The sequence below is a fragment of the Sarcophilus harrisii genome, chromosome 2, assembly GCF_902635505.1.
Source record: "Sarcophilus harrisii chromosome 2, mSarHar1.11, whole genome shotgun sequence".
Lineage (NCBI taxonomy): Eukaryota > Metazoa > Chordata > Mammalia > Dasyuromorphia > Dasyuridae > Sarcophilus > Sarcophilus harrisii.
In genome coordinates this window covers 503482024-503626202 of record NC_045427.1, presented here as the reverse complement: position 1 = coordinate 503626202, position 144179 = coordinate 503482024, and the positions used below count along the sequence as shown (strand labels likewise).

The 144179-nt window shown below is 35.8% G+C and overlaps 3 protein-coding genes across 5 annotated transcripts in view; 1 reads left to right on the top strand and 2 right to left on the bottom strand.

The window, feature by feature from the left end:
- TMOD3 (tropomodulin 3) overlaps positions 1-66288 on the bottom strand; it is a 72905-nt gene extending 6617 nt beyond the window's left edge. For both annotated transcript variants that reach the window (XM_003755937.4, XM_031955208.1), the window contains exons 1-9: positions 66157-66288; positions 37979-38178; positions 32615-32771; positions 12409-12531; positions 8430-8519; positions 7188-7318; positions 6822-6929; positions 3431-3574; positions 778-922 (exon numbers count right to left, since the gene is read on the bottom strand). In XM_003755937.4, coding sequence (XP_003755985.1) covers positions 778-922; positions 3431-3574; positions 6822-6929; positions 7188-7318; positions 8430-8519; positions 12409-12531; positions 32615-32771; positions 37979-38104 — 1024 coding nt within the window. In that variant the 5' untranslated portion in view covers positions 38105-38178; positions 66157-66288. The remainder of the gene's footprint in view (positions 1-777; positions 923-3430; positions 3575-6821; positions 6930-7187; positions 7319-8429; positions 8520-12408; positions 12532-32614; positions 32772-37978; positions 38179-66156) is intronic.
- Positions 66289-76625: 10337 nt separating this feature from the next.
- TMOD2 (tropomodulin 2) lies at positions 76626-123738 on the bottom strand. 2 transcript variants are annotated; one of them, XM_012545439.3, is made up of 10 exons: positions 123518-123738; positions 116369-116551; positions 113251-113407; positions 110250-110372; positions 106847-106933; positions 103738-103868; positions 96653-96760; positions 95825-95968; positions 89644-89788; positions 76626-83051 (listed from the first exon to the last, which is right to left on the bottom strand). In XM_012545439.3, exons 2-10 carry the CDS (start codon positions 116492-116494, stop codon positions 83017-83019), a joined length of 1056 nt encoding a protein of 351 aa, XP_012400893.1. In that variant the 5' UTR covers positions 116495-116551; positions 123518-123738; the 3' UTR covers positions 76626-83016. The 2 variants fall into 2 exon arrangements, with proteins under 2 accessions (XP_012400893.1, XP_031811067.1); XM_031955207.1 differs by lacking the exon at positions 123518-123738 and adding an exon at positions 117893-118444.
- Positions 123739-135567: 11829 nt separating this feature from the next.
- Positions 135568-143547, top strand: LYSMD2 (LysM domain containing 2). The gene is made up of 3 exons (XM_012545480.3): positions 135568-136185; positions 141246-141574; positions 142997-143547. Exons 1-3 carry the CDS (start codon positions 135898-135900, stop codon positions 143037-143039), a joined length of 660 nt encoding a protein of 219 aa, XP_012400934.2. The 5' UTR covers positions 135568-135897; the 3' UTR covers positions 143040-143547.
- The last annotated feature ends 632 nt before the right edge of the window (positions 143548-144179 follow it).

The window sequence follows — 144179 nt, the reverse complement described above, 5'->3', positions numbered from 1 at the left end:
TGATATGGGGCTTTTTTTCTGTTTGCTTTTTTTTGGCAGGGGTGGGGAAAAAGGACAGCAGTTGGGTCTAGTGAATCTAGGGGGAAAAAAGGAGAGTTTTAAATCAGATCCTGCATCCTGATTTGCCCAAAACATGAATTTAATTTCAGTTATTGTAGAATAATGGGAATATCTGAGGATTCTCTATTAGCTTTTCTAATTTAATGTGGGCATAAGAGGACATGTACCACTTAATGCCATAAATTTATACATAAAGTTTCTTAGATACAGATATAATATAAATATACAACTAATCACTAACATGTAGAAATGGTAACTGTTTTGTATTCTACTTAGGATGATCCAGAAAGCAAAGAGCACAAGGAGGAGGAAAGAAAGGAACTAATATAATAGCGCTAAGACAATTATCAGAATGTTTAGTTAATTAATTCAACCTAAGAGTTGCTACAATTTCTTTCTTTTTTAAACATTAAAATGGCAAACTCCTCTGTCTTCAGCTTACAAGACTACTAGTGAGACAGTTATACATTTTTAACCCACTTCTGATAGTGTCCTGACTTAAGGAATTCTCATTTTCCTACTCCAAACACCCCCAAAATTGAAAATGATAATTAATAAAACTTTAAAAGAATTTCACTCCCTTTGAGAAAAGATTGCTCTTCCTTAAAGAAGAACATTTTTTCTAAAATATCTACCATCATTAATTCATTAAAAAACTTTCAAAATACAAGCAAGATTATTGGATATCACAGACTTTTTTCCTAGGACATGTCTTACCTAAATCATTGTTTTTTGTTATAGCATTGGCTGCTCTGGTTCGTGGTCCCTGTTGTGTAAACTGATATCCAAATTTAAGAATCTTTGTGTTTTCCTCAAGCATCCTGGCCATTTCCAATTCAACAGCTGTCCCCAATTGCTGCCTCTAGAATGTAATTACAAACAGAATATTAACAAACTTGAATAAAATACTTCTTACAGAAAGTCATGTCTAATACAAATAGTCAGAAACACATGAATGTGTGCTCTTTTATATTTTTCTCTTCAAATTTATCTGAAAATACATAAGGAAAATGGAAAAGTTTCAAAAGTTTAGTTTTTTAGAAGATATGAAGTAGCTGTAGTTTAAATTTTGAATTTTTGGTAAATGTCTTTGAAGTACAAATCTTTCGTTTTTGTGTGAAAAGATGACTTTTCTAGGTAACATACTCTGAATTGTTACCTCTGAAGAAATGACAGAGATCAAATTCTCCTGAGTATGCAATAGCATTTATTTTATTCGAACAGTAACAAACCTTCAAAAATCATATACAATACCCTCATTTACGGGAAAAATATGTTGTCCTTCTATAGTAATTTTTAAGATAACCGAGGTTTTCCTCAAAGTGCTAAAACTTTTTATTTCACCCTTTTTGGAAGGGGATCGTTTTAAAATATATTTTTATCTTACAGTGTACTGGACACAATTTAAATTCTTCTTAATAACGAAGGGTCTGAATGCCAATACACTGTGGTGGGCTGTGGGGATATGCTGAACAATTTTTCCATTTATTAAATGGTCTCAGGCATGCTTTCTAAGGCTTTCTCCCTTTCATATTTGTTTTTTTTTTTTTAATCTTTCCTTATTTTTAGGAAATCAACTATAACCACGTTTATCCCTTAACTGTTTAACAATATCTAAATGAAAATGATAAAGACTAAAAAACAAATTACTGATTTTCAATAATTACTTGATTGAAGCTCTATAGAGAGGATAAATTACATGTGAGTCATCATTAGGGCTGCTGGCTTGATACCACTAGTGAAATCTGACAATCTATACACATAAGTTCTTGAGCGACTCTATCTCCAGACTTGAAAATGAATAAAAATCCTCTCCAAGTGCAATCTAGCTTTACAATTGAGCGGAAAAGGCCATCAATCTCTTCTAAAGAAGGCACTGTATTCTTCAATGAGGATGTGCCTGGGCAATTGATGGCTATGAAATCTAAGCTAAGGTTCTAAATCGTTAAGGGTTATTTCCATTCATTCAAAAGTCAATTGATTAGCTTCTCCAAGGGCTAGTTAAGCTCTGGCATAGTAATTACAGTTATTCCACATAATGTTGAAGCTAGAAATGATAGTTCATTCCTCTCTTTTTTTGCGAACTTTGATCAAAATAAAACACACTTGTTAGAGAAGATCTAACTCAGTTTCAATTGATCAAGGATGGACAGAAGCAGCTACACCCAAAGAAAGAACACTAGGAAATGAATGTAAATTGTTTGCATTTTTGTTTTTCTTCCCGGGTTATTTATAGCTTCTAAATCCAATTCTCCCTGAGCAACAAGAGAACTGTTTGGTTCTGCACACATATATTGTATCTAAGATCTACTGTAACCTATTTAACATGTATAGGACTGCTTGCCATCCAGGGGAAGGGGAAAATCAGAAGAGAAGTGAGTGCAAAGGATAATGTTGTAAAAAATTACCCTGGCATGGGTTCTGTCAATAAAAAGTTATTAAAAAAAAAAACAAAACCACACACTTGTTAAATTGATTAAATTCATTTTTCTAATTAGAAATTCAAAAATGTTTTTGGATTATTAGGGGTTGAGTCTTGGTTCCACATGACTTCTATAATCAGTGCTTTTCTTGGGAACACTGGGAAGAAAGGAATATGTACTACCAGGGGTCCTCAAACTTTTTAAATAGGGGGCCAGTTCACTGTTGGAGGGCCAGACTATAGTAAAAACAAAAATTTTGTTTTGTGGGCCTTTAAATAAATAAATTTCAAAGCCCTGGGTGAGGGGGATAAAGGTCCTCAGCTGACGCATCTGGCCCGCAGGCTGTAGTTTGAGGACCCCTGTACTACACTGTTCTGTATCTATTATATATATATATATATATTCTGTATATATTCAGGAAAAACAGAAACTATCAAACTACAAAATTTCATAACAGACTGGCTGGCTTGCCCTCACATAGATTCCTATTTCTTTACCTCTGACCTGAATGAACACTGTGGGTACTTGAATGTATTAGGTGATAGGATAGGCCCAGCCTAAAGGAGAGCAATAATAGTCTTAATTTGCTGTGGAATGAAAATGAAAAGCCTAGCTGCTACCTGCATGGTATCCTATGGTGACTGAAAAACCCTTTATTATTTATTATTCATGGAAAAACAGAAATTTGCATTAGAAGCAAAAGCAATTCAATTATTTTTAAGTCCTGTATTATACTGCTTAGTTTAGATTAATAATACATCTATGCCCTTGACAACATCCCAATTATACAAAGGCTTAATGAAAATTTTAGTAAGCCAACCATCTACCCCAGAGAACCTTTCCCATGGATCCTATAGACTCTGACCCTTCCTTTTCTTGACCTCCAAAGCACTGCAGGAGTTGCTTTGGACTATAATTAGATTCTACTATTATTGTATCTAATTAACCTGGTTATCAATCTTGATTTCAGCCAGGGTTTCATTTTCTTTTAAGGCTTCAATCAGTGCTTGAACACCAGCTCCTGTAATAAAATTGGACTCCAAATTTAAGCTCTTCAATGTTTTATTCACTTTCAGCATGTCTGCAAATGCCTACAAATAAAAAAAAAAAATTAAGATTTCATAGGCTAGATTTTTAAAATGTAAGATATTGTTAATACTTTAAAATATATTTAGATTCATTAATATTTTTACTTGATAATTCTTATTAAACTAAACAATGTTTCTTTCTTTTTTTTTTAAAACATTTTGTTATCTTAGCTCTACTCTACCTATATAGATATAAATTTAATCCCCTAATCTTCATTCTGGGATAATTTGGACATGTGAATTCTTTAATTCCCTTGACTTCCTAGAACAGAGAAGACAAAATTTGCTCTTAATAAATACGCATATAATACTCTCAGAAAGTCAACAGCTCTTGGTCATGGAATCTTCATAGACATTTTTAAATTGCTAATTGCCCAATGTATTAAAATATTCACATATTTAATGTACCATATCTAGCTAAAGCCAGAGGCCTTTATTTTTAGGATAGGGACTGGACTTGTGATTTCACTGATATAGGGAACTAGGAAATTCTCTCTACTGATCCATATTGGCATCTTCTGCAACATCATAGATGACATTTATATAGAACTTTATGGTTTACAACACACTTTATTAACACCATCTTATTTAAGCCGCACAACTATCTTGGGAAGTAGGTGCTATGACTAACCCTAATTTATAATCACTGACAAACTTTCAGAAACTTAAAGATCTTGCCCATTACTAGGTCTTTTTTTTCTTCAGGCTCTTCTCTGCACTTTTTTCCCCCAATAGTATTTTATTTTTTTCCAAATACATGTAAACGGAGTTTTCAATCTTCATTTTTGTAATACTTTGTATTCCAAAATTTTTTCCTCCCCAAGACAGCAAGCAATCTGATATAGATTAAATATGTGCAAACTTTTAAACATATTTCTTTTCTATTCTTAAATGGCATGATCTTAAAATCAATCTTTTATTATCCTGGTCACTTTCTTCTGAATGCTCTTCAGTTTATCAATATCTTTCATAAAACACAGTATATGCAGAACTTCACCCTTTCATTCTGAACACTTTATCTCTCAAAAGCAGCCTAAGATTACATTAGAGCTTTTTTGACTGCTATATCACAATTACTGACTCATACTGAGTCTATACTTTCCTGAAATCCCAATATATCTTTCAGATGAACTGTTATTTAACTATGCTTCTCTCCATTTTATACTTGTAAAATTATTTTCTTAAATTCAAATGCTGAAGATTTTTACCTTTGTCCTTATAAGTGCTATTCCATTAGATTTGGCTTGACATTCTAGCTTGCTGAAAACTTTTTTAGCTAGTATATCATCTATTCTTTTCAGCTCTATATCACTAGCAAATCTGATAATCATATCTATGACTTTATCTAAGTCAATGATCAAAATGTTAAAGAGCACAGGGTGAAGCATTCCTGAGCATTTCTCTGGAGCTCTTCTGTCAATCTGTCAACCTGAATTAATAATTATTTTGGGGATCCAGTAATTTGAAGAGTTTTTACTCCACATAAATTATGCTACAGCCTAGGCTAAATTGTTCCATCTTCTCAAAAAATGTGAAGCATTTTATCAAATGCTTTGGTAAAATCTAGATATACTAAAATCTGTAACATTTTCTAATCTATCAGTATGTCAATCTTTTTTTTTTTAAAAGGAATAAAGTTAATTTGACATATCTTTTTATTAATGAAGCTATAATGGTTCTTAGTGGTCATTTTCTTTTCTAGGTATTCACTTTATTCCTCGAAAAATATTCTAGAATTTTGCCAATAAACCCCTTCTCTTGTCCCCCCCCCCCCCAAATTAAGGCAGTACTTAAGACCATTCTCCAGTCCCATGGCACCTTGACCATTCTTCAGAAATCAAAAGTAGTACTGTGGGAATCTGAGTCTGGTTACTTGAATTTAAGAGAATAGCTGTGTGCTTTCTCAGTCATGCTAATCTTAGGGTTCCACCTCCTATGAGTCACTTTTGTTCAGTCACTGCCTTTAGGGAGTAATTATTCAGTGACTAAAATGGGGAGTAGATTGTCCCTAGAAATAAGAGACCCAGGGTCAGAAGATTCCGTGCTGTGACTTGAGTGGGGCTAAATCCTTGTTTGGAAGGGTCAGACAGAGAATGGGCCCAGCTGGGGAGGAGAAGAAGCTGGGCTCGATGCGAGGATGTGGAGCAGAAGACTAGGTGGGCACTGAAGTACCTCCCAACATTTACACTAGCGCTTGTGTAACCTGGGAGCCCAGGGGCCCCAAAGGAAAAGGGGTATTTCACCCAAGCCCCAGAAGTTAGCTCATCCGTCCTCAATGACACAGGAGACCCTTGACCCCGTGCTCTCCCCTTCAGCACACACAGAAAGCTCCCCCTTCTCTTAGCCTCAAGTTAATTCCCAGGACCATCTGAGGCAGCAGGAAGCCTAACGGCATCCTGGTAATCTGCACAACTACTGCTTACAGTGATAAGGGCCCTCCCCCTAAGGTTCTTGCTTGCTTCCTCCATTCAGCACTGTGGCATCTCTGTGACCGACAATATTCCCAAACTGATAACTCCACATCAAATTCTGCGGGGTCTTTTCGCGTCTGGTACGGCACAACAGTACAATCGATGAGAGAGCAATGAGCCCTGGAGGAAGGAAGCAGGACCGGAGTCCTGGGCCTTGGTCTTGCCACTTACCATCTAGGAGCACCAGAGCCCTCAGGTAAGGTGTGAAGAAGCCAGGTGGGGTGAGGCACCCTGAGGCTTTGTAATGCCAAAATGACAGCTAACATTTAGGTGGTGCTTCCATATCCCAGGCACTAGACAAAGCACTTTACAAATGTCTCATCTGGTCCTCACACCCCACTCCCCCAGGCAGTAAAATGGAGGCAGATAGCAGTTTTTGATTGGCCCAGGGTCACATAGCAAACAACAAACTTAGTGTCCTTCTCCACTGAGTTATCCAACTGCTTAAAATGTATGATTATACTAACTGCCTTTTGATAGAATAAAAAATGAATCACAAGACAAGCATCCACTTTGCTCCTCAGGTTATCCCTGCACTAAGTGCTAAGGGTACAAAAGTGATACAAGGCAGAGGAATATTACAATTCAGGTGGGGAGACAAGAGATATACAACAAAGAAATAATTAGTGATAAAGGGAGAATCTTTCAAAGAACTAAACTGCACAGTATAAACAATTAGAGAAGAGGCCAGCAAATGTGATTTAAAGGCTGTGGTTTGGAGCTGCTCCCCCATTCCACCCCACCCCAGCTTTATGTATTACCAACAGAAGCTTACTTACAACAGCAACAGGGTCATTGCTCCGGGTGGCTGCAAGACTGAAACATGTCACATGTGTATTGTTTTCCAAAGCTTTTGCAAATTCCTTGAGGGTTGGAATTGGAATATTCTTGAAAGAAGGAATTTGAGAAAAAAAAAATATTCTTATTTTTCAAAAGGAATCATTTATTGTCAATTGAATCAAGTCATCCTAAATTCTTAAGAACCTACCTATATATTTATATAAAACTGATGACGGTTTTCTACTCTTATGATAGGTGAATGTACAGAAAATGTAGATGTTGATGCATTCAAATGTAGATCCTTCTTATATATTCAACTGGACAAAAGCAATATAATATAGCCTTATTAATTATTAAGAACTTACCTTTATATTATTCAAGTTTACTTCAATAAGACGAGAATCATTTTTCTTAATCCTCCGTAAACTCTCCTCCACATCTGTAGGATTTGGTGGCTCATCGAACACTGGCAGGATTTTTTCACCTTTTACCACATCTATAACATAAATGAATCAAGAACATTTACATGCTTTTAATAAGGATACAGAATCAAAGAATTTACCACTTATTAGAAGACTTTGCTCCTCACAATTATTTACATATTCTCAATTTTAACATGGCTGAACATTTTTAGGCAGTTGAATAAAGAGATATTATTTTAGATTTGAAATAATAAGTATAGCTAGTTCAATGAACTAAGGTAGTATTTCTAAAGAAAAGGCAAACATTTCACAAACCAAAGAGGAAGAAATGAGGGCATTCCTAACACCAAGGACAGTATGAATCAAGACAAAGGCTTGACAGTGCAGTCCAGGTTTGGGGAACAAAAAGTAATGAAAAAGACTGGGTGGAGGCAAGGAGGGGAAGAGTATTTCTGGTTGATGACAAGATTAATATGAACTATAGCTTAAAATAGTACAATCCTGTGAAGTGGGACTAGTTTGTGATGCATAATAGTTTTAATGTCAGGCCACATATTGAAGGAAACCAACAAACTGTAATATGTTCAAAGAACAGAGCAAAAAGAAGGGCAAGGGATCTAAAAACTGAGCTATCTGAAGAAAGAAAAACTGAGTTATCTGTAAAAGGAAGATAAAAGGGAGCAAGATTGCTAGTTTCAGTGCTATCATATGAGCAAACAGATTTTGTTCTGTGTTGCCCCAAAAGGACCAATGAGAGCGAGGGAAGGGAATTACAAAGAGTAAGACACAGGTGTACATAGGTTTTAATGGAGGACAGGGAGCTAGCTCCCCTACTGTAGGAGCTTTACACAGGAGGTAAAATTAACTGTGTAGAATGTTTTGGAAGGATTTACTAAGAGTAGTAGGATAAATTACATGGTCTCTAAATTCTAAAGTTTTTGATTCTATGAATCCAGAATAATATATCGGTACATAAATCTGCATATTTGTCATGGCCATGGTGTTTTTTACCCCTGATAAACTTTTAGATAAGCAATTAAATATTTAATGTTGCATATTCATAGGCTTCAAACATTATCAACAGTAAATTTCATGTTCATTCTCAAAACAAAACTGAGTAGAAGTGATAAAAATTAATCCATTTACACTACACATTAAAAAAAGGTTTGAATATGTAGTACTTACTTGAAAAATCATCTTTGCCCACACTATTATTACTTCCTACTATATCACAGAGTTGGGTGTTGGTTATCAAATTATGCATTCCAAGGATAGCTATAAACATAGAAAAAAGGAAAAATTAGTTATCTTTATATTTTTAGAAAAAAAATAATTTTTCAATCCTCCCAAAGTAAACAATTTAAAATAATTTCTTATTAATTCGAAACATAGTTAAGCTCTCACTTTTCAACCTTCAAATTTTGCTTAGCTTTAAAATCACTAAATTCCATTCCTACCATAATCTGTTTATTCATGTTTTCCTATTTATACCATCTTCTGAGTTACCCAAAATACTACTACCATCTTCTGGCAAAAAAGGTAATTACAAGTTCATCTATTTTTCAGAGTTTGGTCATTAGCCTAAAGAATTCCTGGGGAGGAAATTCTATCTCCCAAACTATCAGCCAGAAACTGTTCTACAAACTATAATATTAAACAGTTAAGTCGGGGCATTGAGGGGTTGACAGACTACTCAGCATCAGATGGAAGACTCAACACAAGTTTTCTTGACTGAGGCCAATCTGAATTTGAACCCAAGTCTTCCTGTGAGAACTCCTTTCTATTATAACAGCTCTATCAAGACTCTCTACAATCTTGATTATGAGACTAAAATTTTAATATTGTTAAGTTCTATATTGGTGGCTGCAAGATTGAAACATATCACATTTATGTTATTTTCTAAAGCTTTTGCAAATTCCTTGAAGGTTGGAATTGGAATATTCTTGAATTTTTTGTTCTCAATTTGTCCCTCATTTTTTGTTTTAAAAGGTTCAACTTCACCATCTTCATTAATAAATATCTGACTTGCTATTAAGTAGAGAGACAGAATGTTTAAGTTATAATTGCACTATTCAAAAATGTTACTTTGGAAATTAAATTTATTTCATCATCTTTTATAAAACTTAGCCTGCAAGTATGTAAAATTTTTTTTTGGCACATTCTATTCTGACGAATCTATGATTTAATGTTTTTAATGGGATGCTATTCATCTTATTGTCAGGTTTGCATATCACCATTTGCTGTACATATCAAATACATACTCAAAGCAGGTAAATATAGGGATCAATCATGACTGTCCATCTGACTAATAAGGAATCAACCCTAACTATGTCCCTATTTGTTAGGTCTTTCCTAATAGACCACTGTTCACCTTTTCTATCCAGGGAAAGGAAAAGATAAAGAGATCTGGGTACTACAGAAGTTTATGTTCTGTGCTTAGCCCAGGAAAGTGGCCCAATTTGACAGCAGTAGTGCTGGCTCTGGCTCTTCCCCTGACCACTTCTGGAAAATAAGCAGAATAATAAATATGACCAAGCAACAGCAACCTTTCTGCTACCTGCCAGTCATAATGCCTAGTTACCAGAATCACAGCACAAAGCAAAATCTACCACTGATTTAAAAAAAGTTTTAAAAGGCTCCAAATAATTGGGTGATACCAAGCTCCTTCTTACCAATTTCTCTCTCTCTCTAAACACACACACACACACACACACACACACACACACACGCTACAAGTGTCAGTTTGGTACAAACTAAAAATAAAGTAAATCTCATTAATATAAAAATTGAACTGTGAGATTTGATAGAAATCTTTTCTGAGATTGACAGTGCCAAAGATAAAAATCAAACATTTTCAGAATACCAATGAGATAATAGTTAATCTTTTACTGAGGTAAGAGGGTATATCTATTTGCAAATACATATATTAGTAAAAATAGGGCTGTATAATGAAAAGAACACCAGAATATGAGTCAGAGACATAAATTTAATCTCAATTTTGCCATTAACTAAAGTGGTCAATCTTCAGTAAGCTAATAACTTAACCTCTCTGGACTTCAGCTTTCTTAAGGGGCTTCCTTAAGTGGTCTCTTACTAACAATTAAACTCCTAAACAATCAATCACTCCATAAACTTCATTAAGTATATACTAATACTAGGACCATACTGTGCTAAAAGTTTAAAATGGCACTGAGATTTTTGGGAAATCCTATATGTGAAAATGCATACCAAATATATGTATAGTAATTTGGGGAAGGAAAGGAACTAGCAGATGAGAGAATCAAAAAAAGCTTCTTGTAGGAGTTTGTGTTAGGAGCTCAATTTTGAATTAAAGCAAAGACTCAATCAACTAGGAAAAGATATGAAAGGAACACATTTTCCTTGCATTGGAGACAGCCAGTGCAAAGGAATGGAGACAGGAGATGATGTATCATTAGAGGAGCAGACTGGTGTAGAGAACTAGGAATCATCTAAAGAGATGTTAATTCAATCTATGGGAGTTTATGAGGTTACCAGTTACCAAGAATATAAAAAGAAGATAAATTCCAAGACAGGGCCTGGGTGCCATCCATATTTAGGGTTCGTGACATGGATGGTGATCCAGGAAAGGAAACTGAAAAGGAGCATTCAAACAGGAAAAACGTAAACAGAGAGAGGGAGAGGAGAGAGAAAAAAAGAGAGAGAGCAGGAGAGACAGGGAGGGAGAAAGGGAAGGAAGAAATGAGGGAGGGAGGAAAGGAGAGAGAGACACACAGAGAAAGAAAGAAAGAAAGAGAGACACAGAGAGAAAGGAGGAGGGGGAGAGAGAAAAGGAGAATGAGAACAATAAATATTAAGAAAATCAACAGAGAAAAGAATAGAGAGTACGATCAGTGTCAAATATAACAGGAAGATGAGAATACAGAAAGGCATTTTAGACCTGGAAATTAAAAGAATACTAGAAATTTTGGAGACAGCTCTTTTGTTTAAGTGATGAGGTAAGAAGTCAAACTCCAAAGGACTAAGAAGTGAGAAAGTGGAGGCAATGAGTGTATCTTGATATCTTGATAGTAGCTTGAATGAATTTAGGAAATACTGAAGGTTTTTTAAAGATAAGGGAAATTTGGGTCCATTTTTGGGACACTGGGAAGAAAGCAGTAGACATGGTGAAATTGAAGTCTGGAGGCAGGGATCATTTCGGGAACTGTCTAGAGAATACAAGATATCTGAATTGGACTTGCTTAGCTATATGCTCTCCAAAGAACTCAGGTAAGGTGTTTAATCCAAATTTCTGGGTGCTTACAAACAATAAAAAGTATTTTTCTCTTCATCTTATTAAGGTTCAGAAAGATTTTTCAGTATTTTTTCCCGTAACATTATTTAACAAATCACTGTGGGGTATTTATATAATGGATATAGGAGAGAAAATATAAATCAGGATACTACATATAATTGATTTTCTTTTCTTTGGTGCAAATGTATAAAACAAAAACAAAATACAGGACATACATGTAAAGAAATTGCCTTACCAAGGAGGAAGGCCATCTCTTAATCAGAGACTTGAGTAAAATTTGAAATCTAGGAATAATATCAAAGGGTTTTGATATGGAGAGATGAAAAGAGGAAGGAGCAATTTTGATAAAGTAATTTTATAATTTTTTGATTGTGGGAGTAATATTCTTGTTTTTGGTGATGAAATTAAAGTCATAAACTTTCCTATGTATAAGGAAGGCAGAAAACTAGATTTTAGGAGCCAAAGAATTAGGAGATAAGAGCGGTTGTGAGTATAATAATCTCCAAGTATAAGGCAAGAGTTGAGGTGGAGAGGAAGCCTATGAGCCAGTTAGTGAGCTCCTTGAGAAGGGAAGGAGGTAAGCGAGTCTGACATGACAGCCAAAAGATAACTGGCACTATTTGAGTAGTATGACTCTCAAAGGAGGAGATGATGATGTTGAGTGTGGTAAAGGGAGTCTGGGAGTAGCAGTGAGGATAAAGTATACTCTTATTCCCCTCACAAAGGACCAATATTATGGGGTATGAGGAAAAACCTGCATGGACACTGGAAAGGATAGATAAGGATATGGTATCTACTGGGAAGTACCAAGTCTTGTGAAGAAAACACACACACACACACTAACTCCCTCCCCTCCCTTTCCCCCCTACCGATTTTAAAAGAGATCCTTACCTGCAAGGTCACACAATTCTGTATCAGAAGCACTTGTCAAAGCCTCTTCTAATTCTGGATCAAGGGATACTTTTTCTTCTGTGTAAGATTGTATGGGTTTCTGTTTAGGGATGAATATTTTTCCTGTAAAATAAAACAACTTATTAGTCCTCTTGAATTGCTATCATAGAGCTTATATCATATTTACCTACATACAAATATAGCTGAAGAAAGAAATATTAAAGCAATTTTAAAAACCTTTCAAAATAGATAAGTATCTCTAATAATCTAATTTGATCTTTAGATATGGAAAAATGGACCAAATTACATTTTCTTTTAGGAGTATACTCCTTTTAGGAGTATATTAATCTAACTTTAAATGATTCAGCATTAAGATGTTAAAAAATTATTTTTTAAACTCTCATCCCCAAATAACAAATATGGCTGGTATCTTTTTAGACCTGACTAAGGTCATGGTAGTCTGAGAACACAAAGTCCTAATTTCAAAAAGTTCTAAATATTCAGAATTCTATGGGTAAAATATCTGATCACTGATCATGTTACGATCAATATTCATCTATTTGATCTCAGAATTTGTGTCAGTAGAACCTCCCTCTCAACAAGATCACCTTTTAAAAGTTGCCTATCAATAATAAGCATAGGTCTTAACTTTTATAGGAAAATGAATCAACATACTCTCAACCATTTCAAGCTTATAACCAGTAATTTGATAAAATATTAATAATGACTGATTAAAGACTAATATTACTATCCAATTATATAATGTGATCCAGAAAGAAGAGGCTTATATATAGGTCAGAAGAGATTGTCACAGCTTGCAATGGCCTTCTATTTTTAAAGAGATAGGAAATAAATCTGGAAGCCATTTCTTTGCTTCAAAACACTGCAACTATGGAGCTCATAGAGAACACAGGCCATTTAGAGAGCATGGCAGGGTCCCTTAGAGGCTAGAGAGATTAACATTTATTGTAGACTATCCCTGGGATGAAATCCTGTACGCAAATTAAAAGACCTAAGAATGCCTAATTGCTGCACCTTTCTCCCCAACTTTGCAACTAGAATAGGAAGAATGATTTACCAAATAGCTCACAGAAATGCCTGGATTATCTGACTAGTGAACAAAGCGATCTATAAAATCTCAGGGTTTGGTGATGATCACTAGCCTGGTCCCACACTGCCTGCAAGAAAGGCCTGCATATGGAAGGTCTGCCATATGCAGCCCTGAGACAGTGATGAGGTACCTTCTGTACCTTGGGATGTAAAAACAGTCATTGTATATGGGCCTAGGTATCTGGTACCCTCTGTACCGAACCTATGCTTTATGCAATGTGATGGCTGTTGCATGACAATGAATCCTGCACACTATACCCAAGTCTTCAGGGCAGTACTCAGGGGCTGCCAAAGAAACGAATGTTCTGAAAGGAACAAGGGTGCCCTTTCTCTGATGTCCCAAACCAGAGGTTGAAGAACCTGCAGCCTTTATCCATGATGACTTAGGCCTGAGCTACATGAGGAAGAAGAGGCTTCCAGATCGTGTAGTCATAGTTACGTGGCACAGGATCCAGAAGCTGGAGAGATGGGGACATTAGCACTGGAGACCTGGGCTAGGAAAGCACCAAAGAGAGAGAGAAACCAGGATAGGTCTCAGGATAATGCTGGGGCTACAATGAGAGGTGGTGGCAGTAGCCAAAAGTCAGCCAATGTGCAGAAGGGGGTGACCACAAGAGTTCAGACCTCAAAAGAGAAAGAGGGTAGCTAAAAGTAATCTGTGAAGCAGCATATGAAGTGGAGATTTGAGTAACTATTGCAAATAGTTTTTTTTTCATGTCCATAACTGCTCCTAACTAACTAGATTGAAAAGTTACTTTTTATTGTTGTTCTTTACATGCCTTTTAATAAATCCCCTCATATTTAAATGCTTTTGTAAACCTAGAGGACAAGCAGGGATGGGGAACAAAGAGCCAGATTATCAAGTTCCCAGGGTTTCCTTGAATGAAGGCAAAATAAACCTTCAAGGGTTTAGTATAGGCTATACTGTAAAGGGCTGAAACTCTGAATAGGTGCACTTGAATCAGACAACCAAGCACTTAAGGCTAATTACCTATTAGACAATAACTATTAGCATGTTTGGAATTTCTCTTCTCACAGTTAATGCTAGCTCAATGCTTGGGGTTAAGAGAATTGTAAGAAGGGATTAGGGGGTGGAGTGAGAGGAGGCAGAGTCACTTTGGAGAGGGACAAAGAGAAGGGAGGTTGTGGAGAGTTTGTGGCTACATCCCCTTCACTTCTCCCCCTAAAGATCAAGGACTTTTGCTTATCCTGATTCCAGCTGATTCTGAGGCCTCCAGGAGCTAACCTGTAACTTACACTATATACCTACAGCTTGGAAAAATGAAAAGACGCGCCTAATGACAACAAAACTAATTGTTGAGAAAGAATCAACAAGATTTGGTGATGGGATTGACCAGGAAAAAAATAAACAGATAGGTGACAAAAATGATCACAAAACTTTGAGCTCAGAAACAATGGGTTTGGTGATTAGAAGATGATGGAAAAGTCTGGAATGGGTGATTTGAAGGAGCATAAAATGTATATGTAGGCCTCATGAACAATCAATTTTTAATTCTATACACATACATTTATAAATTATTATAAAAATGGATTATCACTGCAAAATTTTAATCTCTGTTTTTATTTATGTCCCTAACACTTTTCTGAGGTACTTCCCTCTATGCTGTTAGTATGTGTCCAAAAGATTCAAACTATCTTTAAAATTTGTTTAGTAATTTTAGTATTAAAAAATTCTACAGCCTCTACCTATTGTTCTCTTCCCTGTTGTTTACAAATATGCTTAAGACTCCTCCACTCTTGAACTCCCTAGCAAGTTTGTAATTTTATGGGTTAGAATCACCTTAGACAAATGGAACATCTTCCAAAAGCTTGGAAATAAAACAGCCCTAAATTTATAAAATACTGAATCATCAAACTCATTTCTTACAAATTATGTTAGTACTATTTTTCTAAATGATCATTACAATTCCTGACATCATGAACAGTAGCATGGTCATAAGACTTTTCTAATCTTGTTTAAAGAAAAAGTATGTTCTACTAGGTTAATGTCTAATAGATATGCTCAGTTATTAACTGTTCCCTTGAGTGAAAGGAATTATATCATAAAGTTGATAAGACTTCAAGGCTCTCAACATTAGGGCCAAAGTCACTTTTTAAGTTAACATTTAATGATTTTCAGTGAAAGTCAAGTAGAGGTTTGGGGGTTACTTCTTGTCCCGAGGCAAAGAGATAGATTAGAACCTATTAGAAGTAAATTGTTTTCAGAACTTCAGTGTTGGTTCTGACAACCAACCAAAGTCTGTTTTTAAAACAAGCTTTCACCCACCCATTGATTTTATACATTTTTCCATTGTTTCCTCTCCTAGTCTTTTAAAAATATTCATTTTGCACTTGGCTCCTAGATTTTCTCTATCCATACTGTCTTCCCATTTTAAAATCTGCATCTCATTCTATGTGGATGATTCAATCATCTAGGTCAATTCCATTAATATATTACATGGCATTTTCAGCATCTGCTTTGGGAAAGTAATGAAAAAAACAGAATCTATGTGTTATTTTACTCATTTTATCCAGGCCCATTACGATTTTCTTTATTTAAAAAAATAATAGTTTTTTGTTTTCAAAATATATGCAGATAGTTCCAAATTTCCCTCCCCTCCCCCAGACAAGTAATCCAATAAGTTAAACATGTGATCATTTTATAATTTTGTTGTTGCCATGTATAATGATCTCTTGGTTCTGCTCATTTCATTTAGCATCAGTTCATGTAAGTCTCTCCAGGCTTCTCTGAAATTATCCTGCTGATTGTTTCTTATAGAACAATATTCCAAGACATTCATATACCATAACTTATTCAGCTATTCCCCAACCAATGGGCATCCACTCAGTTTCCAGTTTCTTGCCATCACAAAAAGGGCTGCCACAAACACTTCTCTTTGGGATATGGGCCCAGTAGAAACACTGCTAGATCAAGTTACAATTCCACCAACAATGTATCAGTGTCCCAGTTTTTCCACATCCCCTCTAGTATTCATCATTATCTTTTTCTGTCATCTGAGCCAATCTGAGAGATATGTAGTGATACCTCTTAAGTTGTCTTAAGTTTGCATTTCTCTGATCAATAGTAATTTGGAGCACCTTTTCATATGACTAGAAATAGTTTCCATTTCTTCATCTGAAAATTGTTCATATCCTTTGACCATTTCTGATTTTCTTTATGTCATCACTTTTGCCATTGTTCAAAAATCTGTTTTTCTTGGTCATATAAAAGGAAAGGTTTCCAACTCTGCTTTTCCTTATTAACTTCTTTTGATTCTTCTTATCACTTGGTCACAGTGCTGGCGGAAATGCACATAAGAGACATTGTCCAGCTTGCCCAGAAGTCCACCAAGACCACAGGGATACTTGACTTGGAAAAACTCATTAATCATTACTATTCCTATCATCCTATTCTTTAAAAACCTTTCTGTGCAGTTGTCTCCCTTTTGTTTTCTTCTAAAGTCTAAATAATCTGGTTTCTGACTTCATCACTTAACCCAGATTGTCTTCTGAGTTAGCACAAGTACCTCTTAATTACCAAATCTAACGGCCTTTCCACAATCTGTATTCTTTTGATCTCTCTGTAGTATCTGACACTATTGCCCATGCTCTCCATCTGGATACTTCTCTCCTGGTTCTCCTCCTATCTATCTGATCCTTCTCAATCTCCTTTCCTGAATAATCACCTGTGTCATATGCCCTAAATGTTAACATCACCGTTCCAACATTCCCATCTACCCCTATACCCACTCCAGTCAAAGCTTCTGTCTTGTCTTCTCTATATATACCATTATATCTGTCCTATGGGACATCAATTTTCTATGTTGAATGAAGCAGGCTATGGGATTGCAACTGGAAAGATTCAATTCATCAGTAAACATTTATTAAATGTCTACCATGTGCCAGACACTGTGTTAAGTGCAGAGAATCATTTATATGTTCTGGAATATGATATTCCAGAAGGCAAAGGAGCTAGGATTACAATAAAGAATAACCTACTTATAAAAATACAATCTTTTTTATAGGGGAAAATGGATATTTAATAAAAGAAAGGACTTTCAAGCATTTGTGATAAAAAGACCAGAGATGATAGAAAATGTAACATTCTGATGATAGAGGATCCCTCATAGAGAATTACGGTAGAACAAAGACAAAAGCTACATGAGAGCTAATGGGAGAAAGGAGAGATAAAGAGGTAAAATAACTAAAATTATTTAAGTTTAGCATTTTAAAAACAAGAATAGGGTTTTCCTGTAAACAAAAATAAAATCCCAATTTTCTAACATGAATAATCTGATGGTATTATATGACTGGAATAATGAAACTACTATCTCCAAAGACTCAAAATTCCAAGTATTGACCTACACCTAAAAGAAGAGAGATATGGTAAATGTGAATATATCAGGTGCTTCAAAAGTATTTATATGATGTTCAGTGAGCTAGAGAAGGACTCCCAGGACATTAGGAAGATCCCTCATAGAGAATTACGGCAGAACAAAGACAAAACCTACATGAGAGCTAATGGGACAAAGGAGAGATAAAGAGGTAAAATAACTAAAATCATTTAAGTTTAGCATTTTAAAAACAAGAATAAGGATTAAAAGTACTGTGTATGGGGGCAGCTAGGTGGGGAAGTGGACAGAGCAGCAGCCTTGAAGTCAGGAGGACCACAGTTCAAATTTGACCTCAGACACTTAACACTTTCTAGCTGTGTGACCCTAGTCAAGTCACTTAACCCCAATTGCCTCAGGGGGGAAAAAGTACTGTGTATGGAAATATATCTATACTATATATACATAACTACAAATACAGGGATCCATGTGAATTATCCTGGTTTGTTATATTTCTCCTCATTTAATACTCAAGCTAGGTTTATACTAAGTTCATTTTAAAAAAAAAAAAAGTTTGTAGCAGATATGAAAACTGACATAAGTTTAAGCTTCATTAAAAAAGCTATAGTGTCCAAAATGTTCTGATCAGACAATTCTGCCCTGGAGTGTTACATTCAGTTCTGGGACCAAAGTTTTAGGAAAAACACATAAATTGGAGCTTATTCAGAAAAGGAACAATCAGAAAGGTCCATTTCACTATATGAAAAGGCTGAGAACAAGATTATTTAGTCTGGGTAAGACCTGAGGGTAAGGAGGGGAGAGAGAGAAGACACCATCTCCCATAAAAGAAGAATTCTGCAGGGAAAGTGACTTGTATGTGCAAGAATGTTTGTGGCAGGTCTCTTTGTAGTGGCCAGAAACTGGAAACTGAGTAGATGCCCATCAACTGGGGAATGGCTGAATAAATTGTGGTATATGAATATTATGGAATATTATTGTTCTGTAAGAAATGACCAGCAGGATGATTTCAGAAAGGCCTGCAGAGACTTACATGAACTGATGCTGAGTGAAATAAGCAGGACCAGGAGATCATTATACGCGGCAACAATACTATATGATGATCAATTCTGATGGACCTGGCCATCTCCAGCAATGAGATGAACCAAATCAATTCCAATAGAGCAGTAATGAATTGAACCAGCTACACCCAGCGAAAGAACTCTGGGAGATGACTAAGAACTATTACATAGAATTCCCAATCCCTATATTTTTGTCTGCCTACATTTTTGATTTCCTTCACAGGTTAATTGTACACTATTTCAAAGTCCGATTCTTTTTGTACAGCAAAATAACTTTTAGGACATGTATACTAATATTGTATTTAATTTATACTTTAACATATTTAACATGTATTGTTCAACCTGCCATCGAGGGGAGGGGATAGGGGAAGGAGGGGAAAAATTGGAACAAAAGGTTTGGCAAGTGTCAATGCTGTAAAATTACCCATGCATATAACTTGTAAATAAAAAGCTATTAAAAAAAAATTTAAGCCGACTTCAGCTTTGCCCCGGAGGGCAGGACTAAGAGCAATTAAAGTTTAATGAGAAGAGAGGAAAGGACTCTTCCTAATAATGACAACTTTCTAAAAGTAGAATGAGCTACCTTAGGAAGTAGTAAGTTCTTCCACAGTAAAAGGATGACTCTTTGTTAGATATATTTTAGAAAGAATTCCTATTCAATTATGAATTGAACGAGAAGGTCTCTTCCAATTCTAAGATTTCACAATTCTTCTTTTAGAACAAAATATAAATCTTATATGGGTTCCTCTTGGTTCCAACTTGCCCTTCAAGCCTTATTTCACATTACTTGCTTTTTTAATAATATGATATCTAGCCAAACTATCCTACGACTAGTTATTTCTCAAATCCAACATTTCTGCCTCTGTGTATATGCAATGTCTGTTCCTCATTTTGGGATGCATTGTTTCCTCATCGCTGCCTTTCAGAATCCTTGCTATTCCTTCAAGACACAGATTAGAAACTGTCTCTCACATGTAGTCTTCCCTAAACTCTATTCAAAATTTCCTACTTTGAGTAGAACTTTCCTGCAACTCCATAGCTTTCCCCCTTATGAATGTCATAACCATGAATGCTTCAATGGCCTTTTTCATGTTTGTTGTTAGTTCCTTTCTCACCAACAACCCCCCAAAATTTAAAGTAAAAAACAAAACAAAACCTTAATAACAAATAAGCTTAGTTAAGCAAAATAAATTCACATAGTAACAACTATGGCTAAAAATGTGATTCTTTCTCCACCTTGAGTCCATTATTTCTCAATCAAGAAGTCCATTGGAGATACAATTAGTCATTTCTTTAATGACATTTTTTAAAAAAAGTATTACCATCTTTGTATAAATTGTTCTCCTGGCTTTTACTCACTTCACTCTGCTTCAGTATATACAAATATTCCCAGGATTTTCTGAAATTATTTTGCCCTTAGAAGTCCAAGTTGTTTTGCTTATGACTAATCCCTCTTCAGTATTATTCTCCCTCTAAAATCTATTCTATTTCCCAATTGGGTCTGATTTATCTTTATACTTAACTCTGTGTAAAAATGGGGGTGGGTGGGAAGGGTGGTTGCCTACATTCAATCCTCTGTGTTTTCATTTCAATTGATACATTCTAATTCTTTTATATCAGGAATGTTTGAAAGACTCCTATCCATTAAAGATCTATTTTATTTTCTTGTGTAGAATTAAACTGGACTTTGAAGGATAAATTCTTCTTGGCTGTAAGTCTATATTTTTTGTCTTTCAGGGTGGTACATCCCCCAATTAAAAAAAAATTACCAAATCTTGTGGAATCTTGGTGGTCATTCCTCTGTACTCAAATAAGATTATTTTTCTGTGATCTCGCAGCTCTGGATTTTGAACAAAACACTTTTGAAACATTTCCTTTTGGTATTTTTTTAAAAGAAGTATTTCTATTTTGGTCTTTTAGTGGAGTCTATTTTTACTTTGCTCTCTGATCCTTACAAATCAAAGCAGCTTTATTTTGCGATTTTGTGGAATATAGTGTACAGATTTTTAAAAAATCATGTTGTCAGGGAGTTTGAGGATTCTTAATTTAATTTTGTTTTAGTCTGTTTTTCATAATATATAATGTATATTGTGGTCTATTTTTCAATCTTTTGATTTTTTCTAATGTTTCTCATTTTGTGAAACAAAAACAAGTATCTGTATCTATTAAGTGCTTACTGTGCACTAAGCAGCCTTCAGGGAAAAGTGAAACAGCTCCTACCCTCAATGAGTTTACATTCTTATGGAAAAGACCTAATTCAGAACAATAAGAAAATCACAGAAGAAAGTAACTTTAGAGCAGAAGGTACTACACCAGTAAAGACATTGCGGGAGAAGGTGATACTTTTAGCTAAGTCTTTAAAAAGCCAAGGATTCTAACATTTGAAGGCTGAGAATTCATGCATTGTGAATAGCCAGTGCAAAGTCACCGACTGAGACAAAAATTGGTGTGTTGTGTTAAAGGGACAGCAAATAAAAATGTATGGTTGAACTACAGAGTACATAGGTGGATAGGTTAGAATAAAATGTAAAATAATTAAAAAAAGGAAGACGCTAAGTTGTGAAGAGCTTTAAATGAAAAGAAAAGGACTTTGATTCTGGTGGTAACAGGAAGCATTCATTACGCTTTATTGGAAGGATTATAATAAGAACTTTGCTTTAGATAAATCACTGGCAGATGTGTTGGAATAGTTAGAAAGTTATTGCAATAGTGTGATGATGAGGGCCTGAAATATAGTAATAACTGTGTGAACATACAAATATTATTGTTGAGTCATTTTCAGTTGTGTCTCTTTCTGACCCTAATTTGGCTAAGAAAGAGAAAATTAGGAAGATAGCTGGAGGACATGGTAAGAGTTAGTGAGAGTTAAGAATGAGGAAATTTGGTTTGCTTATAGGGAGGAGATTAAGAGTCAATAGACTAGAACAAAGAGAAATTGGCAATTAAAGAAAAAGTGAGGATGATGATGGAAGCAATCTAGTAGAGAAGATGACATGAGATGGAATTAAGGATATATATGGATTGGCTTTGTCAGGAAGAAAGGACTCTTTATCATCTGAAACTGAAGTGTAGGAGGAAATATTTAGAGGGATATGAAATGTGAAGGAGGAAGGAGAAAAGAGTATTCTCAGCAAATAGGTTAATTTTTTTTTGGGGGGGGGGGGGATGAAGTATGAGTTGAAGACCTCAGTGGAGGAAGGAATAGCTCAAGTGATTTGAATAAAGAAGTTTAGAACAGCGATTGAGGTGAGTAAGATAGCAAATCACTTAGAAGCAGTAAAGGACTGTTTGCTATAGTGAGGAACAGTGAGACTAGCTAGCATAAAATTACTATAGACCCAGGAAAAGCTCATTATTTTATCCAGTCCCCTTCAGCAGTCCACACGAAGAGAAGACAATTGTTAGGATTAATCCAGAGTTGAGGTTTTGCAAAGTGTGATCTGGCAACAAAGAGTAGTACAGAGGAGAACAGTATGAATCAGAAGTCAAAAGAGTCCCAGACCATGGCAGGAAAGTGTAGGTCTAGTAGTAGCAATAATTTGGGAGAATACTGAGGGAGGGAGCATAAGACATTACAGTTGTTGAGCCCTGGATAACAGATCACAGTTTTCCCTCCACTCCCTTCTTGCAATTAGGTCTGGGAAAATTGAGTTTAGAAGAGAGCCCTAAATCCTGAGACTCTGACCCCCCCTTGGTAGGGTATGTGGCACATACCACTGTGCCACAACGATGGATATCAAAAAGAAAAAAAAACATTGTCCAGGTGCCCGCTTCCCTATCTCTACCCTTGCCAGTATGATCCCTCCCTCCCTCAGGACTTTTATCCCACGCCTTGCTGTCACGTCCTTAACAAGATACTTTCTCTATCTTGCCTCCTATCCTATCAAGGTTTAAGTTATGTTCTCCTATATTGACAGGCTTGTCCTTCCCTGAAATTATGGCTCCTATCCTCCCAGTGTCCTTGCCTCCCTCATCTGCCTTTGTTTCCCTGTTCTCCCTTTGAAGTGTTTCCCCAAAGATAACAGCAGCTGCAAGATGTTAGACTAACTGCACACTCAGCTTTTGCTTGCAAACCCTAGTCAGCTACAGTGTCTCTGGGACCCTGAGCTTTGGAACATATTCCCATGTGGTCAACTGGCTTATTTAAATCTCCACTTTAAAATTAAGCCAGTCTCTACTTGCCTCAGTTTCTCTGGTACTACACAGTGAAGAGGAGTGAGTTCTGATCAAGAAGCTGGAAAGATAAACTATTATGAGCAGATGAAGGAGACGCAGAGCTCTCAAACACAGAAGTGGAACAAACACCTGTGAATGTTTCCTGACTACTATTCTCTTTTCTCCTCCCCTCTCTATTTCTCTAATACCCTCTCTCATCAGTTATTCCCATGCAGATGATTGCTAGATGTTTTTTTAACCTCCTTAATTGCTGTTGAGGGACCCAGGTTTTATATCAGTGGTATCCTTGGCTTGTTCACCTACATATTCCATCAGGTGCCAAGTCTTTTAACTACTACTACTACTTTTTTTTTTTTTTGGCTACATCTTTTGCGTGTTTTATTTTTCTTTGGAGCAGCTAGGTGACACAATGGATAAAGTGCTGGGCCTGGAACCAGGAAACTGATTTCTGTTAGGTCTATTGTGATTTTAGAAAAGTGTATTCCTTTAAGGTTTGACATTCTGCTCCAAATAATTTATTCTCCTTCCAATTCTTTCCCCCAAAGCTTTTATTTAATTTTTCTTTTCGATATTCATGTTGTTCTTGTAAATATCCGTATTTTTTTTGAGTCTCTGTGAAGTTACTTTTTCTAGGATGGATTTTTAGCTATCTCCGGATATGGAATTCTTTACAGTAATATCTTGCTTATTGATTAGAATCAGTTCCTGAATTGGGCTTTGTGACAGATCCAAGTCCCTCTCCTAGCTGCATTTCTGAATGGAGTTGTTGACTCTACTTGGTCACAGCCCTCAGTTATTTGGCTTCTTGCACCAACTTCAACCTCTCAGGGTGTGTCTGCCCTAGAAAGGTGGAAGATTTTTAGAGCAGTTCAAAATGATGATTCTTCAGAATACAATATGGTTTATCAGGAAAAAGTAATAGAGATCTTGAAATTCCTTGAGCTTGGGCTCTGTCCACACGAGTCACTGACAGTCCTGTTTGCTTCTAAGATCCATGGCTTATGACCTTACTGAGGCTTTCTTGTGAGATTTGTGAAACTCAGATAAAGAGCACTGCAGGCATCTCTAGTCATACTTAGAGAAACTTGCATATTTTTTTACCTGTACAGGTTGTTTTTTTTTTCTGGATCTTTATAATGCCCATATATTAAGAAAGCTCATAATATCATCATTTCACAGAATCGTAGAATCATGGATTTAGAGTTCTAAGGAAAGTTAGAGGTAATGTAGTCCAAACCTCCTAATTTTACAGAATTAAATGACAGAATTCAAACTCTAGTCTATTATTGTAAGGTCAGTGCTCTTTCCACTATACCAAACTGCTTCCCTAAGGGATATATGTATGGTATATATACACACACAAAAATATATTTTCTAGATTTTATGGCTACAAGTAGTTATAATATATAAATATGTCCTATTTCTAACCACACAACAATTATATAGTCACATGGTATTTTACACATAAACATATAATATATAGAATATATTTATGTTATTATATTATCATAACAGGTATACAACTTGTAACATACAAATAAGTCAAAGTGTTGTCATAAAGATTACAGTCAAGGACATCTGTAATGTTCTTTTCTCATAATAAACCTATAGCATTGCTGGTACAGCTATTATTAGTTCTATTTTATTTCTTTTTTTTTTTTTTAGTTCTATTTTACCTATTAAGAAACTGAAGTATATCAAAGTTTTGTTAAGGTTTAGATCAGCAAATATAAGAGGGAAAGCCAGGATTTGAACCCCACATATTCCAAATCCAAATTTTTCTACATACCATACCATACTATACCAGGCCTACCTTCAATTGTTAAAGAGAGAATATTAGAAGAATAGAGGGAATGGGAAGAAAAGGGAGTAGTAGTCAAGAAACATGAGCCAACACCAAGAAAAAGGAGATGCAAAAATAATGGAAGGGAGAAAAGTAAAAAAGAGGGATAAAGAAGTAAAAAGGAGGAAGGAACAAATGGGAAACTGGGAGATATAAGAAAAAGTTTACATTTAAAACTATTGTAACAAGGTTTTTTCTATTTCCTTTTGTGTCTTTTTAAAGTTTTATCTCATTTCCTGCTTGGGTGATGAGACACAAATGCAAGTAGATAAGTTATTGAGGAACAAAAGTTTATTTTGCATACAAACTGTACAATGTTTATTTTTATAGAATACTTCATATTAAAGTTTATATCATTTAGTTTTTATCTGTTAAAAATATGATTTTTAAAAATCTTTGTGAACTGTGACTGTGTAGAATAGTATAGAATTTTGTGTAGAAAAGCAATGTCTATATAAATTTGTTTGGGTGAGTCATTTTGTTTCTTTGTGCCTCAGTTTCCTAATCTGAAAAATAATGTTCTTTTTGACTCTAAATTCTTCAACAAATATGATACTAAAATGTTTAGAAAATAAATTGTTATGTATAGATAACTGAATTTTCCAAATAATTTCTTTTTTTCATACCTCTTTTGATACAATCTTTTTAGCTTACTAGTTTTAGCATGATTTTCATAGTCATTTCTAGAAAGTGTATGCAATAAGCCATTCAACAAACTTTTTTCTACTGATCTATGAACCAACTACATGCTGTCTTTGCTTGACTATGGCATCTTTGTTACAAGGATTTGTTTTTCTTTTAACTGGGGGAGAGATTAGAAGGGAAAATATTACTAATTAAAAACAAAACTTTTTGTTGATTTTTAATCACAGTAGCATTGATGAATTTGGAGAAGTACCTTTACAATAATATTTAAGTTAAAAATTTGTTCTTACAGAAAAGCAAAAATCTTGTCCATTTCTCTTGCTTAAGCCTCACAAATACACAAAAGGGTCAATAAAGAATATACAGAGAGGCACAGGTAGACAGTAACATGCCTTAAGTCCAGATTCATCTCCCAATTAAGTGTCCTTTCCATTATTCTGGGCTGCTGGATTACAGGCCTGATTTTTAAACTTCCCAGAGTAAATCTTGAAGCACAATCTAGGTACCATTTGTCAGGTATGATAAAGTGAGTATATTTTCCTATATGAATTGTACTACCTGCCAGTTGAGGTCCTTCCAACTATCAAATTTTGTGATTCATCCAATCAGATCATATCTTCAGAGAAAGGAATCCTATTTCCTAAATTTACATGCTCCCAAGGACTATTGGCTTTCTGAAATTTATTTGTAACTATTCTAGATACCAAGAGACTCCAAATTATATGACAATGAGCTACATTTAAACAGTAATGTCAAACTCAAATTCCCTATAGGTCTCATGTTGATTTAAAAAAAATTAATAACATTATCCATGTCATATTGTATTTATATTTATTTTGTTAAACATTTTCTAATAACGTTTTAATTTGGCTTGGGCTCACTTAGAAGTTACTGGCCCAAATCCAAGTTTGACATCTCTCTTTTTAGAGGATCTAGTATAAGGATTCTTAACTTTTTTTTTTTGTATTATGGATTGTTGTGGCAGACTGATTAAGCCTATAGATCCCCTCTCAGAATGTTTTTAAATACATGGAATTATAAAGAAAACCAGTTATACTGAAATTCAATTATAAGAATATTTTTAAAAATAATTTTCTGGATGAAGAACTTTAGATGAATTGACTTTCACTACAATTGGGCAGAATGCATAGCATAAGTAGACAGAAATGTATTACTAATCAAGGTCCCTATTTTAAAGCAACAAATTGATAATTTTGTATTCTTAAAGTAACTGTTGAGAGCCACTTAAATTTCCCTCCAATAAGTTTTTTTTGATACATACAAAAAACTTCACTGATTTATTCTTGGACATCTGAGTAAGTGGTTTGTAAGTAAGTTGTTTGAGGTCAGATTTTAAAAGGACACATGCAAAAGAAGATATCACTTATGGGTAACCAAAAGACAAATACACAAAAGTGATACAGTCTTGTAACAATAGTGTCAGGAAGACTAAAACTTAAGAAAATTTAAGGTTAATGTTATGGGGGCTAAAGAAAAGAGGAAGACAGAAAAAAATAAAAAAGAAATTTTTAAAGAGACAAAAAGATTGCTTATGATTTCTGTTCTTCCTATCTGACAGGTTTGCCTCTACCTCAGTTCATCCTTCAGTGATTAATCTAATAAATACACTACCACATTACTCTTCCTGGAACACTATTTTCATATTATTTAAGCTAAAAAGCCCTTAGTGATTTTTTTAAAGGATTAGCTGTATAACTTTAGGCAAGCCACCTACAACTTTCTAGTCTAATAAAATGAATGAATCTATGTGATCTTTTTAGTTCTATTCTGTCCTAAAATTGTACTACTTTGATTGAAATTTTGTATTATTTTATATGAAGAAGTTTTCCTTTGAATATCACTCTAATTTTTGGTTGAGTTTCTACCTTTAAAATATCTGGAGTCCTATACATTTCTAGTCTTCTTCAGATCTTGGAAGTTCCTAGGGGAAGATTGGGAAGATGACAGAGTAGGTCAGTACATTTCAAGCTCTCCAAATCTCTCCTACAAACAGAACATATTTGGGGCGTGGGGTGAGCATGGACTTGGGGCAGAACAGGATCCTCCTGGTACAATCCAAGAAGCTCTGAAGCTAGCTCCACAGAAACACCAAATGGGGAGCTCAGGGACAAGCTGGGTTTGGCAGGAGCCTCGGCACGAATCATAGAAGCTGTTTGGGGCAGCTGGTGGAGTTGAGGGCCTGAAGCCTGGAAGACTTGAGGGACCCTCTGCTGAAGAGGACCATCAAGGCCCTAATGTGCTGCAGGGATGTGGCCCTGGGCAAGAAGGAGCCAGCCTCTGGTGAATGCAGGGACAAAAGGGCAGGAGTGTTCCTGGCTATGGGCACTTGCAGGAGCGGGGAGCACTTGGTTTGGAGTTCCAGGCCAGAAAAGAGAGCCGAAGAGAAGAAAGAGACACTCCCCCCTATCCCATGATTAAAAGTGTTTACACTGCCACTTCTCATTAAAAAAAAAAAAAAAAAAAAAAAAAAACTGGCAAAGAAGAAAGAATCCATCCCACTATAGAAACCTCCTGTGAGAACAGGAAAGTTCAGGGTTCATCTTCAGAGGAGGACAATGAAGTAAAAAAAGCTTCTTCTACCCCAAAGAATAATGTCAAATGGCCCTTGCCCAGAGAGAAATTATAGAACTCAAAAAAGATTTTAAAAATCAAATGAGAAATTGAGGAAAAACCAAAATAAATAAATAAAAAACATCCAAGAAAAACAAGAAAAGTATGGGAGAAAAAAGTTATCCAGCTACAAAAGGAGATATAGTCTTTGAAAATTAGAATTGGGTAAGGGAAAGCCAGTGAAGCTATAAGAGACCAAGAAATATCAAAACAATATAAAGGAAAAAAAAACCAGGAAAGAATGTGAAACATCTTAAAAGAAAAACAACAGAGCTGGAGAATAGATCAAGAACAGAAAATATAAGAATAACTGGATTACCTAAAAGTTGTGACCAATAAAAGAACCATGATACTGTTGTATGCAAGAAATAACCCAAGAAAATTATAATAGAGTGATAGAACATAAGGAGAAAATAGAAATAGAAAAAATCCACTAATCCCCATTTCAAAGAGACCCTTTGTAGAAAACACTTAGGAATATTATTGCCAAATTAAAAAAACAAAAATCCTGAAATTACATATACCAGCAAACAAAGAACTAGGCCCAGTGCCAAAAATATCATATCCAATAAAATTATACATAATGTTGAATGCAAAAAAATTTCATTGAATAGTCAATGAACTTGTATATTTTTAAAACTTTCAACCAAACCTGAACTCAATAGAAAATTTAACATGTAAAAGACAATATTAAAGATTCATTTCACAAAATTTAACATGGACAAACTTTTAATGTTTTTTTACATGGAAATATATTCCATGTGATTGATATAGATAATTGGATAGCCCCCCCCAAAAAAATTGGGGCAGAACTGAGTATGATCGGACTCTAAAAAGCAAAAGTGTTTAGAAAAGGTAAAAATAATTATATTACACAAATGAGGTACAGAGGAAGAATACACATGGAAGCATTAGAAGGGGAAAGGAGGGCTCACAGTTTTGAAAATCTACCCACATTAGAAATGGGTTAAATAGGCAATGCTACATATATACCATGAAAGGTATAAGCACCCTCCAAAATAAGGGGGGAGAGATAAAGAGAGAAACAAAGGTAAGAAAAGAAGACAAAACATTGGACCCAGGTGACTCTGAAGGAAAAATGTGATAGGTGGCCTTGCACAGCCCTCCCTCATTTAAATCCCTTCCCCCCCAATACATTCAGTAGAGAGAGAGAGAGAGAGAGAGAGAGAAAGAAAGAGAAAGAAAGACAAGGGAGGATCCATGAGTGGGGAGAGGTTAAGTAATAGCAAAGCAAATTAAGGAGCAGAATTAAAGTAGAAGAGTTAGCAGGGATAAGAAAAAAAGACATACACACAAACACTACAACAAAGGTAAGAAGTAGAATTTATTAGGAAAAAATAATAAGGCTAGTAATCACTGATCTTAGTCAAAGTCAAACTTATGTATGTATAAATATTAAAAACCTCTTTTTGTTATTTAATAGTTTTTCAGTTGTCTTATTCTTGGTAATCCCTTTTGAGGTTTTCTTAACAAAGATACTGGAGTAGTTTGCCAGTACAAAGTTGAAACAACTAAAAATAAACCCAATTCCCCTCCCCCCCATTAATCTGGCTAGTTTACAACTTAGATTATATGCTATGAAAAGGAAAAGGAATTCTGAGTATCACTCAATGATGAACATCTGTGGTAGTAACAAACTTGTACTAGCACAATGAGATGTGACAGTGAAGGAGGAGAGCTGCTTAACTACTCTAGGTCCTTGTTTCTTCATCCATGAAGTGAGTTGGACTAAAATGATCTTTAAGGTCTCTTCCAATTCTAAATGCTTATCATTCCATGATTCAAAGCTACCTGGTCAAAAATTGTTAACCTGGTTCACATCAGATAGTGATTTTGAAAAAAATAGTCAGCATCTTGTCACATTGAATTTACTCTTTGGCACAAATATAGGTTTGGATTTTTGCCATCATATTACCAATGAATTATTATACAAACAACAATCCTGGTTGCTTCTGTTTGTTATTTTAAAGTTGAAGAAATGATACTGAACTATTTTGACAGATTTTTACAGGTGTAATAGCTTTGTTTTTCTTTAATTTTTTGTATATACTGTCCAAACTCCCCCCCCCCAAGTCAATTATTATTTTTTCTGCCCCCAAAACAAAGGAGTGATTTTAATGCATCAAAGTTTTTCTTTATATAACCTGTTTCCTGATATATAAAATATACTTCAAATTCTCTTTCCTTTGTACCTCTTCTTTTCAACATCTCACCTTCTCTCTCTCTTTAAAACTTTATCCCTTTTGAAATATACCTGTAACATAAGCCATAGGAACAGGTTAATCATTATATCTTTTATAGATAAGGATTATGTGGAAGGTGATTAATCATCCTTGCTCTGCTCTGGATCCAAATTAATACATAATGAGCCATTTTTTCTAGACCAAATACACATAAAAACTGGTTCTTTGATATATGACTACAGCATTATTTGAAACTCAGCCTTTGTATGGAGGCATTTTTTAAAAATGTCAAACCAACTCTGGCTATAGAATGCCAAGCTGGTTTTATGGCTTCCCAACCACACAGAGCTTTGCCAGGTTGTATGAAGAGATTATTGAATGCTACTGACAAGGATCAGATTTTAGGATTTAGTGAAACAACAAGGAAAGCAATAGGAGCTATGTTCTACTTCTACAATTGTTACTACAATGTTATATTATCTTCTATACCACAATGTGACATTATGATCAAGAAATACATTAAGGTAGATTGGTAGAATTTAGAGATTTTAATGGTTCATACATGGATACAAAAATAGGCAATTCATTTTGTTACTTCAAAGGACTTGAATGAAAACTGATTATGGTACCTGAAAAGCCAGAGAGCTAAGACCCAAAAGAAAAATTTAAAGAAAGCTAGAAACTGAAAGTCTTAGTTGATTTCATGTAGAAGAATAATTGTCATATGGAAGATAAAAAGCATTTATTCTCCATTTCCTATAAGGACAAAACAAAATGAAATGGACACAAACTATAACTTGTGGGATTCAGGGAAAAACCTCTTGAAATGATTATCATCAAATGAGAAACTAGTTCACCTAGAAAGTTGAGACGTCTCCTTTCAGGAAGTCTAACAACAATAACAACAAAACCCAAACAAACAGTATTTTGAAATGTCTTTGTAGCAGGACTGGATCTAAGAGTAAAGTCTTTTACATTCCAAGATACTGTTATCAATTTGTAAATCTGCTTTGACATAGATAAGAAATTGCTACAAGCAGAAAACCATGAACAGATAAGATAAAAATAATGATACCTTAACTATTATCTTACATAGTTGTAAGAATCAAATTTTATATATTCATGTCTGTATGTATACACAAATACATACATATCTATACCTTTATAATATCACATAAAGGACTCTTAACTACAAAGCACTATAAAAATGTTTAATGATTGTGATTATTATTCAGTCATTTCTTCATGTCCCCATTTCGGGTTTTCTTGGCAGAGATATTGAAATGGTTGCCCATTTCCTTCTCCAGATCAATTTATAGATGAGGAAACTAAGGCAAAAAGGATTAAGTGATTTGCCCAGGGTCACACAGCTAGTAAGTGTCTGAGGCTGGATTTGAACTTGGGTCATGTCCTGACTCCAGGTTTGGTGTCTTACCCACTATGCCACCTAGCTGTCCTCATACAAATTTTAGATGGAATTATTATTACAATTATTACTACTGTTATAAAGAATGTTATCATAATCATAGTTTGTAAGCGCCTTAGGGTAGGGATTGTGTCTTATCTAAATTCTCTCCCCCAACATAATGATCTGCATATAGTAACACTGGTTGACAAACCACAGCATATAGAGTTAGAAGAGAATTTAATAATCAGCTAGTCTAACAATCCATGTCCAAATTTATTTAGGTACTAAACTGGCAAAACTAGCAAGTAAATTCAGATTCTTTTAATTCCAGATACATGCTATTTCCACTAAGAATTTATGTATTTTGTGTCACAATCCTGTGGGATAAATAGTATATTATTGTTCCCACTTTATAGTTGAGAAAAGTGAAGCTCAATAAATTTAAGTGACCTCTTAAAAGTCACACAATTATTATGTAATTATTATGGTAATTAATCATTACCATTTGAACCCAGGTTTTCAAGGTCAAGTTCTCTTTCCCCTGTACTGTACTGACTCACAAAACCAGGAGGCCAACCAATTTTACTAATTAGGACAAATTTCTGTATCAAATTAGTAAGAAATTTGTCACTGGGTCAAAAAATTCCAATGGATTTTCAAAACAATTATAAATACTTAAAATATTTAGAGCAATTAATTTAACTCTAAAGTCTGAATTCTTCCATTTTTACTAAAAAAAAAAGCACATTAAGGAAATAATTTGAATACCCTGGATTTACCTTTTTTTTCTCCAGTGAAGGGTACAAAGTCTTCCCTATCTTTATGTTCCAATGCTTCCTTCTCCAAGTATGAAAGCAAATGTTCTCTGTCAAAAGGTCCTGTGGCATTCTTTGTAGTCTGATTTTTTTGCCGGAAGCCTGCAGGTAAAAGTGCATTCTACCCCCAAAAATAGAAAAAAAAAAAAAAAAAAAACAACACATTACAATGGCAATTTATATTTAGATCATACATAAATTGGATTATTTTGTTTATGTGAAAATCTTTCACTATAAATAGCTATTATGAGGTCAATGATTTTATAAATTTAAATGAATATATCACTTAAGCAGAAGCAGAATATACAACACAATATCACTGTTATCAACATTAAGTGTTCTATATCATGAATAATATCACAGTATTAACATTAAGTGTTCTAATCATGATCCATGAGAACAAATTTTAAAATTCAATTAAAACTATAAAAAGTTTAGCTACAAAGAATTTATTTTATTAGACACATTCATTCTTTCACAGAACATGCTTTAGTGACATAAAATATCAGACTTTAGTTTCACATCCTTGTGATATTAAAGAAAATGAAAGGATTTATTATTTCCTCAATGTAGGTACTTCTATGCTTAATGCATAACAAGCCCTTGAATAAGTTAACTTTAGTTAAGTCTTCAAGAACAGGAATGATTGTAAAAGTTGACTTTTCTGCAGTTGATGTGGTAATGAACTTCTCCAAACTTAGCTAGGCTAGTCCTTAGATGACAGGTAGAATCCATACCTACTGTATTATCATCTCTACCATCTTTACAACTTTGAGAAGTTTCCACAGCTTGACTTTCTTCTTCTTCTTCTTTTTTAAACAATAGCTTTTATTTTCAAAATATATGCAAGATAGTTTTCAACATTCTCTCTTGCAAAACCTTGCGTTCCAAATTTTTTCTCCCTCTTTCCCCCATCTCCTCCCTTAGACAGAAAGTAATCCAATATATATTAAAACATGTGCAATTTATACACACACACACACACACACACACACACACACACACACATATCCACAATTATCATTGCAAAGGATGGCATAGGAGTCTGTTGCAAAAAAAAAAAAAAAAAAAAAGGAGCACTTAAAATGATATACCAAGCCATTAATTTTTGTTTTCAGTAAATGTACTATTGTACTGGATAACAACGTCCAAAAAGATCTCAACAAGTAGGAACAATGGGTGTTTTAATGCAGACAAATGTGGACTCTTGCATTCAGGTTAAAAAAAAGAAATCAACCACACCAAAATGAGAATGAGAAGCTGTCTCCACCTTCAATGTGTGCTAGCAGTGTGGTTTTGATTTCCAATAAAGCTAATGCAATTTTACACTACAATTTAGAGAGCTCTAGAACAAGACAAGTAACAATGTCACTACTATCTGCACTGCTCAGACCATTTTTGAATTTATTTTGGCCACCACACTTTAAAAGGCAAGCTGAAATTGAAAGATTGAAATACATTCAAGATAGTGAGAAAACCCAAACTATGTATGTGATACTACGGAAATATCAAAGGCTTTGACTAGGTAAGCTTGGAGACAAGGTGGCTAGAAGGGAACATGACAGCTATCTTTCCAATGTTTGAAAGGCTGTCATCTAGAAAGGCATTTAGTCACATTCTACATATGTTTAGTGGAAAGACAAAGTAGAAGTTATTTAGGAAAGTTAATTGGAAGACAATACTTCCTAACAATTAGGACTATCTGAAAATGGAATGGACTGTCTTATATTCAGATGTTCAAACAAAGGCTAAATGACTACATTTGTTGGGAACAGGCACAGTGGACAGAGCATTAGATTGGTAGTCAGGAAGTCTAAATCTAGCCTTGGAGGAGGCTTAGTAGCTTTATCAGGGCACTTAATTCTTTTAACAATCTCTGTGTTTCAGTTTTCCCTTCTATAAAATGGGGATAATATAAAATAGCACTATCTTTCAGATTATTATGAAGGCCAAATGAGATAGCATGTATAAAAAAACAAAACAAACAAACAAACAAACAAAAACAAAAAAACAAAAAAACAAAAAAACCCCACCACTTTAGTTTTGAGGCAAGTAGCTGACACAGTGGCTAGCATTCCAGTCCTAAAGTTAGGAAGTCTAGTTCAAATTCAACATTAGACACTAGTTGTGGGATTCTGGGTAAGTAGCTTACACCTGTTTGCATCAGTTTCCTCATAAGTAAAATAAGTTGGAGAAAGAAGTGGCAAATTCAGTATCTTTGTCAAGAAAACTCCAAATGGAGTCATGGAAGAGTCAGATGTGACTAAATAAATGCTAGTTGCCATTACCTTATGATAAAGGATAGTCATACTTTGGACCAGATGCATGACCACTATGATACCTTTTAAATCTTTCTATAGCCCGAGAATAGTCATAAATGTTAAGCATTATGAATTTGGCTCTCAAATGACAACTGACAAAACTTTTTCTAGGATCGATCACAGCAGTATATCATGGAGACAGATATTACTATACATTCCTTTTAGAAAAACAAAGGTCAAACAGATGTGGTTGTCTCCCTATTTCTAAGCATTCTTGTACTGTATTAGAAAGAGATGAGAAACAGAATCCATTCAAAAAGCAAAGAACAAAACTAATGATGCTTTGCAGTATACCTCAATGATAATACTGGCTCCATGGATCCTATCAGGTAATAATTTTTTTTTTAATTTAAAAAAGTTAATTTTTTAAAGAAAATGATTGACCAAAGAAAACATTTATCGTGCTGGATAACTTACTGTTGAGAATTCTGCAGTTTCAATGGAGTCATTTATGTTATAATGGTACTTATTATAAAGCAATTTGATTCATTTATAGAAAAAAAAAGTTTTTAAAGTCAGTTCCTGATAATTGTATTAAGAATTTTTTTCCCTCAACTCTAATTTTCCATCGGAATTTTGAAAAAACAAGAGAAGACCACTGTCCTTACATTTAAATAACATTAACTCGAGACATACACATATGCACATGAAAAAGATTTTTGGAGGGCTTTCAAAGTAAATCACCAAAATGTGTATGTAATACGAAGACAGAAGGACACGTAGTTATTGCTTGCAGCACTACTAATATACTTGCATGGATGTCATCAATGTTTTCTTGCTGGGTTTCTTCCTCTTGTGAGACATATTTGTGAAATGGCTGGTTAGGATTCTAGTTTACCTTTGTGAGTTGAATCATTAAAGGAATTTGAAATCAAAGCTAACTGGTTTTCATAGGATATGAATCCTAAGCTATATACTCTAATTAACCAATCTAATCATAAACAAAAATTAATAAGCAGGTTAACTCTCATTAAGATGGAATTCCTGGGAATCCAATTTTTCTTTTGTTATTGTTAGTTATGACTCATAAGTTGATGCCCAAACAGTCCGTGCTTTGTGGTATAACTATTCTGAAATGGACATTAAATTAGTACACTGAAGATGGTAGGAAAGAGGAAGAGAAACTCCCATGTTACAAAGAGTTGTCTTGAACAAGGTTTCTCACCCCACCCGCCGCCTTCCATTTTCTCCCTACCTCCTGGATTCCTGTCACACAGGGCAAGTTGAGTTGGTGAGAACTTTAATATGTTTTTCTGGCCAACATAACTGGGTATGCTATTATTCTACTTAGGAACACAGCTTCAAAATGTCTCTTCCTATGATTAAAACAAACATGTCACAAGAATCTGGCATTCCTTTTCCTGTTTAACTTTCACATGACAATGCCAGTTAATAACTTTAGAATCCAACTCCCACTGAAATGAAGGAGATGGGGACAGAGAGAGGGCAAAGGGGAATGACTAAATGTCTTTGCTAAATGTCATGTAACAAATCATGCTTTTCAAAGATTTAACAAGTAATATCTGAGAGTAGGGTAGGGAAGTCTGAAAATATGCTATGTACAGAAGTTGGAAATCTAGTCTTTTTATCTGGGAAGTAAAAGTAGAAAGTCTTATTAGCAAATAAGGCTTACATTTGTTCTACTGCAATGTGTGATTATATATATATATATATATATATATATATATATATATATATATATAGAGAGAGAGAGAGAGAGAGAGAGAGAGAGAAAGAAAGAGAGAGGGGCTTGTTGAAATAAAGTGGGAAGTGATTTGATAGATAAGGAACTGAAGTCTAGAGAGGTTAACAAAATTTGCCAAAGGTCACACAGGTAATGACAGAGTCAGAGAATAAACCCAGGACCTCTGATGCAGCACTCTTTCCACTATACTACACTGAGATGACAGATTCCTGGATGATTCCAAATATAAAATATCAGGGCAACAAAACGAATACAACATTATTACTACAGGGTAATCCTCCAACCTAGAATATATTTCTGTTATTATGAATTTTTATCTGTTACAATATTCATTTGGTGAGAATTTTATTTATTATAGAAAGAGATTACATGAGTACTGAAAAACAAAGAGTCAATCTTGTAAATAAAACAAAAACAAAACAAAAAAAAAAAAAGCTATACCCAAAAGAATTACATATGTAGTGCAGACAGTAGATTATTTTTAATGTCAAAGAATGCTTTACTAAGCAAAACCCAAAATTTATTCTAAATAAGACTTAAAATTATTATTCCAGCATAGAGTTATCCATTCAGTAATATTCAGCAAAATAAAGGAAATTAGAATGGAAGAAGATGTAACTTAGCCAATAGCCATTTCCTCAAGTACATCATTCAACTTTAAGGAATTCCTAAAGAGTATAACTCTATATCAGGGTTGACACAGTAGTTTTTACTTTAGCCACAGTTCACTTTTAACCTACAGAAACCTATGGAGACTCAGTCAGCTTGAAGTCAAACTAAAGATTTCGGTCTGCTCTACACTGAATTTTGGACATTGTTGAGAGTGTAGTTCACTTGGAATTCTAGAGCTACTTGAAGGCCCATTAAAAAAAAAATTGATCATTCTGTCCAGAATTATTCAGACAATAGATATCCTAGTGTAGGGCCAATAAGAACCTGTTAAAGTTTCTCTCGGAGGCAATAATTCTGGATGCAAAATAACTTTTAAGAATCGGACAAAAAAAATGGCTTTTGTACATTTTCATCTCATCACATTCCATGTACACCTAACCTTCTTGTTTAGGCAACAAACACTTCATAGAAGACATGGCATTTCAAGAGGCTCTGAAGAGGAATATGGGGAGATCATTTTGGATATAAGTACCAATGTCAATAAAGGCAGGAATAAAGCCTGTAGTAGGAGACAGTGAAAATACAATGATTTCTATTTAGAAGAGGAAAAAGCTAGAAAGGAAAACAGGACTAAAAATATATTTGGATAAAGACAAGCAACTTTTTATCTTCTCTCTTAGTATTACCCACCTCAGGGTCAAGGTCATCAAGAACAGTTTCCAACTGTTGTAATTCAGTCTCTGAAAGTTTACCAAGGAGTTCATCTTCATCAAGATCCTTGTACTTCTCCAAGTCCTTTCGGAAGGGAAGTGCCATAATTTGTAGAGTAGAATGCCACTCAACTTTAACCACACGTTTATAAATCAGATGTGATTCTTTTTCCCGTTAAGCTGTGGGAAAAAGTAAGTGTTATTAAACAGTCTCTGCTTAAATCTAACAAAATCTAAATAACATTTTTAGAGGCTTGAGAGTAATATTTCTTAAACATACATATATACATATATCTATCTTCAGCTTCAGGTTAAATATACACAAAATCTATTATAAATTCAAAAGCTTCACTGTCTTTGTAGTAGATATCAGTTATTTAGCACCTAATTATCCTTTTTGTGTATTATCAAAGCTCTTTGCATCAGCTTTATTTTCTGATTTATTATCTGCTCTTCTGCCATATAAATTTGGGATTTTTCATTTCAATCAAAAAATAGAGAAAGAAAAGAAAGGAAAATCAAACATGTTAGTTAATTTAGCTACATTTTAAATGTTCTAATAGGTTTGGAGAACAAAATAAATTTCATATAAGCTCATACTATATGTAACACAGGACAAGTTCCTGGAGAAAAATAAAACAAGTTTCTTTCACTCAAAGAATGTACCATCTAGTAAGCTATATAGTTTGATTGTTGCGAGAGAAATTCCTTACTTGTCAAAACAGATAAATTTCACCAAAATTTCCCTTAATGCCCATCAACTGGAGAATGGTTGAGTAAATTGTGGTATATGAATGTTATGGAATATTATTGTTCTGTAAGAAATGACCAGCAGGACGAATACAGAGAGGATTGGCGAGACTTACATGAACTGATACTGAGCGAAATGAGCAGAACCAGGAAATCATTATATACCTCAACAGCGATACTGTATGAGGATGTATTCTGATGGAAGTGGATTTCTTCAACAAAGACAAGATCCAACAGAGTTTCAATTGATCAAGGATGGACAGAAGCAGCTACACCCAAAGAAAGAACACTAGGAAATGAATGTAAACTGCTTGCATTTTTGTTCTTCTTCCCAGGTTATTTATACCTTCTAAATCCAATTCTCCTTGAGCAACAAGAAAACTTGTTCGGTTCTGCACACATATATTATATCCAAGATCCACTGCAATCTATTTAACATGTATAGGACTGCTTGCCATCTTTGGGGAGAGGGTGGAGGGAGGGAGGGGAAAAATCAGAACAGAAGTGAGTGCAAGGGATAATGTTGTAAAAAACTACCCTGGCATAGGTTCTGTCAATAAAAAGCTATTTAAAAAAAAAAAAAAAAAAAAACCAACATTAAACAATTCTTTAAAAAAAAAAAAAAAATTTCCCTTAAAGTAAATTTCTGTGCCTAAGTAAGACTTTTTCTACTTTCATTATGAAATAAGAGTTGTGTGGAAGAAACATTTGGTCCCATGGAACACTAAACAATAACTGTTTTTTTTTTTTTTAAATTCCATATTTAAATTAAAACATAAATTTGACAAGGCATTAAAAATACTTAAAATGTTACATGAATAATATAAGTAAAAGCACTAGCAGTTTCTCCAGCTCTCATTTGTATCATTATGATTTCTATAATAGGAAGAAATATGGAACAGATATCAAGCTGGTAAGTCAAAAGACATGAATTTTAGCCCTAGCTCTGCTAAAATTTGTATAAATAAGTCACTTTTTTTTTTTTTTAACTTTTAAACCTACCTTTTATTTCTCTCTTTTTATTTATTTAAATAACTTTTTACTGATAGAACCCATGCCAGGGTAATTTTTTACAACATTATCCCTTGCACTCACTTCTGTTCCCATTTTTCCCCTCCCTCCCTCCACCCCCCTCCCCCAGATGGCAAGCAGTCCTGTACATGTTAAATAGGTTACATTAAAACAAGTCACTTCTTATAGATTCCCTTAGATTTCTCACCAAAAAAGGAAAGTGGCTACATAATCTTTATGATCTCTTCCAGATCTAAAATTCTATAATTTTGTTATTCATTCTTAAGTACAACAACAAAAACAGTACAAGTAGGAATTTCTAAAGTTTGATTCCTGTAATCTTATACCTTTTCTTGTATTTGTATGTGGTTTTGCTTCTTGAATTTTGTAACTGTGAATGCTATCCTTCTTACAAGAAATGAAAACAAATCAATAGTGTTTGCTATAGAATAAATGCATGCAGTCATATTTATACAGTCATAAGAATAAATAAGGCTCCCCCCCTTTGCTAGGATCTTTGCCATCTGCTATGAGTTTATAGTTCAAATATAGAATTCCAAAGAGGGAGGGTAGTGGGAACCATAAGGAATTTTATAAAGCCTTTAATCCCTAACTTGAGGAAAATCCAAGGCCATTTTCCCAGTACTTGACAGATAATTGGCATGAATCCTATAAGTGTTCATTATCCTTTGTTTTTTGCTTTCATTCTTAAAACCAGCAGAGGCTGTCGGTTTCCCAAAAATAGGGGAAAGAGACTAAATCTGAGACTTCTTTGGTATACGGATGAGGAAATTCCTACAAATGTTGTCCAGACCCTTTTCTGAAACTTATAGTCCATGTCCAAATCAGAACTTGAATCTAGGTCTCTATTCACTATGCAATGCTATTAATAATACCATCATATATATAAAAGACCAGGTGGACTCAGATGGACTCACAGCAGCTACCATTGTAGATAGGATCCTCCATATCACTTTTGCTAAATAATGTTGGGTAAATTAGGAAATATTCCAGTCCCATATTTGCATCTCTCTCAACCAGTTTCTCTATCCAAAGAGTAGATTTAGAAACAGAGATAGCAGATAACACCTTGTTCCTTACCAGTCACCAGAATCTTTAAAAAGGAAAAACCATCTTTAAGATAGGTCAGAGATAAAATTTTCCTATACTAAAAGAGAAAGTTGGGAAGCTGTTTCTAAAGCTGACACCATCCCTATCTTGGGAACTACCATACTGATCACCCCAATCTGGACACAGATGTGGAGATATGAAGCATCCCATTCCTAAATCCAGTCAACTATAAAGAATATCCTTTATTAAATTTTCTTTGGATACAAAAGTTTTGTGCATGGGTTTCCTTTTCTGCTACCTAGTGATCCTGCTTAGATTAAAAGAGGCATTTTCTGCCGAATTAACATATAGAAATGTGTAGGAATAATAAACCAATTCTCTTCATTTCTGAATAATTCAAATTCAGAGAATTCTCATTCCAAATTCTCTAGTGAATGGTCATAATTTAGACATGAACTGATTTTGGAAGAGCATGGTTACAATTTTGTATCAAAACAAATTAATAACTAGATGATTAAAAACTTCATTTAAACACATGCAATATGAAGTATAGTATATGAAACTTTGGAAAATACAAAGATAAATAAGAAGATATGCCCTTTTAGAAATTCAATCTTATATCAGTCTATTTCAAATACCGCAAAATAGCTCCTCACAATTGTGTAGCAACCTGCTAATATCCAACAATAACCAGAAGATTAATAGATTGTTTCTATATTTGTATCATTATACCTAAATAATTTCTTTTTCTTCTTCTTCTTTTTTTTTTTTTTTGGCTGAGGCAATTGGGGTTAAGTAACTTGCCCAGGGTCACACAGCTAGGAAGTGTTAAGTGTCTGAGGTCATATTTGAACTCAGGTCCTTCTGACTTCAGGGATGGTGCTCTGTACTCTATGCCTCTTAGCTGTCCCTAAATAGTTTCTTTATAATAGAAGGTGAGCACATTAAAATTTTATAGCTTAGGTCTATTATAGCATTGGTCTGTTTCTCTCACAAAGTAAAAATTACAAGTCCAGCAAACAATACAAAGGGGACCCTGATGTCAGGATCAAAATTTATATCCTTGTGATTATCTACTTATTACTGGACATTAAAAGAAAGAAAATATTGTTACACTATCTTAATTATTTATTTGAGAAACAGTTGAAGTTGCTATTAAGGCAGCAGGACAGCATTTCCTCTGAGTAATATAAACAGAATATAGAGTTAGTTTTTTTTTTTGTTAACAAAAAAAAATTAAATTTATTTATTTTATTATTATTATAACTTTTTATTGACAGTACATATGCATGGGTAATTTTTTACAACATTAACCCTTGCACTCACTTCTGTTCCAACTTTCCCCTTCCCTCCCTCCACCCCCTCCCTTAGATGGTAGGCAGTTTTGTACATGTTAAATATGTTATAGTATATCCTAGATATAATATATGTGTGCAGAACCGAAGTTCTCTTGTTGCACAAGAAGAATTGGATTCAGAAGGTAATAATAACCTGAGAAGAAAAACAAAAATGTAAACCATTCACACTTATTTCCCAGTGTTCCTTCTCTGGCTGTAGCTGATTCTGTCCATCATTGATCAATTGGAACTGAATCAGATCTTCTCTTTGTTGAAGATACCCATTTCCATCAAAATATATCCTCGTACAGTATTGTTGTTGAAGTGTATAATGATCTCCTGGCTCTGCTCATTTCATTCAGCTCATGTAAGTCTTTCCAAGCCTTTCTGTATTCATCCTGCTGGTCATTTCTTACAGAACAATAATATTCCATAACATTTATATACCAAAATTTACACAACCATTGTCCAACTGATGGGCATCCATTCATTTTCCAGTTTCTACCCACCACAAAAAGGGCGGCCACAAACATTTTGGCACATACAGATCCCTTTTAGAGTTAGTTTTTTAAAGCTAAATTTAACTTAAATTTCAGTGGCTTCTTCATTCAATCTGTTTTTTTATGTGATGGGCAATTTTTGTTTTCATTTCTTCATCATTTGACTCCTAATTTATCTTCTCTAACATCATCTATATTTATTTATCTATCTCTATATGTATCAACTCCTCTTTTTTTCTCTAACAATTAATTTTTTTTCTATTACATTTATTTAATTTTATTTTTCTTCATTTATTATAAAGACAATTTTTTAAACATTCATTTTTAAAACTCTTGAGTTCTGAATTCTTTTCCTTTGTCGTTCCCCATCTAACTTCTCACTGAGAAAGTTAGCAATTTGATAAAAGATTATAATTGTGTAGTCATGTAAAACATTTCCATAATAGTCGTGTTGTGAGAGAAAATAGATAAAATAATCCTCAAAAAAAGAGAAAGTTTTTAAAATATGCTTCAATCTTTTCAGCCATCATCTGTTCTTTCTCTGGGGATGGATAGCATTTTTCCATTTTAAGTCTTTCAGAGTTGTCTTGGATTGTTGTATTGCTGAGAAGTTATTTCACTCACAGCTGATCATTTTACAATATTACTATTACTCTGTACACAGTACACATTTCACTTTGCATGAGCTCATGGAAGTATTTCCAGGTTTTTCTTATAACACAATAGTATATTATTATTGCCACATAACACAATTTGTCCAGTCATTCCTCAGTTGGTGGACATCTCCTTGATTTCCAATTCTTTGTCCCCATAAAAGAGCTGCTATAATTATTTTTGTCCTCATAGATCCTTTTTTAAATCTCTTTGGATCAAATGAAGGTGGCCTAGCTGTACCTGATCTAAAACTATATTATAAAGCAGCAGTCACCAAAACCATTTGGTATTGGCTAAGAAATAGACTACATGATCAGTGGAATAGGTTAGGTTAACAGGCCAAAATAGTCAATAATTATAGCAATCTAGTATTTGACAAACCCAAAGATCCCTACTTTTGGAATAAGAATTAACTATTTGACAAAAACTGCTGGGAAAATTGGAAATCAGTATGGCAGAAACTAGGCATGAACCCACACTCAACACTGTACACCAAGATAAGATCAAAATGGATTCATGATCTAGGCATAAAGAATGAGATTATAAATAAATTAGAAGAATATAGGATTGTTTACCTCTCAGACTTGTGGAGGAGTAAGGAATTTGTGACTAGAGATTATTGACCGCAAAATAGAAAATTTTGATTATATCAAATTAAAAAGCTTTCGTACAAACAAAACTAATGCAGACAAGACTAGAAAGGAAGCAATAAACTGGGAAAACATTTTCACAGTTAAAGGTTCTGATAAAGACCTCATTTCCAAAATATATAGAGAATTGACTCAAATTTATAAGATATCAAGTCATTCTCCAATCGATAAATGGTCAAAGGATATGAATAGACAATTTTCAGATGATGAAAGTTGTGAACAGATCCAACCATTCTGGAGAACAATTTGGAACTATGCTCAAAAAGTTGTCAAACTGCATACCCTCTGATCCAGCAGTATTACTACTGAGTTATATCCCAAAGAGATATTAAAGAAGGGAAAGGGACCTGTATGTGCAAAAAATGTTTGTGGCAGTCCTTTTCGTAGAGGCTAGAAACTGGAAAATGAATGGATGCCCATCAATTGGAGAATGGAGAATTATGGTATATGAATGTTAAGGAATATTATTATTCTGTAAGAAATGACCATTAGGATGAATAGAGAGAGGCTTGAACTGATGCTAAGTGAAATGAGCAGAACCAGAAGATTATAATACACGGCAACAAGACTATATGAGGATCAATTCTGATGGAAGTGGCTATCTTCAACAATGAGAAGATCCAATTCAGTTCCAATTGATCAGTGATGAACAGAACCAGCTACATCCAGCGAAACAACACTGGGAAATGAGTGTGGATGGCTTGCATTTGTTTTTCTTTCCCGGTTATTTTTACTTTTCTAAATCTGATTTTTCTTGTGCAACAAGAGAACTATATGAATATGTATACAATATATTGTATTTAAGATATACTTTAACACGTTTAACATGTATGAATGAAAGTGCCTGCCATCTAAGAGAGGGGGTGGAGGGAAGGAAGGAAAAGTTGGAACAGAAATGATTGCAAGGGTCAATGTTGAAAATTTACTCATGCATATGGTCTGTCAATAAAAAGTTATTTAAAAAAACCTCTTTGGGATACAGATCTAATAGTAATATTTCTAGATTAAAAGGTATGCATGACTTTATATCCCTTTTGGGCAGAGTTCCAAATTGTTCTACAAAACAGTAAAATCAGTATACAACTCCATCAACAATACATTGTCACATTTTTTCTACATCTCCAACATTTGTCATTTTCCTTTTCTGTCCTCTTCTCCATGTTAAATAGTTCTAGTTACTTGTTACTCTAGTTACTAGTTCCCATTCCTCTCACCCTCATGGTCCACCCTCTTCAGAATAATTCTAGTTCACCAATGTCCTGCCTTAAATATATGCTTTGAATTTAACACAATACTGTTGATGTAGTGTAAACAGAGAAGAGCACAATGGAACTTTGATGCTCATCACAGAACATAATTCTAATTAATGCAGCCTAAAGTCATATACAGGCCAACACTTTCAGGTTAATGTTTTCAAGAAGGACTGATGTTATATTATTGTTATATTATATTTTTTGAACAATAAGCTTATTTTTCTGCCATCCTGGAAGAGGTCTCCATGATATTAGGTCTACTTCTGATAACAATGATAAAATAAATAAAACAAGTTAAGAGACAAATCAAATTTAGAATCCAATTCTATTGATTTGTGTTCAGCTTTCTAAGAATGGTATGTTTCAGAAAGGTTTTTCTGGTAAAGAAGAAAAAAAAATAACAAGAAGAAATTTCTACATGTATAAATATACAGGGATGAGGAAAGAAAGAATAGCAGAAATGGAAGGAGTAAAAAATAAGCTGTTATGGGCATATCATACTAAGAATAAACTATTAATATATTTGATTTTGTTCTTAAAAAATAAATGCATAATATTTTTTCACATGTCTCTTCCTAACTTCCTTCTCTCTGATACTACCATCTTCTCAATGACACAACTCTGAAACTGTATAGTCATCTCTGATTCATCCTTCTTCATTTCCTAGATATAGCTTCTGCTGTTGAATTGTTTCAGTTATGGTTCGACTCTTTGTGACCCCATTTGGGATTTTCTTAGCAAAAATACTGGATTAGCTTGCCATTCTTGATTTAGCTAATTTTACAGATGTGAAACTGAGGCAAGGATTAAGGGAGTTGCCCAGGATCACACAACCAATATGTATTCTAGGTTGGATCTGAACTCAAAGATGAGTTTTCCTTATTTTAAGCCCGGTGATCTAGGTGATCTAGGTGATCTATTTACTGTGACACCTACCTACTCTGATACAGTTTGACCTGGGGCTAAAATTCTGTTTTGTGAAATGTTACTAGAACTCATCATTAATGGAACTGATACTGAATAGACTGCATTATCTGAAAACTGGTCTTGTTGGGGCCAATTAAAAAACATAATAACAAAAAACACTAAAAGGATATTTTTAAAGTCTTAAAGAACAAATGTTTTATCAATGGTAATATCAAAATTCAGAAAAAACTAAGACTTTAAGAAAAATGTACGAACATATAATTTACAATTTAGTAAAAAAGTAACAATTACTATCTCTAAATTTTTTCTTCCTAGAATAATTCTAGTATTCAATACCAGAAATCAATCTGTAATTATTAATATGTTAGTTCTAACATGAATATCCAACAATGATCACTTTATGGTAAGCTATTCAATAAATGAATTTGTTAATAAAATTTTAAAGAAATTCATTCTCATTAACTTAAGCATTAGATCACAATGGATGAACTCTGAGGTATGAGTTTAGTTCTAAAATCCTGTATCTTCATCTTGTTAAATTATATAATTGAAATGTGGACACACTAAGAACAGATGGAGTAGCTGAAATATTTGTGATCAATCTACTGAACTACAGAAGCTCCAATATCTGTTGAAATGGAAAGGATCCTTTCACCTTCCAATGACTTTATAAAACTTCAATTTACTTTGGTAAAAAGATAACCATATCATCAATTTTTTCATGGCTGCAAACTTTATCTGAAAAATTATTAATAAATAACACAAAACAGGATTTATAAATTCTTCTTGAAGAAGAATTTATTACAAATTATTACAATTAGCTTAAGATTGTATAACAAAATATGAAATATTGATTGCAGACTAAAAGAATGTATTATGTATACCCTCAATAATATTAAAATAGCACAAAGTGCCTTTTAAAAATGAAACCTGTATCTATCCATCATTATTACAAGATGATTTTTTTTTTCTGGCTGAGGCAATTGGGTTAAGTGACTTGCCCAGGATCACACAGCTAGGAAATGTTAATGTTAATGTGGGAAGTCACATTTGAACTCAGGTCCTCCTGATTTCAGGGTTAGTGCTCTATCCACTGCACCACCTAGCTGCCCCAAGATCAAATATTTTTTTGGTAAGAAAAAATACTGGTTAAAGGACTTTCCGACTAACATTCAAAATCAAATCTAATCTTTTATAAAGTTATGTACCTACTTTCATAAAGATTCCTTAAATATAACTTTTCCCAAGCAATGACTATCAAAATGGAGTAGCTAGGATGAGAAAGCTGGTCCAAATGCAAGGGTATCTGAATAAGATGTTTAATATAGAAAGAAGAGACAATAGATAAAAATGTTCACTATGAGTGACTTTACTGTTCCAATTCACCACAAACTGACATAAATCTAGTTAATTGAAAGCATAGGAAATAAGGAATAAAAAGGAAGTGAAACACACACCTACACACAAACCTTATTAAATTATATCAGATCTTATTTGCTAGTTTCTCCCTGAGAAAGATTCAAGTCTGAACCTATGGGCCAGAACTCTTGTACTTAAAACAAGGATTCTTACAAGGTGTTAAGTCAGTGGAATTGATGATAAAATGGTTATCTAGTTTAGCATGGTGCTTAATAGTTCTCTAAATTCAGTATTATTGATTTAATCTTACAACAAATAATGGTTTCCTAGTGATGTAATGATTGATTTATACTCAGTGTAGAGCATATAAACTGAGATAAACTCAGCCAAGGGAGGCAGAGACAGATTCATTCCACCATCCATCTTTGTGGTGGCTAGAGGCTTAAGAACAAACCCTTGGACTCAGATTCACTTCATCTCACACCACCGTGGTGGCCTATCTTCCTGCATTTTCTCCACTAAAACCAAGTCCCCTCTGAAGGCCATGAGAAAGTTAGATGAGCACCAGGCGAAGGAGACAATTTAGACTTTGGACTTTAACACCTGGCTATCCTTGTGGTGATTACTTGGCTGAAACAAAGGCTGCTCCCAAGACCTCCAGAAAACCACCAAGAACATTACATGAACCCCCACTGATCTAAACTAACTTCTAAGTAGAACTTAGACTTGAGATAGGGAACCTCTATTTTTTTCTCAAATTCCTTGATTGATGGAAATCCTACTAGAAGTATTTAAACATCATGGAACTTCCAGGACGCAGAACCTTGGGTTCAAAAGGCTGCTGCATTCTTTTCTTTCTCTTTTACCCCTGTAAACTTTTCTCTTTCCCTTCTACTCCAGACCACAAGAAACCCTTTTCTAAAGATTATTTATAGGAGGAAGAAAACTCTATACAAATTCACAAAGAATACACCTGGGAAACATGGTAAAAATTAGGCATAAAGAAAGCTACCAGTCTCAGATTGGGTAAATCACCTCTACCCTAAATCCTTACCTAAAGTTCCTCAGGCCATTGGCCCACGTCTTTATTCTGATCTGGAATCCTAAATTGCAGCATCCAGCTCTCTTAAGTTCCTAGATGACAATGGCCTCTACTAGGTATCACCAAGATGAGGTGGGGATTTTCCCACCTGATTAATTATACCACTATTCTCAGCCAATCAGGAAACATTCTGACTATATGTCTGGCTTTAGGTGCTGCACCCAAATAACCATATAATCATCTAACTTCCTTTTCTGCCCTACTTAAGACATAAATAAGAAAATACAATGGGTAAATACCCCATAGCTGTCATCACCTCAAAAATCAGAAAAAACTCAAGTCAATATATAGAATGAACATCCCCAAAACAACCTTAAAAAACTTCCCCTTTCTCTCAAATATTTTGCCCCATCTATTCCTAGAAATCTGAAAAAAATTTCTAGAAGGTAATAAAGAAAAAAGTTTACTTGGGAGGAGGTCATATCAAATCATTTACAAGGATCTCCATGAAAATATATAAAAATCCTCAGTCTTTTATGGATGTTTATGTATAGAGGGTGGTGATGTTTGTTGGGGGAGCAGGATTAGTAATGAGGATGAAATACAAACTACAGCAATTGGATTCTGCTTTCTTAGCTCAATAGCTAGGCTGTTTCCTGTTTGCCCCACCCTTCACCTTATACATAGAGCTGCAAAAGAAGACAGCCATGGTAGTCATGACTTAACCCATTCCTAGATGTTTGTGGTAAATGCCACAGTGATCCTACCATTGACATATTATCTCTTTCGATAAGCTCTTTTTCTAGAATTTTGCTTAAATGACTGATTTAGTCAGATAAAGGTAGATTAGTAAGATAAGTCAACTACTTAGAGGAACAGAAAGAACAAGATATTTAAAATACCTTAGAAGTGACAGAAACTTTTGGGCTAAGGTGACTATTGAATTGTCTTTCTTAAATTAAGAGAGCTTTTCACCAATAAGAGTTGTAGATAAGTCCAAATGTGGGGAGGGCAATTTTGTATGAAAAAATTACTAATGTTCCACCAACAATCAAAATGTTGAATCTATTCCAAATGCATATTGGAGACTAATCTGAGAATCCCCCCCCCCCCAAAAAAAAAACAGGAAGTATAATAATGACTCATTCCTCTTACAAGAATTTTCTTAATCTACCAAGTCAATAAATATTGAGCTATTGGCAAAGAGACAAAAAAAAATACGTCAAGCCTAAAAGAAATCATGCCTGAATAAGTAGGCTGTCTCTATTATAAAGGGAAAAGCAACGAATACCTTTTCTTTGCTTCCCTTTTACTTTTTAAGATCAAAAACATTCACTGACTCAAGTACTTGTGCTCTACCACAAGATTTAGTTTCATTTTTGAACAACTAGCTATACTCTTTCACTATAGCCCAGAAAAAATTCTGGCGCTTTCTTCCCATATTTTACATTAGAGTACTAAGTCCTACACCTGCATGATCTATCCACCTCACTACTTTTCAAACAGGAGTTAAATGGAGTGGGCCACAATGAATCAGAGATGGTTCACTTCATAGCTACTTGGTGTGTGCTGGTTATAGTAATTGAAATACTAACTCAGCTTTTAGTTATCCACTCCTAACTGGACTCCCCCACTTTCATTCTTCTGTGATTGATGTTATCATGCTCTACACTAGCCCCTTTATAAGACCATGTTCCTCCATTTCTCTTTTCAGTAGAGAATACTGCCTTCTAATTTACTTGGGGGGGAGGGGAGGGAGAAGGCCATCTATCCCATCTCCTCCTTCTCCCCTACTCAATACCTCAAAAGCTCTAGGTTATTTATCCCTTTTCATTTGTCAGGCTCTGAGGAGGAGGTAGCCCTTAACCAAATCAAACCTTTGGCTCCTGTTCTCAGTGTGAGATGTGTCCCCTACTCCAGGAGCTTGCCTTTTTCTTTCATCTTTAAAGCATCCACTTTCTTCCCCTGCAGCCTAGAAACATGTCTTCATGACCTTTATCCTTAAGCTCTCAAGCTATTGTCCTGCATCTTTTCTCTCTTTCCTAAGCTAACTCCTAGCTCAATTATTCAATATTCCTTTCTCAGTCCTCAGACTTAGCAGGATATTGATAAATTGCCTCTTCTTAGAGGCAATGCCTCTTGCCATTTTCTCCTCTATTTTAACTTAGTTCTCTTTCTACTTCTCTAACAACTCCTCAGTTTCCTTTGCTAAATGATCATTCATTTTTCTGCCCTCCCAATGTGTTCCCCAAGGTTTTCTGCCCTTTTCTCTCCATATACTTGTTCAATGTTTCCCATAGATTCAGTTATCTCTATACATGATTCTCAATCTTTATATGCAGTCCTACTCTCTCTCTGTAACTTGAATTCCATATTACCAAATGCCTGCTAAACAGTACCTCCTAGAAGCTCCACTGGCATCTCTTAACGTGTTCAAAATGTAATTTATTATCATCTCCCTAAATCCTCCTCCAAATTTCCCAATTTGTCAGGTGTACCAGCATGCTAGTCACCCGAGTAACACAAATTTTGGAGTCATTATTGACATTTCCTTTTCTGTCATTCCTCTCTTTCCTCATAACCAATTATTAGCCAAGTCTTATTAAGTCTATCCCCAGAGCATATTTCTTATATGTCCCCTTTTTTACATTTACAACTTAAAACATGATTCAAGGATTCACCATATCTGGACTGCTGCAATGAGATAATAAAATGGAAAGAGCACTGGATCTGTGATCACAGGAATTAGCAACTCTGCAAATGTCACTTATTTCATGTGACCTGATAGAAATCTTCATATCTCTGGATCTCAGTTTTCTCCTCTGTAGAATGAGAAAGGTAAACTACGTGACTCCTAAGGTCCCTTCAAGCTCTAAATTCCTGTGTCCAAACTCTGCTCTTTCTAATCCATTCTCCACAGAGTTGTCAAAATGATATTCTTCAAGGCACAAGTCAGACCTTGTCACTCCCTGCTAAAAAATCTCAAGCATCTAAAATAAAATACAAACTCCTCAGATTGGTATGTAAAACCCTCTATAATCTACCTCCAAACTACCTTTCTAGACTATATTCAGACACTTGACATTCCTATCAAGCTGGCCTACCACCCGATGAGTTCCCTAACTTGATGAGTTCCACCTTCCCGTATTAGGCCGGTTGAGACTCTATGTCTAGAATGCACCCCAACCCTGCCTCTATCTCTTAGAATCCCCAACTTCCCTTAACACATAGCTCAAATGCTACCTCCTTCACAATGCCTTCCTGCTCTCCCTGCCTCTTAATCCTCTTCTTTGTCAAGTCATAGTTATAGTTCTACTTGTATTCCCCTAATAAGCTATAATATTCTCAAAAGTAGGGGCTGTTTCACTTCTGCCTTTGTATTTCTACAGCTTAGCACTATAGTTTTCACGTAAGTAAGCTTCTAACAAATATTTATTCAACTATACTATTAAATATCTTCCTTGGCTTAACTTCTGTGAGCCTCTATTACCTCTATTTCCTCTATTTGCGAAACAGTGATAACAAATGTGAATTAGCATTATTATTAATTCTTCCTCAATCTTCTACTGATGTCCTATAGATGTCCCATATGTTATATCAACCTAGTTCAGGTCCTCATCAACTCTCACATGAATTTACTGCTACCTCAAATCTTTCTCCTTTCCAATCCACAAGGCTATCAAAATGACCACCATGTTATTTCCTATACACTGGCTCCTACTAGTCTAGGATCAAATATAAACATATCTGTAAAGCCCTTTCTGGTACTAATCTAAGTTTCCCACCTTGCTATACATTACTCTCCTGTTTACATTCTGACTCATGAAAATGTCCTTTTTTGCTATTTTACACATACACACTCCCATTTTTGTGACTTTGCACTGGCAATCTCCCATATTTGGACTGTACTCCATCATTTCCATCTCCTAGAATCTCTTGTTTTCTTCAAGACACAGCTTAAGTACTATCTTCTACTTGCAGCCTTTCCTAAACACACCAGCTGCTAATGTTCTCCCTCATTAAAAAATTAGTTTGCATTTATTTTGTATATACTGGCATATGCACATTTTTTATCTCCCCCCAAAAGAAAGTTCCTCAAGGAAAGGGCCTGTTTCATCTTTGTCTTTGTATTGCTAGTACTTAGACACAGTGCCTTACACATACTAGGTACTTAATAAATTTATTTGTTGATTGATTTTTTTCAGTTGCTATTTAAAAATTAAAAGATACTAAGGGTTTAATGCCTCTCCCTCATTTAAACATTTCAAAAACTGTTATTAAGACTCTCAAAGATAGGAGAGAGATTTTTGAAATTTAGAATAAACAATGTAAAAGAATGTCAGAATCTTGAAGTCAGAAAGGATTTTGACAGACAGATAAGTTTTTGAATAGTTTTAGCACCTAAAGAAATGTTCTGAAGAGTGACTTTATTATATTGCATAGCTAACCTTACTTTCTACAATCTGAACAACTTACCAATTCTTTACCATTTCTTCCCATCTCTTCATTTCAGAAACAATCTTTTCACTTTGTTTTAACATTAACTTTTTTTTTAATTAAAGCTGTTTATTTTCAAAACATATGCATTATTTTCAACATTCACCCTTCCAATTTTTTTTCTCCCTCCCTATCTCTCCATCCCTTCCCCTAGGTGGCAAGTAATCCAATATATGTGCAATTCTTGTGCATGTGAAATCATTCTATACATATTTCCGCAATTATCAGGCTTCACAAGAAAAATCAGATCGAAAAGGAAAAAAGTGAAAAAGAAAAACTGCAAGCAAACAACAACAAAAAAGGTGAAAATACTATTGTGTGATTCACATTCAGTCTTCATAGTCTTCTCTCTGGATGCAGATGACTTTCTTTATCACAAAACCATTGGAAATCGCCTGAATCACCTTGCTGTTGAAAAGAGCCATGTCCATCAGAATTGATCACCGCATAATCTTGTTGTTGTTGTGTACAATGTTCTACTGTTTAGCATCAGCTCATGTCACTCTGAAATCATCCTGCTGGTCATTTCTTACAGAACAATAATATTCCATAACATTCATATACCATAATTTATTTAGCCATTCTCTAACTGATGGACATCCCCCCTCAGTTTCAAGTTCCTAGCCATTACAAAAAGGGCTGCCAGAAATATTTTTGCACATATGGGGCCCTTTCCCTCCTTTAAGATCTTTTTGGGATACATGCCCAGTAGAAACACCGTTGGAGCAAAGGGTATGCATAGTTTGATAGCCCTTTGAGCATAATTTATAGTGCTCTCCAGAATAGTTGGATCAATTCACAATTCCACCAACAATGTATTAGTGTCCCAGTTTTCCCATATCCCCTCCAATATTCATCATTATCTTTTGCTGTCATCTTAGCCAATCTGAGAAGTGTGTGGTGGTATCTCAGAATTTTCTTAATTTGCATTTCTCTGATCAATTTTTTTTCATGACTAGAGATGCCTTTAATCTCCTCATCAGAAAATTCTCTGTTCATATCCTTCGACCTTCTTATAAACTTGAGTCAATTCTCTATATATTTTAAAAATGAGGCCTTTATCAGAACCCTTGTATATAAAAGTTTTTCCCCAGTTTACTACTTCTCTTCTAATCTTGTCTGCATTGGTTTTGTTTGTACAAAAATTTTTTAACTTAATATAATTAAAAGTATCCATTTTGCATTCCATAATGTACTCTTAGTTCTTCTTTGGCCACAAATTCCTTCCTTCTTTACAAATATGGGAGGTAGATCATACTTTGTTCTTCTAAATGGGTTCATGATTTATCTTGATATAAGATGTTGATATAAGGTGATAGGATCAATGCCTAGTTTCTGCCATACTAATTCCCAATTTTCCCAGAAATTTTTGTCAAATAGAGTGAGTTGTTATCCCAGAAGCTGAGGTCTTTGAGTTTATCAAACACTAAATTACTGTAGTCATTGACTATTGTGTCTTGTAAACCTAATTTATTAACATACCTTTTTAATAATTCATTTTGTGATCTGGATCACATGGCCAATAAACTATAACAATAAATAATAATTTTAGGAAGAGATCATTTGGCACACAAGTCTTTCTGAACTTTCCCCCAAAAAAACTACTTTTTAGTTATACGATAACAATTTTCCATTTCTGAACAGCTTCAAACAAAGCCACTTTAACTAAATCTTGCAAATGGAAAGATGGATCAAGTACAATGCCAGGACCTTTTTGAGGAAGGATCTGAAGAAACTACTTTAACACACTGTTAAAGTACTACATTTCTATCTCCAGCAATCTAAAAAGAAAGATATCAGGATATGAGACCTCTACAGCTGGAGGGAAGTGGGAAGAACTACAGGTGGCTTTTAAGTGACTTTTCTTTTAAACAATATAAGCACACATCAAATTTAATCTCTTTGCTGGTTGTAGTTTTTCAAGGTCTTATATAATCCAGATCCATTTTACCCTAGCAAACTTTATTTCCCACTTCAATTGGGCTGTTCTCACAAATGCACTATGTTCATTTCATTCCTCTTTTCTATGATCACGTTGTTTGTTTACCCAGAGTGCTCTTGCTTTTCTAACCAAATTATTACTTAGCTCAAGGCCTACTTACATGAAAAACCTTTAACTATTCCATGATCTTTTTCTTCCCAACCAGAATGCAGACTGTCTGAAGGAAGGAACTCCACTTTCCATTTCCTTCCCCAGCATTAAGCATGGTGCCTAGCTCACAGTAAGCACTCAATACTTGTTGACTGACTGACCCCCACGTGCTATAAATGTAGTCAGTGCTGAACCAACCAACCTCAGACTTCTGGGAATCTGTGCCTCCAGCCTCGGGGGATAGTTCAATGAAACACTATCATCTTCACCACCATCTCATCCATGTTTTGGCTGTTTTCCTGCCATGTGCCCTTTGGCAATATGGAGAGGCCTATGGAACCCTTCTCAGAAAAATGTTTTTAAATGTATAAAATAAAATCATATAGGTTCCAAGCTTACAGAGTCCCTGAAATCTATTCATGGACCCCAAGAAAAAAACTTTTTATCTAGTCCAATTCTGTAATTTCACAAATGAGGAAAATGAGTCTTGAAGAGATAAAACACATAATTAACTTAGGTATTTCAGCTAATGAGATGACAGTCTAGTGAAGAAATCTAGACTAGGTATCAGGAAGACCTAAATTCAATTCAACCTCTGACACACATTAACTATGTGAACCCATAACTCAATACCCCACCAACTGTTTAAGGCTATAAGCTACAAAACAGTCACCATTTGCAGCACTGGTACAAAATACTTGAAATTCTCTTACCAGCAATTCCTTATACCAATGTACAAGTTATAATGAAAACAATTTACTGGCAAATAGGACTTCTATAATAAAAAAGGAACCATTAAAAAGCCACACTAGTAACACTGATTCACAATGATTAAAGGATATTAAAAACAAATTTCAAAAAAAGAAATGCACAATGTTAACAACCACTTGAAAAAAGCTCAACTTCACCAATAGTCAAAGAGATGAAAATCAAAAATACCACCTCACACCCATCAAACTGGCAAATATAAAAAGTAATGACATTCTGTGATGGCAAGATTATATCAAAACAGGTACACTTGTTCTCTACTGGTGGTACTCCAAACTTGCAGAATTTTTCTCAATATGCAATACAACTTAAAACATATTCATATTCTTGGACCTAATAATTTCTATTAGGGATATGCTCTATAGACTGCACATGGTATTAGATAAAGTCAACGTTTTGGTTAGTTTTGCTGAATTGCTCCCTCCCGATCCCTTTAAAACACTGTTAAAAAGAAAGTCTTAATTTAAATAATGCTCACTTTAAAAAAGTCAAACCCAGACAAGAGTATACACTATGATGACAAGAGGAAAAGAGAATGAAAATGGACATAGAAATCCTGATGCAAACTGAAGATACTGAAAAGATGTTTTAATACTTTATGTACTACAAAATTAGTTATTTTTTTTTTTTATACCTGACCAAAACGTTATTTTGCTGTACAAAAAGAATCAGACTCTGAAATATTGTACAATTAGCTTGTGAAGGAAATCAAAAATGCAGGTGGGCATAAATATAGGGATTGGGAATTCAATGTAATGGTTTTTAGTCATCTCCCAGAGTTCTTTTTCTGGGGCATAGCTAGTTCAGTTCATTACTGCTCCATTAGAAATGATTTGGTTGATCTCCTTGCTGAGGATGGCCTGGTCCATCAGAACTGGTCATCATATAGTATTGTTGTTGAAGTATATAATGATCTCCTGGTCCTGCTCATTTCACTCAGCATCAGTTCGTGTAAGTCTCTCCAGGCCTTTCTGAAATCATCCTGTTGGTCATTTCTTACAGAACAGTAATATTCCATAATATTCATATACCACAATTTATTCAGCCATTCTCCAACTGATGGACATCCATTCAGTTTCCAGTTTCTAGCCACTACAAAAAGGGCTGCCACAAACATTCGTGCACATACAGGTCCCTTTCCCTTCTTTATAATCTCTTTGGGATATAATCCCAGTAGTAACACTGCTGGATCAAAGGGTATGCACAGTTTGATAACTTTTTGAGCATAGTTCCAAACTACTCTCCAAAATGGTTGGATTCGTTCACAACTCCACCAACAATGCATCAATGTCCCAGTTTTCCCGCATCCCCTCCAACAATCATTATTTTTACCTGTCATCTTAGCCAATCTGACAGGTGTGTAGTGGTATCTTAGAGTTGTCTTAATTTGCATTTCTCTGATTAATAATGACTTGGAGCATCTTTTCATATGACTAGAAATAGTTTCAATTTCTTCATCTGAGAATTGTCTGTTCATGTCCTTTGACCATTTTTCAATTGGAGAATGGCTTGATTTAAAATTAGTTATTTTTAAAAAACTTATATAACCATATAGTTTTTTGTCTTGATATTTACTCTAGAAATTCCACCTCTCCTCACCAGAGCTGTTTCCAAATGATTTCAGATAAAAGGGGGTAATGAGATGGCAGGGTGTAATGAAAAGACAATACAAAAATTGGAAAATGAGACAAAATCTTTGGAAATTCAGAAGCTGAGAAAATGTTGGGAACCTCTAGGATAAGACATGAAGATTACATTAAAGCCAGCTTATATATACTGTTCCAGGTTTCAATTTTGGCTCCTACTCTTTTTATTTTAACATGCCCAGAAAAGGGACCTGTATGTGCCAAAATGTTTGTGGCAGCCCTGTTTGTAGTGGCCAGAAGCTGGAAAATGAATGGATGCCCATCAATCGGAGAATGGTTGAGTAAATTGTGGTATATGAATGTTATGGAATATTATTGTTCTGTAAGAAATGACCAGCAGGATGAATACAGAGAGGATTGGCGAGACTTACATGAACTGATGCTGAGCGAAATGAGCAGAACCAGGAAATCATTATATACCTCAACAACGATATTGTATGAGGATGTATTCTGAAGGAAGTGGATTTCTTCAACAAAGACAAGATCTAACTTAGTTTCAATTGATCAAGGATGGACAGAAGCAGCTACACCCAAAGAACGAACACTAGGAAATGAATGTAAACTCCTTGCATTTTTGTTCTTCTTCCCAGGTTATTTATACCTTCTAAATCCAATTCTCCCTGAGCAACAAGAAAACTGTTTGGTTCTGCACACATATATTGTATCCAAGATCTACTGTAATCTATTTAACATGTATAGGACTGCTTGCCATCTTTGGGGAGAGGGTGGAGGGAGGGAGGGGAAAAATCTGAACAGAAGTGAGTGCAAGGGATAATGTTGTAAAAAATTACCCTGGCATGGGTTCTGTCAACATGTCCAGGTCTCTATCTTAAAAACAAACAACAAAAAACACTTTCTCTAGAACCTACCATTTCCCAAAGCTATTATTCTATATCTTTCCTTCCCTTTTACAACCAGACTCCTAAAAAAAGCCATCTATGGAAAAAGAAAAACAAAAACCATTTATGCAGGTTCCCCTCATTACTTACCATTTATTTGCTTGAAAACTGAGTTTCAAACCTACAATTCAATATAAACTGCTCTCTATAAAGTTTTCTTTTAATTACTAAATTTGATGGCTTTTGCTTAATCCTTATCCTTCCTGACCTATGTGTAGCTGACATCCCAGCCCTTCTTCCTGAATACTTTCCCATCCCTCCTTTCATACTTGGTTCTCCTACTTCTAACCATTCTTTCTCAATCTCTTTCTTTTTCTCTATATGTGGAAGTACCCTAGAAATCTGTCCTTAGTCTCTTCTCCCTTTCTATGATATCTTTCTTGGTGATACCATTATTGTCTTGGATTCAATTATCATCTCTATGAAGACAAAACCAAGATCTATATATCTTCATTTCTCTCCTAAGTTCTATTCTTATATCACCAAATATCTGCTGAATATCTCCTTCCAGATGTATCAATTATCTCAAATTCAGCTTGTTCAAAACAAAACTTATTTTCTCTCCCTCAAACATAAATCTTAAAAACTTTATTTCTGTTACGGGGATCAGCATCCTTCCACTTATCAAGATTTATGGACTCTAGATTATCCTCTTGATTCTTTCTTCTCTTTTACCCTCCATGTCTCACATCTATCTCCACCCTCTTACTCACATGAATACAAACCTAATTCAGCCATTTTCACTTCTCACGTAGACTACTGTAATAGTCTCCTAATTAATTTCAAATCTTTAAGTTTCTCCTCCTTTCTATCATTCACATAGCTGCCAAAATGATGTTCCACATGTATGATATTACTCCACTGCTCAAAAAAACTCCAATAGAGGTTCCCAATTACCTCTAAGATAAAAGACAAATTTTGTGTTTGCCATTTAAAGTCTTTCACAATCTGAATCCAACCTATTTTTCTTGAATATCATAAAACTCCACCTTACACACTCTATATTCCAATCAAACGAGACTACTTTCCATTCCTCATACACAACAACCTTCTATCTCCATGCCTTTGCATAGACTATTCCTAATGCCTTCAATGTTTTCTTCTTTAACGTCACCTCTTGGAATCCCTAACTTCCTTTAAAACCCATGTGATTTCCTATATGCACCTGAACTGATTCCTCTGGCTATTAGAATCTCAAATACCAAATTATTTTGTAATTAGGTTGTATATACACCAGTAGTTATATACCCAACTTTGTAAATCATATATTGCCTGGCATTTCAATTGTATATTGATATGCACCTCACCCTAAGTCAAAAAATACTAAATTATGCATCATAATACACATTTGATATGGCATTTAAAAATCCTGGGACAATGTTTATAGCACCTAAGTGTTATGATTGCAACCTTATCTTGAATTACATAATACTTCATTCTTTAAATTCAAGGGTATTTAAGCCATTCTCATTACTTTAGCATAGTAACACGAAAATAAGTCCAAAGCTTATTCTGGCATTGGATCTAAAGGGTAGACATAACAAGAAAGGTAATGGGAAGAAAGGAAATAAAGGGAGGGGAATGGTCCTTCTGCAAACCCTAGATGACACTAATCTAGATCAAATCTGAAGCAGGCATATGAATAGAATGCTAGACTGGAAGTCAGAAAGACTTGTATTCCTACCCCAATTCATTCAGATATCTCTCTTAAAAAAATATTGATTTGAATTTGAAACTACTTTTTATCTTCACAACAAGCCCAAGATAGGGGCTATTACCACCCTCATCTTAAACATAAGGAAACTGAACTGGAATGTCGCTTCACAATGCACCTATCAAGGTCATCCAAATTCCATGTGAACATATCTAATGAAGGAGAAAAATCACTACTAGGCACAGAGAAGGATAAAAGACTCAAAAGACCTGGGTTTGAGTTTTAGCTCAGACATTTACTAGTTGTGTGCTCTAGGCAAGTGATCTTAGCATCAATTTCCCAGGCTATTCAGACAATGATCATTGTAAAGAAAATCCTATGTCAACCTCAAAAAATTATATAAATGGGACCGTTACTTTGTCTTTGGATCTTTTATTATTTGTCATTTTCCTGGAAGGAGGACTTACAATCCAAGAGAATTTTTCAGGTAACCATTCAGCCATAGAAATGGTAATTGATAGTAGTGGCAGAAAAGCAAGAAGTTTTCTGGTCAAATATCTTGGAACCGAGAGGACAAATTGGAGAACTGAGCCAAAATGTATAGGAAAAAACCCAGACCCCAGCCTTCACTTGGATAAGAACAGAAGTATTTTAGCTACCTCGTTTTTTTCACTGCAGAAGTGGGGGGGCTACAAAAGGGGATATTGTATATGCTATCAGATGTGGTTGATGTGTTAGTTGATGTTGCTACATTGTATTTTTTTCTTCTTTTTAAATCTGTTATTTATTTATTTAAATCTGTTCCATCAAGATGACTTGCTGGAAAGGGGATAGGAAGAATATATTCAGAAATGCATGTCATGAAAATATCAATAAAAATGTTAACTACAGCTAACAAGAATTTATTAAGCATTTATGTGCACTTTGGCACTGTGCAGCTAGATGATACAGCTATAGAAAATAGGTCTTGTACTCAGGAGGACCTAAAGTCAAATATGGTCTCATACTTATTAACATATTTAACTTCTGTTTACCCATTTCCTCAACTGTAAAATGGGAATAACAACATTAAAAAATTTTAAGGTAAATGAAATGATATTTATAAAGCACTTAACATAATGCCAGGTAAATAGGTGCTTGATATTTGTTCCCTTCCCTTTCCTCTCCTCCAAGGGGACACAAAGGCAAAAAATAACTAGGTACAAACAAGATATAATCAGAGTATATGAAAGTAAATCTGAAAGGGGAAGTCCACAGATCAGAAAAGGACTACTGCAGAAGGAAGTTTTGAAGTAAACCAGAATAAATAAGACAACAAAGCATTTCACTTATGAGGGTTGATACAAAAGTTAGAGAAGGAGCATTCTGTTCCAGATATCACAAGTAGGCCTATGCTGCCTAAAAAACTATAAAACCAAATGTTGCTAACTTGTTTTCCCTGGAAGAATTTTCATAAACATTAGTTGAGAGTGCAGAGGGAAGTAAAGTCTAAGACTGAAAAGACCGAGAGGAGTAAGATGTGAAGAGCTTGAAAATAGCAAAGAAAGCGATCTTATATGAAATTGGAGATAACAATGAAACTCACTAAGTACAGATGATGATATGGTCAGGCCTGTGCTATTCAGGGATTCCCAAACATAGTCATAAAAGCTACTTTAATATTCTTAACTTGTCTTCTCTGGCAGTTTTCATTAAAAAGTGACCTTATCTAAAAGCTACTTTAATCTTATTTTTCAAGAACTTCTCATTGATTATCTTTTCTCATCTCTAGCCTAGTTGATCTTTCTTCAAAGAGCTTTCAACCTAGATGTAATCAATACCAAAGGGATATAAATCATTATTAATCAATCTTGAAAAGTAATAATGAAAAATACTTCCCTCTATTCAGTAGAGGTAAGCAGACCTACCTCTATATATACCTATAAACATGTATATTTCCATATATATATCTGCATAATATGGTATATGGTGTCAGGCACAGTGACTGGTTTTGCTCAACTGTTTTTCTCTGTTACAAGAAATGGTTTGCAAGAAAACATTGTACACAGCAACTAGATTATATGAAGATCAATTCTGATGTACGTGGCTCTTTTCAACATTGAGATGATTCAGGCCAGTTCCAATGGTCTTGTGATGGAGTCATCTGCACCCAGAGAGAGGACTGGAAATTAAGTGTGGATCACAATATAGTATTGGAGAAATCCTAAGAAACATTTGAGGAATGGAGAGGGTTCTTCCTTTGGGGGGCTCTATCTGAAATACTACCATCACCTACTACTACCACCCTTTCTTCAAAAATTCACTTGAAATAGGACCCTGTGATGGGACAAGATGGAAAAAGGCTTACCAATATTCCTGATTATCAGGAATCAAAAGAAACTCCTTAGGTACTGTTCAAGTATGATTGTGTCTGAGAATCTTGCTATTCGGGTTATTGACAGCAATTATTCTAATTAAAAACTTGCATTATTGAAATTTTAACTTTCTCTATTTAAACATTTAGAAAAGTCCTTTATTTACATATATATATAAACACACATACATTTATTCTGAACTAGACACCAAACAAAACAAGCATTTCCATTTACAAACTCAAAGAGAAAGAGGACTGTATTTATAAAACTATGACTATCAATTGATTTTAAATATACTTAAAGGGAAAAGCAGACTATTTCCCTTTAAATATATTATAAGATCAACATGTGACTTTCAAAGTTCTTTGCTTGTCTGTGTTTCCTTCTGGCTTTCCATTCTTTTTTGTGAATTTTAAAAAATGCTTTTAATAATCCTTTTTTTTTTTTTTTTGACAACTTTATCCCTAGTCTTTCCTTCCTCTCTAATCCCCTCCTCCCACCACCAAAAAAATAAAAAAATAAAAACACTTCTAACAAAGATGTATTTAGCCAAGCAAAAAGGGTCCCTATAATGGCCAGATCTGAATGGATCAGTCTCAGCACCAAGCACCTTAAGTCAATTACCTTTTGTCAGGGGTTGGTAGCATGCCATGCTTCATTAGCAATTCTCTTGGAATCATGTTTGGTTATATTCATCAGAGTCCTCAAATCTTTTCAAGTATTTTTAAAAAGCCCTTTGAAATACAAATTATTTGCCATTCCTTTTCTAGAAAAAATCTAAATGGAAAAAAAATTTTGGATTAACCTCGGTCTATTTCTAGCATGGAATAAGGGTTTAGAAAAAATTTACAATCTAGTAAAAATAATAATTGTCTAGATTACAACTACCTTATGCAAGGCTCTAACTGTACTTTTTAACGAGGCTTAATTTTTTTGTTGTTTAAAGTTAATTTTCAGAATTCTAAATGTTTTCAGATATAATAAATATAAATGATTTAGGGATCGTTTGTAATTCTTCTATTCCTCTACATTATTATAAGGAATCAAATTGATTACAGATAAATTATTTCATAAAATGTTATTTTTGGGGCACAGTTCTGGCCTTAGAGTCAGGAGGACCTTGATTTGAAAGCTGCTTTAAACATTGGCTGTCCATAAGTTACTTTCTGTAATCTCAGTTTCCTCATCTGTAAAATGAGGATATCCAATAGTATCTCTCTCACATGGTGAGAGTGACAGTAAAAGTACAGAGCTTTTCAAATGCTAAAGCACTACACAAATGCCAGTTGCTATTTTTATCAAAAGAAAATTTTAATTCTTAATGTTTTCCTAATATGTTGTTTGTCATGCTGTATATAGTGGAACACTAGTAGCTCAAAAAAGCTTCCTAACAGCTCTCATATTTCTCTTTCATTCTGCCTTATATTCTTGGTGTAAGGAATCTGAATTGAAAAATGGTAAAGCAGAACTGAAGAGTAAAGAGATAAATCAAGAAATTACAAGGAAAATTCTGTCAAAATAATTTTTTAACTAACACTCATTTCTGAACCTAAGAACCTTTTGTTGTCCATGCTCTCACTTTCATTTCATCTCCTGTTGTCTTTCAGTCTCATCTTTCCTAGCTTGCTTGTTAAATCATGGTTAACATTTACCTAATTAGATTTATAAATGTTTTGGAGGTATACTGTCTCAGTTGATATTCATGGAAACCCTGTTAAGTAATTACTATAGTTATTATTTTTCTATATAGGATTAACAAACAGGCTTAGAGAAAAAGTCTTGCTCATTGCACACAACTAATAAACAAAGGTGGGTTTCTAAATGTCACTTTTTTGCATTTTTAAAGTCACTTTAAATGCACCATTCTTTCCATTATACCCAGTTAGTCAACAAGCATTTATTAAACACCTATTACATGCCAAGAACTGTGTTGTCTTGGGGATACAAAAAAAAAAAAAAAAAAAAAAAGGCAAATGAGAATCACTGCCTTTAAGGAACTCACAATTTAATGTATACAGATATGTATAAACAAGCTACTTTCAGGATAAGTAGAAAAACAAGAGGGAAGTTAAGAGAGGGAACAATAATATAAGACTAATGGAAATCGGGAAGGGAAAGAAAGGGAGCATGGGACAGTGGAAAAAGCAGTGGATGTGGAGTCAGAAAGCAGGAACTGTTAAGTCTTGGTGAATGTAAGCAATCATTTCACCTTTCAGAGTTTTAGTTTTCCCATCTATGAAATGTGGTTAATAGTTCTTACAGCACTGAGTACTCAGAATCATACTGTGGAAGGCAATTTGTAAAAGCCAGAGAATAGTTATATATATAAAAGTCTTAGTGCAGTTTTTAAACTAAAAGCTTGAAACTGCACTAAGCCTTTTGGGACATAAGTGTGATCTGTTATAAAACGAAAATAGTATTATCAAAGGTTTTAAAAATAGTAAGGGACCTTAGGCCAGTCCTCTCTCTTATTTTACAATTCAATATGAATTTATTAATGCACACTATACACAACGTACTGCTTTTGTTCGTTTGTTTTGCCTTTCTTTGTAACTCGGGTGATTAACACAGTGCACAGTAGGCACTTGATAAATAAGGATAAAGATGAAAAGCGTTTCCTGTCCTCAAGAAGCTTACATTCTACAGGAATGAAGAAAACGAGACTAGGCAAGTCCAGACAGCAAACTAAAGGAGATTTGGGGACGCTTTGACTCTTTTCTGTCATTCCCTTGTGCTTTGGCTTCCAGCCTACTGCAAAGGAAATTCTATGTCTTAGTGTAGTGATAAAAGTAAGGTGGTAGTCTCACTAACAGTGAATCCAAAGCGATTTTTTCCCAAGCCGAATATTAATAGGAGCAAAAGGAGAAAGAGGTCATAATCCCCACGTTATCCCGACAGTCAAGTTTCTGCATCAATCATCAACACGCCTATTTCCTGTTGAAGTTATGATCTTCGGGAATTCGTTTTTAACGTGGATTTCATTACCAAATGAGTAAAGCTAAGTCGGAAAAGGTTTACTTAATGAAGTAACACACTTGCAGTTTGATATGCTACCTGTGAAGCAGGATTTAGTTTTGAAAAAGAGACGGCAAACGCCCCGTGACGTAACCCTGCCCTCCAGGTACCTGTGCACGGGGCTGCACCGTGCAAGTCCGCCTGGGTCATTTGGGAATAAGGAATTTCCTTTCGGTGGAACACACTAGGATACTTAAAATGCCATTGCAAAACTCCTCGGAAAAGTCTTCCGCGACACCAGCTGGCTGTCCGGCCGACTCTGCAGAGCCTGCTCAAAGGCCGGGCCGGCGCGCCGGGCCCCGAGCGCGGAGAGCCCGCGGCCAGAGCCCCGAGCCCGAAGGGTCTTGGGGCGCTGCCTCAGAGTCACACCGCGGCGAAAGCTCAGGCCGGCGGCAGCCCGCGCGCAGCCCCCGGGGCTCTCCCGGCACCACCCCGAGGCGCGCGGGCAACGCCCAGCCCGCCCCACTTCCTCTTGGGGCCGCCGGATGCGCCCCCTCAAAACCAGCCGGCTACTCCTCTCGGACTGCGGCGGAGGAGCCCAGGAGAGGAGGAAAAAGCCGGGAGCCAAAGCGAGGGGAGGCTAAAGCCGCTCCCTGCTCGGCCACAATGGCCGGCTCTGCGCCCCGGTCCCATCCTCCCGGCAGCCTGACTTCCTGGAAAGTCCCGGAGAGGGGCTTACCTGACGCCCACGAGGGCTGCCAGACGCCGCCGCCGCCGCCCACTTCCTGGGTCTCCGGCCCCGGACGCTCGCTCGGACCCCACGGCCTGAGCCACTCGTCAGCAGCTAGCTCAAGTCTCCCTGGGCTGCTCGCAAGGGCTCGAGCCCCCTCCTGCCGTCCCGCGAGCGCGTGCGCTTACGTGCTTCTCTATTGCGCGGCGTCATGGGAATTGTAGTCCCTCCAAAAGCAGGCGGGACCTGTTCCTGCCGTCCGAAGATTAGATGTAGAAGTGGTCTCAGCGCCCCTCCCCCTCCATTTTATAGATGAGGAAACGGAGGCCCAGTGAAGTTAATGACTTGTCAAAGGTCACACAACTAGCCCGCGATCGGAAGTTTAGGAAACTGGACTAGTTTAGAATTTAGAGAATATGGAGTCCCCTCCCCCCCCCACCCCCCATTAAAAAATAATCTAAGCCTCGGGTCACACAGGTAGTGAGGCAGGTTTCTAAACTGCGTCTTCTTAATCCTAATTTGATCCAAGCCACTCCTTCCTGAAGGTAGTTTAGAAATTTAAGTAATTACATTTTAATCTTGACAAAGAGCTTCCCTCGCAACTTTGAGGGAGGTAGCACAAGATGATAAAACGGAGAGGGGGCTATACAGAGTCCGGTTTCAATGAAATTCAGTCAACGTTAATTAAGAAATTTGCTAGGGTAACTAGTCTGTGCAGTGGATAGAGTGATAAACCCGGAATCAGGAGGATTAGAGCTCAAATTTGACTTCTGAAAATTACTGTGTGATTGGGAGCACTTAACCCTGTGTGCCTCAGTTTCCTCATCTGTAAAACAAGCAGAAGAAGAAAATGGCAAACCACTCTAATATCTCTGCCAAGAAAATCCCAAATGGGGTCACGAAGATTCAGGAAGGACTGAAAAGCAACTGGACAATAGTTCTCAGTGACAACAACAATCCCCAGTGACTAGGACGATATTTTGCACACGTTTTTCTTAGTGACTCCATTTGGGGTTTTCTTGGCAGAGATACTGGAGTGATGTGTCATTTTCTTCTCTAGCTCATTTTGCAGATGAGGAAACTGAAGCACACAGGGTTAAGTGACTTGCTCAAGATCACATAGCCAATAAGTGAGGCATCACCAGGGATTAAAAGACAAATAAAGGAATTCCCCATCTCAAGGAAGGACTTACTGACATGCCTCAGGAATTCATTACAATTCATTGTGGATAACATTTGATATTTACACAGCACTTTGCAATTTACAAGGCATCCTACGTATATTATCAATCGACAAATGTGAAATGCCTACGTGTCTGCATACTCGTGTTTGATTGGCACTAGGTGAAAAAAGAAGAAAGGATAACAAACTGTTCTCAAGGAGCTCACATTTAACTGGAAAAAAACAAAAACATGGATACACACCCTAACACCCAATAAAGATAAAAAAAAAATTCTTTACTCAATGGAAATAACTTTCCTATCCTAAAACATTTTTTTTTTTTTAAACACAATCAGTAATAAAAAATGCTTCTATTTTGTGTGTGCTTCAACTTCACCCTGACTTTAGAGAGAGAGGCTGAAATCTCTAGAGTACTTTTCATAGTCAAGGGTTGTTATGGCTTGGTTGCTGCTGCCAGAGAATGATGTCAACTATTTTAAACTTCTTATGAAAATACGTGCAAAAAATTACTCATAAAAAAAATTAAGATCTAAACAAGGCTTAAACCTGGTAGGAAAACACTACTTGGGTGTGGTATTTCAACTGGTTGCCAAGGATATGGACTCAGAGAATATTTGTTAACTCTTTCTTTTCCAGTCTCTTTTTGGCTTCTTCCCAATATGCTTTATCTTCTCCAGCCCAATTTTACTTTTACATTTAACATAACAAACTAATATTTTAAAAAATCAACACTTTAGATTTTCTTTAAATTTAACTTTTTTTTTTTTTTTTTTCATCTATTTTTATTTTCAATCTTCCCTAATATCAGAGCCTTTTCCAATAAGTCCTGTCTTCTCATTAGGTAGCCAACGTATTTAAGCTTCAGTATTTGACCTTCCAGTGAATAGCCTAAATTAATTTCTTTAAGTATTGAATGAATTGATCATGATGCGGGAAAGATTCCAATCTTTGATTCCCAACCCCCCTAGCTAATGTAAATTACCCTTTGACTCACAAATCCCGGTCCCTTTGAATTCCAATAGAAGGTCCGGACCTATCCCAGCCCCACCTGGATCTAGCCAACTTTGGGGCTACACCCCAAAGCCTCTCGAGCTAAGTCTCCGACTTAAAAGGACCACACTGGAAACCTCTCTTTGCAGAGATTCCAAACATGGTCGCCATGTGAGGACCCTCTGTCCACTGGACCCTCTGTCCAGTGCCCTCCTTATCTCTACCTTCACCTATGTCCTACTTCTAAACTCAATAATAAACCTCTTTTATTAATCTAGCTCTCTGGGCCAATAAATGCTTTTATTGGGAATCCGTGCCGCTTCTAGACCTCATATACCGCCGTATCATTGCGCCGAATCTAAGGGGGTTGCAGGGGAACTCTGTTTGACTCTCTGTACCCCAAACCTGCCACTAGACCTTAACTAAACCCTAATTTCATTTAAGTACCCCAAATGTAGACCTCAACATGTGGTCTACACCTCAACATTTGGTTCCTGACCTCAACAAAATGACTTTTTAACTATTTCTTGTAAGTCAGTAGTGATGTCATACAGATCTTCAGGGAAGTCTTACACTATTTTCCATGAGTTCTATTTTCTTTGATTTTTAAATACCTCCTTTTTTTTTGAATTTTATAAAATGTGCTTACAAAGGGGTTTGGTGGTAGTATATGCTATGTGGTATCATATAGTTAAATTCCCTGGTGTTCTAAGTAGAAGCAATGAACCAGAGATCTGAGAAACCTTTCAAAGTGTGCCCAAGTCCTATGTGTCACATGAAAGCCTCTGACACAAAGGCTACACTCACTAACCTTTTGTTTGCATTCAGCTAATGGCACAATTCTATTACATTCCAGGGACTATGTAAATCTCACTTTTTGTGGCATGGGGTTCTGTATCAGAAGAAGCCAGTGACATTTCACCTCCCTTTTGAGCTATTTGGAGAACACAATCTAATTTGAATAAGCTGGTCCACCTAGCCCAGGGAAACTAGGGTGCAGAGTGGTATGCTTCTTCATACCCAGTATGAAGTATAGATTTGTGGAAGAGATGCACTGTCCAGATGCTGGAGGATAAAGAAAATAAAAACAATGCCACTGTGAGCCTACATAAAGACAGAGAGTGGCTTGTAATATGTACCATGTTACTCTAGTCCCTGCAAAGCTAGGGTAAGGCTAGGGCTAAAGAGACTGTGTGTTTGGTTTTGTTTTTTATGATTAATACTGAAAATTAGTAACTGTCCAGGAGATGCTCACCAATACATATAGATCTTATTTTTGTTTAATTATTTTATTTTGTTACAAGGAAAAGGGATATCCAGAAATGACTGTGATATAAAATTAAAAGTCAGCAATAAAACTTATTTTTACAAAAGAATCAAGGAGTTATGTCTTTGAACTGTAAATATAATTCATGTTGTGTGTGTTTGAGTGTGTGTGTGTTTCCATACGGAGCATTGTTAGAGAGCTGGTGCCCTGGAAAGGTAGGATCCACCATCTACAGGGGGCAAAAAGAATTTCAACGGATCACAAGCTCTTTAACAGCAAAATAACCACCACCTGGGGACTAAAGAAAGTTTCCAAAACAAGAGGGGAGAATTTTAGAAAGGAAAGTTGAAAGAGATTTCCAAGGAGACCTACAAGAACTGGAGCTTTACAAAACAAAATGCAGATCAACTACTATTGATGGTTACAGAGGATAGATAACTTCAGGAAAAAAAAACTGTGACGGGGACCAAGAAGGAACAGGAGCAAAAACTACCTGCTGAGAAATGCCAAGTTGAGTACTTTAAGCAGCAAGCACTACCTTGCAGATAGAGGGGAATACCAGTTTAGGGGAGCAAATCCTGATCTTCCCCCTTCCCTATCCAGGGATGGGAACTTATGTTGTAAGTTGTAAAGTTTTTTAGAGAGAATGTTACTCAGTGATGAGAATTATTACTTTTTATAGGCTCAATTGAATTCTATCAGTTTCTATTAATTTATAAATGAAACTATTCATGTTCTAGCCTGAGTGATTGTAATTGGACTAAACTTGGAGGAGGGCCACTTACTAAAGTTCCAAGATAATCTGATGTGGGCAAAGAGCCAGACAGAGAAATGAGAGGCCCTCTAAGTGCACCTGGGTCTTCATAGCAGGACATAAGAGTTTCAATTACATTGGTCTCTTTTTCTGGGGTTTGGGGAACTAGTACTACAGTTTTGATAATTACTGGTTTATAAAGGTGCTTGAATGTTTGCCAAAGTAAGTACCTTTTCATTAGTCTTTTACTACATTATCCCACCCCCAGAATATCTCTTGATATTCTTGCTTGCTTATATAAATTTTAGTATTTTAACCAGGTGCATAAAGTAGCTCGTTAGTATTTCAACTGATATTGCATCAAATTTATTAAATAATTTGGAATATCAGGACCTTTTTATTATATTTGCCATCTCCCTGTGTAAAGGTTTTGGTTTAATAGCTTACTTTTCATTTATATCCTAATAAATGTATAATTATTTTTATAAAGGTCTATAAGTTAATGTCAAGTATCTGTTATTATTATGATGCTTCAATGATACCATGATCCCATTGATATAGAAAGAAGTGTGGTGACCGGCAAAGATGTCAGAGTTAGCAGGAAGAGATACACATGAACTCTGCTCTTACAAGTATTCCACAAAGGTATGGAAAACCAGACTAAATCTTAATTTAGAAATCTAAAGGAAAAAAAAAATCACAGTTGTAAGGGTTGGATCATGTTCAGTGAATCAGGAAGTAAACAAACAATCAAGCTTGAGACCCCTGGAAGTGATTTCTGTGAATAAACAGGGAGGGATAATGGGCAGGAACTCCGGCCACATTGAGATCGCATTGTTAACAGGAGCGGTCTGCTTCTCTGATTGGCTGTGTGTGACCTCATAGACCCTATTTCAGCTGTAGGACGAGGAAGCAAGTTCTCTTTGACCTGCTGTTTAGTTGGAAGTCAGCAGGAGGTCAGCTAGAGGCAGGATGTAAACGCGTGAATAAAAGACCTTGGGCTTGCACATGGCTGTTCCCGAGCGCTCTACCGTGTATCTATCTAAACCATCATTCCCGTGAAATGGTGGCCAGAGGTCTCTGAGTCATCTCGCACAGAGGGGACCTTGGTAAAATTGGTTTAAGCACCGCAAAAGCCAGTGACCAGAGAGCTCTGGAGGCCTGGGAATGAGGAGCGACTAGCAGGAGTGAATGCAGAGTGGAACAAGGGTGTTCACAAATGTAGTAAATGCCTTGAGTTAACATTCCCACACAGTGAGTCATTTCTTTAGCCCAAGTGAGCTTAGGGAGCAGAGAGGTCTGCGGACACTGGGGACAAAGTCTATTCAGGAACAGGGAATAATTACAGTGAACAGTTGCCACAAAAGACTCAGTTCTTCTTAACTTCAGACCTGGTGTTCTATCTACCTTGCCATCAGTTGCCTGTGTTGAGAAAATACGTAGGTTTATCACCAAGAATAATTTACCCAGGGGCAGCTAGATGGCTCAGTAGACAGAGCACCAGCCCTGAAATCAGGAGGACCTGAATTCAAATTTGGCCTCAGGCACTTCCTGGCTGTGTGGCAAGTCACTTAACCCCAATTGCATCAGCAAAAAAAAAAAAAAAAAAAAAAAATGGAGTTTGGGTGGGAAAAAATATAAAGATTACCCTATCCCACCTAGCCCAGTTACATTTATCAGGCAACAAACAAATCTACATCTATAGTCTACAAAAGAATAGCATCTGGACCCTCTAAGGGCAACAGGAACTTTATTTGGATTGACTGAGAAATTGGTCCCCACCTGGATCATTGCCTTGTCATGGTGGAGAGGAAAATCCTCAAAGAGATGGGAGTAGTTGTCTTGTCTCCTAGACAACCTGTAGGCAGGGCAACAACAAAGAACCAAGAACCAAACTGATTGGAAAAGGAGTACAATAAGGCTATATCTCATCACTTTATTTATAGAACTTACATGCAGAATACATCATGCAAAATGCCAGGCTGTATGAATCAAAAGCTGAATTAAGGTTGCTGAGAGAAATAGCAATAATCTCAGATATACAGATAAAAACCACTCTGATAGCAGAAAGTGAAGAATTAAGAAGCCTCTTGATGAGGGTGAAAAGGAAGAGTGTAAGATTTTGGCAATTTTGCCCATCACTTCCTAGCAAATAGAGGGAGAAGAAAGCTCAGTGTCAGAGTTTATGTTCTTGGGCTCAAAGGTCAGTGCATGCAGTTACTTCAGAATGAGAGTATACTAAGAAGCAGAGATTCCCTCGCTAACCAGATTAGTTAAAGTTATGATCTTTCCAGTAACAATGTATAACTATGAGGAAAGTTGAACACTCCAGAATCAATATTCTTGAATTGTGGTGCTGGAGAAGACTTTTGAGAGTTCCTCGGATAGCAAGACGTTAAAATCTTAGAAAAGGTAATTCAAGCTATTCACTGGAAGGTCAAAAACTGAAGCTTAAGCTGAAATACTTTGGCCACATAAAAAGATGGGACTCATTGAAAAAGCCCCTGATGGTGGGGAAAGATTGAAAGCAAAAAGAAAAAAAAAATTAGTAGGGGATGAGATGTGTCATGGAAACAGTGAACATGAACTTGGATAGATTTCAAGAGATAAAGGAGAATAGAAAGGTCTGGCATGTTGTGGTTCATGGGGTCATGAAGAATTTGAAATTGTTGAACAATGAACAATGACAATGTGGTCATGCTCTTTGGGGCCTTTAGGAAACCACAAATCTAGTTGGCACTGGAGATGTGAATGAGTGGTAAATAGCCAGGAAAAAGCAGTTTTGACCAAACCTCTGAGAAAAATCTTTTTGGATAGAGGAGAAATCTTAGCCTTGGCTTCCTTCCACCATCTTGGAGAACCTTACCAGCATCAAATGGTATGGGGAAATTGGTACTCTCCACCTTCCTGTCAGCATTCCAGCATCATCAGCCCTGGGGCAGTCCTGGGCCTGTAGTAATGTCTGCATCTGGAGCCAAGATGCAATTCTGGCTATATTGCAATACAGATGTAATATAGAAATGCAGCTTTCAGGCTCTGAAAGAAGCCCAGCAGAAGTTTTGTAACATACTTAAAGATAATTTCATGAAGGAAGGAAAAAACAGACTTCCAGAAGCCAAGAATTGTAAGTTAATTGGTCATTTACTCCAAGAAGTCTCTAAGTCTGAACCCACTTTCCTTTATTTTTTTTTTTACTTTCCCTCATTTACAAGTAAAAACAATTTTTAATATTCGTTTTGAACACTTTGAGTTCCACATTCTCTCCCTTCCTTCCTCTCTAACCCATCTCATTGAGAAGACAACCATTCAACACAGGTTATACATGGATAGTCAGGTATAATAGTAGTGCTGTGAAAGAATATATAGACCAAAAAAACAGACCATAAGAAAAACAAAATTAAAAAAGTAAACTTCACTCAGTATGAAGACATCATCAATCTTTTCTCTGGGAATAGATAGCATTTTTCATTGTAAGTCCTTCAGATTTTCTTGGATTATTGTATTGCTGAGAAGTGAATAATATGTAGTTGGACGGATAGTTCATTAGATTTGATTCAGAATTGAACAGGAAGAATAGACCTGGCTGAATTGCATTTAGAAAACTGTGATGTACTTTGAATGACTTCAAGATTTTCCCTAAAAGAAAAACATTTTTCTAAGTAATACTATTTGTCTGTGAAGTGTAGGACAGCACAATGATCTCTGAAAAATCAAAATTTTGAGTCATCCACAAGATGACAAAAGATTGTATAATGAAAATAAATTTGCTGTAGTATATTACCAATGGTGACTCACATGTTAAAAGTAGATGAAAAGATATACAAAAGATATGTAACCAGAAAAAGAAATGAACTAATTGATGTCAAGAGCAAGGAATAAAATGGATATTCAACCTAAATATAAAAGTTCACATCATAAAAAAAAAATCAGAGAAAAGTAGAAAGAATTGTATTTTATAACTATTGGTAAGTGAAGTATTTTCAACTAATCAGGCATAGAAATAATCATGAAATATAAAAACTTTTGTACAAAGTAAATGTAGGTAGGATAAGAAAGGAAAACGTTGATTAGGAAGACTTTGTCTTACATTTCTCTGACAGAAATATCTGAAATATAGAGTATTTATAGAAGCATAAAAAATCTAGAATCATTCCCCAGTCAAAAGATATGAATAAAGTTTCCCCCCAAAATTGCAAACAATTTCCTCAGAAGATAGTATACCCCCCTTTTTTTGGTGAATTTCAGGCAAAGGCTAGAAAATTACATATGTGGTATATCTTATTTAGGGAAGTGTGAATTGGGTAAGGTAGATATAAAAACAAATAAAAATACTTTTCATTTATATAACACTTTACAATTTACAAAGTACTTTTGTGTTAATTGTATGGAAGTGCCATGGTATCCCTTGGGACTCTGAATCCAACAATGTTTGTTTAAGGAAGATGTGATACAATAGGGAAAAATAGGCAATGACTCTGGAGTCAGCCTGTAATGCTCTTCCTCAGCTTCCTTTAATTCCCAATTTAAATCTCATTTTTTCCGCAGGAAGCATTCTCTCTGTTAATTATTTCCTATTTGTCCTGTATAAGGCTTGCTTTGTATAGATTTACATATTGTCTCTCCCTTTAGATTGTAAGCTCTTTGAGAACAGGGACTGTCTTTTTCCTTTTTTTGTTATCTCCAACTACAGATACATATTAGATACTTAATAAATGATTATTGAATTGAACTCAGATGCCAAGTTGGTATATTACCATCTGTTTAACTTTGGGCAAACCACTTAACCTCTCTGGGTTTCATCTGTAAAATGAGGGCAAAAAATGCCCTTTGAGGTGCCTTACAACTGAAAGCTATGATCCTATTGGGTCCTGTGAGATAGTAAAGGCAGAGAATTCCATTTCCACCTCTCTTCCACCCCACATACTTATTATTCAAATGAGAAAACTGAGCTTCAGTGAAAGAAAATGACACAAAGTCATCCAACTAGTATGCAATAGGATTCTGATCTCTTGTTCCAGTGCTTTGTCCACAGAAAACATTCCTGCCCTCAAGGAATTTATAAGGACAATTAATTAACACACCATTTTGCATTCTGTTATATACAAATACAAAGATACGCCTTTATTCTCATATGGGCATTTTATTTGGGAAAAAAGAAGAAATAACATGAAATGATATATACAAAAATTATTGAGACACACCTGGACTTCTGTTTCATTTTTAAAGGACGTTAGTAACTCCAAATTTTGTTTTAGTTTTTATTTGGAACAAATGAATACAATATTAAACTTTTGATTGCAGAAATATTTGGACCAATCAGTATTCATATTCTGGTTAGCATTGCCTCTGGTTAATGCCCTAATAAGTCATAAAAGTGTTTACCTGTTATAATCAATTAGAATCTTTTTTTTTCAAGATAATTTGGTTTATGGATCAGTTATTTCAGTAGTATAGGCACTTTCTCCATGCCTCTTGTGTGGTTCTCATCCCCTCCACAGTTCAAACCAATGATTTATTTCATACTTTTTACATCATACATTTTCTCTCTAACCTTTGTTTAGCTTCAGTACTAATGGAAAAATGGCCTTTAACTCATCAATGACCAAAATCAGTCGTTTATGTAAGATGGGATAATGTTATAAATGAAAAGAAAAGTGAGATCCCATGGATTTTCCAAGAGTGAGCCAGCCCAACAAGAATACAATCACACATCATTACTTATGTTACTCCAAACAGTTCACCATAGTACCATTCCTTTGTTCTGGTCAAAAAAATAATAGATTCACATTGCCATATATCACAAAGCAACCAAACTGATTATACTATTACAGAGCAGCATGCATATATTGGTGGCTTAAGATGTGTCTCGTATGTTTCTCTTGTTCTGATAAAGCAATTGAAATATGACCGAAGGCTTGATTAAAAATAATTTCAGGAATAGTGTTACAGATTTTAAATTAATTCATGCTGAAGAAAACAATTATTTGAAGTTGGAATAAATATACATATTTAAAATTAAAGATTGTCACTAGCAATATTTGGTTTGAAAACAAAGATTCCTTATAAGTATGTTTCACACACATACCATTTTCGCTATATAGTTTATGTAGGTTTTCTTCCTTTTTCCCTGCCCACCATCCCATAACCCTACCATAGTCAATGTGTGCTCAGGACTTGTAAAATAATTGATATGGAAGAGAGATTACAGGATATCTTTAATTGTAATGAAAATTTTTCTTCTTACATATTTTTAAATCTTTTCATATTGCCATACTATCTTCTAACTTGGAGAAAAAATTACTTTTTTTTTTTTTTTTCCCACGCACATGATTGCCCTCTTGGCAATGTGCTTGTTAGAACTCCCTTCAAAGACTTGGTAAAAGTCACAGAAGAGGGTTAAAAGATCCCTTTTCATTGAAAGAATGTCTCTTGGCCACTTTTAAAATTTTGTTTTCTTATCAAACTTTCAGAGTTTCAACTAAGAGGGAAATGATGCTGTATTAGTGGATCAGGATCTCCTAGGTTCCTTTCTATCCAGAGAAGCAAAACAAGGAATTAGAAATAATCAAATAAAAGCTGGAAATAATTTTAGTTCTATTTCAGTTCATTTAACAGGTAAAGGAAACTGAGACCAGGCAAAAGGCTGGTATGTGGTAATACTAGGATTAGAATTTGTGCCACCTTAATTATTAATCCTCTTTATATAGTAACAAACATTTCTCCTAGGAAAGGAATAAAGGGACTTATGCAAATAAACATGTTAGTGAGAAAGGTAGATTTCTTACAAAAATATAATGCATCATCCTAACTAAATACCATACCACCTTGCATTTGTATAGCATTATTTTTAAAAGTATTTTCACATTATTTAGTGATAAAATTTCTACTTAAAAGGGGAATTGTATGAATAAATAGGGTAATTAGGAAATTAGGCATCTTTGAAATAACCACGCAAGCCAGGTAATGTAAGCATTATTTTCTTCATTTTATAAGTATGGAAAGAATATGTGCATTATTTTATATTTTGTTATCCATGCTACTGCTTCTCCCCTATTAATGTGAATAGTTAATTATATATGCTGATAACACTAAGTATGAAAGCTTCCTCTTTTATTATTGACTGCACTGATGTGAACCCCAACTCAGAAGTAACTTAGTTTTCTGACTTGCAAATAACCATTTGCTTTCCCATCTTTTTCATAGAATGGTGATGAAATACAGCTCTTAGGAGAGGGCTTTGGGTCATAAAGGTTCCTGGTAGTCTTGATGGTATCACAACCAATGCTTGCCTGCTGGTGATAATGAAGTGGCTGCTATGATAGGGGAAAACCTAATCTGATATAAAATGGTTAAATTTTTCCCCTTTAGCACCAGAACTAGCACCTGTAATGAGGCTGCTGGGTAAGGAGAACTCCCTTGGAGCTTGATAACAAAAGGAGTGTAACAGTACCACATTACAGACTGTTTTATGATTCTCCCTTTTCTTTGGGCCCTTTCTGTTCCTCTCCCTAACCCTGGGCCCCGGAGCCAAATTCCTGTTATAGCAGTTTTCTTCCTTCATCTATTAGAATGGGGCTCAATCCAGGCAGATTGATTTTAATACCATAATGGAAACAAAACCAGATCAAGAATAGAAAAAGGAAGAAATGGAGGAAGTGAATAATATCTCCTTACCCCATTTACCCCTAGAAACCAATCATACTTGGGAGGAGTAGACAAAGCTGACAGGAAGATCAGGTGCACAATCACATGTAGGTCTTCTCTATTCAAAGTGACACAAATAATTATTTAAAAACCTTACAAAATATGTTTTATTTTTATTTTATTTATAATAAAACATATTACTGTATATATGTCTTAAAAGACTTCTTGCTCTTGAAAAACAATAAGATCTACTTATAGGCTTAATGTTAAATGACTAAAGTTACCAATTTCAACTTCCCAAACAAAATCTTGACCTCAGATGAATTTATCCTCATCTATCTTGACTTTATTTAGCCTCAAAAATGGACAAATTCAGGGATGAGGAAGAGGCCCAACAGGTTATAGAATAAGATAACAGATTTCAAAGAGCCTGACAAGATCTCAGAGATTATCTGATTCATTCCTTATTCACATCATAAATCTAATCTGCATTCCCAAAGACTGAACATTCAGTTCTCACTTTGAGATCTACTATGATGCGGAATTCTTTGTGACAGCTGATTCTGATTTTGGACAGCTTTAATTGTTGGAAAATGTTGGAAAGTGTTTATGTTTGAATTGAAATCAGCCTCCTTTGTAAATTCCCACCCATAGCAAAGTCTGTGTTTAGGAGCCGAGTCTAATTCTTCTTCCACATGACAATGTTTCAGATATTTGAACCCAATTATCTTGCTATACCCTCTTCCTCCCTCCACCTTCCAAGTCTTAAATATTTCCAGTTTCTTTAAATAAATCATACCAGTTCCCTCTGCTCTCACTTTTTCAGGTCAACCATCCTCTATAAGCAATTCACAGTGTTTGGGCTCAAAATGAAATGATGCTGGGATTCAGTTTTCCCTTTTTCTCAGTGCCAATGAGTGAAAATGAGAAAAAGGAGCTTTTTGCATATCTTTGAAGGAGAAATGCTCGAGATCAGGTTGCAAATTTAAAGTTTGCTGTTCTTAGTCCCTTTTTCACTGATGGTGCAATAATAGCTGTTTGTACAGCAGGCAGGAAATAGCTCAGTGGGGAGTGGAGTTGAACTGCTATTAAGTTTTGCCATTAGGCAATTAACCTTCAGTTCCTCCTCCTTCCCTTCAAATACCCCCAATCAGTTTTTTAAATATACAAACCGCAAAAATAAAGAGGTTCAAGGTTGAAGAAAAGGAAAGGAATGGGGGTGGGAGTGGTAGCTAACACCTTTTATCTCCTGCGAATGGATTCAAAACATGTCTTTAGAGACTTGCCAATTCACTAGCAGGAGGCCTGACTTTTGTTAAGAATATGGTTCCTACATCTCCTTATCAAGTTTTGTTAAACTTCCTTTGGAAATGACACACCATTGTTTTTCCACTTCTGGCATCTTATGAACTTAGGTGTTTTTGTTTCTGTTTTATTTGTTTAGGAGGAAGCAACTGGAATATCTAAAGTAGGAAGAAATATGGGGAATTAAAGGATTATAAATGGTTGTTTTGTGGTAGAACAGCTATTTTGACCTTCCCTTTTCCAGGCCCTAGGTAATTATAGAAAAGAGAAAGGAAACTGTAGGCTTTGGATTTGCAAAGAGACTTCAGAAATTCTACAGAATGTTGATTATTTTCTCCTGTTTTATTGTTATGTAAGATAGATGGCATAGTTATTATTAAGTATTTCTTTGCCATGTTCAACTTTTTTGCTTACTGGTTATTTATATTTTTCATGATGGTTTTCTAGGTAAAGATCATTTTAATTATATCCTGAGTTGATATTTTTGCTACAGAGTGTGATAAGGAGAAGGGAAGTCTGAGGATAATTGACAATATAGAATTCAACTAGTTTAAACACCCCACTTTCACATCAGTAATTGGAGGATTTCCTGAAGGCCCAGAGTTTTATGAATTTTATGAATAATTTGTATGTTTAACCTTTTTAACTTTGCAGAGAAAAACAACTATATATGGCTTATCATAGACTGACCCACCCTCATAACTAATTGAGGGGTGGTTCTGAACAAGGGGCCTTTGGGCTTTTCCATCACAACTTCTCTCCCACCCTCTGTTCCTCCACACACAGGAGAGAGCAAAGGACCTCAAGTCAAGGTCACAACCTGAACCAGTGCCTGGGTAGAGATAGGTGTGGTTGGGAAGAGTAGTCCACAGCTAAACTATCATCTATAGCCACACCTGCTGGGTATCAAGAATATAGCTAAATTTCAACTAAAATAAATTCAAAAAAGATATATTAAAAACCAGTTCATTATGGTGGGAACAATACAGAGTGTAGGTAAGGCACAATCCCTGCTCTCAGTTTGGTGATTCGAAAGTGTTTCAACAAGTCCCCATTTCACGTATTCCCATTCCTACAACCAAAAGATTTACAAAGAAATACACAAGTTCTTTTACGACTAAATTCCAAGTTACTTGTGGGTAATGCTGTGCATTTCTGACAATGCTTAGAATATAGGAATTCAGACTGTTTATCTGAATTTTTTAATAATATCATCTTGCTAAAAATGCATTAGTTCATTGATTATAACTTGTTTCACTTCTGGCTAGGGAATAAATGTCTTTCTCAATTCTTCATTGATGAAAAGTTGATCTAAGGTGAAGACTGAATTTTGTTGTTATTTGTTTTGATTTTTGTATGAGGGTAGAACAAGGTGTTAGCAGATATGTGATCAATAGGAACTGATAGGGATACAATGCTTTTAAGGTTTAGTCACCTTCTCACATTTGAGCCTCATACAAACCTGTAAAGTAGGTGATAGTATTAACATCACTCTTATAGATAAGGAAATAGGTTCAGAGAGGAGTCTGGATTTGCCTAGGTTCATAAGCTAGTAAGTCTCTTGGGGCTAGATTTATACTTAGATCTTTCTTACCCCAAGCTCAGCACTCTAGTCCATTAGGTCATACTTCCTTTATTTTTAAAGATGGTGGTAAGCTTAGACATTTGTTTAATAATCTCTGTGCTGTGATATTTGATGGCTGGTGAAAATAGAGACTGCTATTTCAAGTAAGGGGTTCTATATATGAACTGGTCCTATCGAATTTTCTACAGTGGGTTTTTTCGGCTTACTGGCTTGAGAAACTTTATGATGTCCTACAAAGTTGGAAAGGGAACATCAGGATGATTATGAAAAGACCCACTATATTTGGAGTACATTTGGAGTACATAATAAAATCTCATTTCATACCGCAGCTATCAGCTATTTTTTTTAAACCATAAAGAGCTGAAATACAACTGCTTATAGTGTCTATAGATTTCAGCATATATGTCAACTATAACCGTCACTATATAAATATTCTAGAAAAAATAATTTAGGCTGTTTTGAAGATCCAAATGTAGATAAGGATAACAACACAAGACATAGTGATTAGAAATACTTCATTTTTAAAACAAAGACTGTACTAAATGTTGATCTAATATTCTACAAATTAAGAGCTGTAACACAACATATATTCATTTTCTCATTAACTTATTTTAATGCTGCTGAGAAAAATTGGGTCTACATAGCAGAGATAATTGGCCATAGAATTTAAACTCTGAATTTGGTCTCTATGTGTGCCAGCTGGTATACTCCAGGCTTAGTTGGGAAATAAGGAAAAATTAGGAAGAAAGGAAGGAAGGAAAAGAAAAAGAAAGTTAAGGAGAAAAATAGGAGAAATGGGAGACAGGAAAAGATAAGAAGGAAAAAAAAAGAAATATGCATAGAGAGGAGTTGCAGAATACCTTATATACCACTAGGTAGCACCAATGCCCAAGGCTGCCTACTGTTGTTGTTGTAGCATGCTTTTTTCTTTCATTTAGTACTGAATGATTAGGTTAAAAACTTGTGCAGATTCAATATCCAGTTAAGTCATTTGTATTCTCATAGGCTGTGTCTGCACTATGAGAAACATTTGATGACAAGTGAAAAATCCAGTCTGAACTGGTTCACAAATGAGGAGACCTTCTGTAGTGGAGAGACAAAGCAGGTATACAGAACTGATCTGATTTTTTCACTTTTCATTCTGTATTTTGGCACTATGTAGACAAAGCCACAGAGGTTTAAAATTAGTTCAAACAATGCATTTCAAAAGTGCAGTTAAAAGAAAATCTTGATGAGCAGTAGTATGGTGAATTTAAAAGGAATTCAGAACTCCAAAAATCTTTTACCTTTTGTTAAAATGTTAAAAACGATGTTTGAAAAATGCTAAAACAGCCTTTCAAATGGTTACCATTGCTTGATAGTAAGAAACAATTTATGCTGGACAAGTAGTGAAAGGAGCTTTAATTAATTTCACTACCTGTTGATCTCTTAGCTGGTTAATATTATATTTTGGGCTGGTAAATACTTTGCAGTTGTTTTCCTAAGGCTGTTAGAAAAGGTGATGCTCTTCCATATGTGATGATAATACTACTGGCCCACCATAAGTAGGGTGTGTTCTTCCAATAATTTTCCAGTCCCACGGAATCTATCTATACTGTCACCCAATAGAGGGTTGGCAATACTGGCACATTTCTTTTGTTATGTCAGCAGAATGTCTCTGTGACAATTAGCCTAACTCAAAGCAGTGTATGTAAACAGAGCTAGGGCTTGATAAAAACAACTATACTAAAAACATACCTGATGTGCTAAAATCCTCTTTGTGGTTAAAAATGAGCTTCTGTGGGAAGTAAAACACAGGTTGTTTACACTGAATAAACTGGGCAAGAAATCTCTACATGAAGGCAGTTAATGTCGTTCCTGATGGTTGCCACTCAACTAAAGTCTATATCAATCCACTGTTCACTGTGCATGCCAGAATCACACATGATGAAAATAAAAATATGTGCACATTATTCATCAGAGGGAAATGATATCACACACAAACAAAATAAAGTTAACAGTATTAGTGGTGTGAATAAAGAGGGAGCAATTAACGGAAATGAATGACCTTTGTAAAAATGGTCTCGCTGGGGCAAGAGTTTAAGGTTGCAATCTTAACAGCTAGCTGCCTTAGGCAGAGCAGCACTTCTCCAATGGCTGGGTTATCGCCGGTCACCTTCTACTCGTTTCTTGCGAACTAGGCCAAAGAGAAATTAAAATAAATAAATAAAAAATAAGATTAATCAGAATAAATTTACTATTGGCAAAACATTTCAGACTTTAAATGCTCACACACAAAAAAGTAGTCCCATACATATTCTACATACATTTAGAACATAATGATCAAAACTCTCAATCATCTGCATCTGTGGATGGGAATAGTATCATCTGAACATTTTAAAAATGGTCTTGGAATATATTTTGGTATTTACATTTGAATTCCGGTAATGCAGAATTTTTCATACTATATTTCCATTCAGGAGGAGCCAGAAGAAAGGGCTAGTTTCTCGGTACTCTCTCTTTCTTTATACACACACACACACACACACACACACACATGCACGCACATACACACACGTAAAGGGATGGCATATATACACACACACACACACACACACACACACATATATATATATGTAAAGGGATGGTAAATCTCTGAAACTATGAGAACTAAGCTAAACTAAGCTAAGCTAATCAAAGTTAAATATTTTGTCCAAGCAAAGTAATAAAAAACAAGTCAAATCAAATCAAATTTGTGTTTTAAAGTCTTTTCCTAATAAGTATTCCCACCATCCAAAGAAATATCAGCCTTTTTTTTTGTTGTTTCCTAACTTTTTCTGGGCTTCACTCATTATGTCAACTAAAGAGTTGTAAACAAAGTGATTCAGCCCCAAGACCACAGATCAAGGCTAAAACACAATTTTGACACCCTAATACTATATAACTGTCAACACAATATCAGTAAAAGTAGCTTGTCTTGAGTTTCATGTTTATGAAATCAGAATATTTAAGTATCAAGCCAAGTCAATAATTGTTTATTAAGTCCCTACTATATTTCAGGTACTGTGCTAAGTGCTAGAACAGGGTTCTTAGCCAGGGGTCTATGAACTAATTAAATATAATTGATTTTCTATGTTAATCTATGTAATTTTTGTATTTAAAAACATTGTTTTGAGAAGAGGTCCATCTAAAGGCTTCATCAGGCTATCAAAGGGGTTTATGATATCAAAAAAAAAAGGGTTATGAATCTCTGATCTAGATGCAAATCTTATATAATTATCATTATGAGTGCTTGTGGAAATTATAAAAGAGAAACTAGGATGATATTAACAACTCTTTCCCTTACTGTAATTACCTAGAGTACTTGTCATCAGGCACCAATTTTGACAGTTACATAATAGATTACTGTCATAGGGTCACTGAATATTTATTAATGATCTTCTGAAAATTAAGCTTAATTAAAAAAACATAATTGATTCAACAGAACAAAATATAGTTTTAAAGACTTTCTTACGATAAGGTATTTTATATGTATATGTAACTATCATACAAAGGTTTACTTAAGGGACATAATCACAGAGATAATTTAGTTTAATTATTCACTGATTATGTGTATTAAGTAAAGTAAAAAACAAAACAAAACCCAGGCCATCTAATATGTCCGTTCTGCCTATAGTGTTAAATTCAAATAGAAATAGATGGGAGAGCAAAGTGACTTAGGAAATCAGAAATTAATATTATCTATGTGGTGTTGTATTTTTATGTTGTTACTCATTGACCAATTATATTTTAATCTGGTTTGGTGGAACTTGGGAGTCAGATCAGGCCTGCGTTGACCCCTCTCTTGTAGAGAGGTTTTTTTGTACCCAGTTTACAAAAGGAACAAAGATTTCTTTGATGCTGAAGTCCAGCAGATGATCCTGCTTTCAGATAACATTGGTTGATTGCATTTAACTTTGGAACACTATGTGATTTTCTCAGTGAAATCTACAGCTGTTCAGAAGAGATGAGCTTAGTAATTCCCAAGGAAAAACCAAGCATGTAATACACTGTTTATACCATTGCAAGCAGATGTATGGACAGTTCATTGAATTAGGAAATCAGGACATATATCTTGGATAGATCCTAAAGATTAATCATAATTTGAACTAAGATTGACTGAATAAGGGAAGGACTGCATGGTGTTTGTAAAACTGAATAGTATTTTTAAAGACCCCAAGTTGCTGGGATTTTACTGAAGGCATAGAGGGCTTTCTTTCTTTTCTACTGAAATCTATACCTGATGTAGACTGTCCCTAGCAATTTCAGATTGTAGATAACCTGGCAAATTCAGACTGTTTACTTTTTGAAAAGCCACTTGCCCCAGTAAGTTCATCATCTACTTTTCTAGGGAAAAATAGTAGAGCTCTTAAATAATTCTTCTTCTTCTTCTTCTTCTTTTTTTTTTTTTTTTTTTTTGCTGAGGCAATTGGGGTTAAGTGACTTGTCCAGAGTTACATAGCTAGAAACTGTCTGAGACTAGATTTGAACTCAGGCCTTCCTGACTTCAGATTTGGTGCTCTATCCACTCAAATAATTTATAATAATAAAATTTTGGTGAGGCAGATGCATGCAGAGTAGAAAACAAACCTATATGTTATCTGATTTTTAAGATTTAGGATTGGCAAGTTTTGTGTATGCTAGGTACCTTACATTCAATAATCTTCAAGGTAGGGTTATATATTTTGGTAAAAGAAAATTGCTATATCTTTGATCTATTACTGATTAAACAAATTAATATGTCCCTTGCAGGGAGGAAACACAAGCTAGGTTTGACGTTAAGACCAGTCTGACCTGGGTTCCATTATGGAATGTCATTTCCATTCATGGCAATTTTTCCAACTTTCTCATAGACTCAGGACTCTTGGAAGGATCTTTAAGAATCCAAGTACAGCCTCACTCATTTTATTATAAAAACTGAGGTCTAGAGTTTAAATGATTTGTCCAGGAATAATATAATTATTATTTAGGGTAGCTTATATACCCAAATAATAGTAGACTAGCTATAATTTCAAGCTGGATCCTCTGGTTCCAGACCAACACTTTCTACGCTAGCAGGCTGCCTCCTTTAATTTCTTACCACACCAAGGGAGCCATTTCTTTTATTGCTTGTGATAAAGGGCAGGACACTAAAAATTAAATAAAAAATTTAAAGTCCTAAGTGCCATCCTTCCGTGTCTTTTGAGAAACCATGCTATTAAAATTTGCCTCAACTTTTCTTTTTCTCTTTAAATTGTAGTTGGACAACTTGTGTTATCCTGGTGGTGTTTTCCAGCTACCATATTCTAGGGTATGTATAATGGCGGCTCATTGAGATAAAAAACCTTTCCTTATGCAAATGAAAACCACTCAGAGGTAGCATGAGCACCTCTCAGATTGCCTCAAGATGACAGGAAAAGATAATGATAAATGTTGGAGGGGATGTGAGAAAACTGGGACACCAATACATTGTTGGTGGAGCTATGAAATGATCCAACTATTCTGGAGAACCCCAAAGTCTATCAAACTGTGCATACCCTTTGACCCAGCAGTGCCATTACTGGCTCTATATCCCAAGGAAATCATAATGGAGGAAAAAGGACCCACATGTACAAAAACGTTTGTATCAACTTTTTTTGTGCTAGCAAAGAACTGGAAAAAGCAAAAAAATGGAAAGATATCTGGAATTTCATCAATGTGAGGACTCCCTCCAGTGGTGATGGCCCCATGCAGCACTTGCTCATATCTATAAATCTTCTATAGGAGGTCACCTAACATGTTGGGCTGTATTTTTAGATTCCTTGACATTGCCTGAATACCAATGGAAACAAAAGAAGGTGCAGTGGATGGAGTTCTAGGCCTAGACACACAAAAACCTGAAGTCAAATCTAGCCTCAGCCATTTATTTACTAGCTATATGTGATTTGCTAAATTCTGTTTTGCCTCAGTTTCTGCAACTATAAAATACAGATAATAACAGCATCTACCTTTCAATACCTACCAAATCAAATGAAGATAATATTTGTAAATCATTTTGCATAGTAACTAGCATATAATAGGCACTATATAAATGCTTATCTTTCCCTCCCTGACATGGAGCATGTCAGTTATCCATCAGTGACTCTTCCTACAGAATCCCAATTCTGTGATTGTGTGAAGGAATCTTGTATTACTTTCACAGAAGTGTAAGATGTATTTAAGCCAATATTTTTACTCTAGCATAACAAATGCATCTTTAGAGTTAAATGGGGCTTCCTTGTATTCTTTATACTATTCAGATAATTGTGTAACGGTGGTCTACTCTAGAATATTGTTTACAAGAACCTGACTGCTCTCTTCTGGTGCCTTCATCAAGGTTTCCATGGAGATTTTTGAAGAGATAGCAAAGCTACAGATGAGTTGATAATGATGGACAAGTGACTTGGAACAAGCAAGATTTTTATGGTTTCATTTTGTAACATCAATGGTCATGCATGTGTGCCGTTATGAAAGTAGGCTGACTCAAAACTATGATCTTGGCCACATGAAACCTGCTTGAACTGATTTAGTGGCTTTAAAAAATAGATATTAGTCCAAGGAAAAATGAAAAAGTTACAGTTCTTAAAGAGCACACTTCAATGACTGCTAGAGTCATTGTAGCGGCTGTTGGTGTGAAACTCAAACATTTCAAAGATCATTTCACGTGCACCAAAAAAAAGGATCATTTACACAGAACAAAGGAAAGTTCACCCTAAAATGAAGACCACCACCAAGAACTAACAAAATACTGCTAAAAAAACTAGTCAAATAAACCCTTAGAAAATAAGGACTTTCAGAGAAACCTGGCAATTTCAGGGATTATTACTGATTCATCTATTGTGTTGTATAGACTTCTTGAAGTTGTAAAAAGAAAAAAAAAATAGACTAGTCAGAAAAATTCAGTCCCTAACTTTTATAAGCAAACAAAAATGCTCGCAGGCAAGACTGGAGAATAAAAATTAAGAAAGGGCTGATGAAATTCAAAGCTATACTAAAACTGTTGTCAAAAAAAGTTTGAGCCTGTAAGACCGTAAGATCTGGGTGTCTTCATCAAAATGCAAATAAAAAAAAAAAACCCAAAACAACAACAACAACAACAACAAAAAACCCCCCAAAACTTGGCAGAGTTTTGACTTCAGTGGACCCAGAAGTCTTGCCCCATTGAGAGAATGATGAACTCTGATAAATACATTTATGTGCCAAGAAGAATTGTTCCGGATTTACTCAAGTCAGTTGCTAGTTCAGTAGTTAGAGTGCTGGGTTTGTGTTAGGAAAACCTAAGTTTAACCCCAGCATTGGATGTTTGTTAACTGTGTAATCCTAAGGAAGTTACTTACCCTCTGTCTGCCTCAGTTTCCTTAACTGTAAAATGGGAATAATAAAAGTACCTACTTCACAGGGTTGTTGTAAAGATAAAGTGAGCTAATATTTGTAAAATTAATTAGAAAAGTGCCTAGTTCATAGTAGGTATTACTTCCCTTTTTTTCCCCTTTATATTTTTATGTAAACACATCAGGGACTATGAAGTTAAAATTCAAACATGTTTGCAAATTCCTGTTTTTACCTTTAAAAAATTATCAGTGAGAATGCAAGGAAATCTAGATCTTATGGTTGATCTAAAATTGCCTTTAACTTTAATTTTAGCAGCTTTTTGATTCTCTAAAATTTCATGGATCAGGAGCAAAAGTTATAACCCAATGAACTCTTTCTTTTCCATGGTTTATACTATGCTTTCCTTTTTACTTCCTTATGACATTATACACTGTTTTAAAAATACTTTTTTGATTGCTAATCTATTCTAATTATATATCACAGGCCATCAAGAGATAAGACCTAATTTTGAAGTTGACTCTTTTTAAACAAAAAACTGATTAACCTTACCAATTTTATAAAAGATATATTTCAGATAACCCACAAGATTAAAGGAAAAAAAGAATAGAAGTTCAATGCTCATTAGCATCAAAGTAGTACTATTATATCTCCAGCATTAAATGGAGAACAGGAGACTGCTTGGAAGATCTTAGTAACATTTTAGATACTTTCTAAGTTGAGTCTTCATAGTGACTTTATAGTTTTGTTTGAAATGTGAATTCCCCAGATTAGACATACCTATAGTCAAATGCAATAACAAATATGAATAGTAAAAGTCAAATTTTTAAAATAACTTCCTATTCCTCTCTTCTGACACAGCAAAGGATTATGTAAAAATGTTAATGCTTATTTGATTCAATAAACATTTACTAAACATCTTTAAGGTAAGATTAAATAAGATATTAAAAAATAAAATAAGACAAAAACACAAAGACTTTTTGATAAAAGGAGATGAAATTCTCATTTTGATGGAATGGTTTAAGTTAGAAATTCTTAACCTTTAGACACTTTAAGGAAGCCTACAGACTCTTTCTCCAGACAATGTTTTGAAATGCATATAACACACTACATTGGATTACATTGGAAAACAATAATATTGAAATAGTTATCAAAATATTAGAAAAACCACAAGTTCATGAGAACACTTGAGTTAGATGAATCATAAGTGTTGAGTACTGGGATAATTCTATTAGAAATGAATTTGAATTATTACTAGATGAATCTGAAGATGATAGAAATGGTTATCCGTTAAATTATATATCTGAAATGTAAAGTTGGAATTGGCCATCATGCTCTTGTAACTCTTAACATCCAAACATCCAGTAAATACAAAGCATCTAAAAAGCAACACAATAACCATTGTTATAATTATGGTATTTTACCTAGATCGTTATTCTTTGTGATAGCAGCTGCTACCCTGGTTCTTGGACCTTGTTTTGTAAACTGGTAACCAAATTTGAGAATCACAGAGTTCTCCTCAAGCATCTGGGCAATTTCCATTTCTACAGCCGTTCCCAACTGCTGTCTCTAGTTTGTGAACAGACATGTACAAACATACATACATATATAAAGAAGACAAAACAAAAAAAGAAGGGGAAACATTTACTTTTGTAAGATATAATTCAAATCACTAATAAACTTAGTAAGAGTAGGTATATTTTGTTTTTTAAAAGAATAAAAGCAAAAAAGAAATTGGTTAATTTGTAACTTAGACAAATCCAACTGACAAAGATTCTGCTTTAGATAATATCATCTGAGTCATTCTCATCTGTAGCAAGTTTAAAAGCGAAGATCAGTTAATGTGCACCTGCCATCGGATCTCCTGATTTTTCCAGATCGAAGAAATTGAGCAAATTACGAAAAAGGAAAAAGTGAAATGGGAAGAAAATTAAAACCAAGGCAAATATTTGGTGCAGACGGGTGAAGTGACTTGCACAGTGTCACATAACTAGTTAGTATCTGAGGACAGATTTAAATTCAGATGTCACTGACTTTAGTCCAACACTCCAAGCTGCCATTGATTCTCCTTCATAGCTACTGAGCTTTCCCTCATATGATTTTGCATTTTTAGCTATTTGCTAATACAATGAAAATTTCTCAAAGGCAGGAATTAATTTTCATTTTGTCTTTAAAGGATTTTTATGTGTCATACAGAGTAGTTATTTAATAAGTGCATTTGGTTTAGATAATACATAAACTGAAAGTCACAGTTATAATCTTATTATCTTCTCATTGCTTGTGATAATTGGTTGCAAGTCCAGATAAATTACCTAATTGGACATCACAGAAATCACTCAACTTTTAAAAAAGTTGTCGGCATTTTTGGACTGAATTAAGGAGAAACATTTTAGAGGAACAAGGTACATAGTGATGGGTTGCAGGAAATTAAAAATAGGGATTTTTTAAAAACTAAGGGTAACAAGCTACCTTTAAAAAGCTATGAAACAAATAATGAAAGACCTGCCTAGAGTCAGGTGTGTGTATATGTATATTAAAAATACTGTAATTGTATTTTCTCCTCTAGCAACTAATGTTTAAATGTGTAAGTAGTTAAGTTTTCCCAACATTGCTAGAAAGAGCTCTAGAAGCAGCTTTTGGAAACGCCACAAGAAGGAGACAGTATGCTATGAAAAATGACTATTCACTGAAAATGAAAAGACCCTTACAGCTTTCTAAATCTGTAAATTAATTCTGGTCTGAAAAGGTTGTGGGTCTTTCTCCACCACCTATCGCCCTCTAAACCCAACATTTCTGTGTATTCACCTTCGCTTTGTAGTATTTTCTGCCAACTTTTTTCAAAGCTTACTCATTTTCTTCACTTACAGGATTATAGTTTTTTGAGGAGCATAGTATTAAATAATTTGGGTCATGAACACTAGGATTACATTGCTGCTATTCTAAGCAAATCCACTGCCAATGATCTGAATATTCCATTTGGACAATATGTCACTTATGTTTATACAGTACCATGCAGCTTAACAAACATTTTCATATCCATTGTATCATTTGATTTTTACCATAACCTTATGAGGTAGTCAGGGCAGGTATTATTCCTATTTTAAGGAAACTAAATGTCACAGAGGACGTGTGATCTAAGATCAAACAACTAATAAGAAGCAAGGCTGAATCACACATCTAGATTTTCTGATTCCAACTTTAGTCTGGAGAATCATGCTGAGTCTCATTTACATAAAAATATTGTTACTTTCCTATTGAAAGTATTTTGTTCTGAAGTTTTTCCAGTTATTAAAATGAGATTTTATCATGGCACATAATCCTTTTACAAATCTCTAGGTTTCATATTCTTGGCTCTGCCATTTAATTGAACTTGGGAAATTAATTTAATCTGAGCTTCAGTTTCCTCATCTATAAAACGGGGATGAGAATAATACTTGTATTATTTCATAGGTTTCTTGGAAGTAAGATTTTTTTCTAAACAGAAAAATACAACATAAAGGTAAATTTATTTTGTAGAATGGTCCCACTTCCTATCCTTAAATGCAATTCATTTCATAGGCTCATAGAATAGAATGATAGGCCTGGAATCAGGAAGATCTGAAATCAAATCCAGGCTGAGACACTTATGAGGTGGATATTAGACTGGATAGGTCACTTATTCTCTGTCTCAATTTTCTCAGTTGTAAAATAAGGCTAATAACCTCCCCTTGGGCTATTGTGAAGATCAAATGAGATAATATTTGTAAAGTGCTTCATTAAATCAATCAATGAACCAATCAATCAATGTGTGTTTCTTTTTTTTAAAGATCATCTAGTCTAATACTCTTATTTTACAGGTGAAGAAATTGAAATCCTGCAATCGCCAAAGACCTGTCCAAGGGTCATCTAAGTAGCAGCACTGGGATTCTAAGCCAGGTCCTCTGATTCCAAACCAGAGTTATTTCCATTTTACTACACTATCCGTTTGATTAATCTATTATGTGCTTCCTTGAATTTTCTATTTTTCATAAGTGATACATGGTGGAATTATAATAAGTAGAGCCTTACTGATTCTAATTTATCTGGTGCATTATTTGTAAAGGGCTCTTGGCCATTGCCCAGTGTATTCTCAGTAAGTGTGTACTCTGTTACCTTTCTACTATTTACCATGCTATATTAGTTTCAGTTCTCAATTATGCCTTTGGAACAAAATTACAGTGCAGTCTAAGTTCTAATTCTGGATATTTGTCCTCTATTCTGGATTTCTGTACCCTATTCTTCACTTCTGTATCTTATTCTAGATTTTTGAATTTCATTCTGGATTTTTGCACTCTATTGACTTAGCCTAAGCTCTTCAGCTAAACCAATAATACCCTTTCCTTCTTCTTGTCATAAGGAGAGAGAAGTACAACAGGGAAGTCAACTGTAAGAATTTGGTAAATCCATTCCAGGATTTCTTAAAATGAACTATGAACTTAGTGACGTGAGAAGGATTTGAAGTGGCAAGTATAGACTGTGTGTTCATCTTTTCAAAGATCAAAACTAATTGAAATCTTGAATGGTCCAGATTATTAGGTAGATTTTAAGACAGGGGAACTTCAAAGTAGTGTTTTTGGAGTATGGATTCTGGAATGGGGTTTTGAAATGACCTAAGGTACCTTACATGCACGAATGTAAATACACTTTGAAATAAGCAGGTCTCAGATCTCTTAGCAATATTTCTCTAGGGCTCTGAAAAAACCTCTCCCTGAATTTTTCATTACTTCATAATTGCTCTTAGCTTGTTCTATTTAAATATCCAGCTAATCTATTTCTTCCTTATATTCCTCTTATAGTTCTCTTACTAGCCTCCTTTTTTCTACTGTTGTCCCAGGTAGCAGCAAAAACAAAATATGGCTATGTGTGGGCTAGTGTATTAATTTATAGGAAACTACCCAAAGAAAATCCCTAGCTCATAGTCCTGAATTTGACTTGAGTCTGAGAAATTGGTTCTATGGGTATTCTAGGGAAGCAAATTGGAATTGGGCTAGAGGTGAGTGGGTCCAGTCTCAGTCCTAGAGATGTACAAACACACAAAGGATGATTCTAATTTGCCTGTTTTCTTTTCCACTTCTTCCTACACCTTGAATGAATTCTACACAGTTCAGGAGGAAGGCTGAGGAATAAAGAAGTTTGAACTGAACTAGGCTGTTCAAGGCTTTCCTGAGCTGACACAATACTGAGAACTGCTCCAGAACCACACCATGGACATCCCTTCTCCCGTCTTCGCCCTGCATCCTTGAGCCTAGCTGGGGCAGAAGCCAGATCTAGCCCAAGGTATTCAGGACACTTCTGGATTAGACCTTGCTCCCAAGATGGCATCTGGTCTCTCTAGCAGATTTTCCTCACTGTCATTCCCCACCTCTCACTAATCTTTATTCTCTCTTTGTTTACTGGACAAGTCCCCATCTCCCTCAGCCTTATTTGCAGTGTCCATCCCTGTTCAGTATCCTCTGGTATGGATACTGGTATGTCTCTTCCCTCCATCACTCAATAATAGGACCATTTCTAGTTGGTGACTCTACTTCTCTCACTTGTTTCTCCACTTTATGCCACCTGGCTTCTGAGCTTTGTATCCAAGTGAAATTGCTCTCTTTGAAGTTACCCAAGTTCTCTTAAATGCCAACCTGATGGACTTTTCTCAGCCTTCATTCCTCTCCTCTCTGTAACCTTAGACACTCTATCAACCTCTTCCTTCTCCCAACTTTCCCCTTACCTTGTCTGACTGCTTCTCAGTCTCTTTTTTGGGAGGATATTGATCTAGGTGCTGCCCAGGAAACATAGGTATCCATTAAAGCTGCGCTCTGAGCCTTTTTCTCTTCTCCTTCTATATTAACTTGCTCGATAATTTCATCAGTTCTCCCTTCCCACCTCGACACTGTCTTCTCTCTAGATTTTGAGTACCTCACTCTTTCTTGGTTCCCCTCTTCCTGACCATTCCTTCTCAGTTTCAACTTTGTAACTTCATCTAAAACATTCCCCCTAACCAGAAGTGTCTCACAAGGTTCTGTTCTGGTCCCCCTCTGCTTCCTCTATATTACTTTATTTGCCATTTTATCTCTCTCCTGGATTCAATTAACATCTCTCTGATGGTGATTCTCAAATCTACCTTTCTTTCCCCCAATCTCTCTGCTGACCTCCAGTCTCCCATCTCTAACAGCTTTTCAGATATCTCAAATTAGATGTCCAGTAGACTCCTAGATGCAATATGTCCCAAACAGAACTCATTATCTTTCTTACACTCTCCTTGCTCCTAACTTCCTTCTTACTGTTCATAGCAACACCATCCTGTCAAATTCTCAGATTCTCAAACCCAGGAATTATGCTCAACTTCTCACTATCTCTTACCCCTCTCCATAATGCAATCTACTGCCGTAACCTGTTGATTTTACCTTTGCAAAATCTCTCATGTATCCCTTTTTCTTTCCTCTGACGCTGCTTTTACTCTAGGACAGACCCTCATCACTTCACACCTGGATAAATACTGGTGAGTTGGCTGCCTCAACTCTCTCTCCACTCCAATCTATTCTCCATTCAGACATGAAAATATTCCTGAAGTGCAATCCCATCACTCCCCCTCCTGAAATAAACTTTAATGACTCTCTATTGCCTCCAGAATCCAACAAAAAGTCCTTTGTCATCATTCAAAGCCTTTTATAACCTAGAACCCTCCAACCTTTTTAGTTGTCTTACACTTTACTTCCTGACCTATATTCTTCAATCTAGTGATACCAAGCTCCTGCTTGTTCCTTAAAAAAAGATACTTTACCTCTCATCTCTATTTTTTCCGTCTGTCCTCCATATTTGAAATGCTCTTCCTTCTCATCTTCAACTACTGGCTTCCTTCAGAGTTTCAATAAGACTCTCATCTGTAGAAAGCCCTACTCTTGTGCGCTGTACTTTTTTTCTTTCTTATAAAATTTAATCCCAATCCATCTTAATTCTAGTGCCTTTCTTCTGTTGATTATTTCCTATTTTTCTCATACTTGGCATGTCTGAATATATATATTTGCTTGTGCTCTCTCCCATTAGATTGTAAATGGAAATTCTCTTTTGCCTCTTTTTGTAACACAAGCACTTAAATGTTCACTGACTGACTGTCTGAACTTAGAATAGGGATCTTAGGGCTTTTGTGACTCTGAATATCCTCTCCTCACAAAGTGGCCAGTCATATGAAGGAAAGGGGGAGATTAGACAGAGGAATTCATCAGGGAATCAACTCATTAGGTCTGTTGGCTTGTACCTGCTCATCTTGGAACATGGTCTATACACATTGGAGATGTTAGCAATATTTTAAGAGGAAAAAGAAGCATTTAAAAAATAATATCTGAGTTCCTGGCTGTGAAAATTTTCTTTCTCTTCCTTGATTAGGATAGTGGAAAGTTTAGAACAAAGTTGGACTGGGCTGAGTTGGGTCTGGGGCTCTGTTTTTAGGAGAAAATAATAACAATGGTTGCCCATTATTCTAGTGCATAAACACTACTTGCCTTGTCTTCTCAAAGGCTTCCCTAATGCTAGCCTAATGAGTATTTTCTTCCCACAGCATCATTCTCTGACAGCAGAAGCAGTTACAGGGTGGGAGCTTACCTGGTTGTCTATCTTGATCTCTGTCAGGGTCTCGTTTTCTTTCAGGGCATCCACTAGGGCCAGAATCCCAGTTCCAGTGATAAAGTTGGATTCAATATTTAGACTTTTCAATGTTTTGTTTACTTTTAACATATCTGCAAAAGCCTGAACATGTAGAGAAGAAGACTCCGTGAGCATTTCTTAAGGTTTCTGCGCAAAGCACTTAGCATACTGAACACAGACATTTGGCAACTCCTTCATTGAGAAAAATATGGGTCTTCATAATCAATTTCCCAAATAGAGGAGTCTCTAGGGCCTCAAGAAGTCTAGAAATGAGAGCTTCTTTACAGCAAGGAAGATAAATTCTAAATACTCCTTCGAACTTGCCTACCTCTATGTTCCCTCCTTCGCCTTTCAACTTCCTTCCTTCCTTCCTTCCTTCCTTCCTTCCTTCCTTCCTTCCTTCCTTCCTTCCTTCCTTCCTTCCTTCCTTCCTTCCTTCCTTCCTTCCTTCCTTTCTTTCCTGAGGCAATTGGGGTTAAGTGACTTGCCCAGGGTCACACAGCTAGGAAATGTCATGTGTCTGAGGCCAAATATGAACTCAGGTCCTCCTAACTTCAGGGCTGGTGCTCTATCCACTGTACCACTTAGCTGCCCCCTCCTTTCAACTTTCTTTTATGCTTTTTTTGGTCTATATGCTCTATTAGAAAATAGTCTCTCCTTGAGCACAGAGATTGTTTTCCTGCTTATACCTGATCCCTAGTACTCAAGTCAGTACCTGGCACATGATAAGCATTTGTTTCTAATGAGCTGAGTTTTTAAAGTTACATTTTGAAGAGTGTTACTTACAATTGCCACAGGGTCATTGCTGCGGGTGGCAGCCAGGCTGAACTTTTTCACATGGGTGTTGGTCTCCAGAGCCTTTGCAAACTCCTTCAGGGTTGGAATTGGAATATTCTGTGATGAGAAGGTTTAAGATTATCAGATAGGCATCCTGAATCTCAGACTCCTGACTTACAAAAGATCCCATTCATCTAAAGGGCTAATTTCCAACTGCCCATTACTCTTCTCTGGAAAAGGACCAACTTAAGGACAGACTGTACCAACTCTTTGACCTAATGATTCTTCCTTTCTATCACATATCTCTTAAATATAGCCTATCATTTCCTTTCTCCTTAATTAGTGGGTTCCTACCTCTACTACTTCCACTGCTTATAATCTAGTTAATTATAGAATGACTGATTTTAATGTTGGAAAGGACCCTAATTGAAAAATAATTTTCTTTAATATAGTACTTAATAAATGGGCATCTAGCTTTGGCATCTGACCTTCTTCTATTATGGAGTAAACCATTCTGTCATTGAATAGCTCTAATTGTGAGTTTTTCCTTACATCAAGCTTAAATTTGCTTATTTATAACTTTCACAGATTGTTCCTATTTCTGTTTTCTGATGTCAGGAAGAACAGGTCCCATCTCTTTCTCCATGTGAGAATCCTTTAAATACTTAATAGAATTTCCCTCTAAATCTCTTCTTCAGGATATGGATATAGATATAGATATCCCAATTCTCTTAATCAACTAAGGAAGGAATCAGGACTAACTGAATCTCAAACTTAGGAAGAGGTAAGCCATAAAATTGGGAACTCATAAATCCTAGTTGACTACTTGATACACTCCTGCTTGTGGTGACTAAAAATAAATATAGAACTCTGGAGTCAGTCTTCCCAAGATCAGAGTATGGTAGGAGTATCACCTTCTCATTCCTAGAAGCTAGATGATTTTTTTTTCTTTTTTAAACAATAGTTTTTTATTTTCAAAATATATGCAAAGTTAGTTTTCAACATTCATCCTTGCAAAAATTTATGTTCCAAATTTTCCCCTTCTTACCTTTCACCCTCTCCCCTAGACGTAAGTAATACAATATATATTAAACATGTACAATTCTTCTATACATATTTCCATAATTATCATGCAGCACAAGAAAAATCAGATCAAAAATGAAAAAAAATGAGAAAGAAAACAAAATGAAAGCACACAATAAAAAGTGAAAATACTATGCTGTGATCCACACTCAGTCCCCACAGTTCTCTCTCTGGGTGCAGATGGCTCTCTTCATCATAAAACCATTGGAACTGGTCTGAATCACCTCATTGTTGAAGAGAGCCACGTCTATCAGAATTGATCATTGTATAACCTTCTTATTGCCATGTACAATGATCTCCTCATTCTACTCACTTCACTCAGAATAGGTCATGTAAATCCCTCCAGACCTCTCTGAAATCATCCTGCTGATCATTTCTTATAGAACAATAATATTCCATAACATTCATATACCATAACTTATTCAGCCATTCTCCAACTGATGGGCATCCATTCAGTTTCCAGTTTCTAGCCACTACAAAAAGGGCTGCCACAAACATTTTTGCACATGTGGGTTCCTTTCCCTCCTTTAAGATCTCTTTGGGATAGAAGCCCATTAGAAACATGGTTGGATCCAAGGGTATGCACACTTTGATAGCTCTTTGGGCATAGTTTCAAATTGTTCTCCAGAATGATTAGATCAGTTCCCAAATCTGCCAACAATATATTAGTGTCCCAATTTTTCCACATCCCATCCAACATTAGATGATTTTCTTAATAAAGTCTTAGATGGCATACTGTTCTCTCAGAGGATCTATTTGTTACAAGTATTTTTTCTTTAATTTCTTCTTTCCTCACTTCCTAGTCATGCACATTTATTGCAAGGGAAAAGAATCTCTCTCTCCTTCAGACCCATTTTTTCTTTTTTTCCTTTTCCTCATTCCATCTGTGAAGCACCAAATGATCTTAGACATAGCTACAAATGCAACATATATTATTAAACACCTATTATATCCACTGTGTATAAGGTACTATGATAGGTGCTGGAATTTAAACAAAAGTCTAAGTGTGGTCCTAATAATACATTTATATTAAGGAAAGAGGAAGCTATAATTTTTTTCCATAACATTAAGCTTTATAAAGAACCAGTATCATCAAACTCTAAAATACTTGTAATTACCCAGAAATCCCTTTTAGAAAAGCCACAAGAATCTCATTCTTTGTCTTTCCATAATTAAGACTATTTACCCTCAGGTACTAGCTTTTAAGACAAATCACTAAAGTTTATTGTTTTTCCGTTTTATCCAATGAGTTAACTTACTAATACTTCAACAGTATTGTTCCCAATGTATAGTATTTTAGCTACATTATATATTAAAATGTCTTTTGTCATGTTAATAATCCATAATAACATCATTTCTATAGAGGAATGTATTCTGTATTCCAAATAATCAAATAATGTACAAATTTCTGGAATATAATTCATTTATATGGAGACCACCCAATGATTATAACATATTAGGTGCTTAATATTTGTAAGTTGTCATACCACAAAAATTTTTATTGACAACTATATTTCCAGCTTCCATTCACTTAAAGTTTCATAGTGCAAGTCTGTCAGCTATATTTTCAGCTTCCATTTGACTAAAGCTTCACAGTGCAAATTTATTTCTACTTGCCCTCAAGATGCCAAATCCCCACCGGTGTTATAGATGAAATTCTGAGCTCCATTGCCTAGAATGATTGAGCCTCCCAACATTGTCTCAATAGAAATATAGGTTGGTGGTTTTTTTCCCATTTATGGTCAAAAGGATATTTTAAAATCAGGAAAAAATTGAACAACCTCTTCTAAAAGCAATGTATTTTCCTGGAACATAATAATAAATAAAGATTGTAGAATCATAAATTTAGAGCTGAAAAGGCCTTTGAGCCCAATTATCTCATTTTTCAAATTGTGAAATTGAATCCCAATGAGGTTAAATGATTATTACAAGGTCACACAAAGCAGAAATGGGATTTAAATCTGAATTTTGGAAGAGGTTGGACAAGAGAGTGTTTGAGGTCCTTTCCAACTCTGCATCTAGAATCAGCTATCATTCTTTGAGTTCAAATCCATCATTTTTTTCCACTGTACCACACTGTAGTTTGAAAAATAAATTGTTTTACAGTATACCAAGATAAGGTCAAAATGGGTTCATGACCTAGGCATAAAGAATGAAATTATCAATAAATTAGAGGAACACAGGATAGTTTACCTCTCAGACCTGTGGAAGGGGAAGGTCTTTATGACCAAAGAAGAACTAGAGTTCATTACTGATCACAAAATAGAAAATTTCGATTATACCAAACTGAAAAGTTTTTGTACAAACAAAACTAATGCAGACAAGATTAGAAGGGAAGCAATAAACTGGGAAAATATTTTTACAGTCAAAGGTTCTGATAAAGGCCTCATTTCCAAAATATATAGAGAATTAACTCTAATTTATAAAAAATCAAGCCGTTCTCCAATTGAAAAATGGTCAAAGGATATGAACAGACAATTCTCAGATGAAGAAATTGAAACTATTTCTAGTCATATGAAAAGATGCTCCAAGTCATTATTAATCAGAGAAATGCAAATTAAGACAACTCTAAGATACCACTACACACCTGTCAGATTGGCTAAGATGACAGGAAAAATAATGATGATTGTTGGAGGGATGCGGAAAACTGGGACATTGATGCATTGTTGGTGGAGTTGTGAACGAATCCAACCATTTTGGAGAGTAGTTTGGAACTATGCTCAAAAGTTATCAAACTGTGCATACCCTTTGATCCAGCAGTGTTACTACTGGGATTATATCCCAAAGAGATTATAAAGAAGGGAAAGGGACCTGTATGTGCACGAATGTTTGTGGCAGCCCTTTTTGTAGTGGCTAGAAACTGGAAACTGAATGGATGTCCATCAGTTGGAGAATGGCTGAATAAATTGTGGTATATGAATATTATGGAATATTACTGTTCTGTAAGAAATGACCAACAGGATGATTTCAGAAAGGCCTGGAGAGACTTACACGAACTGATGCTGAGTGAAATGAGCAGGACCAGGAGCTCATTATATACTTCAACAACAATACTATATGATGACCAGTTCTGATGGATCTGGCCATCCTCAGCAACGAGATCAACCAAATCATTTCCAATGGAGCAGGAATGAACTGAACCAGCTACGCCCAGAGAAAGATCTCTGGGAGATGACTAAAAACCATTACATTGAATTCCCAATCCCTATATTTATGCCCACCTGCATTTTTGATTTCCTTCACAAGCTAATTGTACAATATTTCAGAGTCTGATTCTTTTTGTACAGCAAAATAACGTTTTGGTCATGTATACTTATTGTGTATCTAATTTATATTTTAATGTACTTAACATCTACTGGTCATCCTGCCATCTGGGGAGGGTGGGAGTAAGAGGTGAAAAATTGGAACAAGAGGTTTGGCAATTGTTAATGCTGTAAAGTCACCCATGCATATATCCTATAAATAAAAGGCTATTAAATAAAATTAAAAAAAAGAAAAATAAATTGTTTTAATTATTTATACCATAATGTGCATCTATAGCCCTGCTAGGGGCTTTAGCTATTTACAATTTAATTTATCTCATAACTATTTCTTAGTCCTCAGCACAATGCTCTTACATCTAGCTACCATTTGCTCCCAAACAAGCTTTAGGTCAAATGTGGGAATCTGTTTTGCTTGACTACACATGTTTTTAACAAAGAAATTTGCTTTTCTTGCTTTCTGGGTAGAAGGTGGGGAAATAGGAAAGAAGAGGTGGATCTTAATATGAAAATTTTTTTTAATTAAAAAAAAAAGCTTTTGGTTCTAGAAAAAAATTTAAGGGAGGAACCTACATTAAACCTATACTTATTAGTGTAGAAGTGACCCTATGACTTGAAATTGACCTTACCATACTGGAAAAACAATATGAGGCTGAAGTTGGACTGACTATATTTGATATTTTGGAACTAGCCTAGTAAAATGTAGAAAGATTCATTACCAGAAAGTTGGTCACCAGATGATTAATTTTTCAAACACTCATGAGATAACTAGGAATTTTGATCTGCACTGATGGAGGAAGTATCCTCACCAGTCAAATTATGGAGCAAAGAAACGTGAAAGATGGAGATAGAAATGTTCAAATGAGGCTCTATTTGTACAAAATTCTTTTATATGACCTTGATGTCACATATTTTATCCAGCATGCACATTCTTTGGACAATTTTCTTTTAGAATTAGAATAAAGAAATCTGAGAAAAGAAGATTTAGGGAAGCACAGTCCTACCATACTTATACAAGGACTAATAAACATAAAAGGAGAAGGAATCATAAATTTTATGAAGTAACATCAATTGATTTTGTACAGAAAAGGAAGCTAATTGTAAAATGTGTAAAGCTTGATGAAAGGCAGGAACCATTAGTTAATGGTTTCCCTGAATGATAATGCAGATATTATAAAATGGAAAATCATAATGGATAGCTGTATTATTGTGATAGTACTGTCATCTCATGATATGAAGATATATTTCTGAATAACATCTAGAATCTTTCCCTTGGAGACTAACCACTCTCCTTGTATCCATGTGGCAAAATCCATCAGCTGCTGATTAATTGCTATGGACTCCTCCATCCCAAGGCTACATCCAAAGAACAGGAAGTATTCAAATAAACTTAAGCAAATATGCCAAATTTCAATTTAATGAGCTTTTATCAAGTACTTATTACTTGGAAAGCACTATTTTGGGTACAAAAATGAAGTTACTCCTCCCCTCGAGGAGGTTACATTCTATTGGAGGAGACAACATATACAAAGATAATTAAATAAATAAAAAAATTTACCAATTTGTACAAAGTAATTTCAAGAAGAAAGCCCCCAAATTAAAGGGGACAAGATGGCACCTGAGGTATACTTTCCAAGATGCTAGGTAGATGGAGGCAGAGGTGAGGAGCGATTTCTGCATTTCAAACATGGGGCATCACTTATAGGAAGATATAGATGTTGATGATGGAAGGTACACAGAGGGAACAGCTAAGAGGACAAGAAAATTAAAACAAAGACTGTGAAAAGGAATAGTAGGAAAGAAGAATAAAAAGGTAGGTAGGAGCCAGATTTAGCTAGTTTGATGATTTTGTATTTTATTCTATAGCCAGTATAGACTTCCTGAAAATGATTAAATAGAGGAAAGACATGGTCAGATCTTTATTTTAGAAATATCTTTTGGCTGCTGTGTGGAAGGTAGATTAGAGCAGAATGACTGATAGTTTTGCAGACTAACTGCAATAGTCTTGGTGAAAAGTAATGAGGACCTGAACTAGAAAAAGGGCTGTAGGGTAGAAGAGGAAGAGTACTGGATGGCAAAGATGTGGAGAGACAATCAACAAATCTTGGCAAACTATTAGATTTAAGCAGGGGCATGCTGGAGTAAAGCTGTACAAGAGGTCCCTATACTCCAATTTTACCATTTAAAATCCTGCCTTTCCTTCAGGGCCCATGGGAACTTTGGATTTGGGGTAAGAGGGATAGATAATCCCTTCTGGTCCAGAGTACAATGCTTGAACTCTTCCTGGTCCAAACCTAAAACTGTGGATTTGACTATCTCTAAGTTGGCTTCCCAAAGAGGAAGGGCTGTCTTGCTATTGTTAACGAGAACACTCACACTGGCACACTTTGTGCTCTACTGGATTATGTTCTCTCACTCACTCAGTGGGGATGTTTAGCTTCCCTGGGGTCTATTTCATCCTTCAACTTTCATGCGAGGCTGAATAATTTAGGCTAAGAATGGAATCACCATCTGAATAAACACACATTTTAAGTTCTTCTGTATTTAACTCAAGGACTGAGACTTCTTTCAAGGAACCGTGGGGACCACATCCTCCTTTTTCTTCATTTTACCAGTGCATCTCACAGCACAGGGAAAATAAGAGACATTTGAAATAGGTGTAAATTGATCAGCAAGCAGCTAACAGGTTATCTCCAGCACATTTCCAACCCTTACTGGTGCAGTCAAGTGACTGTTACTGTAATTAAATACCTTAATATTGTTGAGGTTGACTTCCTGAAGGCTGGGATCATTGGCTTTCAGCTGCTGCAAACTTACTTCCACATTTGTGGGATTGGGTGGTTCCTCAAATATTGGCTTGACCTTTTCACCTTTGACAACATCTAAAACACAAGTTAATATTGTAGAATTTAAGTTCTTTTCAATCATGTATAATAGAATAATTTGCAGTCAAAGATAGCTTCCCAAAATGTCATTTCTATCATCAATTTCAGAAACCATGAAATCTAATATAAAAAAAAGTCCAGCTTTATTGGAAAAGCAAGTGAATTGTGTGGCTTTACTAATGATTAATTAATTCTGCCTGGTAATTATAACTTCATGTTTCTCACCTGAAGTAAGCTGTGTTCAGATCCAAGTATAGGAAGTAATCAGGTCCCTGGGCTCATCACTAAAACAACCACATCAGAACTGCTCAGAAACATTGTGATGCAGAGACCAACTTGGGCATAGGTTTTGTGGTTTATTTTATGACTAACTGCTTACAAAGAACCAAATTGTACAGAAGCCGTTTGGCATAGTACCTTCTCCAAACATCACTTGCATATGAAGATAACTGACACATTACCATAGAAAAACATATTAAATAGATATATATACATGTACACACACATACAGCAGGATATATAAGTATACATGCACATGTATAAACACATGGTTGTATGTGTATGTATGTATATATACAATACTAGGTTTTATATATATGTACATGCCGTTGATTCTCAACTTTCATGGGGATAATGTTCCTAGAAAATGGAACAATAGTAAAAAACACAAATGTTGGTACATTGCATCTATGGGAAACAGGGGGTCAGCTTTCAATGATCAGCAACAATCATAATCTTTTGTTAGAGATTGCTGAAAAACACTTTTCTGTATACAATTCTTCATAACAAAATGTTCATTAAAACTTTTTTCCTAACACAGTAACTATGAAATAACCCATGAAATACAGTACACAAAATAAAGTTGATAACATAAAATTTTTTTCTTCTAATTCTCTAGAATTCTGTGAACTTTTGTACTAACATCTCAATAATAATAAAAAAAACATTTTCCAGACAATATTCATGTTTCATAATATTTGAAATCTTTGATACAGAAAATAAAATTCTTAAAACATTTTTTAATCTTTTAAAACATTTTTGCCCTTGCTACTTAAATTGTGGGTCATGACCCCATGTGGGGTTTTATAACTAAATGTGGAGATAAATTGTGATTTATTAAAAGTAAATGTTTGATTTATATATCTACTTTATATACCCATATACTCAGGGTCATGTAAAAATTTCTCAGGCAAAAAGGGGTCATGAGTGAAAAAAATTTAAGCCCTACTGTAAGGGATAGGAAATAAGAAATATACAGAAACACCACAACAAAGATCAGAAATAGAATTTATTAGCAAAAAAAAGTAGGGCTAGTAATTGTTGATCTTAGACAAAGTCATACTTAAAGATTCAATCAAGGGAGAAATCTACATCATATGTCAACCATATTATTATTGTTTTAGATCCATATCTACATATGGGTAAATGCATATATATACATACATATATATGTATGTATCTGTATATATGTGAGTATGTATGCATGTAGGTCTATGTATGTGAATATATATATATATATATATATATATATATATATATATATACACATATATAAGTGGGTCTGTTGGTGGATGTGAATATGTATGTATATATAAATATATACTTACATATATATGTAGGTATATATATATATATATATATATATAAAATACATCTGTGCTTAACTGTAGCCTCTTCTTGGGGGTCTTACAGGAAAGGAATAAAAGGATAAAAAAAGAATAAAGTAAGAAGGCACAACAGAGAACAAAAAAATCACCTACAAGGAAGCAAAGAACACTCATGAATATAATTTCTTCTATTATTATATATGCTTTCTTGAAATGAAAATTTATTGTTATATATTTTGAATCCTTCCTGATTTGCTAGGCACATGATAATGTTTTTTTTATTTCTCTTTCTACTCTTTCTTTTTTCTATTCTGTTTTTTTTAATTTTATATTTAGTTCAATAAATAAATTGGGGGAAAAAAGGAAGCTCTGATGTATACTATAATGCTATAAACCTTTTTACCTTGGTTACCTTGGCTGCCCTTTGAAAACCAAGGGAGAAAATTGCTGGAACTTCAGATGCAATGCAGGTGCTATTATTATCCCCATTTTACAGTTGGGGAAACTGAGGCAGACTGATCTTCTAGATCATGGGGCAACTAAATGACAGAATGGATAGTACCAGGCCTGGAATCAGAAAGACCTGAGTTCAAATCCATCCTCAGACACTTACTAGATGAGTTTGGGCAAGTCACTTCACTCTGTTTGCCTCAGTTTACTCATCTGTCAAATGAGCTGGAGAAGGAAATGGCAAACCACTCCTGGATCTTTGTGGAGAAATGGGGTCATGAAGATAAGATACAATTGAACAACAAAATGAACTTCCAGACTACACTGTAGCAGTCACTTTAAAAAAGATAGAACTTTCTTCCTAAATAGTCTTTCCTCCCTCTTCCTTTTCCTTCATCACTGACTTTTCTAATAAAACACATATCAATCTCTGGGTCTTATGTTTATATCCACAGTTCTTTTCTATCCACAGTCAGCAGCTTCCCCCAGGCTCTGCCTAGGTGTTCATTACTTTCTTATCTTTCCCGATAATGTTTCCCTTCAGGATTGGATACTTTTGCTGTATTCTGAATGAGAGCTTGCTAAAAGAGTTGCATCTGCCCCAAGTCCAGTTTCTTAAAATGTGGTAATTAAATGTGGTAAATGTGGAAATTAAAAGGAGAGCAAGACATTAGAATCTAAAAGTCTCTGTTAGTGAAGAAAACCTTATGTAAACGGGAATGGGGATCAGAAGTTTACAGGGAAAGGGATTGACAGGGTAACATATTGCAATTGCAACATAAAGGTTTTTGATAGACATTTAATATTGAATATTCTGGTACACGCTATGAACCAGCTGATTAAGAAATCTGAATTTACCAGTGGCCAAGAAGTTTCACAACCTTTGCAATTCTCCCCTTTTCCCGACCCTTTACTTACTTCTAGGAGGGCTTTTGCCATTATCATTACTGGCTACTTCTTCAGTAAACCGTGGATTATTGACTAAATTGTGAACTCCAAGAACAGCTAAAAAACAAAGAGAAGCTGTTAGCATGATAGGTACTGTATTTAAATTCCAAATTTTTAGTCTGTTTCTTGGAAAAATGAGTCTTCATGCATATTATTCCTATTACCCAGTCACTCATTTTCTCTCCTATCAGTCAGTCAATAAACATTTATTAAGTGCTTACTATTGTGCTATGCAATGGGGATACAAAGATAAAAATGAAACAACTGATCACTGCAGGAAGCTTATATCTTATTGTATTGTATATTGTATAATAATATTATATATTATATAATAACACATACTATTCTCAGATACTTGGCAGATGTTACAATAATAACTGATATTTATCTAGCAATTTAATGTTATATATATCAAATCCTCTGATACTCATAACAACCTTATGAAATAGTCAATTTTATCCCCATTTTACAGATGAATAAACTGATGCTCAGAGACCTTAAGTGACTTTCAGGTTTACATAGTCAGTATTTGAGGTGGGAAAAACCTGAGTCTTCCTGACTTCCAAGTCTGGAATTCTACTTACTACACCATAGTGCTTATCCCATTCTAATATCACACTCTCCATTCAATCCTGCCTCTCAGAATTCCGAACTCTCTTCAAAGTTCATCTAAAGTGTCATCTGCTATAGGAAAGTCTTCTGGCCACTCTTACTTGTCAGTATCTTTCCCCTTATCAAATTACTGATTTGTGCATAAATTATATCTCTTCAGGAGAATATAAGTTTCTCGGGGACATACATTCCTCATTACATTACTACCCTTTAATTATCTTCCCTATTCTTTTAAGAAACCAATTTAGGCTTAGGGGCAGAAGCAGCAAACTCTTAATTATTTTTGTATCTGCATCGCTAAAGCCTGGAACAGTGTCTCTGGTAGAGTAGCTAGAAGCTATCAGAAGGACCAGAATTTAAGAATACCTCAAAGGAACAGGCACATTGTATCAGTTGACATATCTGGTCCTTCAAGTATTAATAGTTGTTTGTTTAAATGAAAAGAAAATTTGAGGTCTAATTTGAGGACCTTTCCAAATAAAACAACATTTCTATAACTGATCATAATAGACTAAGCAGTCATGGGCCCATATTATTGAATACTTGCTTAGGACCCTTAAAATCTGGGGAGACCCCTGTAGCTCAAAAGAAGCTCTTCACCAGAATAGGTTAATTGTGATCCATAAGAGAGGCTGTAGGAACCTCTAACATAATTTGGAAGCCTCAAGGAGTAAAAGAAAATCCTGGTTTCCAGACTCCAAGTTCCCTGGAGTTGAGATGGATCAGAAGTCTTCCTCCTAATGGAGAATCTCAATGCCCACTTTTCTATAATGGAGAATTTGGTGTATGCAAGTAATGAGACTTTATTCAATGCTTCAAGAGCTATATAAAAGGCTCTTCTTTTATTCCAGGGATCTGATGTTAAGAAATGGGGCCAGACTTGGTTATTCTCTCCCTTCCATCTTGCCTTCTCTTCAGAGAGAAAAAGAAAAATTTAGTGTTCTCAGAAATATGTCTAGAAAACTCACATGGACTATCAGATAGAGCTACAAGCAGCCCTATCTCTTTGATGTTTTTCCTGTGTGATACCCATACAGGGAGCATTCTACCTATGCAAGCCACAATTTCTCTAAATTTTAAGCAAGTGAATTTCTGTGGCTGAAAAAATCCATTGCTTGGAGAGCAAACAGTTCATGGTGATTATCTGAATTCAGTTAGACTGGTCTTTAGATGACAAATACATGGTCTATCACTAAACCCATTTTCAATGACTTTATAGTTGGGTAGGAGCTGATAAAGATTGTACTCGCATGTCAGAGACTTCAAGAACTCCAGGCTACTTCTATAATGAGATTAAGATTTTGGTGTAATCAACACAGCATTCTCACTCTTTTTGTTGTTGTTTGCTTGCATTTAATTATCTTTCTCACTTTTTTTCCCTTTTTGATTTGATTTTTCTTGTGCAGCAAGATAATTGTATAAATATGTATGCTTATATTGGATTGAACATATATTGGATTACTTGCTATCTAGAGGAGAAGGTGGGGAGAAGGGAGGAAACACAAGATTTTATAAGGGTTAATGCTGAAAAATTGTCCATGCATATTTTTTGAAAATTAAAAAGCTTTAATTAAAAAAAAGACTTTGGTGTAAGATTTTAGTTCAGGAAAATACAAAGGAATAAAATAATAATAGCTAGCATTTATATAGAACTTTTATGCTTGCAAAGTATTTAACAAATATCTCATGTAACTTTGGGAATTGGTGCAATTATTACTCCTATTTTATAGATGAGAAAACTGAGGCAGACAGACATGAAGTGCTTTGTCCAGGCTCATACAACTAATAAATGCCTGAAACTTCATTTGAATTTAGGTCTTTCTTCCTCCAAATCTAGCACCTTATTGTTTATTGTGTCCAACTCTTTCTGACCCCATTATGGATTTTTTGTGGGCTCCAGAGTAGCCCAAAGATACTGGGGTGATTTGCCATTTCCCTCTCCAATGGATTAAGGCAAACAGAATTAGTGATTTATGCAAGGTCACACAGCTAATAAGTACCTAAGGCTGTATTTGATCTTCTAGACTCCAGGCCCAGCACTCTATCCACTGAGCCATCTAGCTGCCTCAGTATTGTAATAACAATAATGAAAAAGAAAAAAATAATACCTGAAATACCTATCTACGTGGAGAGGCAATATGGTAAACTGAATAGAGAGTCAAGATGACTTAAGTTTCACTATCACTTCTGATAACACACTGCCTATAAAACCCTGGGCACATTAATAGGTGGTTCAATGGAGAAAGGGCTAAGTTTGAACCTGAGTTCAAATTCAATCTCAGATATTACTTGCTATGTAATCCTGCATAAGTCAGCTACACTCTGACTCAGTTTCCTTATCTGTAAAATGAGAGGTCAGTTCCTAAGGTTCCTCTTAGCTCTTAACCTGTTATACCACAATTAAGTTAATCTCTGAGTCCCAGATAACTCTTTCAGACCAGAAATTGAAGAATAAGTTATTGATGTGCATGAACAGAAGGGGTTTTCTCACTGGGGAACTCCCTACACTGATGAAATAAGTCTAGACCAAAAATCAAAAAGTCCTTATGAACTCTCAGACTCATTGTTAGGCCCAAATGAGACAAATATGTAAATTACTTTGCAAGCTTTAAAGCATTCTATAAATATTAGGTTGTTAAGGTACTATAAGGATATTGACATGTCACATTATTTCATGGTTTATGGTCTAATATGAATATTCATAATATGTAATATTTAATTTAATAATAAATTTATGAAAATAATCCAGCTAATTACCAACCTGCAAGATCATAGAGTTCAGTATCAGAGGCGCTAGCTAAAGCTTCTTCCAGTTCTGGGTCAAGAGTCACTTTTTCTTCTTTATGGGTTTCTTGTAGCTTTTCTTTGGGGATAAAGATCCTTCCTTTTAACAAACAAACAAAATTAACTATAAATCTCTGCTTTATTGACAAAGGAACTGATTGACATAGAGGATGTAGCTTCACCAATCATTTGCTGAAATCACTACTATATGTATCCAACATATTTCCCTACTAGCTAGCTAAAGATCAAACTCCCTAATCCACAAGTCATCAGAAGGGGTTTTGTAGCGGAGCAACATGTTAGTGTGGGGAGAAAAAGAAATCTTGTTTGTTTCTCTGTGCCTTATAGATATGGGGCAACTAGAACTCCAAAAAAAAAAAAAAAAAAATAGGGGGCTGCTTGGTTATTCAAAAGGAAGCTGAGGAAATAAAGAATTGGGAACTTATTAGGAATCCTTGTGGAAGGATGAAATCTATGATAAATTGTGTTTAAGACAAGATTCATTTATTCCTGTGATTTCTTTTTTATTTTAAATGTAAATGGATGCTTTAAAAAATTTTTTTTGATGCTGAATCTATCTTTTTTTCTTCCATGCTATTCCACTTGGTGATCTCATGAGCTCCTAAGGACCCAATGATCATCTCTATGCTAAAGATTCTCAGATCTACTTATTCAGCCCTTTAACCTTTCTGTGGACTCCCCCACTCTTAAATCTCCAACTGCCTATTGGACATGTCAAAACAGATGTTCTGCAGATATCTCAAACTAAACATATCCAAAAATGGATCCATTATCTATCTGCCAAATATTCCCCCCTCCAAACTTCCCATCAAGGAGAGGGTGACACCCTATCAAAGGTGTCCAGGGCACCACTCTGTTGCCCAGACTTGCAAATTAGAGGGGTCATTCCGCCTTCTCACTTCCCACATCCAGTTTGTTGTCCAAGTAGTCAGTTTCACCTTCTTCACACTTCTTGAATATGCCCCTTCTTTTTGGGGGTACTGCCACCACCCTGGTGCAGGCCCTCATCACTGACTCCTAGACTGTTGTTAGTCTTCTGGAGTTGGTTTTCCTGATACAAGTCTTTCCCACTCCAGTGCATCCTACACTCAGCTTGTCAAAGTGATCTTCATAAATCACAGGACTTATTACGTCACCCCTACTCAGTAAACTCCAGTAGCTTTTTCATGTTACATCTCTCCTTAATACATAGCAATATATCTTCATTGATCTATTTATAGCCAGACTAACATTTTTATATCTGGATTCAAAGTCCTTTACTAGTAACCCCAAAATATCTCTTACTATATTCCCCTGACTGATTTCTTTGTTTTTCTTGATAGATTTGCTCTTTTATTCCTTACAACAGGCTACTTCTACCTCATTTTCCTCTCCCAAATTATGCTTCATGCTTGGAAAACCTTTCTACTCATGCCCTTCTGTTCTCCAGCTCCCCTATTCCACTAAGTTTTCTCTATCACTCAGGTAGCTCCTAAAATTCCAACTCCTCCTCAAAGCTTTACAGAATGGATCTGAAATGAAGCAAATGCTTGCTATTTGATTTAAAACCCTTCCCTTTTTGATGTCTCCTAAAATTTTGCTCTACATGTGAAATCTTTTTTCCCCTTTCCCAATTAAGTAAATCACAGCTACTATGGAAACCAACCAATTTTTCCATAGTAATCTCTGATTATCTGCTTAGTTCTTCACTTCTACTTAATTTTCTTAACAAAATGCCATTCTAAATATTGCTCACTCAAGCCATCAGTTTGCATGTGAACAATTCTGAGCAATTGAAGTCAGGAGACAGCTATCGCTACAGGCATGGCAGTAGGTACTCTAATTAAGCCAGCCTGGAAACCTAGATGCTAGTGTCTTGGTATACAGAAGCTGAGACCCTTCTAGCTGCAAGGCTGTTGAGTATCAAAGTAATATACCCTTGGCTCCAGTCATTCTTTGTCTAAAGAACTTCCACAGGCTGCTCTCAGCTCTGAGTGTGTGGGTGGGGAGATGGATTAGTGCGGAAATAAGGGACTCACAGTCAGGGGAGCTTTTCATCGGTTGGTTTAGTGTTCATCTAGAGAGACATATATTCTATTGATACATGAACCAACCTATAAATGTCACTAATTTTAGCTAGTCTGTCACTTAGAGCTGCTGTGTGTGTGTGTGTGTGTGTGTGTGTGTGTGTGTGTGTATGGGGGGTTTAACATGAAATGGGGATAAAGGAGAAAAGGCTTTATGAGAATTCTTCAGCCCAGAGGTAAGGGTCAGCATAAGCCTGAATGACATGATCAAAAAGCATTGGACCTTCTTCCACACACTACTCAGATTTTTCTGAGATCTCAGAACCTTAGGATCCAGGGTATGCTAGAAATGATTCATATCAGGGAGTTGATTATTAAATTTTTCAATGGGTGTACTATACCTTGGAAATCAACAAATGCTACAAAACAGGGCTTGATTTATTGTCTCGATTGTTTAGAATTTAAAATATGATGGAAGAAATGTTAATAATGCAGATTAAACTTAAAAGCATGTCATGAATAAATTATCTTTTTTTTGGGGGGGGGTGTAGGGCAAGCTGCTTGTTAAATATTTAATAGAATATGTCATCATCTGTGTGTGTTCAATTCCTTTAAATGACACAGACATATACTGGCTGTGTGGCTGTGTGTAAGTCTTGTAAACTCTAGGTAGTTCCAGCCAACTCTAAGCAAAACAAGTTACAGTTCTGCATTAATGTAAAAGAATACTCCCTACCAACCAAATCACAAGTCGGTCCAAAAAGAAGAAACAGGAAAAGAAGGGGAGAAAAGTACATTTGATGAGCAAATAAAGACGTGTTTTTTTTCCCCTGCTTCCACATCTTTTTTAGGTCAGACCCCATTCTCGGCCTGAGTGAGTGAGGCAGTAAGCAGCTGGTTCCCAGGTTGCACTGGCTGGCCATTCAAACCTAATTCAAGCTTGAACCTTACCTTTCTTTTCTCCAGTGAAGGGTACAAAGTCTTCCCTGTCTTTGTGTTCCAGTGCTTCTTTTTCCAAATATGAAAGGAGGTGCTCCCGGTCAAAGGGGCCCGTGGCTGCTTTCTGTGTCTGGTCTTTCTGCCGGAAACCTGCTGGCAGAAGCGCGCTCTGCCAAGTAATAGGTTTGTTCAGGTGTCAGTGACAAGATAGGTCGTCTGCCTGAGGTTTCATTTGCTATCCCTGTCCCCATTTACTACCATATCAGGTAAGCATAAGCTTTCTGTCCAGTTAACTAAGGTTCTGTTCTCTCTTAGTGAGTGCAGCAGGAGAGCATCTGCCCACCCTGGCAATCCCCAGGTGCCCTCCTGAAGCTTGCTACGGGATGGTGAAGGGAGCTGGTCTGAAGGACCCAAAGGCAAGTGCTGCTGTAGCAGGACCCTTGTCCCAACATTCCCAAACAGGAGGAGTAGGTGGTCTATCTGGAACGCTAGGATATTATTCCTATAGATAAAGAAAGGCAGCTGGGAAACACCTGGTAGGCTCTCTCAGGCAATGGCATAGAGTGGGGACCCCCAGCATATAGCACAGATCCTTCTTGTTTGTGCCCGTTCCAGAAACCTTCCAGGGTACTCCAGGTCAGGATGACAGCTAAACTTATTTCCCTTCCTCAAATATTCCCTCCAGGGACTCCTACTTATCTCTAGGACAAAAGGCAAACACCTCATTTTGGCTCTTAGAGTCCTTCATAATCCTGTTCTAAGCAGTGCTTCTAGGCTTGGTATGCCTCACTCCTCCTTTGTGCCAAATTGACTACTTGCTGTTCCTCATATAAACATTTAACTTAGCTCCATTTCCCCCTCATTCACCTCTGCCTTCCCCATGCCCAGAATTCATTCTCTCTTTACTTCTAGGGCTTCCTTGATATCTCGGCTCACATATTTTTCTCCTACATGAGGCCTTCCGTTGATTCTCTCAGCTGTCAATTCCTTTCCACCCTCTATTTATTTTGTTTACATATTTACGCATATGCATATATGTTGCTTCCCCTGGTAAATATAAGTTTCTTGAAGGAGGAGCTGTTCATTTAGTACTGTGCCTGTTTGTCGATTGAGTGACATCTGGGTTTCCTGAACTTTTGAGTTGCAGGAGCAGTTCAAGGTTTTCTAACTCTCTTGTGGTCTGGTGAGATAGTGCCAGGAGCCTTTCAAAGTCTCCTGCCATAGGTCAGGGCTCAAATTTTGAACACTGTCCAGAGTGCTCCCACAGCCATTAAAGACAGACATTCAGAGTTACAGAAGAAAACAACTACATCCTTATTTCATTTCACATTTAACAATTCTACCTTTGGTCAGATGTGGATTATTTGTAGTTGTTCAGTTTTGTCCTAATGTTTGTGACCCTGTTTGGGATTTTCTTGGCAAAGATACTGGAGTGGTTTGCCATTTCCTTCTCCAGCTCATTTTTCAGATTAGGAACTAAGGCAAACAGGATTAAGTGATTTGCAAAGGCACACACAGCTAGTTAAGTGTCCAAAGCTGGATTTGAACTCAGGAAGAAACAAGTCTTCCTGATTCCAGGAATCACTACCTAACTGTCCCATGCAGATATTAGGTAAACATTAAAGTAAGGCAGGAGAACCTCATATATGTTTAGTTAATCAAAGGATTAGGGAATTTTAGAATCAGAAGGAATATCTTACCCCAAATTTTCACTTTGTTTTATTTTGTTCCAGACATTTGTTTTTAGTTAATTTTTAATTAAAGATTTTCTTGTAAAGCAGCTTTGCATTTCTAGTAGTCATCAAACCCTGTATTCCCTATTCCTACTCATCTTTCTGAAAACTGAAAAAATAGTGAGTATATCTCCTTAACTTTAGAAAGGCTTTTATCACTGGCTATTTTATAATTTTTATTGTTGTTAGTTTTTCTTTTTTTTAAGTTAAGAGTAGTAGAGATAATATTTGCAATTTACAGATGAAGAAATGGATTTCTAGAAAAGTTAAGGGATTTTTCTACAGTCAACCAGAAAGAGGGGGGCCAAACCTGACTCCAAGCTGCATTATATACTCAAATGGTACTTTACTGAACATTCTTTATTAAAAAAATAAAAAGTAAATGCAACAAAGTATCAGTTGTGCTAAAATAATTTATAAAACATCTTAGACTATAACAAAATCATTAGTTTAGCTCCATTTAGTTGTAAAATTGTGTTGATTTAATCAGGGACTATTTTAAAATTCAACTTTGCACTAAGAAAGGCTTTACTGAATAAATTAAGAGTGTCAATAAGATTTCAAGGAGAATATTCGAGCTATCTAATAGCATAAACTTTTTTTTATTATAATAACTTTTTATTGACAGAACCCATGCCAGGGTAATTTTTTACATTATCCCTTGCACTCACTTCTGTTCCGATTTTTCCCCTCTCTCCCTCCACCCCTTCCCCTATATGGCAAGCAGTCCTATATATAATAGCATAAACTTTTAAAGAATCCTTGGAAAAGCTAAAAGCAACTATTTTCTTTATCATTCTACAAACATTTAATGGTTGCCACATCAAATAAGGCATCATTCTTGACTAATCATTATATCTCCCCTATAGACCTCTGTGAGGCAGCTCTTTGTTATCTAACTCAAATTATTTTATGTACTTGACAGTAACAAAAGCATTAACATTGATCAAATATCTGACCACCCCCAATTTGGTACAAATTCTTAAGATGTTATTGTGTTTACACTTCATGGGCTGCCAACAATTATAGCTTCCATATCCTTAAATTAGCCATTCATCAAAAGTGAGCTCTGCAGAGGCATAAAAAGCCCCACCCAACAGAATTGTCATGGGATTGCGTAAAAATCTATCCTTGAGTTCAGGTCATCCTGAGAAGGAATGTGGAATAATATGAGATTCTTGGAATGTGCTCTGGGTTGAATTCAGGACTCAAGAAAAATTCCTTCTATCTGAAGATTGGAGAAATTAAATGACTTTCTAATGTCACAGAGCTACTCAGGAGGACACTCCTGACTTGGAATTTGGAACTAGTTGGTGGAGTTGGTGGCTCAACCATGAAAGCAACATTATTACATGGTTCTCTCACTAAACCCTTTCCTCCATTTCCCCCTCACTCACCTCAGGATCTAGGTCATCAAGAACATTTTCCAACTGCTTTAGTTCCTCTTCTGAGAGTTTACCAAGAAGTTCATCTTCATCAATGTTCTTGTATTTCTCCAGCTCTTTTTGGAAAGGGAGGGCCATGATTTCACGTTCAGGGTCTGGACACTTACATAAGCCACCTTTCTGATCTTCAAAAGCCTATTAATGAGAAAGAAACAAATAGTATCCCACTCTCTTTGATACATCAGGTTTCCAAAAAGTGCTTAGTTAATAGTAATGTTCTAGTTGACTCTTGTTCATTTGTTTTCTTGGCAAAATACTGGAGTGGCTTGCCATTTCCTTCAGCTCAGTTTTACAGATAAATAAACCAAGGCAAATGAAATTAAATGATTTGCCCCAGCAGACACAGTTAATAAATATCTGAGGCATGAATCCTACTGACTCTAGACTCTAACCACTATACCACCTACCTGTCCTAGTAAACTCTATTTATTGTAAATTGTTCTAGAAAACAATGATTTGATTCTAATCAACTGAGACTGTAAGTTCCTTGAGGGTAGAGATTGGTTTATGATTTCATCTTTTGTTTCTTCCAGGATCCAGAGTCCCCTGTACAAAGAAAATGTTTAATATATGTTTGCTGAGTTTGTTATTGAATTTAGTCAAAAGGTGAGACTAGAAACTACAAGATGGGTCTTGGAGAATATGGACTTGTAATAGAAAATCATTTAAAGACCAGAGAAGCAATTTAAGTATTGTTGAAAAAGACTGTTATTCACGGAGGGAAAGATGAAAAGAATAAAAAATAGGATTTATTAAGGATGAGAGATTAGGATAAAGCTTCTTAAACTGTGCATTTTGACCCACAAGTAACTGAATATGGGGGATCATGAAAAATTTGACAATAATAGGCATCAAATATTCTCCCAAAATTTAATTCTTTATGCATAAATAAAAATATATTCATCTTATTAGTATGCAAATTTGCTTTTGTTTTTAATAAATGCTAAAATTATATATATACCAAAGAATTGTTTTGAAATAAATTTCTTTATGATTTATTTTCAGTAAATGCTTGATTTACATGTGTATTTTATATATCTATATACCCGAGGTAGTGTAAAAATTTCTAGGATGAAAACATAAGTGGAAAAACTTTAAGTAGCCCTGGATTAGGAGAACTTCAGTGGGGAACATGGGAAATAAGGTTAAAAAAGGATAACATAAGAATGAGGAAAAAGGTAAAGAAAGAGTGAAGAAGAAGAAAACCTAAAAATTTTATAATTGCTAAGTTTCTCTGCAGAGCAATCTCCAAGCAACATTTTTTCCCCACAGGTTCAGATATTTAAAAGAAAAACTCTTCTTCTGACATCAACATCTCAACTAAATTGCCTCACTTGACTATTAAAGTCACCTGGGGTATGCCTGTGGTTAGAAGTATCTAAGAATAGAGGTGAGATAAAGAAAAATAAAGTGAAAGAAAGAAACCCAGGTGTGCCCTTTTTTCTGAAGAACCAATATGCAAAGATCTCAACTTACCAAATAGAAACAGGATCTGAAAAAGTATTTAATGATTATCTAATCCAATTCCCTTAACTTATAGATATATCAAGAAGTAATTTCATTTCATCCAAAGAGAACATAAATCTTGTGCCATAAAAGTATTCACCCTAGTGTTCTCTTCTATGTTAAAAATACTGTTATGTTTTTAAAATTCCACATACAAAAATCTTTTCAGGAATATATCTAGTGTGTAACTTGATCCACTTTAAAGCATTAGTCCAGGAATTATTAGGTTTAACTTCTGCAAAGTTGGATTGGAATAGCAGCTGTTGTGTTATTATGCCTACCACTGGACATATAATGGATAAAATTTGTATCTCCAGGCAGAATCTGCAGGACATATGAACATCATTCAGCTCTCTTTTTTGACAGATTTTATGTCTAAGCTCTGGACACATCACACATCTGGACACCTGACTTCAGACCCACAGGTAGACACCTAGAGGAACAAATATACTGTGGGAGTTCCTGGTTGCCTATCCCAGGGCCAAGACCTACAAATTACTCATAAAAGTAAGAAGTACTAGACCATCCCAGCTGAACATCTATAAACATCCTAGAGCCTTACCTTGTTTTTAATGCTGTACTCTCTCCCACACCTAACTGTGAACCTCACAAAAGATGGATGACTTAACAATCATATACCAGCATTGAAACCCACCTAAGCACTTGCTTTAATACTTTCTCTTCTTGAAACCAGACATAGTTCAAGTGTTTAGAATTCATTTCCTGTTTGGTTCTGACTCCCTCCCACCCTAGAGGCTAATTCTTGTCTCTTTTATTTGAATGAGATACTTTACTAATCTGAGAAAGATATTCCAAATGAATTAATAAAACACTACAATATAGCAAAGCTAAATAAATATTCAGATTGTAGAAAACTTAAAGGTTAGAGGCAAATTAGTGGATACAGCCTGGAGTTAGGAAACCCTGAGTTTAAATGTGACCTTACACATGTATTTCAGCTGTCTGGACCTGGGCAAGTCACATAATCCCCCGGATAAGAAAATGGCAAATTATTCCAGAATTTGCACAACTGAACAAATGATTTTCAGGGAGATTTTAGAGGGTAGCTAGGGATCTTCTAGATATAGCACTGGGCTTAGAGTCAGAAAGATTCATGTTCATAAGTTCAAATACAGCCTCTGCTACTTACAAGCTGTATGACTGTGGGGAAAACCCTATTTATCTCAGTTTCCGTATCTGTAAAATGATCTGGAGAAGGAAATGGCAAACCACATCAGTATCTTTGCCAAGAAAACCCCAAATGAGGTCATTAAGAGTTAGACATAACTGGGGGGGGTGGGGTGGGGGGTAGGAAACACTGAACAGCAAACACATGCAGGATTTAGAGTCAGATGACTTAGGCTAAAATCCCAGGTGGGATACTCATTACTTGAGGAAAAGTGTTTAATCTTTCTGGAGTCTCAGTTTCCTTATCTGTAGAATGAGGAGGTTAGAGTAGGTTGATTCTAAGGTTTCTTGCAATTCTAAATTCTATGATTACTGTCACTTTTTAAGAGATGATAGACATAAGCCTGGTGGATGTTAAGTCAACAAGAACTGAATGAACATTTGTTTTTCAATTGACTGATTCAGCACGCCCACATATAAGCTCATTTCACCAGAGCCCTTCTCATCACCAATCATATCTAATCAGTTAGTCCATCCTGTGGATTATATTTCTATACTTCTTGATTCCATTCCCTTCCCAGTTCCCATAACCATCACCCTGGTATAGGCCACAGGCCCTTGTTGCCACTTAGTGATATAATATCCTCCTTATAGGTCTTCCCACATACTGGTATCAGATTAATCTTTCTTTAGTCTTTCATGCCCATTCCTCTATTCAAAAAAATCTTTAATGTTTTCTGTACTGTCTAACAAGTAGAGATCTAAAGCTTTTCCTTCTGTGTTTAGGGCCCTCCATAATCTGGTACCACCTTACCTTTCTAGCTTTATGCCACGTTATTTGCTTCTCCAAACTCTGTGCTACAATCACAATGGACTCCTTGTGTTTTCTCATTCTCTTCTCCCTAGCCAACATACATTGTGTTCTCAGTCTTCTATGTTTTTGCTCACTCTTTTCCCTGTTCCTAGAATGCTTTTCTTTACCTGTCTTTGCATGCTGAATTTCTAGTCATTCTTGAGAGCCCAACTCATATCTTACTTATTCCATGAAGCCTTCCCTTATTTTCTTTATGCAGTTCCAGCCTTCTGCCACAAATACTGGTATTCCCCCACAACATAGAGCACTTTGTTTTGTAATCCTCTATGGATTTATCAAACAAATGAAGGTATTTTAAAATCTTGTAATATCATACCATAGCTATTAAAAATGGCAAGCTTGTAGATGATACTATACATAGGAAAAGTGGCCACAAAAAAAATGTTAAGTCAGAAAAAGGGCACAAAATGGTAGGTATACACTGATTCCAATTTCACATATGAACTTTATGACTGTGCAAAAAAGGAAATTAAGAAATATTAATTATGTACTCTTCAGTAATTTTTTGTAAAGTTTAAGTTTAAATTTTGAGGATGAATTACGCACAATCAAAAATTTTGTGAAATTTGAATTATATATCTGATTAAAATTTTAGATTGTGTTTCCATGGAAAAACTTTTATCTAAAAAGTTATATTTGCATAAAAATGTGCAGATCTTTTCTAAAAAAAGGAAAGAAAAAAATTAGGCTAAAAATGTGGGTTGGATTCAGGTTGGGAAAGGCTTAGGACACTATTTCAAAAAGTTTGGACTTTATTTTATAAACAATAGGAAGCATTAAAAAATTTATATACAAATAAACCCTTTTTATTTTAAAAATTATATTATTTTACTTATATATCATTTACATTTTCTACTATATTTTCTCTTTCACTGAGAACTATCCTTTATAATAAGGGATGATAAAAGGATGCAAGAAAAAAATTCTGCAAAACTGAATAACTAAAAAAAGCTGACATTATAAGGAATATCCTACATTCATAAGGATGAATGTAGTACTTCTACAATGCATTGGAGGAAATATCTTCTGATATCGCTCCTTTGGGGTCAAGTTTTATCATCATAATTTAGTACTATGCAGTTTTGATTGTTTTGTTGTTCTTTCTATTTACACGATTGTTGTCTTTGTTTATAATATTGTTTTCCTGGTTTTACTTCATTTTGTATCATAAGTCTTTTCATGTTTCTCTATATTGATCATATTCATAATACAGTACAATAAAATTCCATTATACTCATATACCACAATTTTTAGTTACTCTCCAAAAAACTTCTACTATATTTCCAGTTGTTTGCTGCTAAAAAAAAAAACCCTTTTTTTTGGTCACTGGCCTCCTTGAAGTACATACCTAGCAGTAGAATCTCTGGGGCAGGACATTTTAGTTCTTAATGACATTTCAATTTGCTTTCTGTAATGGTTACTCCAATTCACAGCTCCAATAATAATTAGTACATCTCTCTTTCTACAACCTTTCATTTACTATTCCCATCTTACATTATCTTTGTCAGTTTGCTGGCTATCTCTCCTATTAATGTCCACTGATATTGACAGAGTTAAGACATATTTACAAGTATAACTATCTTTTTTTTGGATGCAGAACTGTGGTTTCACAGGGATGGGGAGCTTCTGGTGATAAAGCTCCTACCAGTGCAGCTGAGCAACTGCAGTTTATAGTTCTATTACAGACTGACAAATTCTCTTAGAAGTTGTGACCCAAGGCAGTGTGTTAAAGGCAGGACTTGAAATTAGGTCTTTCTGGCAATTCTCTACTTATTTTCTGATTTTGTGAATAGGAATTCTCTTCAAGAGACATCCAAAGGTCCCAATGGATAAAGCAATGGGGTCAACTAAGAATCCTTAATCTGCAAAATATAGGGATTGGTCTAGTAGGTGATTCTTGACCTTTTTCCCCCCTTTTATAGACCCCTTTTGTAGTCTGATGAAGCCTGTAGACTACTCAGAAAAATATTTTTAAAATTCACAAAAGAAATTATGTGAGATTACAAAGGAAATTCATTATACTGACATAAGTTGTAAAAATATATTGTTTATAAATAAAGTTTATAGATCCCAGGTTGATAAGAACCTTAAGATGATCGCTAAAGTCCCCATCCATCTCTAGAATCTAGTTTCCATTGCCCTGACATCTTATTACTTTGGCCATGCTCCGCCCCTGGCACCTTTCTTCTTGTGCTGATACTCTATCACTCTCCTATCACTTCACTCCCACCAAATAAAACATAAGATACTAATTTACAAAGACAATTCAAAGGGAGTAAATGGAACATAATTTAATACGGTTATAGCAATAAATAAAATAGCATGCTTTCTTCATACCTGGACAAGAAAAACAGTGTTGAATAAAATCTGAATTGTACAGACTAAGGAAAGCTATTCTAAAACAATAACAACAAATAGCTGCAAGTACACAAAAAACCCGCTTGGATGGTGTTCATCTGTCCATTCACAAGTAGATAACCTCTCTGATCTCCCTTCACAAACAGACAAAAAAACCCAACCAAACAGCAACAACAACAAAAGCCCAACTCACCTCTCCAGTTTTCTGAATGAGAATCTTGAGTCAGGGGGAAAAAGTAATGAAAAACATGGAATGGGCACAAGATGGTGGGCTAAGGAGTTTGGGCAGGGCCAGACCTTGGGCTTGCTAGCAGTAAAGGGATCTGAATTGCTGCTCTGCACTTTTGGCAGTATTTCCCTCCTCCCCCCATCATAGTTAAGTATAATAGCTCTCTCTAGCCTTCCTCAGCCTTAATTCTATGGACAACGGGGAAAATCTAAAGACGGGAGGGTCAGCACGATACTTTTACTTCAGGCAGACTACATTAAGGGCGGCAGAGACGCTCATTAGGCAGCTTTTAGGCATCCTTCGTGGATGCAGAAATTTGTTAGAATGACAGCTCAAGTTATGGAGTTGTTATTGTTGTTTTAAATGGCCCCGCGTACTGGGTTTCAGTGCTTGTTTTCACGAGTCATGGAGATGTTTAAAGCCCCCCACGTTGACTGAACACGTACGGTAGATGAAGCCTGAACAAAGCAGAGCGTTCAGAAGCCCCAGCCCAGCCCTCCAGCACTGCGGAGGACACGCGGGAGGGGGGAAATCCAACTCGGGCGCCTCCTAGACTGCAGCCAACCCCGGGGCCCCGGAGCTGGAGCAACGCAGGGGGCGAGGCGTGGGACCCGAGCCCTGAGGACCTCGCGCTCTCCAGCGGCGGATCCGCGCTCTCCCTAGGGAGCTGATGCGCAGTCTTTCCCAGGGCAGGGTGGCACCGCACCGAACTCATTCTCGAGGACCCGGGTAGGGGGCAAAGCCAAGAGGCCACCAGTCAGCGGGGCTCCCAACACCCGCCCGCCCCAGCTCTGCGCTGAGAGCATCCTCTAGCTTGGGCTGCGGGCGGCCCCGACAGGGAGGGAGGGAAGAAGGGTGCGGTGCAGCCGTCGCTGCTGCTGCGGCTGCGGTCCCGGGGACATGTCGAGCTAACAGCGCCTGGAACAGCGCCTCTCCCGGCAACCCAGCGGAGACAGGGCTCGGCCGAGTCCCCACCCATCCCGGGAGAAGCGGAGAACTGCCTTACCCATCAGCGCTTCCATCCCGGAGCCCGCTCTCAATGTCAAGACGTCAGTCCGCCTGTCCGCTTGTGGCCCTTTCTCGCCCGTGGCAGGAGCTGGGTGGGAAAAGGTGAGGAGGCTGGCTGGGGGAAATGCTAAGCAGGACTATCAACAGGCTAGTCAATTAGCCTGGAGGCGGCTGCGCGACCTCGATCCAGGCTTGGAGAGCGGGGCACGCCGGGAATCGTAGTCCAGGACCAAAGGATGTGAGATGCAGGATCGGAGGCGGGACACCGGAGCATAAATTATCTCTCCTCTTGCCTTTCACTCTCTTCTATCTTTTCGTGTCTGCCTAGTTTTCCTCTTCCCCTTCCCCTCCCGATATGTTAAAACAACATAACCAAAATGTACTGGAAGGTTGCAAAGACTGTAACACCTTTGGGATTTCAGTAACGGACCCTTTTGGGAATCACAAGGGCTGTGAATAGGAAGATAGAGGTGTTCCAAAACTGGGAAGAAGTCGAGATGAACGAATCAGCTTTTTCCACTCCAGCTGAAGGCATCATAAAACTGTGAATTCGACTCTAGTCCGAGTCTCAAAAGTCAACATTAAGTTGTAGAGCCATCGCCTTTTTGGATTTCAAGGAAGAGTTGAAATGGACCACTTTGGGAATTACAGGATTATTCGGATAATGAGGATAGAGGTATTTCAAAGCGGTGAAGAAATCGAGATGAGTGACTAACAACCTTTCCCACCCCAACTCCAAATAAAGGCTTAGTAAAACTGCCTGATTCTAGTCTGGGTTCCAAATGTCATCATTTGGTAACATTGACTTGAACGGGAAGTGTTCTTGGTGTGGGGGAATTGTTGGCTGGATTGAGGTTTGGTGAAGAGAAGGCAAAGGAAGGAATAGAGAGACAATAAGAGGGAGGCTGAGATCAGGTTGTATCTTTAGATAGGCCTGACAGAATGGGCTGGGAATAGGGTAGTGGTTGTTGCCTTGAGGCCATCTGGATTATTTTTAAAACTAAATTACTTGGAGGCGAACTTCGGAATTTGGCTTAATATCATAGACCTAACAATTGGAAGGGAGCCTGAATACAACCTCATTTTTTTTTTTTTTTTTTTTTTTACAGATGAGGAAACTAAAAGAAATTAAGTGACTTGGTCCACATTATCATGTCAACATACAGGTCCTCCATTCTTCCTTTACCCCTACATCACTCTCCCTTGCAAGTCATGTACTTGAAAATTATGGTGGATATGATTTGAAATTAGTAAAAGTCATCTTTCTGAGTTCAAATCCCACCTCAGACATTTCCTAGCTGTGTGGTCCTGGACAAATCACATAATTCTGATCGCCTCAACCATAAAATCAGCTGGAGAAGGAAATGGTGAACAGTATCTTTGCCAAGAAAACTCCCCAAAAGGGAGTCATGAGGAGTCAAACATGTCTGACATGACTGAACAACAACAATATACAGCAAAAGTCTACATAGTACCGCATGCTCTTGTTACTATGCCTGAATATGTAGTCCTAATATTAAGTTTATGGGTTTTTTTTTCATGTTTTTGAAATAAAGTATTTAGAATATGCTTATCATCTCATTAGTACTTTTATCTACTAAAATATAAATGATAGAGGAAATGGAAGGGAATATGTGTTTATAAAGGACTATTCTATGCTAGACACTATGCAAAGAACTTTACAACTATTCTCTCATTAGATCCTCACAAAACCTTGCCAAGTGAGTGCTATTATCTCTCCCCATTTTACAATTTCAGCAGTAACTTGTCTACTATCACAAATGTAGTAGTCTGAGGCTGAATTTAAACATAGATCTTCCTGACCTGCCATAGTTCTATTTAACGATCTTAAATGCACACACACACACACACACACACATTCACAAACATACATAGCATGCACACACACATATATGGCTTTGAAAACCACTTCTGAAACTGTGATTCAGTTTCCTTATCTGTAAAATTATCATCACACCTGTAGTTGCTACCTACAGGATTTCTGTGAAGTTCAAATGAGATAAATGTATGTAAAGCTCTTTGAACACTTTGGATCACCATATAAATATCAATTTTTATTGTGAATTTTTTTTGTGGATTTGTTCCAATCAACCAATGCCCAAGAAAAGTGGTGAAAAAGGATGATAAAAGGGATTCAATGGGATCAAGTTACAAACTCTAATCGGGGTTCTTAACCTGGGATCTATGAAAAGTTATCAGGAATTCCACAAGATTGGAATGCTAAAAGTATTTTGACAACTGTTTTTCATACAAATTTGTCTCCTTTGTAATCTTGTGCTTTATTTCATACAGTTAAAAACCATTCTTCTGAGAAGGGGTCCAAATGTTTCACAAGACTGCCTAAGGGTTCCATTCATGACACAGACAAGGCTAAGAATCCCCAATCTATAAGGAAGATGAATTAAATTATCCAGCCACTGGTGGAGAGATAAGGGACATATCCAGAATGAAACACACATATTTAAACATGGCCAATGTAGGAATTTGTTTTTCTGGATTATTTGTTTTTATTGTTTGGAGTTAAAATAAAAAGTCTAAGGACTTTTCTTTTTAAGCCCTTCCAAAATTGACTATTTCCATTTTTAAAATCATCTTTGCCAATTTGATGGGCATAAGGCAAAGTTTTAGAGATGTTTTCATTTTTCTCTTATTATTTGTTGATTTGGATTACTTTTTCTTGTAGTTGTTAATACTTTGCACATTTTTTTTTTTTTGAAAATTGTGTCCTGTGAGCATTTGTCTCCTAGGAGAAGGATTTTTTTTTTAATTCAATAGTATTTTATTTTTCCAATTACATGTCAAGATAGTTTTCAACATTCATTTTTGTAAGAGTTTGAGTTCCAATTTTTTTCTCTCTCCTTTCTTTACCTCCCCCCTTCCCAAGCCATTAAGCAATCTGATACAGCTTATGCATGCACAATCATTTTAAACATATTTCCATATTAATCATGTTGTGAAAGAAAAATCAGAACAAAAGGGAAAAACCATGAGAAAGAAAAAGCAAACAAAAAAGGTGAAAATAGTATGTGACCATCTGCATTCAGTCTCCATAGTTTTCTCTTTGGCTGCAGATGGCATTTTCCATCCCAAGTCTATTGAAATTGTCTTAGATCAGTGTGTTACTGAGAAGAGCCAAGTTTATCATAGCTAATCATCACATAATCTTGCTGCTATTGTGTACAATGTTCTCCTGGTTCTGCTCACTTCATTCAGCCTCAGTTTATGTTAGTCTTTCCAGGTTTTTCTGAAATCACTGCTCATCATTTCTTAAATGGATGTGGAAATGTGGAACAAATCCACAAAAAAGTATTCACAATAAAAAATTGATATTTATATGGTGATCCAAAGTGTCCAAAGATAACATCACATTCATATGTTATAACTTATCCATTTGCTCCTCAATTGATGGGCATTCACTCATTTTCCAATTCTTTGCCACCACAAAAAAGAGCTGCTACAAACATTTTTGCACATGTGGTTCCTTTCCCTTCTTTTATGATCTCTTTGGGATACAGATCCAGTAATGAGACTGCTGTTTGAAAGGATATTTACATATTTACATACATTTACAGTAAAATTTACATAATTTTAAATTGCTCTCCAGAATGGCTGGAACTGTTTACAACTCTACCAACAATGCATTAATGTCTAAGAACAGTTTAAATTTTCTGTTTAAAATTTCTATTTAAACTTGTTATCCTACCACATGTAATCATAATGATCAAGCTTGTCCCTGAATAAGAAAGGAGAAAATGCTGCCTTTTCTTTTCATCGCAAAGTGTGGCCATTGGTGTAGTATATTGTATATAATGATGTGTTAGTTGTGCTAACCTACCTTTTTCACCCTTTTCTTTTATTCTTTATTATAAGGAATGAATGATATTCTGGGAAGAGGATGGAAGAAGTTTATAAAGATGATGTTAAAAACATTTATTTTACCAATAAAAATTTTAAATCATTATTTGAAATGTTCTGTTCTATACAAAGGATCTATGAAATGATTGATGTGGATTTTTGTTTCCATGTCTTTTTGTCTTGTGTAATTCTTATCCATGACCTTGTATAAATTCTCCAGAGAGAGTCTGTTCAATGTCCTAGAGCCCTTTCTCTGACTATTTTTTACATCCTCTGAGTCCAGTACAGGCATACTAATTTGTAGACCTCTATTTATTCCTTACTCTTGATACATAATCATTGTCACTTACTTTTTCTGATAATACCATTTCCTTGATGATATTTTTGTATCAAATCTCGAACCCAAATCATTACTGGCAATTCATTATATTTATTCCCATTATGATATTTTTTTCTCATAGACAACTATCATTGCAAAAGATAGTGATTTGTTCCTGGAGTTAGGAAAAGCTGAGTTCAAATTTGATCTCAAACATTTCCTGGCCAAACCACTTAATCTCTATTTGCCTCGGTTTCTTTAACTTTGAAATGGGAATACTATTAGCAGTATTATTGTGACAACCTGCCACATAGTAGCTTAGTTCCTTCCCAGTTACCTTTTTGGGCTACTCACAATCCCTTAGACTTTTAAATTTTATCTTTGTAATCCTAGAATCTAGCATGATGCCTTGTACGTAGGTTCAAATCTAGAGCTAGAAGGGACCTCTGAGGCTATCTAGTTGAATCATAGTAGTGACTTGTTGAACTGAATCCTGGAATGTTCCTCTTCCTTACTCCTGCTTCCTAGAGTCCCTAGCTTCCTTTAAAGTTCATCCAAATACTATCTCTTATGTGTGGCTTTTCAGTAGGAATAGTGTTAAGTTGGGGTTAGGGAGCAGTTAAGTATAATTAAAGGTATTTGGAAATTTCCCAAATGCAATCTAGACTTTTCTCTTCCTATTCAGTTCTGAACTGAGCCCAAAGTCTATCTGCAGTCATTCATTCCACAATATATGTATGTACTGGTTGACTAAATTAACGGACTGGTTACCTATCCAATTCTATCTGTATCCCAAACCATTACCAATCACTTTGATTTTTATCTTGCCACTGGTCTTTGATGACTCTGGAAGACAAAACAAAGCTGATGCCTTTTTTTGAATAATATTTTATTTTTCTAATTACATGTAAAGATAAAAATTATTTAAAGTTATAAAATTCCTTTGATTTCTGTCCTAGTTTTCCTATATCTTATTTTCAAGGGGGAAATAGTGCTATACAGTGACAGTTATTCTATTTACTTGGCTTTTTGGGATTTTCTTTTTTCTTTGATATTCCAGCAAGTCAAGAGTCAGTGGCTTAAAACTGGATAGGTTTTTTTTTTTTTTGAGTTCTGTGACTTACAATTTAGCATAATAATTAGAAATGAGGAAATATCAATAGTTTGCTTCAATTTGTTGTCATACATTGCTTTAAATGTTTGATTATTTTGTTGAAATAAGCAGTTACTATATAAATAATAAATATTATCAATAGAATCTAGGTTGGACAGTGGGATGGACAGTGAACAAATAATTGTGCTTCCTATTACTGTATACATTTTTACAGTATTATTTATAATGGGTATGAGTCATTATGAAATGTATATTCCAGAAAATAATAAAAACTTTTATTTCATTTATTCAAAAATTTTCTCTCAATAGTATTTTACTTTTCCAATTACATGTCAATTCATTTTTATAAGATTTTGAGTTCCAAATTTTTTCTCCCTCCTACCTTTACCTCTCCACTCCCTTAGACAGCAGGCAATCTGATATAGGTTTTATATACATATATATATATATATATATATATATATATATATATACATACACACACACACACAGTCCTTTTAAAGATATTTCCATATTAATTATGTTGTGAAAGAAAAATCAGACTAAAAGGTGAAACACATGAGAAAGATAAAGCAAGCAAGCAAACAAACAAAAAGGTGAAAATATATGTTTTGTTCCACATTCAGTTTCCATAGTTATTTCCATAGTTCTTATCTATGTTTGCATATGGCATTTTCCATCGCAAGTCTCTTGGAATTGGCTTGAATCACTGCATTGATGAGAAGAGCTCAGTCTATCATGGTTGATCATCACATAATCTTGCTGTTACTGTGTACAATGTTCTCCTGGTTCTGCTCACTTTACTTAGCATCAGTTCATGTAAGTTTTTTCAGGCTTTTCTGAAATCAGCCTGCTCATCATTTTTTATAGAATAATATCACATTACATTCAATTGCCATAACTTTTTTAGTCACTCCCCAATTGATGGGTATCCACTCTATTTCCAATTCCTTGCCACCACAAAAAAAGTTGCTACATGTGGATCATTTCCCCATTTTTATGATCTCTTTGAGAGAGAGATCCAGTAGTGACATTGCTGGATCAAAGATTATGGACAGTTTTATAGCCCTTTGGTCATAATTCCAAATTGCCCTGCAGAATGGTTGAATCAGTTCTCAACTCCACCAATAATGCATTAGTATCCCAGTTTTTGAACATCCCCTTCAACTTTTATCATTATCTCTTCCTTTTATCTTAGTCAATCTGATAGGTGTGAGAAGGTACCTTGGAATTATTTTAATTTGCATTTCTCTAATCAAAAGTGATTTAGAGGATTTTTTTTCTTATGATTATAGTTTTAAATTGTCATCTGAAAACCGGTTTGATCATTTATCAATTGGTGAATGACTTGTATTCTTATAAATTTGACTCATTTCTTGATTTATTTTTAGAAATGAGGCCTTTATCAGAAATACTGTGTAAAGATTGTTTCTCAGTTTTCTGCTTCTCTTCTAATTTTGACTGGATATCAAAATTATCCATTTTGCTTTTTATAATGTTCTCTTTTTCCTGTTTGGTCAGAAGTTCCTCCCTTCTCCAAAGACCTGATAGGTAAACCATCCCTTGTTCTCCAATTTGTTTATATAATCAGCTTTTATCTTTGAATCATGAACCCATTTAGACCTTATCTTGGTAAAGGGTGTGAGATATTGGTCTATGCCTAGTTTCTGTCTATTCCCAGTTTTTCCAGCCAATATTGTCAAATGTTCTTTTCCCAGAAATTGGAGTTTTTGAGTTTGTCAAATAGTAGATTATCATAGTCATTGATTATTGATTGTGTCATGTGTATTTAACCTAGTCCACTGATCCACCACTCTTGTTTCTTAACCACTATCAAATGGTTTTGATAACTGCTGAGAATGAAGACTTTGAACAGTATTGCTTTCATTAAATCCAATTTTCATGCAAGTCAAAGGCATCAACCTCATGTTGTCATTTGACCTCTTCCAAAATGAAGGACAAATAGCAACAATCATTTGTATAATTTGTATAATAGGAATTACAAATAATTTGTATAATAGGAATGATATGTTTGTATATTATTATTTATATGACAGGAATATTTGTATAATAGGAATAATAAATAATAAATACAAAATAATTTGTATAATAGGAATTCTTCAGCAATTTGTTTCTTGAGTTGTTAAGCCAGTCTCTTTTGAATGATCATTAGGAGATAAATGTGAGAGGTAAAAGGCATGTGGAAAGTGAGCATATAGACCCTGTAACTAAGGTAATTCTTATGTTTGTTACTAGTAGCAACTGGCTATCAAATTAGCAGCAGTGCAAAAAGATTAAATCAGCAATTCAAACTAGAAAAAGCTGCTGGGAGAGGAGGAAACAAAAAAGAGTAGGATAGAAAATGGAAACAGATACTGAGGTTTTAATGTTCTTAGCAACAAAATATCCTTGATTAGGATTAATGTCACAGATATCTGACTGGGACTGAAAACAGTGGTTCATTATTTCTGAAGCAGGAAATGAAAGAAGTCATAGGAATGATTCCCTAAGCTAAGGTCACAGCACCAGAGTAGTTTTGGATGACCTTGAACTATATAAAATCCTGAGAAAATGTTGACACCAAGCTTAGGAAAGTGGATGTTTTTTTCTGTTTCTTGTTTTTTTAAAAGGAACATTTTTATCAAATAATGTATACTAGGTTAGGGTAAAGAATTAATGGTAGTTAAAGAATTTAGGGAGAAAAATACAGATCTGCTTCTTATATATCAGAGTCTGAGGGATCATCTCAGCCAATCTTTTTATTTTATAAAAACTAAGGTGAGATTAAATGACTTGCCCAAAATCACATAAATGGTAAATTGGAGAGGACAGGTCTGAGCTGGAAATCACAAAAGGAAATTTGTATGGTCAGATAGCAATGAGGTTATGTGTCACCTTGGGACAGGGGAGAAGGGAAGGTAGAATAAAGGAAGGGGGAAAAGAAATCTAGTTTTTAGATTTTATTTATCTTAAAAGCTTGCTTTAACAGTATATACTTTAATACATTTTTAATGTTTAAGCTTAGATGTTTTATAGCTATCTTTGATTTTTCTTACTGGATCTGTAATTCCATAGGTGTAGAAATAATAGTTACTAGATATAAATATTGTTTCATTTTATCCTTACAACAACCCTGGAAGGTAGGTGCTATTGTTGTCCTTATTCTACAGTTGAGGAAACCAAGGCAGGCTAAGATCAAGTGACTTACCCAGAGTCACACAGCTAGCAAATTCTGAGGCTGAAAACAAATTCAGGTCTTCTTGACTCAGACCCAAGGCTCTATCTGCTGTACCAACTAGGTGTCCTTAGGAGTATCCCTTTTGCCGATGCAGATGGAATTGTTCTAAATTTTGTAATCCTAAAACAGTTGCCTGAGCAATTGAGAAGTGACTTGTCCAAGTTCATAGTCTGCATTTGTAAGAGACAAGATTTGAACCCTGATTTTCTGTATACCAGGCCTGCTCATCCATTACACTTCTGTTTGATTAAAAGTTGTTTGTTGTTTTTTGAAGGGAATTTCGTTAATCAATTCTGCACATCATTTTTACTTTACTTCTTGGACAGCAAAATTCATAATAGAAAATTGACAACTTGAACTCAGTAATATTAGGGGGTTAAAGTTCTCCATGTATAAATTGATAGAATACTTAATTAAAACGAAAATGTGAAGTAAGATCTTTGAATGAGTCACAGAATCCCAAAATTGAAAGTAATCTTATAAGGTATACAATTCAGAATAGAATTTCCCTCAAATGATTGCTTTCTAAAATTGACTAGTATACAGAAGACCAGGGTTCAAATCCTGTCTCACTTCTTAAGGCACTTGATATCTAGTGGTAGAGATAATATTCAAACAATGATATACACACAAATTATATACAAGATCAACTAAAAACAATCAGCAGGCACTTCACTGACAAGTCATCAGCAGCAGCTCTAAATAGGGCAAACTTAAATCTCTAGCTACTACCATTTACTTTTATCTGGCCACAGAGGATTGTCCAAGTAGCAGGAGGACGATGACATTAGAGTCTAAGTACAATAATCTGCACATAGTAGATGCTCAAAAATATTATAAAGATGGGGGAAAAGAAAGATTTTATTAAACACTCACTCTGTGCCAGACACTGTTAAGTAATTTACAAATACTCTCTCATTTGATTCCCATAATAACTCTACAAGATAGGTGCTATTATGATTCCCATTTTATAGTTGAGAAAACTGAGACAAAGGATAAATGATTTGACCAGGATTACCTAGTTATAGCAAAAAGTTTCTGAATCTGGATTTGATCTCAAATCTTTCTAATTCCAGGCCTACTAATCTATTTACAATGCCATCTAAATGGATTGGTCAAGCAAAAACAAAGATGTCTCAAAGAAGAACTACAGAAAGAGGGCTATTGGATTTAGTCAGTTTCTTTCCTTTTGGTAGAGGAGTGGGATACTCAAAACTTGTTAGACTGTGGATCAAGACCCCATCTGGAGTTGCACAACTGAAAGTGGATCATTAAATTATGATTTATTACCAGCAAATTTTTGATTTGTATACTTATTTTATATATCTATATATCTAGGGAGAGAGAAAAATTTTCTTGGGTGGGATGGGGGGAAGATTTGCAAGTGGAAAAAGTTTAAGATAGCATTTGAACTCAGATTTTCCAGGATCCGAGGCTAGTTCTCCATTGACTATATGATAATTTCCTATCAAAAAGCAAAAGAACGAGTCAGACTTTTTTTCTAAATTTTTTATTTTTTAGCCACACTTATTTTTTAAAAAAATTTGGTCAGGAAGAAGTCATTGGATAAGTTAATAAGGATGCTTGGGCTGATGTGATTGGAGGAGTGGAGAAAGGGAGACTGACAAAGGGCAATATGATGATAGCTGTAACAGTTGTAGGGTTCTCATATCTATGAAATCACATTTCCATACACTTGTTATTAAAGCTCAAACTTATTTGCATAGCACTTTATAAAGTGGTAGGATTTAAAGCTGTAATGAATCTTAAGAAATCATTAAACCCAAATCTCTTATTATATAAATAAAGTCTTGAATTAAAAAAGAATAGTCAGTAAGGTTTTGTAAAGCATTTGCCTCTGATAATCAGGTAATAAATCAATCAAACTTCAAAGGGAACTGGGGATAAAAAAACAAAAATGGAAAGTCCTGCCCTGAAGAAGGCTACTCTCTAGCTTGGAGAAATCACTTGTATTAACCTAAGTGGGTTTATACAAAATAAATTATAAGATCCATGGGGGATGAGGGCAAGGCACTGGTAGCTAGCTGGATCAGGATAAGGGTAAAGTAGAAGGTGATGCTTAAATTGAGATCTGAAGGAGATTAAGGCAGCAAGATGGTACAATAATCTGGAATCAGGAAGACTTGTGTTTAAATACTGACTTAGATACTTCCTAGTTGTGTGAGCAAGTCACAATCCTATTTGTCTCAGTTCCTCATCTAAAAAACAGCTAGAGAAGGAAATGGCAAATCACTCCAGTATCTTTGCCAAATAAAATCCTCAAGTAGGGTCAGTGAAGCATCAGGCATGACTAAACAACAAAGAATGAGAGGTAATGTGGGAGTTCATTCCAAGTACTGGGTACAGCCAGGGTAGAATTCTAGAGAGACTCGATGCAATAATTGTGAGAAAGTATAGGGCAAAAGTTGTGTTTTTCAGTCACATCTGATGACTTGTGAACCCATTAGGGATTGGCTGACACTGGAGTGCTTTGCCATTTCCTTCTCCAGCTCATTTTACAGATGAGGAAACTGAGGCAAACAAGTGAAATGACTTGCCTAGGGTCACCCAGCTAACACATTTCCTTAAGGCTCAGATCTGAATTCAGGAAGAGAAGTCTCCTCATTAATCCCAGGAGATATTCCCTACTCTACTACTCTATCTAGCTGCCCAGGGTAGGCAGCCCCCTATTTTTCTACTGAGAAGCTCAGAAATGTCATCTTGTACTCAGAAAATGTCACCCAGAGACTCAGAAATGTCACCTTGAGTCACAAAGCTAGTATGTGGTAGGGCCCAGGGCCTTTGACTCTAAATCCATCACTCTTTTCACTATTTCATGTTGCCAATATATATCTAAATTAAGTTCCAACTGTTAAGTTTAATGGAATCAGAAAAAAAAAAAAGGGTAGATAGCCTATTGTGGCAAATTAGGACCCCCCCCCCCAAAAAAAGGCCTGCCACTCAAGCACTTAAGTAAGAGAGCAGTCATCTGGCACCCTTAAAATCCTGGTCTTTCTGGCATTTTCCTGAAGATCAGGTAAAATGTCTTTAAGAAATTGGGAAGATGTGGCCAAAATGCCTTAGTTAAGTTGGCTTGTGAAGGTGCTGGAAGCATGATGTTCCATATATATACATTGTGAATAGAACTTTGAGGTCATCTGCAGTCAGAGAGGGTGGGGAAACTGAAAGATCTTAGGAAGGGTAATGAAGTGCATGAACGTCTGACACAGAAGCCCGGTGGCCATAGCACTTTATAAGGCTGTAGGAATCAAGGAGGCAGGAATAGCAAAGTTCTCCCGCAATAGCCGCGGCAGTTGGTAATATGAGCTCTAGAGCCAAGCCTGGGCAGGGCCGCTGTCAGAAGCAAAAGGTTCTTGCCATAGGATACAGTTTTCCCGTAGGCTTCCGATGCTAAGCAGGCTTCTCCATCTTCCCGAGGCCCACAGTCGTTGCCAAAGAGGACCTCCACCCCCCATCCCACCCCCCCCTCTCCTAAAGCACAATAGTTTCACTTCCCCCGGCGGGGGTGGTGCTTTCTCCGTGCGTGCAGCAGCCAGGCAGCCAGGCCGGTTATTGCCCCTCCCCGGGGTCAGTGACAGCCCCCTCCGCCACTAGCTGCCCCGCCGTTCCTCTCGCCTCTCCTTCCAGGGACCGGCTTGCGGGCGTGCGCCGGGAACTGCAGACCAAGGCCTCGAGAGATGTCCCGGCCATGCCTCCGCTGAGCCTTGTACCCCGTTGCCTCCGCTTGTGGCCCCGGTGAAGAGGGGGGCACGAGGCGCCGCCCCTAACGGAGCGCGTTTCCCCAGCAGGCGGCCCCGGCTCGGCCGAGCCATGGCGGACTTCTCCCCGGCGCTGTCCCTGCGGGAAGGTGGCCCCCGCGCGGCAAGGCAGCCGGCCTTGACTCCAGCCCCCTCGCCGCCTCCGCCACGCTCCCGATCGGGCTCGGAGTCGGAGGAGGCCGAGCTGTCCCTGAGCCTGGCCCGCACCAAGACCCGCTCGTACGGCAGCACCGCGAGCGTGCGGGCGCCCCTGGCCGTCGTCGTCTGCGAGCGCCAAGTGCAGCATCGGGTGTGCGCGGGGGACACGCTGCAGGGCATTGCGCTCAAGTACGGAGTCACGGTGGGTGAGACCAGGAAGCCGGGGGCTGGCTGGGGGGGGCGGTGAGGGGAGGGAGCCAAGGCGGCGTAGGGGGACCCCTGCGCCCTGGCCTGGCGTGCCGGGGATCCAGGAGGAGCGCGTAGCTCGGGAAAGGGAGGCGGAGGGCTAAGGCGGGGAGGAGGTGGGAGAGCATCTGGCAGGGAAGAAACCACTGTGGCCAGGTTACTGAGCCTGTGATTACAAAGGTTATTTTATCTGGTTGGGGCTGCCGGGGATGATGAATGAGCCGAGGCCCTGCACGTAATCACCGAATAGTATTTGTCCGAGTGCCCATGCATGCGGGGTGCCACGCTGAAGACGCGGTCCATGCCCTCTTATCGAATGTAAATGGAGATGCAAGTGGTCTGAACGGGGACTGCTCCAACGTGATTTTCAGGCGCGGAGGCTGTACTGCTCTGTGTTCCCCCAAGCAGAGGCGGGACAAAAACGACTCAGAAGAAAAAAAAAATAGATTGTTATTGTGGTGTACTTTTAAATTTTTAATTTTTTAATATAGAAGCAGGGTGTGGCAGTGAGTCAGTGATGGCACAATTGGACCTGCGGATAATTCGGTTCAATAGACTACTTCTTAATTTAGATGTGAAATTGCAGCCCTGGGCTCACTAGCAGCTGTGAATGTGACAGACACCTGTTGCTAAGCAGCAGCCAAGAGCTGTGTCTAGGTGAGCTTAGAGGTAGATGTGTTTATAATAAATTTATCACCTTCTGGATGTCTTGAGCATATTACGTTACTACCTTGGAGAGAGAAGAGGGAGACTTGAGGGAATACATTTTTAGGTTAAGAAGCTATTTTTTATAGATCAAGTTTCCATTGCTGGTTAAGGACAAACCTCCTCCTCCTCCCCCCCGCCCCCCCACCGTCCCAGACTTTTGTGAATCCCTTTTCAGTATTCTCTCTTGAAATATCTTAGAAGGATAAGAGAAAGAGTAGATGATCTTATCTATATACTTCACTCTTATAATGAGACTATGTCTTTACTAGACCAAAGAACAGAGACAGAATAATCTATCTTGTATATTTGTATGGCAATATATTTACCAATTTTATCTATTAAAAGCTTTTTAGTGTATTATGTATCTAACATGTTGTGAGGTTACTTGATAATCAAATGAACTCATTATTTTCCCTGTAGAGAATTCTCTGTGAAGTGTTCATAATGTTCAGTTATGCTACCTGGATTCCTCAGGACTTGTTTTGGGGTCAGAACCAGAGAAAGCTAAGGAATTTGCTAGGTCACTCTAAATTTCTATGTGTTGAAAATCAGTTTATAGATTGAACTCTATTTGATTGTGTATGACCACAATGAAGGCTGCAAAATTCATTGGCATTAAATGGTTGCAGAGCTGTGTACTTTTGAGAATTCCAGAAGGTGCTATTAATGAAAACAAGCCAAGACATACTCTGATACACTTGATGGTCCAGAAACAAGACCCTTTGAGGAGGGTCTGCAAAATCAAAACTATTTTCATAATAAAATAAGATCTTTTAATTTCTAATATGGTAAATATCAATGGATGTAATTCATATAAACAAACGAACAAAAAACTCTCGGGGAGGGTCCTTAATAGTTTTTAAGAGAATAAAACAGTCAAAAAGTTTGAGAACTGTTGCTCTGGAATTCTGCTACTGGTAACTAAAACACCACTAAAAACTTAGAGTTTTTCCCTTCAAAGATCAAACACTTGGGAATAGCCCTTACCATTAATTTCTCTGTTGTGTATTATCCTGATGACATAGAAGAGAGTTGTTTAGAGTATAAAATTACTTGACACAATGTGAGGAAATCTCAGGATATGTGTGTGTGTGTGTGTGTGTGTGTGTGTGTATGTGTGTATGTGTATATGTGTATGTATATGTGTGTGCATAGGCATAGTACAAAGGTTACTTATCCAAGTTGATTTGGCTTAGTACAATGTAGTGGGTTTTTCTCCCCCTCTGCATTCTATCCTTCGTTTTACCCTTAATCTAAATTAGAGCCCTCTTTTTGACTGCTTCTCTAATCATTAAGGAAAACAAAGTCTTGTGTGTGTGTGTGTGTGTGTGTGTGTGTGTGCATGCATATGTGTATTTTCAAGTTAATAAATATTTAATGTACTAGGTAATAATAGCTCCACACTGTGGATACAGTTCAGAGGTAAAAATGAAGTAATATCTGCCCTCAAGGAGCTTACAATCTACTTATTTTTCAGGCCTTACACTTGAATTTAGGCTAGACTGTCATAAGCATGTAGAACAGTCTATGGATGGATTCTATGGATATCCTGACCTGAATGTTCCCTAAAATAAAACTCCCCTAAACTGGAATCTGTTTGAATCTTTGCCTTGGGCACACTGTTCCATATCATCCACCTTCAGCTGTTTCTTGCTCTGAAACTTTTCTAAACTGATTTAACTACTGGTCAATTAATGTATTCCTTGATTATTATAGGTTCTTTTATCCCCAGTTTCTCATCTTTATAGTTCTGCAATTCCATTGTGTGGCATCTGTATTCTCTGGCTCTTTATTCTCTTTTTGATTCCAAAGATATCAATCACTATTATGTTCTCCCTGCATTAACTTTTTCAAAGCTCATATTACACACCTGAGGTTACTTGGAGCTACAGTAAGAAAAAAGAAAACCAAAAAGCCCAGTTTACAATTAGCTCATAAGGGCAGACCAAGGTTTTTCTATTTTCTCTTTCTTAGAGAGTGGAGTCTATATCTGTGAAGATACTGTTTATGTTATAAACTGGAAAGGAAAATTTGGTCTGAATAAATACTTGAAAGTTGTTTTTTGTTTGGTGGCTCTTTCCTCAGAAAGTTTCTATCTTGGACTCATCTTTCATTGTGTGAAGGGCATGGGCACATTTGAGAGAAATTGTGGTTAATCATTATTTCTATTCAGAAAGTGTGGATGCTTCATTGTATGATACCATCTTCTGTATTCTGATCCCCTTCAATGCTAGTGCCTTTCCTCTGAGCTTACCTCAGTTTTCCTATCTACATCTTGTTTGTTGCAAAGTTTTTGAGTTTTGTCTCCACTATTAAATTGTAAGTTACTTGAGAGAAGGGGCTGTTTCTTATCTTTTTTTTTTTTTTTTAATCTCCAGTAGTTAGAGATTCCCCCCCCCCTTCCCCCACACACATAGTAGGTATCTAATAAACGCTTATTGAGGAATCCTACTTAAGGCCCTCATGGCATCAATTATCAGGTTCAGATATTACTCCTGAAATGTATTTGTAGATGCTATTTTAGGGAAAAGGAAAAGGAAGGAGAATTTAAGGTCTTTATCTCGCCTAGATTGTTTTCATAGCACGGCTCAGCTCACAAGAAGTCTCTGAATACACATTGATTGATTGTTAATGTAGAAAGCAATGTCAGGCTTCGTTCCTCCCAGCAGAGCCCTCCCTCTTAGCTCCGAATCAAGCCTTCTCCGGGAATTGATTCTCTTCAGGCAGTTACTGTCTTGTTAAAAGGGGCAGCTATTTCTAGTTGGGAAATGGAAGATAAACCCAGAGTACTAAAAGAGAAGGAAGCGAGAGCTCTGCCGGAAGTAATCAGACCTTTTTGAAACCAATGTTTCAATTTCTCTAAATTTTGCCACACTTTCGCTTTCCATGTTGTGCTACAGTTTCGTTTTGGTGTTCGCTACCTTGCCTTTTGTTTTAAGTTCCATTAGGGCAGAGCCTGGGTCTTTTTCTTTGTATTTATCTTTAGAACCTCTTCCCCTCCCCGCTCCGTGTGTGTGTGTGTGTGTGTGTGTGTGTGTGTGTATAAAATAAACAATTAAGTGTGAGGATAAAGATGTTCAGATACAGCATGGGAAACCTGGCCAATGACTCAAATTGTCTTTTTATTTAAAATTCCCTAAAGAATAAATAGATAGATCCTTAAAAAAAAAGTTACGTGAGAACATATCATTTAATGAGCTCCTTATTAATGATAAGCTACTTTTTTTGTCATTATTGATAGTACTTATATATTTCATCATTTGTGCAGAATTTGGTCACTACACACAAACACACACACATATATTTACACATATATATTTTTATATGTGTGTATATAGTGGCCAAATTTTATATATATATATATATATAACAGTACATAGAATATAGTGAGGGTACTTTCCAGCAATCAGTGAATCATAATCCTTAATAAATCCACTCAAATATAGCACAACTATATTTAGGATCTTATTTGAGTGTGTATGATATAGTAAGACTATATGTCTTTTTCCCCTCTTCTCCCCTTTTTAGAAACTTTCTTGAATTCTGGTGTTTTTCTCAGAATAAAATTGCTTTTCCTTACTATCCTTGGCTTTAAAGAATGTTTATTTTTAACATTCTGTCCCTTGCTTTAGAAAGAAACAAAAATTAACCCTAACAAGCATTCAGTTAGTGGCCTTGTGAACTATTTAGATAATAGGATTTTAGAACTTAAAGAATTTTAGACATCATCTAGTTGAACATTTTCAGTTACAAAAGAAGAAAGTGAAATGCCTTTTTCTCCTAGCAGAGTAGTCATTTGCTCAAAGGAATAACTGAGAGAGTGGATTGAAATACTTCAAGATTTTCAAAAGTTCAAAAGACTAGTTGAAAATAATATTGCTTGCTATCATCAGATATTATATCAGATATATGAGGAAAAATAAGAGAGCCATTGTACAAATATCTCTCAACAGCTTCATTTTTAAAAAGTTGCATGGCCAACTGCCAGTGATAAAGGCTAGGTGCAATGAGTGGGGAAGGGGTAATCTCATACTGCATATTTATGTTAATTCTACTATATATCATTATATATCATATTTCATAATATATCTCATATCTCATAATATATATCATTAACTTTGCCTTTCATTTCATAATTCTGTTTATTATCATGGTACAGTATTCAATACATTTGCATTTTAGTACATTTTATGACTTGTGTAAAGATATTTTGTGTATGCCTTTGTTATTTCTGCTTTATTGAAAATACTAACTTTCTTGAACTTAAGTGTATGTAACTTGCTATTTCTTTTTTTTAATGTATTTTAGATGGAGCAAATAAAAAGGGCCAATAAACTATTTACCAATGATTGTATTTTTCTTAAGAAAACTCTGAACATCCCTATAATATCAGAAAAACCTTTATTCAATGGACTTAATTCGCTTGAGTCTCCTGAAAATGAAACTGTGGACAGCAGCCATCTTTCTCAGGAAGAAGAGATAGTTGAAGATCAAGAAGAGAACATCTCTCCTGTTTCTCAGGACTCTGATATCCAGTCCATTCAGCCTGAAGAAGTGTCTGCCAAAGATTTTCTACAGAGACTAGATTTGCAGATCAAGTTGTCAACACAGGCAGCCAGAAAACTAAAAGATAGCAGGTAAAAATACTCTTTCAAACGTGACAGCCTCAGTGGCCAAAGAATAATCAAATGTTTTTGCTTATTTGAATGCTTTGTTTTTCTCTTTAAAAATTAAAACTCCCTAAATGTAAGAAGTACATTTGAACATATGAATCATATTCCTGCATCCAGTTTAAGGCTTCCCTATCTAATTGCTTTGGTCTTTATCTTTTATTACTTTGTATAAATAAGTCAGGGCCTTTATTTATTTATTTTTTCTTCAGGAGCACCATGCTTTTCAGTATGCTGGTGCCAGGAATCAGATAAGAAGGTAGACCAGCCACTTCCCCTCTCTAGACCTAGCTTTCTTCATCTAGGATTTGGACAGCTTACTGACTTGCAAGGTCCCTTATACTTTTAAATCTATGATCCAAAATAGAGATACTTCACTCAGTTTGAATTCAGGAGACCTGGATTCTAGTTCTAGCTCTGCCATCAACCAGCTGGGTGATCTTTGGGACAAATCATCTCCCAACCCTTTCTTATCCTTGTCTTTTGAGGGGATTGGAGTAGATGATCTCTGAAGTTACTTCTTGTTAGGATTTTTCAAGTAACTTGAGGTGTCCCCTGAAAGAATTCAGGATTCAGGCCATCTCCAAATCAATTAAAGGTGTTTATTGAGATTTATGGAATCAGTCAGAGGCCTCTTTTTTAAGTAAGGAAGCAGCCCAGCAAAGCAAAGCAAGAATTTTTGTAGAATACATGGAGTTAATTATGTCACAAGATATCTAAATTTTGAGGTTATGAGGGGTTTTTACTAACATGGGAAGGTTCTAAAGCTTTGGTGGAACTGTCCTTGCAGTTACCCAGAATGCATTTAGGAAAACCCACTCAGGAGGGTATTACTGTGATAGTGATGATTTAAAATGAGGTTGTCTGCATCATGAGTTCACCCAAAGGACAGCAAAGGAGGATAATGTGTATAGGTGCCACATTGGGGAAAGTCCCTTCTATAGTCTGTGGTTCAAGATCCTGCTCAGCATCCTGTTGGTGCTTCATTCTTATTAGCTGATTTCTATAGTATGTCTAAACCAGATGATATGGTCATAGGCCATGCTGACCTGCTTGTTGCTATAGTGATTTCTGTGGGGTTTGGGCTGAGGGCAGCAATAAGGATTCCATCATACTCATTCTAAAATTCTGGAATTTGTAAGGCTTCAATGCTTAGGTCATTTCACTTGTGTCCTACTCTTTGTGACCCCACTTGAGATTTTCTTGGCAAAGATACTGAAATTTTCCATTTTCTTCTTCAGATCATTTTATGGATGAGGAAACTGAGGCAGATAACTTCTTAAGTGACTTGTCCAAGATCAGAGATAATTGTTTTCAAATACTTCATGATATAACTAGGAAATGGTTTTGTAGCTTTTCAAATTTTCTGTTTGTGTTTTTTATCCTCAGAGATGATGAGAGTCCCTATGCAACATCTCTCTACCACAGTTAAATGATTAATAGACCAGACTTGGAAGAAGAAGCATGTGGATTTTAAAGAGTACAGCTGAAGATTCTGAAGGCTGCCTTTAGGATTCTTAGTACAGATTTCTGAGAGTCACATACTGATAATTTCACTGACTGTAATTGCACTGAAATAATTTGTCCCTTTTTGCCTTCTATACCTTGATGTCTTCATTATGGCATGATCAGTAAACTTATATTCTTGAGCTCACTCTTTTGTAGGATGGCTTGATCTTTAGGCTAGCTTTTGTAAATATTTAAAATAAAGCACTAAAGACTTCTGAATTTAAATAGTCAAGATAAAACCATCATTTATCTTTGAAAAATCTAATAGATAATAACTGCTCTTTTGATGAGTGAATTTGCTGTGTGTTTATAATATATGAGGTGAAATATATATATACATATATTTAGGTATGTATTACATATGTTGTATTATTCTGAAGAACAAAATTTATTTCTCTATTTTGAAAAATAAACTGAAAAAGTATGAATGAGAAAATAAACTATGTTTATATACTTAAATCTTTTACTTTTTTAAACAAAGGAATATAGAAAGCTTGTTGATAATATTTTGAAATTTGGTGCAGTATGACAGAGTGGATAAAAGGTAGTCTTCTAATCAGAAAAGATCTGCCTTTGACAGATACTAGTCCTATGACCATAAAGAAATCACTTCTCAGTCCTCTAGGCAATACATTACTCATCTGCATTAGTGGAAAATGTTTCTACATTTATATAGTCAATCAGTCACTTGACATTTATCAAACACCTAATACAAGCCAGGTAGTGTTCTAAGTGCTAGGAATGTGAAGAAAGACAAAAAATAGTCTTTTGTCAAATAGCTTACAGTCTAATGGAGAGACAACATGCAAATAACTGTACAAACAAAAGATGTACAGGATAAATTAGAGCTAATCAACAGAGCACTAGCATAAAAGGGAATCAGGAAAGGTATCTCATAGAAGAAAGAATTTTATTTGAGACTTGAAGGAAGCCAAGAAGCAGAAGTGAAAAGGGAGAGCATTCCAGATGTGGGGGACAGTAGATGAAAGTGTCTGCAGTGAGGAAAAGGGAAGTCTCATGAGGATAGCAGCAAGGAAGCCAGTATTATTGGATCCCAGAACTG

Coding starts and splice junctions, on each gene's coding strand:
- TMOD2 (XM_012545439.3), bottom strand. CDS start 116,494: ATGGCCCTCCCTTTCCAAAAAGAGCTGGAGAAATACAAGAACATTGAT. Junction 110,373..113,250: donor CTTCACTGGAGAAAAGAAAG/GTAAGGTTCAAG, acceptor GTTTGTTAAAAG/GAAGGATCTTTATCCCCAAA. Junction 89,789..95,824: donor AGATCAAGATAGACAACCAG/GTAAGCTCCCAC, acceptor TTCACAAACTAG/AGACAGCAGTTGGGAACGGC.
- LYSMD2 (XM_012545480.3), top strand. CDS start 135,898: ATGGCGGACTTCTCCCCGGCGCTGTCCCTGCGGGAAGGTGGCCCCCGC. Junction 136,186..141,245: donor CGCTCAAGTACGGAGTCACG/GTGGGTGAGACC, acceptor AATGTATTTTAG/ATGGAGCAAATAAAAAGGGC. Junction 141,575..142,996: donor AGAAAACTAAAAGATAGCAG/GTAAAAATACTC, acceptor TTTTATCCTCAG/AGATGATGAGAGTCCCTATG.